The sequence below is a fragment of the Rhinolophus hipposideros genome (genome assembly GCF_964194185.1).
Source record: "Rhinolophus hipposideros genome assembly, chromosome: 5".
NCBI lineage: Eukaryota > Metazoa > Chordata > Mammalia > Chiroptera > Rhinolophidae > Rhinolophus > Rhinolophus hipposideros.
In genome coordinates, this window is record NC_138051.1 from 26,734,147 (window position 1) to 26,878,325 (window position 144,179).

General features: G+C 37.1%; 1 long non-coding RNA gene across 1 annotated transcript; it reads left to right on the forward strand.

Annotated features, from left to right (window-relative positions):
• Positions 1 to 4,330: 4,330 nt before the first annotated feature.
• On the forward strand, positions 4,331 to 118,161 carry LOC308497624. The gene is made up of 4 exons (XR_013993352.1): positions 4,331 to 4,553; positions 6,032 to 6,072; positions 112,883 to 113,077; positions 116,164 to 118,161. It is a non-coding gene; the product is annotated as an uncharacterized lncRNA (long non-coding RNA).
• Positions 118,162 to 144,179: the final 26,018 nt, after the last annotated feature.

The following is a 144,179-nucleotide window of genomic DNA, read 5'->3' on the forward strand; positions in this document are numbered from 1 at the left end:
CCCCTCCCCACGGGGTAGACATTTTTTCTCCCTGTTGCTTTTCCCAGACTCAACGAATTTTCACCTGGGCCCTATGGGTGAAAATGTTGACCTTCATTCCACAAATTAATGCTTTTGTTCATAGGGAAATTAAGGGGGAAAAAATGGTCTAGGTGGAGTCTTGTAGCCCCCCCCCCCGCCCCCCTGTGTAAACTGCTGCTCTCCCCAGGTCTTCACCACAACTAATGATTTCCTAGGTATTACTATTATTATTATAACTATTATTATTATTATTATTTTCTGTGAAAGCATGATAGGTTCTAGGAGAAAGAACATGTAAGAGAGTGATGAGGGAATCTCAATATCTGTCGCTCCCAGGTCTTCACATTCTCCTACCAGCCCACCTTTGCCCTTCACTAAATGATGATCAATTTTAACTAAACTCTTCTTATTGGTCTCAGTGGCATCTACTCCAGGTAAGTGAATATTCACATCCCATCACTCTCGAAGGTACATGTGTCTCCTTGGATTTGGGGCCAGCTGATTGCCCTGTGTCCCCTGGTCCCAATGGTTTTGAAAAAAGTCTTGAATTTGCAGTTTATCCAGATTTTTAATTATTTATTTATTAACATTTATTTATTTATTTATTTATTTATTTATTTATTTAAATTATGAGGGTGAGAGAGATGCTCTTTCCAGCTTTCTACATACTTCAGTAAAAACTAGAAGCCACTTCGTAAGGGTTTAAGGGGCAACATGGTTGAAAGCAGGGGCCATGGATCTATACAGCATTTTATTTAAGATTAAGAAATCCTTTTTTCCAAATCAGAGAATAGGGGAGAAGGTATATATACTGTGTGTATATATATATATATACATATATATATATATATACACACAGTATATATATACTGTGGAAAGATTTGTGAGTTACATAATAGTAGGCTTGCATAGGCTGTAGGCAAATGTGCATTGATTCTCTCCTAGTTTTGACTCCTATTCGCTTATTCTGAATCTTTCTGCAGTAGTCTGAAAACCCTACACCTGAATTTTAGCTGCACCACAAGCACTTCCCCAACTGGTGTCTTTCATGTCTGTGTGCATGGTGTACTATTTTCCTTTTGCTCCATAATGATTTCTTATTTCCATGCCATAGATTCATAGGTCAGTCCTGCCTCTCTCCATAATTGCACAGGCCTCCAGAAACCTAGATCAAGTTCAGAAGTGTGGTTTCTTGTAGTCTGGGAAAAGAGTTTGGATATCACAGCCTGCCCCATAATACACACTCTGTAAGAGAGCGGATGAATGAGTGAACAAAAGAACAAACTAACAAACTAGCTGGAGTCCTAGCCATAAAAGATTTTCAGAGAGAAGTAACTTCAACTCAGTTTTGAAAGATAGTTATATCTGAGATTGGTAGAGAGGTGAAGTAAATGCACTAAAAATGTATCTAAATTATCCCTGTTTGTCAACACTTGTTTTCTATTGGCCTTTCTAAAGTACAGCAGATGATGGTGATTATCGCACCCATGTCATACACTGCTAGCGGCAATATCACTGTCATTTTTCCTCATCTGATCTCTACCTTAATTCTCAAGATATTTTAGTATTGCCTGTGTTGGTTCTTCAATACTGCAACTTCCTCTGTGTTTCCACTTGGTAAAGTCACAATGCTCAGTTCTGATCCCACATCAGCAGCCCATCCACTCATGTATGCCTCAGACCTTTCATATTGTTTTCACCTGTTATGATTCATTCTATCACATGCATGGTACTTGCTCTTGAATGCTGTGGAAACTTTATTTTTTCCAACATTTCTCACTTCACCCAAACCAACTATTTCTTCCATGATTCTACTTTGGGGTGCTTCAATGCTGAGTAACTGGCACCATAGAATCATGAGCTCCTCAGTAAATGGGCTAAGGCAGGTTATCTCAGGAATACCCCATTCCTAAATCATTTCTGCCATCTTTTTTTGCATCAGCCCCCTGGCCAAGGAGGTGTAGCTAAGGAGCAAAGTGGTCGCAGCTCTGTTGACATAGTCCACCAAAGTAACAGCATATGTTTCTTAATCATCTACTTTACAGGAGACACTCTACCAATGAAGTCATCTTATTATAATTGGCTTTCTTGATGCCCCAGTATTTTTTTATTTATCTTTTATGTGTAGCAGTGGTTCCAATGTGGGAAATTAAACTGCATTGACCATAGATTCAAACATGTAACAGTGTATCCAGGGATTGAGGGCTGGGTCAGCCAAGAGTCTACATGTACAACCCGCTGAGGAGACTCCTAGGGGTAAAAAAATCAAAAGCGTCCACAGCACTCAGGCCCACTGGCTTATTCTGAGGCCAAAGCTCTGGAGGCGGAGGAGGGGTGATTCTAATCATAACACTACATCTGTCATTCAGATTATCTCCTCTCTTAGCCCCAGGGGCGCAAGCCTAAATCCAGGAGGGAGAGATCTACAATAAGAGAGCCAGTAAATGCTCTAAATCACGAGGACACTCCAGTCACGCACTGCTTAGTGATGTGGATATACTCTGAGGAATGCTCTGGGTGAGTCAGTGAGTGAGCAGTGAGTAAATGTGAAGGCCGAGGACGTTCTGCACACTGTAGACTTTCTAAACACTCTACACTTAGGCGTCCCTAAATGTGTAAAACAACACAAGATCAAATCAAGCACAAGAGAAAACGATGTAATCAAGAGACAGTAAACAAGAGATACGTAAGGCTGCTGCTGGGGTAACACAGCACACTGTGTTACAGGAAACAATTGTTTTTATAAGTAGAAAGAGTACACTCTAATATAACAATAAAAGCATACGAGGTAAATACATAAACCAGTAACATACTCGTTTGTTATCAAGTAGTATGTGCTGCACATAATGGCATGTGCTGTACTTTTAGTCAACTGGCAGCACAGGAGGTGTGCTTACACCAGCGTCACCACAAACACATGAGTGATGTGTTGTGTTGTGACATTACGATGGCTAAAATGTCACGAGGCAACAGGAAGTTTCCAGCTCCATTATAATCGTATGGGACCACCGTCATCTATGCATGTTGACTGAATCGGCATTATGTAGCACATGACTAACTGCGAAGTGGCAGCAGGTCTGCCAACACAGAAGCTTCATAGACAACTTAAGGCATCACCATTAAGGCCTGTGACTTCATTTTATACATACAAGTGTAAGCCCCCTGCAACACGAAGGAAAACTTCATAGAATTCTTTCACACTGTATATGTATATCAAATCACCACATTGTATGCTTTAAATATATTACAACTATATTTGTCAATTATTCCTCAATAAAGCTGGACGAAATTATATCTGATTTACATTTTCTGAAAAGCTTTCAAATATCTCTAGCAAGGCAAAAAGGTAGAATCTCCATGTTCAAATTTGTTGCAAATGTTTGCAAAGACATTCATTTTTAACTTAAAGGATATACTTTAAAAAACTGAATTTGTAGTTCATAGTAACAAGCAATAATGATGCTTTGCCCACCACTCTTTGTTTGGTTGTATTTTGTTTTGATTAATTATAGAAATGTAGGTCATTTGTTCTTTATTGATTACTCAAATGTATTTTTTTAATTTGCATTATCAAGTAAAATTTATGCACAGTGAAATGCACAGATCTTATGAATACTGATATATATGTACACATACACACACACACACACACACACACACACACACACACACACACACCTGTGTAATAACCTCAACCAAAATATAAAATATTTTCATCACCTATCTCAAAAATTTCACTTCTGTCCTTTTCCAGTCAATCTTATAAAGACAGAAGTGTTCTTATTTCTATCACCACAGGTTGATTTTAATGATCCTGAGTGCCATAAAAATAAAATCCTGTAGTGTTTACACTTTTATGTCTTCCTTCTTTTGCTCAATGTAATGTTTCAAGGGTTGTTTAATGTATCAATTAAATCACCCTTTTTAACATTTTTGAGTTTTCCATTGTAATAATTTACTGGAAGTTGTTTACCGGGTTCCTTAATGAAAAATGTAAAGAGTTGTTTCTAGTTACATGCTATTCTGAAAAAAGATGTTCTAAACAATTTGCACAAGTGTACCATGAACATGTTTCCATTTCTTTTAGATAAATACCCATAGTAGGCAGAATAATGGCTTTTCAAAGATATCCACATCTAATCCCCAGAACCAGTGAATAAGTTAGTTCCATGACAAAGGGCAATTCAAGTAGCAGCAGGAATTAATGTTGCTAAGAGTTGGTCTTAAAGTAGGGAGAATGTTCTGGATATCTAAAAGTGCCCAATGTAATCACATGTCCTTAAATGTGGAAGAGGGAGGCAGGAGAGTCAATGTCAGAGTGATGAAATGAGAGAAGGACTCGACTGGCCATTGCTGGCTTTGAAGATAGAACAGGGCTACAGGCCAAGAAACGTGGACGACCTCTAAAAGCTGGAAAAGGCAGAAGCAAAACGCTGAATTCTCTCCTCAAGCCTCCGGAAAAGAATGGTGCCCTGCCATCACCTTGATTTTAGCCCAGTGAGACCCATTTTGGATTTCTGAATTCCAGAAAGGTAGGATAATAACTTTGTTTTGATGTAAGCTACTAAGTTTGTGATAATGTAGAGCAACGGTATCTATATTGTTATTTATATGTGATACAACATCAATAAGTGGAAATGCTAAGTCATATGGTACATGGATAATTAACTTTATAAGGAGCTAGCAGATTTTTTTGAAGCACACCATTTTACATTCTCACCCATCAGCAATACATAAGAATTTAGTTGCTCCACAACCTTGCCAGTATTTAGCATTGTCCGTCTTTTTTATTTTGAACCACTTTGGGGGCAATAAAATATTATCACACTGTAGTTTTAACTTGTCTGATGATTAATGAATTGACCACATTTTCATGTATTTACTGTCCATTTGTGTATCTTCTGGGAAATATCTGCTCAAGATCTTTGCCTGTTTTTTAATTGTGTTGTTTCTCTTCTATTGTTTACTGGTAAGAATAAGAGTATTTAGTATATTCTGGATATATCTTTTGTCAAATATAAGTATTGTAAATACAATTCTCCCATTTGTGTCCTATCTTTCATTTTCTTTACAACATCTATTGTTGAGAAAACTTTTAAAAAAATTTAATTGAGACAAACTTATCTTTTTAGTTTAATATTTAGAGCTCTTTGTGTTCTGGCTAAAAAAATTTTGTCTAACCCCTCTTATCCTAGAAGTTCTACAGTTTCAGCTTTTATTTTTTTTTTTTTTATGTGATGTAAGGTGAGGATCAAGATTTATTGTTTTCCTTACTTTATTTAGTTTTTGCAACACTATTTGTTGAAAAGACTTTCTTTTCCCCCATAAGTTACATTGGCATCATTCTACCACATACATAGGTATTTATTTCTGCATGTCCTATTTGTTTCCATTGATCTATTTGTCTATTCTTATTCCAAGGCTACACAGTGTCTCAATTGTTGTCACTTAATAGTAATTCTTAAAATTAGTGTAATAACTCCAAAAATCTTCCCTTCGTTGAGGACTGCTTTATCCATTATAGATTTTTCACCTTGTATATGTTTTAGGATCAGACTGCCAATGACTGTGCTATGATTTTTTTTTAACAGCAATTGCCTTGAACCTATTGATTTGGAGAAAATGAGAATCTTAAAAATATTGAATTTGCAATTTATGAATATGATATTCCTCTCTTTTATTTAGGTTGTCTTTAAATTTTCTCTTAACAAAAGTTTGTCATTTTTAGCATGCAGGACTTAAATTCCTAATTATTTTGTTTTGTAGCGTTATTAAATAGTATGGCTTACTAATGTTTTTCAATTATTTGCTAAGATATTAAAATCAATTGATTTTTCCTATATTGACCTGGTATCTTAGGATCTTTCTCATTCATTACCCATAATATCTTTTTTAGGTTTCATTGAATTTTCTGTATACATAAACATGCAATCATGTCAACTATGGATAAAAACAATTTTTTTTTTCCTGTTCAATCTTTACACCATTTATTTCTTTTTCCTTGCTTTAGTGCACTGAGTAGGAGCTTCAGTACGATGTTGAACAGAAGTGGTAAGAGTTCGTACCATCACCTTGTTTTGATATTGGGGGGAAAAGTGTATATAACAATATTAACTGGAGGCTTTTTTACAGCTTTCATTTATAATTGAAATGTTATACTATGCTGTCTGAGAATTTGTCATAAATGAGTGCAAATGTCATTAAATGCTTTTTTTTTGCTTAAAATAAGATAATTATATGATTTTTATCTTTATTTGTTAATGTGACTTAAAATTCTTGTCACAAGTTTAAAATCCTGGGATAAACTGCATTTGAGTATTATGTTATTCTTTTAATATAACATTAGATTCCGTTTGACAATATTTGGTTAAGGATTTTTATAAGCATGTTCATAAGAAATATTGGTCTATAACTTTATTTGTACTTTAATGTCCTCATTTATGCTGTTTTATGGTTATGCTGGCCACATGAAAAGACATAGAAAATGTTACCATATTTTATATTTTTTCTAAAATAGTTTATATAACATTGATATTAATCATCATTAAATATCTGTGAAGTTATATACTAGTGAAGTTATTCACTAGTGAAGTTATCTGAATCTGATGTTTTCTTTGTAGGAAAGTATTTACTTAGGAATTAGATGTCTTTAATAAGCAGAGAACTGTTCAGATTTTATTTTTATTCTTACGTCAGTTTTAGAGAGTGTGTTTTTTCTAGGATTTTTATCCATTTCATCTAATTTGTCAGATTTATTGGTATAATGTTGTACGTAATATTTCTTTTTAACTGAGTATAATATGCTTACAATGTTGTTTCTAGACTTCTCCTATTTGGGATTTATTGAACTTCTTGGATCTACGTAGTATTGCTTTTTTACCAAATTTAGGGAAGTTTTAGTTTCTGTTTACTCAATATTTTTTCTGATTCTTTCTTTATATCTTTCCACCCCTCAACCCCAGCCCCATCCCCGTACTGTCTATTTTTTATGCTTGCTCAGTACTGCCTCACAGGTCATTGAGATTTCGTTGATATTTTAAATATTTTTCTCTCCCTTCTTTAATTTGGATAATGTTATTAACCTTTTTTTTTTCTTGCTGTTGTTTAAACCATCCAGAGTAATTTTTTTATTTATTTCAGAAATTTTATTTTTCAGTTCTATAATTTCAATTTGTTTCTTTTTATTGTGTCTATTTCTTTGCCGTAGTTTGTCCATTTTTTCCTTTAAATCCTTGAATAGATTTCTATAGCTGTTTTAAGATCTCTGCTAAACTTTATATGTGTTTTTTGTTTGTTTGTTTTTGGCATCTGTTTCCATTGGATATTTTTTCCGTGGTAATGGCCAACATTTTCCTGCTTCTCCTAATAACTTTTTATTGTATATGTTTCTTTGTAGAGAGTCTCATGTACGTTGTCCTCATTTTAGTCCTGTTAAGCTTTGTTTCATCAAACAATTAATTGGTATAGATTATCTTGATCCTTTTAGGCTGGGTTTTGTGCTTTGTAGGGTGGGTTGATTTCAGGGTTGGGTTTTTTTGTTGTTGTTGTTTGTCTGTTTTTAATTAGGACTAGGGTATTTTTTTTTCCTCTAAGACATGGGATATTAACTGGATGTCTAAATTGCTCTATGAGATCTCTCGCCTGAGCTGGCCCCGATTTTGACTTCTTTTAGCTGTGTGCAACCTCTAGCACTCAGGTACTGCTCTTAGGCTCCTAGGAGCCACTCTCTGTCGGCCTTGTGGACTCAGTGCCCTATGCATGAGCACCTTAGCCATCAGCCAAGGACACAAGGTGAACCCTCATGCAAACTTTTGGGGTGCCTTCCCTAGACAGCTACCTCATTTTCTGTACCCTACCACTCCAGGTCCAGCTGCCGCAGCAGCTTCAAATTCTAATCTGTACCTCCTCAGCTCAATAAGATTTCTGCTCTCTACTGGATCCATCTTCTTTCTACAGAGTTACGGATGTCTCCCAGGCAGAAACCTGGGGATAATAAGAAGCTTATCTCATGGTTTTTCCTTTTCTCAAGGATGATAGGACTGTTCTCTTTGTTTCCAATGTACCTGAAAGTCATTGTCTTATATATTTTGTCCAACTTTTGCAATTCTTTACATAGGAACCTAAATTCAAAATAAGTTACTTATAGTTACAGGAAGCCAAAATCCTCTAGCACATTTTTGAATATTATTATGTATAATCATTATGGAGCACAAATAAATAAGAAAACACGTTCTCAACCATCTGAAAGAGATAAGAAAGGTGTATATTTGACTAAAATATAACACACGTTGGCTCTTTTTGGTTCCTGGAATGCACCAAGGCCTTTCCCACCTCAGACTTTGCAAATACAATTCCCTCTGTCTTGAAAATTCTTCTGTCTATTCCTGGCCTGCATAAGTCTTATTCATCCATCAGTTCACAGGTAAGATGTTACTTCTTCAGAAAAGGCTTCTCTTACCTTCCTCTCCAAATTATTTTCGTTAACTTTATTTCTCATGGCACCCTGTAGTTTTCCAACATAACTCTTAGCAGAATTTCTCTTTATACATATCTGTAATGATTTAACTATAGACTTCATAAGTGCAAGATTAAGTACATTTTGTTTACTCCCATGTCGCTAGAACTATCACAATATTTAAACAGTAGCATAAAAACTAAATATTTCTTGAATAAATAGTGTCATAATCAGCATGGAAAATATTCATGTTTTTTCTATATGATACTTTGTACTGGGTTGATTAGAGAAGCTCTTAAGAGATGGAATTTTAAGGGACAAAGATGGGACAAGGGGCTTTCTAGGCAAGGAAATATCATGAGTTTAGAAAGTACAAGTTATATTTCAGGAGGCAGTGACTGAGCCTGTTTTGCAGGAGGATTCATTAGGAAAGCAAAAATAAATAAGGCTTAGAAGGCAAATTAAGTTTAGATTCCTCATCTTACCAGCCTAATAATAACAACCAATTTGTAAAACATAAGTCCCTAAATAATATTACAAATTAGTACATATAATTCTTTTAAAGGTGTAATTTATTTTTAAAAAGCTAGGTATCACATAAGAGTTTCCACCAATACCTTCATAAGAAGACACTGGCTGAAAAAAACTGATACCCAAGAATTTCAGTCCCTACTATTTGAAGTTCAACTTTGTTGAGAAGGATGCCCAAAAACATACTTTATCAACTTCCCTGTGTGACCTGTGTGAGGCACAATAAAGATAAACTTTTCTTCCGATGTGTCATAGCCAAATTTGTATTAAATAAATCATAACATTTGAAGCAACATGAAGATGGCATATTTATGAGTGTGGGCTAGAATACAGTTCTTGGAAATCCACTGTGGCTCATTTCTTATTCCTGTAAGAGAATGTTTAGAACCATAAGTGAATGCTTATGAGGGTTCCATGAAAATAGGGAGAAGTATAAGTCGGGTGGGTACTGGGAAAAGGCAGCTATGTGCCATACCCATCTGAGACTCTTGGTATGTGCACGCTCCAGTTATTTTCTCCATTTGCAGTTAAGCGCAGAAATATAAATGTGTAGTCTACCCACTGCCTCATGCTGTTAATTCTCAGAATAGTTGCAGTTGAGGCTTTCTCCGAGGCAGTCAAAGCCACCTCCAGGAACCAATTAGTTTCTTCCTATTGCCTTAGTCCTGCTAGTGAAACCCACTTAGTCACAAGGGATCATAATCAACTCCGTTAACAGCACCCTCCCCAGTCCACTTAACAGACTATATAAGATTTCCCTCAAGTCTGCTTTCTCAAAGTGGTGTCCTACCATTTGAAAAGCTGAGCGACATTATATTTGATTTATGCAGTCAGTGTGAGGAATTCTCCACATATGCCTAGCAGTAACTAACCACACTACAAGACGATTTCATCTCTTCTGACACCACTACAGTGTAGAAAGGAGGAGGTGTTCCCAATAATAAGCTCACTGACCTGGTGGCATTAGGTCAATTTGCTGCAAACTTATCCTTAACTTGAAAAGTTACCATCATCTCAGTTCTCAAAAGCTGAGCTGACTTAGAAAGATTGGCTCCTCTTTCCAAGCAGCTAAGTGCTATTGTCTTACCAAAAAGTCATTCCACTGGAAAGCTCCCCGTGTCCTCAACCCAGATCCAGTTTGCCTTCTTGCTACTAGCCTAGCATCATCACAACAAAGGGTGGTAGTGCATCACAGTTAAGAGTGTGGCCTCCCTGGGAACCCAACTCTGTGACTTTGAACCCCAGCTCTTCAAGTTATTAACATATGACTAGGCCAAGACTCTTTGTCTCAGTTGCTCGGTATTTAAAACAGAGATAATAATGGAATCTATATCACATGGTTGTTTTAGGATAAGATAAGGTAATTTTATTAAATTTATATGTGAAGCACTTAAAACAATGCCAGCAAATAGAGATTGATATTTATGTCAACTATTATCACAATTCTTATACATTTATTTTTACTTGGCTCATTCATTATACAAGGTCGCATAATTAAGTTTGTGAACTCATCCTAGAAAAAGTGCTGCATACCTCATTGCTGAATATCACTACGGTCACTTTCGAAGTACTCCCTTGGGAAGCTATGCAATGACACCAGTGCCTAGTCCACCCTTCAAAGCAATTTTGGAACTCTTTTTCTGGAATGGCCATCAGAGCTGTTGTCATATTACCCTTGATGTCCTGAGTGTCATCAAAATGTCTTCCTTTCAATATTTCCTTTAGTGTTGGGTAAAGAAAGAAGTCACTGGGGGCCAGATTAGGTGAATAGGGAGGGTGTTCCAATACAATTATTTGTTTACTGGCTAAAAACTCCCACACAGACAGTGTCATCTGAGCTGGTGTATTGTTGTGATGCAAGAGCCATGAATTGTTGACACAAAGTTCAGGTAGTCTAACTTTTCATGCAGCTTTTTCAGCACTTCCAAATAGTAAATGTGGTTAAACATTTGTCCAGTTGGTACAAATCCACAATGAATAATCTCTCTGATAGCAAGAAAGTTTAGCAACATTGTTGTAACAAGTTCGCGAACTTAATTGTCAGACCTCATACACTCAAAATATTTATTGAATGCCTGCTATGTGCCAAGCTTGCTACAGGATATAACAGTGAACAAAATCTCTATCTTTAAAGGGATTACATTCTAGTGAGAAAGAAAGAAAATAAGTAATACAAATAATAAGAAAATTACATAGTATCTTAGAAAGTGATTTTAAAATATAGAAAAAATAGAGCAGAGTAAGGAGAATTGGGAGTGTTCATAGAATGAATCATAATTGTAAATTAGTATGATGGTCATCGAAGGCATGACTGAGAAAATGATCTTTGAGCAAAACCTTGGAGCAGATACCTGGTGGAGATCATTCTTATCATTCTTATCACAAAGGTCCTGAGGCATGAGTGTATGTGGTCTGTGGAAGGGCAGACAAGCCAATGTGGCTGGAGTAGAGTGAGCAAGAGAATTTGGTGAGATGAGGGCCAGGGCCCTTTGGGCTATTGCAAAGACTGAAGCTTTTGTTCTCAGCAAAATGGGAACCACTGCAGGATTTTTAGCAGAAAGATAACATGGTCTGATTTGCATTCTGAAAACATCACTCTTGCTGCTCTGTTGAGAATGAACCTTGTGTGAAGATAGCAAGACTGAAAACAGCGAGATCTGTTAGGAAACTGTTGCCCAAGCCCACATGTGAGAGGAGAGTGGCTCAGACCAGGGTGGTAGCACGGGAGAGGTCAAGATGTAATCAGATTCTGGACACATCTTGAAAAAAGAGATAATGGATTTCCTGATGGGATGTTGGCAGGGGCAGCATAAATAGAGGATGGTAACTATCTTCTTCACCCACTAGAAAGTCATGTATTAGAACATGACTGTGGCTGTTGCTGCTTACTGTTCTATCTTTGACAAGCAGTAAAATACCTGACACATATTGTCATTATTGTTCGATAAAAAAAGGAAAACAATATTCTAAGACGTTGAAGTTTAAACTAGAATATCAATTTATTTTTAATCAGAAATCTCTTCTCTCTGTCTCTGTCTCATTCTTAACCAGAGAACTTCTATCTCAATACTTTAAAACCTAGAAAGCCTGTTAGTAATCAGTCGGTTGAATGGTAGAGATGAAATTGGAACATAGGGAGGTAGAGTATTTTAATAGATAAAAAGACAAGTAACTCACCCCGTACAGTACACCTCCCTGGCGGCCTGAGTCACTGATGTTGTTTCCTGTGTCTTGTTTTATACACACGGATACTTACAGCAGTTCACATTCTGCACGAACCAACCTGCTTTTGTATTTATTGCACATACTCGTACTCTTCAGATGTGCAATATTGTCAGCTTGGCTATCAGCAAGTTGAGCTCTTGAAGCCTCTCCATTTAAAATGGCCTTTGCATGTACCTAATGTCACTAATTTTATATTGGTTTGTATTAGTGAGTCATTGGAGAGGAGTAGGGATTTACATCTAAGAAGGGATATTTATTTGTTTAATTGTTTTGCCCCCTTTTAATCTTTGTACCCTGCAAATGTATCAGCAAGGTTCGGGAAAAAGTTCTTTCTGCCAGCTAGAAATGATCTGCTTTTCCCATACAATATACCTACTTAAAATCTATCATTTGAAAGTGCAAAATGTTGTCAGTTTTCAAATTTTATTGGTATGATGCCTGTTTGACAATAAGTAGAATATGTGCCTTTATGATTTTTTCCAACAATAGAACGGACTTTCCTTCCCTTAGTCACACTGAGATATGGTTCTCCTGGTGACTCCAGCACACAGTTGTGCAATTTGAAGCTTGGAATGGAAGAAGGGAACCCAGGTTTAACCAATAAATTTGGTCTCATTAGCTCAGTACTTCCTCACAGCTGATCAGAATATTTTTCAGTTAGCTAACACATGCCATGAATTTCACATATGCTAATATTTAATGAAAATCTTTATGTCTCATAGAATATTTTTTGAATGATTCATTATAAAAATAACTTTGAGGACGTCAAAATTCCAAACAAGTTGAAAGTGTTGCTTGTATGACTAAGCTGATCACAGATTGTCATTAAATTATTATCTAACTATGGTAACCGGTAAATAAGACCAATTTGAAACCTATGTGATTAATTTGAAACCAAATTGTAGCTATCTCACCTAGGGGAATCTGGCATCTTGTAAGTGATTAGTTCTTGGGAAAAATAAATATGTTTAATAAATTCACAAAACTGTTACAGCTCCCAAGAACACTGGGTAGCCTGTATCTGAAGTGACTTGCCTCCTACACACACACACACACACACACACACACACACACACACACATACACACACACAAGCAACCCTAGACTTTCACAGAGGGACATAAAATAGCTGTATGCAGAACTACCCAAAGCCTCTTCAAGAAAGAAGTGTCATCCATGAAATTATGACAACTAGAAGCAAAAACATCTATTAGGTAGAGTGTCATTTGGGGGGCTATGTATTTCCAACTTCTTAAATAACAAGAGAAAACGCAATGGCAAAACACAAAACTTACCATTGATGGGGTAAGAGGGATATTGTGCCACAATGAAGGAAATCCTTGATTAAAGACAGCATTGCCATGCATCGATAGCATCATCAGCTGTTAGGCTTCAGGATGTTTAATAAGGAATCAAAGACCAAAATGAGAATGATTTAGAATCTATTATTCAGGAGGCAAGAAATTGGAATGATAATCATATCAAATGAGCCAAAAATAAAGGATTAAGGAAAGGTATTTAGAAGTGAGTAAGAATAAAATATACAAATTTAAGCCGAAGCAAGCTAATATATCATTACAATGACTTGACATTTAAGGTAGGCACACAACAACTCCAAATCCAGCCCTATTAAAAAAAATCATACTTTGATTATTAGTAAAATCTACTAAAAACTTTTCCTGGTTGTATATGAGTACATTAGAAATGACTGATTAACTATTTTGAGATCTAAATTTAAGCAACTTTCCCATAAACAGTTACTTTGCCAAATAGCACAGTACAGACAGGTGAAAACATGATGACAGTTTTCTACTAAAAGTCGTAAGGGATGACACATACCAGATATGTACCAATCTGTCTATTTATCCACCTACCTAGTTATCTAGCCATTCAAATAACTTACATCTCTGTACAGTGATATATACCCACGCACCAAAAGAAATGCTCCCAAACTCTAAAAATCTCCTAACATTTTTAAGCATAGATGCATTTGCAGAAACCCTCTGTGGATCTGTGATGTGTGGGGCTTTTAATGCTTTGTTCCCATGCAGTACACAGGGAGTAAATCTAATATTTCCAGTATTGGACATTAATAATACCCCCCATTCTCGAAGGAGGACCCTCTCCTAATGGAAAGATTACTCTCCAAACCTCATCAGCAGTGCCAGCCTCAAGGTGACTCACTCTCCCACCTGAACCTGCAGCAATTTCTTCCTCCACTGCTCTTGCCAGACATTAGCTGTTGCCATCCTCCACAAAGGGACATTAATAGTCTTGAAGGCAATATGCTGTTTTTGTGCTTGCTTCCTTATCCCCTCCCTTGTTGCTCATTAACTTATATCTGCCCTCTAGGAATATAACTAATAATCATCTAAGGTGAGGGAGAAAGCTCTGGCAACTTCACAGATAAAGAATAGAGGGAAAAGATTTTTTTTAAGTAAATTATTTAAACCAAGATAAGTCATTATTCATGAACCCTAGATCCGCTACTTCAAATGTCCTTAGTGTTGGTGATTGTCCAAGTCATGTATTAATACATTTGAATTCATTCTGGATTCAAAGTGCAATTTACAAACACCACTTCCTAACCTCTTAAAATGTATATTCTATTGACTGAAAACACACACAAGGTTAGCAGAGATGACAAGACATTTTGAGATAACACAGAAACAGCTTGTCCTCTGGAGAGTTCAACACGATGCCCTATAGCGCTTAAAGGGGAGAAAACCTCTTTGCTTCCTGAAGGAGATACTGGCTAAATTCAAGCGTATAATAAATTCAGGCAAATAAATACTTGTCTGGAATTGGAGATACTAGTCTTCAAGAAAACTAGCTTAAGCGCCTTTCAGGGTTACTTAAGGAGTTAAGACCAAGTTCTCAGAATCACAAAACAGGGAAAACAGTCTGTTGGGAGGGCATATTGGGGTATACAAGCCAGAGGCATTCCTTTGCAGTAAATTTCCTATGCCTTGAGGCGATATGTATGGTTCATGCTTGCAAAACACTATGTAGGATTTTCACTTCCTCTGTCAACCAGTAAAGACTATTTGGGCAAGTTACATAGAAAACTACTTTTCTAATTCCTGCGTTAGATACTGGGGTCAGTGTTCCCTTTTGAAAAACCCTTCTTTGACCACCCCAGCCATGACACAATAGGTCACAATTTAAAGTCCTTTTTACACACTGAAAAGGAGATAACCTGAGATGCTCCAATGTGTATTGCCTGGGCTATAACAATGATGGTGATTCAGCTAAGGTTTGCAAAGGATATGGACCTTCTTGGAGGAAGACCTTTGAAGTACACTGCACAGGTCTCAGAAGCTCAGATCCTTTCCTTGCGCAAAGTGACTCTCGGGTACGTCAGAGCTGTGGTAAAGTTATGCTTTGGAAGGCAAGGAAAGTGCTTTCCCTCACGCTCCGGGTGGCACAAGGAGTATGATTTCTTGATGACTCTGACAGGTTTTTCAGAGTTTCTAAATAGCGAGTCCACAGCAATTCTATTTGAAATTTTCCTGTTGGGAAAAATTAATAATGCCACCCCGCCTGTTACACAGGCAAGTACACCTAGTTTCAGGTTTCCCCCCCATAGTCCCATTTCTCTAATAAGCACAGAATTTCTTTTAAACTCAACAAAAATTAGATGCAGACCCAAGTAATGATTGGGCAGGAGGGCTGATATTAATTTTCTGGTTAATTATATTGTAGAATATGCCTTTTATATAATTTATATAACGGAACCTTGCTCCTCAAAGTTTGGTCTTCAGATCAATATCAGTGGCATGATCTGGGCCCCGCCTCACACCTACGGAATCAGACCTGCATTTTAACAAGCCCTCCAGGCGATGTGTGTGCCAGGTGACTGCTGGAAGCATCGGTAGTTCTCCAGGTCAGCAAGGTTTGGAGAATCTGGGCAGGAGGTTGCCTTTCAAAACTAGAGCAAAAGGCTAGATCATAAAAGATTCAAACTACATTCAAAAAATTCAAAAAATTTAAAGTTTTTGTGGCGATGACATTGACAAGTAGTACATTGCCACCCAGAAATTATATTCCCAAGGATTTTTTTCTAAATTTCAGTTCTCTTCATCAGTGCTACTCTAGTACTGTCACTGAAAACATATACACATATACACATATACATATACACTTTCAAAATACTTTTAAACATTAAACTGCATGTCCCGTAGATAGTCTCCATGCCACTAAAAGTATTTCTCTTTTGAGTATATTCTAAGGGTAGTTTTTTCCTCAGTTTGAGAAATTTAAGAAAATCTAATATCATTTTTAGTCATTCTTTAACCTTAAAAACTACAGTATTGTCACCTAGAACTAAGCCGCCCACTGTGTGCTTTCTCCTTTAAGTCATGTGACTTATCTCTGCACTGTAGCAAATTCTTCCTACTTTAGGACAAGTCCACACGCACCTATACGGCTTAGTATCTTATAACAAACAGCACCTGGAAGACCTCTCTCTCTCTCTCTCTCTCTCTCTCTCTCTCTCTCTCTCTCTCTCTCTCTCTCTCTCTCTCTCTCTCTCCTTCCCTCCCTTCCTCATTCCCTCCCCTTACCCTCCCTAAATCAGAGGTTTAGTTTACATTGTCTTGGTCCTGAGATGTCTTTCACTCTCAGCTACTATTTGCCATTCTCTGGTTCCCTGTTTATCTCCACATCCCACACCTGCAAACAAACAAACAAACAAACAAACAAAAAACAGTTCTCCTCAAGCCTTGAGCCTAGCCCTGGCTCAGAAACCCATTCCCTTTGTTGGCTCCCACCTCAGATTCCTCATCTGCACAGTTTAGACCCTTATTCCAGCAGTTCTTCCTTATCCCTGTCCCTGTGTTCATGCCCCGAAGGCCTGGCCTAACATATTCAAGGGTTTAGAGCCTCTTAGACTGCCAGCTGTAGTAGATTCACGCACAACTAACTGCAGTTTGTCCTCAGTTCCCCACACCTCCCTCCTCAGCTTCCGGCAGCCCCCTTTGTCTGCAAACTACTGGTACTCTAGTAGACACCAGTCCAAACGAGTAGCTGGAACTGTCCTCAGTGCATTCTGATACATGGAGCCTTACAGTCACTGTTTCCAATTCTGCTTCTAAAAATCATGTCTAAGAGTAGGGGAGCTTGCCTCTTTCTTCCCTTTCAAATATGGATGTTCTAGGTTGCTAAGCTAATCAAGAGAAAAGCAGGAGATAGAAAGCATTTGGTATTCTGCCTTCAGAGTGTTATTCTAAGATCAATGGCTCTTTAATGCAGATCAACAAGATTTATCAAAAGCGAGGTTATAACCAAAACTTTTTTCCAAGAGGCACATGACAAAAATGTGTACTCATTTTGACCAAGGCTTATCTAAATAGCAGTTTTCATTTCCTCATTACCTTTCTAGGATAAAATTAGGTTGTGGGCTTGGCAGATGTTTGATTTCTTAGAACAAAGATCAGTGGGAAAATGTACGTGTCCATAATGAAGCTATTTCACAGTGGTTTCTTCTTATGGGAAATAGAATTTTCTCTTTTTGTTTGTTCACTGAGCTTCTCATGGAGAGGTAAATGACCTGATAAAGGGCTTTGACATTAGCAAAAAAAAAAAAAAAAGTTGGGATTATAGATTTCAGTGAGATGTGGGAACAAGAAGCTGACGGGAACTCTTTGCCACCATGATTAAGAATAAATGTCTTCCTATAATTAAAACATTGATATGACCACAAAGTTGGCAAATAAGGATTCTACTCCAGGTTAGGAACTGTCATGCAGGGGCTCCTGCTCACAGCGCCATTTGTCATGCAAGGAGTCCGGTGGGGTCTCTGCTCCTGCTCCCCACATAAGAACACAGGATGTGGTTAGGCCAAAAAGAAACACCCACGGAGCTATAGGTAGGGGAGTCATACCACTATACTCTCACTGGCAGCTGGGTTGGAGACACAGGAGGCAGGAGCCACACTAGCCACAACCACTTCTCTCTGCCAACCAACCTCACTTGCTAGCTGCAATCCACCGTGCTAACTGCAGTCCAAGCTTGCCAGCATATCACTATCTTCTTGCTAGCTCCCATTTTTCTGCTAGAGTATCCACAGCAGTTATACTAGTGGCCAATGGCTCACTGGTTACAGCTGACGGCCAACTAGTCACAGCTGATGGCCATCTGATCACAGTTGATGGCCATTTACTACCTGAGCCAGCACCTTTCCATGTGAGGCCGAGAGCTTGGAAACTGCACTCCTGGCTTTGTCCCCATACTCCACCACTACAGGGTCTCGCCTCACAATCTACGGACAAGTGTCTTCCTGCAAGGGGCCCTGTGAGAGGAGCCTGGAGGTGAATGCAATATCCTAGACACAGCCAGGCTCTCTGGGCATAGCCAGGGTTTCTCAGGGCACCACCAGTCCTTTCTGAGCTTCTTAGGGTACCACCAGTCTCCCCAGGCACAGCCAGAGCCTCTCAGGGCACTGCCACTCTCTCTAGGCACAGCCAGACTTCCTGGGCACAGCCAGGGTTTCTCACGTATTCTTAACGGCGGCTGGTCGAGACACAAAAGCAAATATCCACCAGTTCCAATACATGGTGGTATGTTCCCAAGCAAAGAGCCAAATGGTCCATCAAATCAGGGATGGAAGGCAATTCCCCGTAGTCCACAGTCATTTGCTAGGGCTGCGCACCGGCTTCACAACATGTGAACTCTCCACAGGGCGAGGGCTCCAAGTCCTCCCCATCCTGGGGGTGAGGGACCACCTTGACCTCACCTGCATCTCCCAGGGAGGAGTCAGCAAGCGTTTCCTCCTGGGATTACAAGTCCTGCATCCGGGCTGCCTCAGCAAGCACTTCCCAGCCCACAAGGCCACAATGATCTTTGCTTTCTCCGGCCTACGCTGGTCAGAGAACTGTCCATATCTTCCCACCCCTCCACAGGGGTCCAGCTCTCCAGCAGCTGCTCCTCCTGGTCTTCCTGAGGCTAAGTGTTCATTTCCACAAACTGCTCCACCACCCTTCGGAAAGCTTTGGCAGGCATTGTACCCTGCTCGCTGTGCCTTGTGTCATGCAATGTCTCTGCTGCTGCTCCCCGCACAAGAACGCAGGATGTGGCAAGGCCAAAAAGGAACACCCACAGAGCCACAGATAGGGGAGTCATAGCACTATATTCTCGCTGGCGGCTAAGTTGGAGACACAGGAAGCAGGAGCCATACGATCTGCAACCTGCCGTCCACTTCTCTGCAATCCTCAACCCGCCGTGCTAACTACAGTCTGCGCTTGCCAGAATATCACTATCTTCTTACTAGCTCCCATTTTTCTGCTAGCATAGCCACAGCAGTTATATTAGTGGTCAATGGCTCACTGGTTACAGCTGACGGCCAACTAGCCACAGCTGATGGCCAGCCAATCACAGTTGATGGCCATTTACTGCCTGAGCCAGCACCTTTCTATGTGAGGCCAAGAGCCTGGAAACTGCACTCCTGGCTCTGTCCCCACAGGGACCTAAGCAATACTAGTGACATAGGGGGACTAGTCTTCTAGGAAATATCTGGACTGTGGGTCTTCAACCAGAAGAAGTTGAGGATCACAAGCCAGCTAGGGGAGAAGTGACCAACAACATCCAGCTCTTCTAAACAATTTCCTTTGGTACAGTTCAGTTAGGTTGGTCTTTTAGACCACAGTCTTAGTGTCAGATAAGAAACTAACCTGCCACATTATATCTAGAAGAGGTCTTTCCAGGTCAAAGGGCATGTATATTGATACATATAGCCAAATTGCCCTTCAAAAATTTTATGCTAAATATGAGAATGTCTGCTCCCCCATAACCTAGTCAAAGACCTTGGAGATTAACCTTTAGGAGACACTCAGAAAGGCCAAGGACTAGTCAGAGAAATAGCATCAAAAAAGAGATGCCATATGGAATTGGTTTCAGTCTCACGAAGTTCCCTGCCCATACTAGAAAATCAAAAGAATAAATGCTATCTGGAGCCTAGCAAACTGATGCAAGTCTTGATTCCAAAGATTTTTTCCAAGCGTAGTTTTCTCTTTCCACGTGAGCCCTAGCTTTGGCATCTCTTGCCCCACCTAATCCAAAGAACATTCACCTTCTGTTCTTCTTAGTGGCAGACTCCCAGGTATGCTGTATCCAGGTTCAGAATCTAGCCCTCGTGGGAGACTTCAGATTAGAAGACAAATTGTGAGAACTGCTGTCTGACTCGGACTGTGCTTGTGAACATTCGGACCATCTATGCAGCAAACCTGAGGATGCTGGTTCTACACATCAACAAGGGCTGAGTGGCAGTGGGATGGATGTGTGTGTGTTCACGGGTGTTTCTAAGCTTACAGGTGGGAGGGGTGTCTGAGTCTTGTTAATTCTACCCTTAAACTAGGTCTTGTATCTGTCTTCTCCATTATCACAGCTTAAATCCAGATCCTCATCCATCAACTGGGGCCTGAAATGTTTCAACAGTGTCCTTAGAAGTTCATTTCCAATTCTATTCTACAATCTACCTTTCTGAGCTGATTATGTCCTACAGGGGATTAACAGTGTTCCACCTAACTGGCTCAAGTATAAACTATATTTCATTGTATTTTTATTCATTTGCAGTCTAGCTAGTTTAAAATAGAGGAAAACATTTTAATGACAAAACTCTGTACTCTTATTTTTTTCTAATGTAGTCAAATATAATGCCACAAAAGCTTACTGAATTACCATTCATATTCCTTTCTTCCCTGGAAGAAAGATTCAGACGCTATAAAGCAAGGCAATTACAGCTCTTGTAATTCACTATCGCTTTCTAATACATATACAACATTGGTAATACATAATTATTAACCTCATGTCACATTAAAACCAAGAAGAGCTGAAATGGCCCAGATGTGGAGGATAACCAGCTTCTATGTACTTTTTGTTAGTCTCTGATGCTCCTCTCCTGGTCCCTCTATGTCTACACGGAAGTTTTTCTTTATAATTTAAGTAAAAACTTTTGTGAATTAAGGGGCATAACTTCAAATGTTCTATATGAAGAGATGAGCAGTGTCAATAACTGATTCCTTCATACTCAAACTGATACCCCTCTGGGACAGAGAGGTGTTCTGGCATCTGAGATGTTCTGGGTTGAAATCCTTACGCAGGAGACTACTTGAGGTGATATTTAACCTCACCCCCGTCTCTTTTCTTTCCATTGATATCTCACCCACACGACTATTCCATTTTTCTCTATTCTTCATCTTAGCTCAGGTATCACCTTGCATATTCAATCCATTCTCCTTGCTTTTCATGGTTCCTCTGCTTTGTTTAATATATTGTACCCAAATCACAAAAATATGACTTGATACCAGTTTTCTTTCAAAAATACACACTTATTTAGGATATACTGGAGATGAAACAGGCCCTTATGTGTTTGCCTGGAAAATATTCCTGAGGGAAAACAAATTCAAAGATTCACTACCTAATTACAGATACAATGTTGCAATGCAAACCACATGTAAGTTCAAACATGCTAAGTGATTTCTTTCAGGCCCTATTGCTCCTGCAAAGAAAACACCTCTCTCGGCATACCCCTTCACCAATTAGGTACATGTTCAGAGTTATATTAACCCTAACACTTCGTTCAGGGAATATTGTTTCAAGAATTCTAATTGCATCCATAAATTCTTCATTTATTTAATAAGTGTGTAGCAAGCATCTGCCAATATGGCTGGCAGTAAAAAACAAATTAGCTCAGCCCTGTGTACGTTTTCAAATCATGGTCTCCCCACTCCCTATAAAAGAGGGCAACATAACAAAATATCTGGAGTGGACAATGACTGAATACATAATTTGGAGATTCCAGGCAATTCTGATACACTCATCCATGCCCATTTGAGAAGCCTTGTTGTATACCCTTTCTGTTGGAAATCTTATTCATTCACATGGCTTCAAATAACTTTTACATGCAAATAACTTTTAGGTAACATAGTTTTCTTCCCTGAACTCCAAAATCTTCTGCTTCTGGATTGCCTCCTTAAAGTCGTTCCTCACATACACATCTTCAAACCCAAGCTCAGGGTCAACTGCCCTACATATGGACTTTCCCTGGGGTTTGCTATTACATTAGTTATTGCTATGCACGTAGCCACTGATACTGGAAAGTTAAAGGCATTCGTGTCTCTTCCCTCTCCTGTATTTTAGAACTTAACATCGTATCTGTCTCAGAGCCTAGTTAATTCCTTACTCAGATTATCTCTAATCTGCCCCTTGTTCTCCACCTCCAGTATTACTCCCTACAGATGACACCTTTACCAACTGGTGTTTAAACATATTGCCAACTGTACTATTGCAATTCCGTCCCTGGTATACTTCTTCAGTTATCATTCTAAAACAGAAATCAGATAATTTCACACCCTTCCTTAAAAACGTTGAAAATATCTTCATCACCTACCATATTAATTTAACCTATACTGAGGGATATAATATTCTGCAAATTTTAACTTTAGGTATTTTGTAATCTTTCTCCCTTGAACCTGAAGCCCATAAAATTTCTTTAATTTTAAAAAACATTTCCCCTCCACTACCTCCGCATATTTCAAGTTGTTCCATTTAGGACAATTTGAACTTGAAATGCAGCTTAACTCTCTAACCTTAGATTCACAATGTATAAGTTGAGAATAGCAATAGCTACCTTGTAGATTTGTTGGAAGATTATTAAATGAGGTGTTTATAAAGCCTTGAATACATATCCTAGTACAAAATTAATGTTCAATAAGTGGTAGCTTTTTAATACTGTTTGTTTGTATCTGACAGTTTTAATTTAGCATTATATTGTGAATATTTCTCCATGCCATCAAATAACCTTTGAAAATATGATTATAAACTGCTGCATAGTAATAAATCACATGAATATACCTTAATTTATTTTACCCAGTGCCTATTGGTGGACATTTATATTGTTTTCAACTCTTTACTCTTATAAATAACACTGTAATAAGCATCATAACACATAAATCTTTGTGAATACCTCCAAATATTTCCCCAGGATAAATTACAAGAAGAAAACATTTTAAGGCTCTAGAAACATGTTGCCAAATTACTCTCCAGAAAGGTACCAAGTGATGTTCCCACTAACAGTGTATGAGAGTTCCTTTCCCCTGCATCCTTCCTAACACACATATTCTCTTTTTCTCCCCTTCCTCTCTTTATCGGTGCAATGGTAATCATGTTTTTGTTACACCTAACACTCCTCCATATTTAACCAATCAAGTTCTTTTAGTAACAGAGAGGACAGAAGCCCTTTTTCCTTGAAGAATCTTGGGAGGTTTTGTTGACCTCTCTTTGTCTCTTGGTCTCATGAGAGTAGACTCTGTATGTTTCAAGCATCATCCAAGGGGGGGTATTTTATCTTTATTTAACTATGTCTTAAATAAGTTAATAAATCACCCCCATGACCCTACCTATCTCCAATCACCACCAACAAAATATAGACGCCAAACTGCCCACATTGGAGCGCTTTATGATTCCCCGACATTCATCCCTCAACTCTGCCCTTAAAATATAAAAATCCACACCCTACGATAAATGGCAGGGTAATTATTAGGAGTAATAGAAGAGATGAGACTACTTAACCTCAAAATTTTCCAGCTCAATCAAGGCTGTCTGAATCACTGGTATAAATGGTCCTTATCCCATATCAAGAGATCAGTTAAACACCAGAAATTACATAAATCCTGCTTATCAATTGGCAAAAGAGGAGATAAAAGCAAAATTACTTTGTATACTGTTTGCTAGCTAAGGAAATGCAGGATGATATAAGGCTATATCGTTCAATAGGGTTATGTTTGTCTGATAGCTGTTGTCTTCCCCAAGGTCAAGCATATTGTCATTATTCAAAAAAAAAGTTAAATAAAAGGATGAAAGAAAAAAAAATAAGACATATTAACCAGATTTGACTCTCAACTACTTTTACTTAAGCAGGGAGTCTTAGAATAGCTCTCAAAATTCTGATTAAACTTCCTCTCAACAGGTTTAATTTGCATTTATTGAACGATAGTAGACAAACATAGTTCTTAATTTCACTATTAGCCATTTGTATTCTTTTGTGAAATATCATAACACGATATGCTATACTTTGAGCCAGCAAGTCTGTCTGTGGCAATTTAACCTAAGGAAATAAACATAGATTTTCAGAAATTGAAAAATGTATGTTAAAATATTTATTCCAGTATGTATTCAGAAAGAAAAAGGAAAAAGAAATGATCCATATATCCAAACATATAGAATTAATTAAATGCACTATGGCACATCTACAAATAAGGATACTATTCAGCCATTAAAACTAATGACATAAAAGAATATTTAAGCACATAGAAATGATTTATAATATGTAGTTAAGTGAAAATATTAGGTCACACAACTATGTATGGAATTATTTCTTAACTCCCTGTTCTCTGTTGAAACTATTCTCAATCTTTTCACCAAACCACATGAAGGTTACTAACGACCACTGTGTTAAAATCAAGTGCTCAGTTTTCAATCCTCTTCTTACTGACCTATCAGCATCATCTGACCATCTGATTATACCCTCTTCCTTGAAACAGTTTCAGCAGTTGGCTTCAGGGAAATCATGTACTCTTGGTTCTCTTTCTTCACTGGTCTCTTAGTTTTCTTGGTTGGTTTCACCCCATACCCAAATCTCAAATTATGAGTTCCAAGTCCTCAGTCTTGATTCTTCCTACTCTGTCTTTCCTCACCCCTAGATGATTCCATCCAGTCGTATAATATTAAATACCATCTACAGATCCTGATGTCTCCCAGATTCTACCATCAGCCTGGATTTCTGCTCTGAACTACAGACTCTGCAGTTCTGCAGTTGGCTGCCTATTTGACATTACCATTTGGATATTGAATAAGCACTTTTATTAAACACATAAAAAATGAACTCCTGATGTTTCACCCTCAAATCTATTGCTCCCACAATCTTTACCATGTCAAACAATGGCTACCCTATTTTTTAAGTAATAATAATGAAGTGAGGTGAGGTAGGGCCCTGGTAAATGGAGGAAGGGAGAGTTGAAAAGAGAAAAAATACTTAAAAATTCTGTTCTCTCAGTTTTTTTTTTCTAAATTTGTTTGAATACTAGACAGGTCTTCATAAGCTTTTTTAGGCCTCTGTTTCTACAACCTTAACAGTCAATATATCTCAACAAATGTGATTCCTGAATTGACATAAAAATGATCTAGGTGAGTTATGAAATCCCAGTTTCAAAATACTGTGCTTATTTATAGTATAACTTCTACCTAATGGTGAAATGTTAGAATTCCCTTTCACTTCAAGAACAAGATGAGGATTTCCATGATTGCCTCATCTACTCAACATACTAGAACTACTAGATGGCATCATAAGACAAGAAAAAGCACTAAAGGTGTAAGGATTAGAATGAAAGAAACAGAATGACTTTTCACAGATGTTTTCCCTGTATTCAAAACCAGGAATAGTATATGGACAAATTATTTGAATTAATAAGAGACACTGGCATATTTACGGAATGAAAGATCGATAAGTTAAGGAAAACAAAAAGTCAATTATGTTTCTATCCACTAGGATAAAGAGCTGGAAAATATAAAAATGTTTACATGGATAAGGAGAGTAAGTATACTAAAGATGTTAGTTCTTTCAAATTTCATATAGATGTTCAATGCAGTTGCAAATTTCATATAGATATTCAATGCAGTTGAATATAAAATATTCAACAAAAAAGTTTAAATTTATGTGAAAGAGGCCAAGAAAATTGATATTATTGAAGATGATAAATACAGTGGATTAATGACTTAATGTAAAAGGCAAAACTTTAAAAAATGTTTGAACAATATTCTCTTTACACTTTTGAGAAGGGATGGGTTTACTCAGTAAAAATGTAAATGAAAAGATCAATAAAATTAACTATGTAAAATTAAGAACTTCTGGTTCACAAAAGAGACATTAAAGAAAGTTTTAAATGTATAACCTAGGAAAAGTATTTATAACACAACCTCAAGAAAGTTCATGGCCAGAACATACCAAAAAACCTCCTAAAAATTAATAAGAAAATGAAAAAAAGAAGAAGAAAAACTAGTACCTCCCAAATGGGCAAAACACATTAAAAAGTTTTATACGGGAGCAAACAAGAAAGAAAAGATGCTCAAACTCATTAGCAATCACAGACCTGAAAACTGAAAAAATCACAATGGGATAACCTCTCACATACACTGAGATGACAAAACTTTGAAGAATGACATAGCTAAGAGTGGTGAGGATGAGAAGCAGCAATACAAACTCTTCAACACTGCTCTTGGGAGAGTTAATTGAGATAAAATTATGGAATTATTTAGTAGAGCTTAAAATACACATATCTTCTGACCCAGTATTACCAATCCTAGATAACATATCTTAGAGAAACCTTTGCACATTTGTACCAGGAGACATAAATAAGAATATTAATAGTGACTTGATTTTCAACAGCAACAAACTATAAACAATACTTGTGTCTATCAAGGGAGGATGAATGGATAATATTGAAGTAATCATATTATAAAACATTCTATGACAGTGAAAATAAATGAACGATAGCTCCATGCAACAATATGAATAAATCTCAGAAATAACATTGCATATATTCTCTGGTATATACTACATATTTCTTTTATATGATAACAGAACTTTTGGTCTCAAGTTTGTTATAACAAAACATGATAAACTTTGCTATAAATAGTTAGTCTGTTGCTACATATGTGTCCTACTGCCTTTATTCTCAGACAAGGGGAGGCTAGCATACATCTAGGGTGGCTCACTTACCTGTTGCCTCCTTCCAAATCCTTCGTCTTCTTCAAATGCTAAGTGAGACTGCGATATCAGGTACCTTCCAGTTACCCCTTCTCATACATCCTTCTATCTTCCCTCTGCTCCCTATTACAGGAGGGTGATCTACATGGGACACATGAATGTATTTCTATCCCCTTTGATTTCTGGCTGGCTCAGTGAACCAAAAGCCCAAAAAGGTGATTGGATGGAGAGAGGACAGTGAGATCAGAATATTCATCCCCTTCATTCCTTCTTACCAAAATTCTATCCAGCTGGTTCTGTGCCCCTGGATCAAATGCTTCTCTCAAGCCTGTCAACATTACATTGACAGACTTCTCCTTCCAGGTTCTGATTAGCTCCTCATCCTTTCAGACCTAGAGGGCCTAACAGTCAACCTCATATTAAACCCTGTACGACTGCACCAAATATGCAGTTCCATAAAACATATACATCTGTCAATAGTCCCTTCGGAAATAAACCGTCTTTGAAGTATTCTAATTTGAGTGGGCCATCTAATTCTTTTTGGGACCTTGCCTGATATAAATGGAGAGGAAGGGAAAGAAAATTAGGGGAGATGGCATATCAACGAGTTAAAAAAATAGTATGCAAAGAGAAAATCGTTTTTTCGTTTGTTTGTTTATAACCTGGCAACCATTTTAAACTGAAAAAAAAATGGGGGGGGCATGATAAGGATCTTAATTGAAAGATATTTAAGCTAATGAATGTGTTTCCTCATTCAACAAGGAAATGGCACGATGACCAAGTTAGAGGAAGATGGTTCTGGTAGTTTTATGTAGGATAAACTAGGGAGTGAGGTCCTGGAAATAAGAGGTCAATGAATTAGCAAGCCAGAGGGAACTCACTTGATAAAGTCAATCTTAGAGGGCATATTTGAGAGGACATCCAGATGTGATCCCTATACGTTCCTAACCCCACATCACAACATCCAGATCCTGATCCTGTCTGGCACGTCACATCTGTAAAGTGAATTCTCTCTGGATGGCAGTCAAAGGAATGACATGACATGAGAACCAAAACGGGAATTGAGTCAAAAAGCTCTTTTTTGCTGCCAATAATATTTGAATTGGTATTCTTATCAATGGTAATTGTTTTCTATCATCCTGTTCAAAGCCTTTAGCAGCATTTTATATTCCACTCTAGGTGTGTTTTGAGCCTTTATTGCACCAAAACAAATACTCATTAGTGTTTTGCTCTGCCTCCTTTTAAACCCAGTCTATTTATATTGTTACTTTCCCCCACAATGGACTCTGAAATGTCTCTGTTTAGCACCATCTGCAGATTTAATTAATGTGCTGTTTTGCTCATCTCCTAGATGATTAATAAAGATGTTGAATAAAACCAAGCTTAATACCCTAACATGAGGCACCCTGTAGCCGCCTCCCTCTAAATGAACTCAAAGAAGTTTGCTTTTGTATCTGTTCATGATCTTTTATGATATTCTCAGTTCATGTGAAGAGTGTCCTTCTGGAATCATACCTGGGTTTGCAAATCTGAATTGCAAGTCTCCCTCAGAAGAAATACATCCTCCACGGATGGCAGTGACTGCGCCATCACCGACATAATTCAATGTTGTGTGCAAGTCAGGTTGATGCAGATTTCTAAGTGATGTGACCTACCTTTTTCTAACACTACTGAGAATCTCAAAAAGTCCTCACAGTTACTATGTAATCTGGCCTTTTCAACAACCAGTGACTTAATCAAGCACATTCTATATTTCTCACGAGGAACCTGAGACTCGGAAATTAATTTACAGGAAGCTAATGACAGTTCCAGCTCCAGGATGCTGGAATTCATACTTGCTGATGCCTAATTTGGTGTTCTAACTAGTTGAAATATGCTGAGTTCAAATATTAGAGGTTTTGAGGAAGAACCCTTGTTACCATAGTTTCAACTCAGAGTTTGGGAGCGAAAGTTAAAATGATTTTATAAATTCCCAGCAACATGAATTTAAATTTTTCTCAACACTTTTGTTTGTGGTGGTTCTTACCGATGTTAATCCAGATATTAAAGGTAAATAAATGAGAAAATGAAAGATGGGTCTTGGAAATATCCTCTATATAGGCAGGACATACTCGTAGATGTGCTCAGAGATAAGTTCATATTATTGTTGGCTTAACAGCATGCACACAATAATTCAGAGTCAGTGAGGCTGTTATTAATACTGATTTATTACTTATGAGTGGGTTGTTCTAGCAGACTTCTTGCTTCATAGGAGATGTTTTACTACCCTCCCTTAGGCTAGGTCCTCTCCGTTCCACTAGCCAATGATTGAACCCTTGAATTCCTCCCAAGGCCACAGGGACCTCTGATCTCTATTAGCCAGCACTCAGTTTCCTCTACAGAGAGAAATGCCAGGAGCTGACAGTGTATTCTTCACTTGCTCTTGCCTCTGGGATGATTGGCAGTGGAGGGTTTCTCAGCCTAGCTGTGCTGCTGATGTCCAACTCACTGCAGGGTTCCTTTGTGCAAGTGGGCCATCAGGAGCTCCTGGGCATGTGCGTGTGAGGGACCTCTCCCTGCTCAGACCAAAAATAATGGTAAAGAGCTGGATGTAGAACGAGAACCATAACCAGCAAAGCTGAGTATTTCTTCATTATGTTTCCGTCTCTGGCTAATTCTTATGATACTATTAAAATCAGTTGTGTGACCCTTGGGCAAGTTACAGAGCTTCAGTTTTTCTCATTTATGGGGATAATAATGAAAGTAGAAACTTCAACTGCCATAAAATATGTAATGTACCATAAAGTGAAATGTATAAATGCTTATTTTTGCATCCTAGACCTCCTTTCCTCTGTCTCATAAACTATTGCAATTCTGTACTAAAACTTATTCACCAAATTGTTACGTATTGTGAAGGCACACACCTTCTTAAAAAAGAAATTACTGTAGCACAACAAGGAAACAATAGCTCTTTTAGGTGAAGTTTTCACATATATTTGAATAATAAGCAGAACGTAAAGCATGTTGTTTTTTTTTAGCTTTATGTTAATAAACTTTTAAATGAAAGTCATTATTAACTAAAGATAAAAATAGAGAGAAAATGCCTCAAACGAATTGTTCAAGGTACAAAGTAGGCTTTGGTGCATAAATCCTAACATTTTTTTCTCCCTCCATAGCCCAAATCCTGCTCAGAGGGTCTGAACAAGAGAACTGAATCAAATGACACTCAGACTTCAGCTTGATTGACGATAAAGCTTGATTGGAGAATGTGTCAGGGACTTAAGGCCAAAATGAGATTTTCTTCTCCTTCAAGGAGGCCAGGCCCACAGACTTAGTCAACCTTTCCTGGTTTTCTGGTTGTATTTATCACCTGGATACAGGTGAATCACTATACCTAAGGAGAAGTGATTTCCTCCATGGAGTAGAGTGAGTAAGAGTAGGTTGGGGAAAGGGAAGTCAGCAAAGGAGAGAGAAAGAAAGTGGTGGAAGTTTCTTCTGCCAGAACTTCCGAGAGCATCTGAATGTTGGTGGTCATTACTTTTTCATAGTAAGAGATATAAAGGTAGGTAAAAAATGGTGCTCCTTACATTAACACCTGCCACAGTTATAGATTTGATAAATTTCTTGAAAAAGTCAGTGTTGGAGCTGTTGTTGAACAAACTGAAGAACTTTCCCCGGTAAGAACATTAATAGAGAGCCCATTCTTTATTTAAAATTATTTTAGATATTCAGTCTCAGGAGTTAATGAGAAAAAGTGAATACTCATTTAGCAGCAACTTCATACCAGGCAATTTACATCAATGTTACCATATTCTCTTCCTATCCAAACCATAGATACTATTACAAATATTTTACTGATGAGGGAACTGACACTAAGGCAGTGACGAAGGTCTTATAGATGGAAAGATGTAGAAGCAGGATTGAGAAACAGCTCTGACTGATCTCAAAGCTGGCATAGCATGCTGCCTATGCCCAGTTGGTGAAAACAAAAACAGGGAAAAACAGACATATCTGCATGCTTAGAATGTATACTCAAAACTGTGGAACTGGGAACTAGACTCACAGAAAGAATCCCATTCGTTCTTCAGCAAATATTTCTCTGGTGCATCTGCCATTTAGTGGCATGTCTTCATGCTCACTTCAAATTGTTATTTTTTAAACCAGATTTCACCATCTGTGCCAGATATTATCTGATGATACGGAATGCCACCTACACCGTTCTACACTCTCCCATAAAGAAGCTAAAAATCCAGGAAATTATATCCCCAGACTCAGCACCAGCTAAGAACAGTTGTAGCAGTGAAGGCAGGGCATCTAGGGCTGCCTGTCAGAAATCACCCAGGCCACTGCTGTAGACAATCAAAATCATCTGCTTCCTCGGGGCTTCTGCCCTTGTGCGTATTCTGAAAGTCTACAAAGCCCTCTCTTCTCTTCATTCCTTTCAGCTCTTCTAATGCTTGTGTAAGCTTCTAATTCTCTATATTATATTTGTCCCTGCTTGAAATACCCAGGACGGCAGCTTAAAAAGAAAATTTGCCCTAGGAATTGGGAAATTGTAAGCCGTGGGACAATTCTGGCTCATGGACTGTTTTTGTAAGTGCAGATTTATTAGGACACAGCTACTCCCATTGATTTACATATTGTCTCTCCCTGTTGTTCCTCTACAAAGTCAGAAAGAGTGGAGTAGTTGCAACAAGAGACCAAAGGACCCGTACGATAAACAAAATAGTGGCCTCCAAATATGTCCCAGTCCTAATTCTAGACACCTGTGAATATGTCAATTTACATGGTAAAAGACATTTTGCAGATGTAATTAAATTAAGGGTTTGAGATAGGAGAATTACCATGGGTTATCTAGGTGGGCCCAATGTCAGAGTCAGGAAAGGAGAAAGATTCAGAGACACTATCCTGCTGGTTATGAAGATAGAGGAAGGGGCCACAATCCAAGGAATATAGGTCGTTTTGGAGCTGGAAAATGCAAGGAAACAAATTCTTCTTTAGAGCCTCCAGAGGGAGTGCAGTCCTACCAATATCTTGATTTTTGGATTTTAGACCTCCAGAACTATGAAATGATAAATCTGTGTTGTTTTAAGTTACTAAGTTTGTAGTAGTTTATTACAACAGCAAAAGGAAACTTAATGCAACTGTCAAGCATAAAATATATTCACATTCTGGCCCTTACAAAGTAAGTTTGCTGACTCCTACTATTCCAAACATACCTTTTAGGGATGTCCCTGGTTAATTATAGAATCATTTTCTCTGAGGCAAAGAACAAACATGGTTCTAATTGGCCAAAATTTGCCATGTCTTTAATGTAAAGACCTGAATATTGCCACTAGTAACAAGTACCTAAATCTCTGGGAACTTGTGAAAGCATTGTGAAAAAAGAGGTATCTAGTTATTTCTACTGAATGTTCAACATACGTACTCCTAATCCCTTTTACATCTGTGTAGTTACCACGTTTTCATCCTGGGCTTTCTCCACAACATTTTCCTTCTAATCTAATGAGTTCAGATCATCTTTCTTGCTCATGACTTTGGTCATGACCCTCGTACCATTTGCTCCCCTTTTCTCTTTGCATAAAATTCAGACACTTCATTGGCCACACCATAATACTTTAAACCAGGGTGTCCAAACTTTTTTCAATGGTTTTCACCAAGGGCCATATGTAGTAAAATACACAAACAGCCAGGCCACTCACTCGAGGTGAAGTACGTATTGCCTCACCTGGTTTATTTAAGTAAACTAAACATATTTTTGGAATTTGCTGCGGGCCAATTAACAATGGATTGCGGGCCAGAGTTGGCCGGTGGGCCGCAGTTCAGACACCCCTGCTTTAAACTCTATCCCTCTCCCTTGTTTCCTTCTGTACCTTTTGTTGTGCATCATGTTGTATCCTGTTAACTTTTCTACTCTCTCTTGCTCATTCTTCCAAATGCTTCACAACTTCCAGAAAGCCCATAGTCCACAATTTAGAATAGCATGTACTTGTCCCCTCTCTGACCGTTCCTTTTCTGCTAACATTCTCTATTGGCCATAGAAAAGGAAGTGCTTGGGTGACACATCTTGGAATTATACAGGACAGCTTGGCAGGTACCAAAATTTTTTTTACGCACAGATTGATTGTCTCAGACAATTCTAAAAACACTTCTGTCCCCAGTGATTTAATTTGTTTGATAGTAAATCCATTGTAATCTACTCAGATAACAACTTGCTATTTATATCAAACTAGTATCCAATTCTGAGATGTTAAATATAGGATTTTCCACATTTCCTGACACTCATTTCTAATAAACCATGGCACACGCAAGAATGAACATTTAACTTTATAGAGAATCAGCTGCAAGGCAAAAGGGTTTAAAGCACCAGGTCAGATAAAGCCACAAGAAAGGCCTCTATTTCTAAACCAAACAGAGCATTAAAAAAAAAAGAGAAAAAAAATTCAGAGCTATAACAAGTCCTTACAGATCATCCATTGCAATCCGTTTTATTTTAGAAGTGAGAGAACTGACACGATTTGAGAGCTCAGATGGCTCATTTAACGTAACACAGCTTGCAGGGGTAGAGTTAAGCTAGAACCCAGGGCTTTTAACTTCAGCCCACAAGTCAGCGCTCATCCTGCGGTACTCTCCCTGACGCGGTACCAGACAGTCCATTCTGGACACCAAGAGTCCCACCCATTTTCTCAAAACAGATGGATTACATTTGGAAACTCATAAGAACATGTTGTACTGTATTCATTACGTGGACATCCCCAAGTACTGATAAGCGCTTTTGTGTGTGAAAGGGTGTCTGTGGGAGGGAGTGCCAAAATGGTCTTTGCCCCTAACTTGAGAACTGGACTTTGGAATGTGCAGAGAAAAGGTGTCTTTCTTTTATAAAGAGGAAATTTATTCCAGCAAATTTTCAAAATCCAATATTATAGATGATTAGCCTAAGATGGGGATATTACAAAGAAGAATGAATTAGCCCAGCGTCTTGTTGTTGCTGCTTTTCAATTTACCCCAAGAGTCTTTGTAAAGAGACATGTTTCCTCCTGAACAAGTGTCAACAACAGGAATTAAGGGAAATTAGTGAAGCAAAAAGAAAACTGTATCGTAAACTACCATTCACATGTCTCCATATACTATTCCACTTACTATGGTCAACCACTGAATGTGAACACATACACATAACAACAAGAATAGAAATCACAGTGTTAGAATAATTTCACATCACAAAATGCCATCTGAGTCATTTTGTAACCTTACCAGTTACCTTTCCGTCTAGGAAATGTGGTTCATTAACTGTTATCAGTTATTAACTGAAAGATTAATCCCATTTAAGGAAAAGAAATGCTAGGTACAAAACAATGTGATAGAAGCCACACTTTATTAAAATGATAGAATGCAGTATTTTGTATTACATATTAACTCTCTAGTTATTATAGTGTCAACTTAATAAAATTGGTGTTGAGACCCTACTCAGTATCTTTAAATTCTAGGGTCTGATATTATATAAGTTGTTTAACTATTTGTTGAAAAATACTGAGTGAGGGTTTGTTACATGCCTATCAATGTGCCACGCATTAGATGTGGTCCCTGCACTCAGGAGATCCTGTAAATCCTCTTTCTGCAGATTAAAATCATGATCTTTTTAAGGCTGATTCCAGCGAGCAGAAGCCTCCACTGAAGGCATGATGGCAGGGAAGGGGTCTAGCCAAGAGGTACTGGAGTCGATCTGCTGCTTGTGTCGGTACACCGCACTTTACAGAACAGGTACATTCTATCCAAGTGAGCCAGTAGCTCTGCTCTCCACAAAGTAGATCTTATTATCATAATTCTACATTTCTCTATAAGTTAGAGCTTCTTTGCCTTCTTACCTTGTATACTTAGAAAGGGATCTCCTCATAAAAGAAAGAAAGAAAGAAAAGAAAGAAAGAGAGAGAGAGAGAGAGAGAGAGAGAGAGAGAGAGAGAGAGAGAGAAAGAAAGAATAGACTGAAATTTGGGTGCCAGATAGATTAATACGCATGCACTACACAGTACACAGTGTGGGTAGAAACATCACTGGCCAGGGAAAGGGAGACTTGGGGACTAGTCAAAGTGACCATCTAATTTACAGTCCATACCAGGACACCGCTGAGAGTAAAGGGGTTTCTATGACTAAATATTTGAGGACAATATGTGCTATGTAGGACTGTCCTTGGAAAACCTGGACACACATTCGTCTTAGTTCTACCCCCAGGTCTGCCATTTCTAAACTGTATTCACTGTTGAGTGGTCAGGTGAAGACACACAGCTTCTTAAAATGCTCTACTGGCTTCCGATTATACTTAGAATAAAATCTGAAGTCTTTGCTCAGGCCTGCATGCTCCTAGGGGATCAAACCCCGGCTAGTACTCTCCCTTCCACTCCCTGTCCTCCTTGGTGTCTTTAGCCTGCCGAGTATGTTCAGGCTCAGAGTGGCTGAACATTCCTCAGCCTTGAACACTCTTCTCAGAGGGCTGCATGGCTCCATCCTTCTCTTCAAATGGGACCTTGCAGATGCTCCTTCCCTGACAGCCTGTCTAAAATAGCAGCTCTTCTCACACAACTGTATTACTTCTGTTACCCTGTTTCATTTTTCTTCCTAACAATTTCACTGCTTGACTTAGGCTACATATCTGTTCGTTTCTTTGTTTATTGTTTGTCTCTACCCTAGAATGTTAAATATGTGAGGTCCAAGACTACTTCTTGTTTCCCATGATATCTCCAGGGCCTACAAGAGCATCTGGCATATTAGCAGCACTTGGTAAATATTTGTTAAATGTTGAATGGATGAAAGTATTCACAATGTTTCTGACCCTAATTCCTTATGTTATATCAAAAAGGAGTTCTAAATATATGTTATTTAATTTTCAGCCTGTGATTTTTTTACATTAAAATGTTGGCATTGAATTAGGCACCGTATTTACAGGACCCTTAAGAGTTTGTCTAGTATTACCTGCTTTCTGATTCTTTTCTCAGCTTTTTCATCTCCTTTCTCTGCACTCTCATAGCCTGACATGTACTTCAATCACACTCTTATCACACTGGCCATCACAAGTCAGAAAAAGGAGTATCAAGATCTGAGAGAACAAGATGTATGTTGGGAACTAAATGGGAAGTGTGATATGGACAGGATGGGGTAAACTGTAGGTGGAAATGCAGGCAGATGTCAAATTTTGGAGGCCAAGTTTTGTAAAACGAATTAAGCAATTTGTATTTTATCCGAAGGCAATGGATAGTCATTAAAGAATTTTAAACTGAAAAATGACATGGTCCAAGTTGAATTTGTGAACAATAAATCTGGCTGGCTTATAAAGGATAACGCATAGAGTAACAAGACTGGCTGTAGGGAGGTCCTCAAGCACTCATTGCAGTTGTTCCATCCAGAAATAATCAGGGACTGACTAAGGGTGACAGCTGTGGAGAAAAAGAACCCTGGATGGGTAAACCTCTCTGCAACTCTCAGATTTTTCATTTAATAATTTGATTGCCTCTCTAGGTTAGAATTCAGCTATATTTCTATAAAAGGGAACACAAAATACATTGCAGTTCTCTGTAGGTATACCATAACATAGCAACTGGTCGATTGAACAAATTAATCTAAATTCTTCCTTCCCTAATTGTCCCAAATTGCCTTTTTCTTTTTTTTTTTACATTACATTCTTAGTGAAAAATGCAGATATATTTAAGGTAGAAGATAAAACAATGTTATTATAGCCCAAGGTAATCAGCTGACCTGTAATGTTAGTAGTTTGTGAACATTCTGATGCCCAATAGGTCTCATGGACCTATTATGGGAATCCAAAGAATGCTGTTTAATAACCTCTGCTCCAAGACAAAAGAAAAATGCTTAGTTCCTAAGTAGGTGTGTTTAACTTTAAAAAAAAAAAAGTCATGATACGAATTATACAGGACATGTGCTTCAATTTTTATCTCAGCAGGACTGATACCCTGTGGTGCCCAGTTAATAGCCAGTGGGTCCCAGCTTGTTCCTGCTCTCTCTCTCTCTCTCTCTCTCTCTCTCTCTCTCTCTCTCTCTCCCTCTCTCTCTCTCTCTCTCTCTCTCTTTCCCTCTCTTTTTTACCCCCCCACACACACACTGTGTGTGTGTATATATTTACATGTATGTATGTGTATATATCCTATTTGGAGAGTGAGTGAATGTTATCTCTCCAGAACAGAAGGATGACACATGAAGTATGGAATGATTCAGGGAATGTGAGAGTTATTCTATTTCCTGAAAGCTCCTAGTATGTCTACCATTTTCAGAGTTTCTTTTCTTGTCAAGACAAAAATGGTAGCAGTTAAAATGCAAATGATTCTGGAGGGCTAATCCACTAGCACTTTGGCTCAAGTAGTTATTATATTAATTCTGTCATCTCTGGGTAGGAGGGTTTTAAGGATAAGTGATGTACAGTAGGTAATTAAAATAATATAATGATACATATTCATTAGAGAATACTTAGCAAACTCAGGTAAATAAATAGAAGAAAATTTAAATAATTCATAATCCCATCACCCAGATATAAACACTTAATATTTTGATGTACTCTATTTCTATTTTATATTTTATATGTGGTCTTTAAAGATTATTCTAAATGGCAGCAGAATATTCCTCTTTTTGGACATACCATAGGTAGGTAATAAATCCCCAAGTGTTAAAACTTTAAGTTGCTTTCAATTTTTAATTATCATAAATAATACAGCAATGATATTTCTGTAGTTAAATATAAATGTGGAATCACTGTATGAAAAAATTTATGCACTGCAAGATTTTTGATACATATTTCAGACTAGTATCTCCTTAGATCTCACCAGCAAGTGCCCATTTCATCAAATCTTTGTTATATTTGGGGATTTTTATTTTAAAAGAATGCTTGCCAAGGTAGTAGATGAAAATGGTGCTTTGTTTTTTTGTTTTGTTTTGTTTTTTAATTTAGTTTCTTTCGTGGCTTGTGAGTCTGAATATATTTATCATAACATGCTAAGATGGTGAAGTAGCAGAATAATTGCCTTCTTCCTTCAAGATAAAGCGGAGGAACACACCAAAAAATGTAACACAACTGCAAGGAACGCATGGGTTGAAGACAGGGATGTTTAGCGCTGGTGTTGAGGGATGCAGCTTTGACCTGAGACAAGGAGCAGCCAGGCAAAGATGAGGGGGTTAATAAGAAAAGAATAGTTGGAGTTCATCTCTTCCTTCTCCTTTATCCTTGCCTGAAGACGAAGAAGTGCTTGGTGACACACCTGTGTCTCCCTGTTAGAGAGATTGTGGATCCACACAATCTCTTAGACATTCTCATTGACCTGTAAATTAGTGAAACCACTCTGGAAAACAGAGTGATGTTACATGCCAAAGTTGCACATTCATACACCTTAGAACCTAGCAATTCACCTCCTAGGTGTACAGATAATGCCTTGTAGATGTACCACCAGAGACATGCGCAAGAATGTTCACAGCATCACTGTTTACAGGGGGAAGAACTTAGAAACAACACAAACGCATATCAGTAGAAGCCAAAAGAAAAAAATGCTGCAACAAAACATGGCATCTTTTCCATAAAGTTAAAAATAACTAAAATATTCTGTTTTTAGGAATACGTGTAAATGCCATGAAATAAAACATTATGTAAAAGGGAAAGTAGGAAAATGATAAAGACAAGATTCGGGATGGCAGTTCCTTCAGGTGGTGGTGGGGAAGCAGGGGGATAGGATCGGAGGGAACAATATGTACGTTATTGTCAGGACTTATTCTTCATTTTGTGTGCTGGGTTCATGAATGTTTTCACATTAACGAACATAACTATCTTATCTAAATAAGATAACATATCACATATGGGTCAATGATTAAGGTATGTCATAAACTTATGATTACTCCAATTCACACACCTGAAATCTGACAGGAAAAATATAAACTTTTTCACGATTTGAGTGCCAGAAAATGGTAAGGTAGCAAAAGGGCATGGAGAACTGATACGGCATCGAAAACAAACTTTTCACATGTCTGCCTAGTATTTACCCTACATAGAGCAGCCAGAATGTCGATGAGCATAGCGGGGCTGAGTGCTACTAACTGACTATCAGTGAGAGAAGGAGTAGCTAGGTCAGTCTCTCCTACCCTTACTCCTCATCTCAAGTAGTACATAAAGAAATATAGTATGTGAAACATTTGGGAAGACTGAATATCACAGAGACTTGAAAGGTGCTATAGATAATTATACACTCTTCCATTCACTAACATATCCAACAAATATATATTAAATGAGAGCTCTGTATCCAGATATAGTTGAGGCACTGGTGGTACAAAGATGGACGAGACAGCCCATGTTGTAGAGGGGCCTTATTATGCAAAGGAGACAAAATGGTGACCATCATGGTGGAACCGGAAACTCCTTTATTTTAACTGGGTTGAAGTATTTAAAATTGGAACTTTTCTAGAAAATTCAGATATACACATCATCAATGTAAGTTACACCAGAGGTAAACTATATTGGAACATAAAAGAAAGAGTGACTACTTAGGATAATCAGGGACTACTTCCTGGAAGAAGTGACATGTTTCTTTGGAATTCACATTTGGGATCATTGACTAAGATACATTCTAAAGAATAAATGAGGTTGGTCAACCAAATAAGAGAAGAAACAATATGTATAAAACCACGAAGGTGTGACAGCATGTGGTGTATCCTGGGAAATTTAATACTCTCTTTGGTAAAGACTAGGTTTCGTGGGGGGAAGTGAGCAGTGAAAGTTAAGTTAGTTATGTTGGCCCTTTGACAGTCTGGCATATCATCTTATTTCAAAATAGCTTTCCCATTTCATCAGTAATACGAAGATAGACAGTTTTATATATCACAGGCTTACTCTCAGCTTGGCCCCTGCTGCTAAAATATTATTTTTCCCCAATTAAAGTATCATTGATCATCCAAATGCCTTAGGAACTATAACGCTGTGGATGAAGTTTCTTCCTCTTTTTCATATCAACTTCCTAAGCTTTTCCATATTTTTAGAAATATATCTTACCTATTTGGTAAATGAAAATCATTTCTCATTATTGCTTTAAATTCAGCACTCAAGTTTAGTTTCATCCAGAGAAAGACTTGATGTAAAAACAACCTCTGATAGCCTCAAAACCAGCTCATATTTGAGAGCATACCTGGGTGTAATCAAGTGGCGACTTCTAACAAACCTATTCCCCTCACCTATGCAGGAACAAACCAGTGGCTACTGAAACATGCTGCACAGGTCACGGAGAGCTGTACATCATTCATTGCCATGCCCCTTGTGACTGGAGGCTGCTCATCCACTCCTAGAGCTGACCTGAACTTGCCTAGCAACAGGGTATAGTTGCTAATGGTAACCATTCCATGGGGAAATATTTGTGCTGGGTGTCTGGTGTCTTTGTCTTTGCAGAAACATAACAGTTTGATAGACTTTGTGAATGGCAATGTCCCAACCCATTCCATTCTTTTTCCTCCTGTGCATGTCCAAATATGGACATTTTCTCAATAGACGCCTGGTCTCCTTTTGAGAATTGGCTTTACCTTTGATTTGAATATCTACACTATTTTTTTTTTTCATTTCACCAAAAATAGATATAAGTCTGACCAAGTCTTACTGGGAGTGGATATAGATTCATCCTCTCCTACGTGGGTCCCACCTGTGACGTATGGCCAAAATAAGCTATGTGAAACCTGAACTCTAAACAATTTTAAAAAAAAATAACTAATTTAGAAAGCAGCAAAATGCATTCGAAAATGTGTTGTAGAGGTAGTTATCAATATGTTGAATTGAAGTTGAAGGATATTCAGTTTGAACCAATTTGCTGTGGAACAAGGTTTTTCAACCTCGGCACTTGGCATGTGGACTGGATAACCCTCCATTGTAGACGACCGTCTTGGGCCCTGGAGGATGGTTAGCAGTATCCCTGGTCTCTACCCCCTAGAAGCAAGTAGCAGCCCTCTGCCCACTGGTGATAATCAAAAAATGGCTTCACATATTCATACTCGTTGAAAACCACTCATTTAAAGTACTCAATTTAAGCTAAAGACAACATTTGAAAATGCAAGATCCTTAGCCAAAAAGCAAAGCAGACATCATTGATTAAAAGATGAATGAGAATCTTAAAAATTTTAAGTCTGAGAAAATGGCCACAAACATCAAGACTCAATTAAATCTTCGGTATTGCTTATAAAGTACTGAAAAATGGCCAATGTGTGGGAAGCTAGTGCTTAGAATCACATTGACAAGTTTTGGGTTTTTTTTAAATATATTTAGACCAATTTATGTTTTATTCGTTCATGTAGAATCAGTTTTCATCCTTTGATTAAGTCTTGTTTATAATTCCAGCTGTGATGAATTCTGATGATTCCTGTCACAGACTGGTCAGTAGTTTTCTGTATCCTGCTATAATTTAGGATTCTACCAAGAAGTTTTATATAACTAATCATATGGGGAAACTGTGATATCCTCAGAGACTAAAATTTAATGCTTCCTCAATTTCTTAGTATAGATATCCATATTATGGTTATACAGGAGAATGCCTTGAATTGTAGGAAACACACTAATGTATTAGTATGATGGGGTATCATGTGGGCAACGTACTCTCCAATTATTCAATAAAAAAATTCTTTATATAATAATTACAACTTCTCTGTAAGTTTGAGATTATTTCAAATATAAAAATTCTACTCTTTAAGTATGAAAAAAAAAAGGAGGAGGTACAATAATATAAATAGTGCAGGTGACTCCTTCGACTAAACAGACTTAGCCTTAACTGAGCACGAGCTGAAATACATGATTATTCTCTCGGTAGGTTTAAATTCCTACATGCCTCTTATAGTGTGAACATCTGGACACATTTACATTTCATTAGCAATTTCAGTATTTATCAAGGGTAACTTCATAATATTAGGTTGGTGCAAAAGTAATTGCAGGTTTTGCAATTATTTTTAAACTTTTAAACTGCAATTACTTTCACACCAACCTAATGCATGCAAGTTTTTCTTTATTGTTACTTTTAGAAGTTATCCCCATAAGGAGTTGCAACCATGTAAGAAAGAAAACCAAAACTGAAAGACATTAATGGAAGCTAAAGGAGGACAGAGTTTTGAGATGGATGAATGTGTATTAAATGCTAAAGGGTTAAAATGAAGACTGTGACCTATGTGGACCCAGCCTAATAGTAGGGCAGAGCTGGTCTGAGACCAGCTGGGTTGGTGACAGAATGAGCTGTTTAGGGGATGCCATCTGTCTAGGGAAGAGCCTTCCAGAGGCCTCAGTGTACATAGTCAGGTCTCCTTTTATTAGGGACTGCTGACCACCTCCGTGGATGATGACGAAGACGATGAGGGTACCAGCAGAGCCACCAACATAAGGTTAGGACATTTTACATTAGTCACTAAAAGGGTTAGGACAATTCCAGCGGAGCTGTTGCAGTGGGTTAGTTACAGAGGTAAGAATGTAGAGACCTTGCATGTAAACAATTCTTTCAAGACACCAGGTTGGGAGGGCGGGAAATGTGGTAAAACCTGTGGAAGGGCATAAGACGGACAGTAATTTTTTTTTTATTTTTATTTTTTTTAAATGAGAGAAGCTTAAATGCGGTGGGAAATAAATCCACAGAGAGTTAGTAGCTTTGGCCACAAGTAGTTTGGTAGAATAGCAAGAGGCAAAGGAATAGAGGTCTTGATGAGACTGCGGTCCACTCCCAGCATGAAGCAAGGAGTGAACAGGCTGAAAGAGACATGCACCCTTCTAGTTTTGAGAATCAGGCACTTATGGGTGAAGAAATGGCCCCATGGAATTCTATTTTAAGTCAAAAAAAAGAAGACATGGTGATATGGCCAAAGAAGTGAGCGACTGAAGTGGGGCATGGAACTGAAAGTATAAGGTGTGGAGTGGGTCACCTACAAAGCCATTGATTGTAACTCCTAGGTGTGACTTCTATGCCTGAAGTATGGTAAAGGAAAACTTGTGATCATAATTTAACTTTCCTGTGGGAATTCTATGTATAGAGTCTCTACCATATTCTGTTCCCTTTGTGCAAAGTGTTGGCTACCATTTTGTTTGTTTCAGATATAATACTCTGCTATGTCAATTTTTCATGCTCAGAGCAGGTCTCTAATTTGATGTAATAGACATTTATTAAGCTCGTTCAGCTTAATAAATTGCAGTTCGCACCATCACCACTAACATCTACAGACCAGCCTTGGGAAGTCACTTAGTTCTATAGGTTAACAGTTTGGGAAGCCATGTTTCAAGACATAATAGAATCTAGTTCCCACATTACTGGGATGTAGTAAATATTTATATTCAACCGTTCTTATTTTATATCTTACACTTTTGTTTCCTTACCAAAGTCCCTTTCAATTTTAGTGGGTGGAGCCTCAGTTGAGTGGCCTGCAAAGCTAAGGGCATAATTTTCCAAACTGGTGATCCTTCAGAGAGACTATTTTGAGGCAATTGCTTTTAAAATGGGATTTTTGTAATGCTGCTGACTCTAGTGTTTTAAAATCTGTACTTGTGCCCTTTGGCAAAGAGTATATGGGATGTCGTTTTATTGATCTAAATAATAAACACAAGGAGTCCTTTGGCTTTGCATTAAATAAATGTGCCATTTCTGCTTGAACACATACCTCAAATTCAAGTAAACAAATCAAACACTAAGGGAGATTCAACTAAATACAAATAACAGTAAAAATGTCCAAAGTGGCTAATGATGAGCAATGAACACACTGCCTTTGAGTCTTTACAAGACTATAAAACACCCACACTCTTATCATTAGACTCCATCCACACACTCCTCAGTGAAGTTGGGTGTTGTGCCATTATCTGGGGAAGTCAAATTTGGTCTTGCCTGGAATTAAATTTGTTCTTTGGGTCCTGACATTTATCAATACAGAATGTGTTCTCTAGAAAGCCGATGTCAGCACTTCATGACCCGGCAGCACTTTCCTATGAAGCACTTGTTCATTATGGCTGATGTACAAGGAATGATAATGGAGCTCATGAACACAGCATGGAGGTGACTGATGGAGGGAGGAAGCAGACTAGTCTGAAAAATCCAACGGCTCACGGAGAAGATAGAAATCAGTTACCACTACCTTCTGTAGGTGTGAACCAGTCACCTTCTCCCATTGGTTACTGTGTTGTCTTATTTAAGTTCCTGACCCACTGGGTAGAGAGTGCTGCTTCTTAATATTCCATTCAGAGTCTCCTCACAGTTGGCAGTGAATAAATATTAAAGAACAAACAACAGAACACTATATAGAGCCTCTACTTTCAAAAACTGAGGCAGAAATTGGCATGTTGAATCTCTATGCTAATGGCACTGGCTTTTGATGACTTTTCGCCCCTCCCAACTCTGTCTCTTGCTGGTGATAGATACATTGCACAGTCCACAAAGCAGCTGCTATTAGCTAACCATCCTGATCTTCTGCCACAGTGTCAGGAGGTACAGGGCTCTTGGAGATGAGAAATCCGACACATGCTGACACAAAGCCAACAACAAAGCCACTGCCCTCAAAAGAGAAGCTCTGATCCAGCCACCTGAGGTCAGTACATCATCACTTCTTGCACACGCATCACCCTCTTGAGCACAAAATTGTGCTGGAGGGTGTTGGAAAAAAAGATCATGGATATGTTTGCAGCCCTTTCTGGTCACTAACAATGACCAGCGAGTTAGCCAAAAGTTTGTCTACCAATCAGCATTTGCTTGAAATGGGTTTTTAATGCTTTTTTTCTTCTTTAAAGTAATCTTCATAAGATTTCTTCTTATTCCAAGTGCCACTTGGCAACTGAGAGCAATTTAGCTTTAAATTAAAACAGTTGCTGTCATTTAGAAATTAACTACAGGGCCAGTGGGCATTTTTTAATTGAAGATATTAACAGATTTTCTTTAACTAGATGTAAGAAAGGGAAATGCATATGTGGGAGGAAGGAAATGAAGGAGTCTGGGGAAGTAGAGGAAGATAGAAAAGAATGGGATATGAGTTGGGTTCAGGGAGAAGTATAAGAGGGCAGGATGAGGGAAAGAACACCAAGGCTTTTTTTTTTTTTTTTTTTTTTTTGGCTACTTCTTTGTCTATTTCACCAGCTGTGCTTAAATTGACTTGGTGTTTGGAAGAATATAATTCATCCCAGAAGGTTTTCCAAAGGGCAAAACAATACCTTTGTTTATGTTAAATGTGGTAGAGATAGATAAATGTTCTAATTTATATTTATAATTGACTCTTTACACTGGCAAATTTTAATTCCAGGAGCATGGGGTGACCATTTCAGCAGTGTGGGTACTCCAGCAGGCTTTGCCTTAATTCAGAGGAGGGGTCAGGAGGCGGGCCTGGCAGAGTCTCAGGAAGGGAGACTAGCACTGTAGAATAATAATAAAATCACTGAGTGTTTACTCCATGCTAATTCCTGTTCTATCTAAATGCTTTACCTGAAATGACTTTCTTAAATTCTCACAACAAATGAAAGAGAAGAGGGACTAATACTATTCCTATCTTACAGAGGAGGCAATTGAGACACAGAGATATTAAGTACCTTACCCAAGGTCACAGAATGGTACCAGAATTTTAACTCACATCATTTTGATCAGAAGCTGTGGTCTCAACTAAGCAATCAACATTAAAAAAAACAACAAAACAGCAAACAAACATTTTACATGCCTACATGTAATTCTATTAGTTATACCGATTCCAGCAACATAATAGAACTAGAACCTCACGTGGCTTTTCATTAACCTGCAAGATAAACTAATGTTTTACCAGGCACACCACACTCTGTTGAAGGTCTTTCAAGGTTTAGCCATACCCTCCACTATTAGCTTCATCTTCAGTCACTCTTCACAACTGAGCCTCCAACAAAACCATTTTATACTTTTTGCTGTTGCTATTTTCCCTTATGCCTCCTCATCTTCTGCAAATACCCGTTCCTTGCCTATAATTCCCACATCCATCACTTTCTCTCTTCCCTATTCATCTGATAGATCTGTCTTTCAAAAATTAGCTCAGACTTTGTCTCCTCTGAGAAGTCATCTCTGAATTCTCCAAGCAGGTTCAATAATTCCTTCCTCTGTAATCCCACAACACCTATATACTCATGCTTTGCAGCACTTACCACATTGCCTCATTACTCCATTCCATACTTTACTCTGTCATTTGAATATAAAAAGTCAAGACCAATACAATACCTTATCCATGCTTATATATCTGAGGTCTTTAAAAGCACTTGTAAGAGGTATTCAATAATTATTTGTGAAGGAATGTCAAATGAGCCTTATTCTCAGGCTCCTTTTCACCCATCAGATCTCAACCTGAATGTCAATTCCTCAGAGAGTATTTTTTCTGACCATTCCCTCCATTTACCCTCTGAAGTAAATTAAAGATTAAGTTAATTAAATTACTTATCCTTCCTCTCATTAAGAGGTTGGGCTAAGCCTTTCCGTTGAACTTGAGTAGATTTGGGGCTCCTTAGCCAATATTACAACATCAATGATGCTTTTCTAGTACCAGATTCAGACTATCGGAAACCGACAGCTACTCCTTCCTGTCTATTGGAACATGTTCACAGAGGTTCCAGCAGCCATGCTGTGAGGAAGCCAAGGCAGTACCATGAAAAGGCTCACGTGGAGACGAATAGCCAACAGCCAGTACCAACTTGGCAAGCCTTGTGGGTAGAGTGACCTCAGCTGACACCCTTTAGAGTAGGCATGAGCTGTCTCAGTTAAGCCCTGACCAAACTGCAATTAGTCAGCAAAATAAATAATTATTGTTTTAACCCACTAAGTGTGGATTGGCTTTTTTGCAGCAATGGAAAACTGGGACATCATCTAATGTATCATGGAAATATAACATGTGTTATTTTCCTTTATATAATATGTCTCAACCTGCGAGGGTCATATTTCTCATCTCTTTCCTTCCAGTCACCTCCCTGCATTAAATGTGAACTCCACGTCTGTTTATCCACTTCTACAAATGGTACGTGGTATAGAAGTAACACTTAGTAAATACTTATTGAATTACTAAGTTCTGCATAGAACGTATTAGTGAGTTGCCTCATAGATGAAACCAATAACCTTTGGATAATTCAATGAAGTAACCTGTATTACATGGAAAATTATGGTATATTTTCTGTCTAAGATAACTGTATTTCAGGTTTCATGTTATAGGCAATGATAGTTATGATACTAGATTTATTTTTATTTGGGGTAAAGTACATATTTTTTGTGCTACTAGATATTTCTTATCTTAAACCAGATCTGTTTTAGTAAAGAGAGGATGGGAGACCAGATCATGGCCATGTTTATAGGCAAAATAATTTACAAGAAAGCCTGAAGAGTTTAGATCTCATTTTTTCTTAGACAACCATTCTAGAGAATTAGTGTTAATATACAAGTTCTCTGAAATAGGATTCTGTTTAAAAATGAATGTCCTCAATAAGCTATGTTCTCTTAAAAATCCTGTCATGCTTTAATTTAGTTTTAAATAACTACACACAGTCCTGCAAAGTACAGATCATAAAACTTAAGAAAAACTCACTTTATAGAGGTCATTTAAATAAAAGAACAAAAAGCTGTAAAAGTTTTAATGGTATCTTTCCCAGGAACTGGGCACTTTCTTATAAAGAGGGGAATTTTGGTCTTAGTACACTCAATCTCAGCTCCATAACAAGTGGGGCACTTTAAGCCCATGCAGGAAATAAAGTATCAAATGATCAGCAAGAAGCTGAACTTTAAATTTACAAGTGCACTTTCAATTCCTATGGAAATTGCACATTTTTTTTTGGAAATGTGCTTAGATTGTCATTGTCTAGTCAAATACAGTGAAAATGCAAGCTGAAGGAGCATAATTAAGGTTAAAAAAAATACAAGGAGACTGGCTGTCTTTCATGAAGCCTAATCAGCACCTTGGAAGTATCTGCGGGCACAGAATGGTCAGACACATTCTCCTGAACCACTGGTCCTCAATTATCATCATCTATGGCTTGTTATGTAAGTATAGGCACTATTTCAGTATCTTTGCTTAGGTAATCTGGGTGCTTGTTTGAATAGAAATTTCCTTTGAGTAGGCTCCTTCAAATCCTATTTCCTCGTTCTATTTCTTTGATTTCATGCAGCTTGTCAAGTTATCAATAAAGTAGAAATACTTTCTTTTTTAGAGACAGAACTTTGAACAATATAGTCAGTGAATTCTAATGTTAGGTTTCAAGAGGAATTTTAAAGATACCAAATATGCTGTTCTATTTTCTCTGCATCCACAAAGATAGGAATAATAGAAATGCCCCGATAAAATAATTAGTTTTGCATAGCTAAGACTCCAAATGTCAAGCCTCTTCTACAGAACAACGTGAAATATAATTAAACGTGAATCCACAAGTATTTATTATTTATTGAACATGTACTAGGTTCAAGGCAATGTCACATGTTCTGTAAAGGACAAAGTGAAGTGAACCTACAGTCCTGATAGGCAAGTAGCTTTCGGTGTATGCTAATAGCCCACCACTTAAGAAAATAAACATCATATTATCAAAACGGATTCAAAGATTGCAAAAATGTGCCCAGAAATTGATGGGGGAGGTACACTTAGATCCTCAAATTCTATTTCCCTGTGGCCTTCTTATATTGGGATGAACAGAAGTGGTCTGGTAGCAATCCATTGAGAACTATCAAGTATAGACCCATGGAAATAAGCTCAAAGACTCAGAAATTAGTTAATTTTATCCCTAACATTTTGTTTTTTACTGGAATATTGCTAATGTCACGTAATAGCCAAGAATTTTAATATAATTTTAATAATGTAAAATGGTTACAAACTTCCAATATACTGTCTGCCTATGTTGTTGCTTAGAAGACATATGGCTGGCTCACTTATTTTTTTTTACTTTAAGCTATTTCATGAATTGAAGAGGCAGGACACATCCCAGAGGAGGAGGTAATATTCAAAAGAAGATATTTTGGATTTCAAAATTCATCTAGGCCATAAAAGAGGACTGGAGACATGCCTCAATCCTATCTTCCTACCCCTCCCCACTAGTTTTCTATTGCAGAAGTAAGTAACTGCCTATTTTATTTTATAAAAATGATTTGAAAGGTGTTTTTTTTTCTTTCTTATCTATCGAATCAAGTTCACAAAATTAAACTCCGTGAGATTGGTAGGTTTGCAGTCATTGTGCTCTTTCATCTCCTACTCCTAGAATATAAGTCTGATTATTTCACATACTCATTGACCGTAATATGTAAAATGTCCTGTGCACTTTTCACATTTGTTTCAAGGGCAAATTTCCTTACAGATATACCTCAGTAAAATCCTGTTTCAGGTTATCACATTCAAATCCAAACATGTAGTGTTATTGGCGCTGAATGTAAGATCGTAAGATGATAAAGAATCATTCAGAAAAAAAAAAAAAAAAAAAAAAAGAATCATTCAGGCAATGCTAGGAAGTTTGGATGTTTTGTTTAGGTAATGGGAACCCGCTGAAGAATTTTAAGCAGAGGAATGGTATGATAATATTTTTAGTTAAAAAGGTAACAAGAAGCAGTATGGAGAATGAATGGAGAGGAAACAAGATTGGAGAACAAGATATCCTTTGCAATAATCTCTAAGAAATGAAAGGAGTCTGCACTGAGGTGTAGAAATAGAAATGAGAAGAGAAATGGAGATGAGATAGGTGCAAGAGACATACAAAGTAGAATCCATGGGACTTGGTGAGTGACTAAGTAGGAGAGGAAAGAAGAGGGTGTAGTTAGAATTCTCGTGGCTTCTGGCTTTGAGAGATAGGTAAAGATTGATACCATCTAATAGAATAAAAGGGCAAAAATAAAGAGTAGCAGTTTGGAAGTGAGAACGATGAGTTGGAGAATGTTGGAGGCATCCTCCCAAAAACAGGCTTGAAATAGCTGTTTGAGATACCCAGGTCTGGCAATCAGGAGAAAAAGGTTGGATAGCTTTTTATATGCATTTAATTATACCCTATTTGTTCCAAACTGATGCAGGGAACTGTTAACTGGCGTATACAGAAGACTTGTAAATCATTGGTATATAGGTGGGTAGTTGACAAGAACGCTCTGGAGGGTAGGAGGTAGAATAAGAAAACTACAAAGTTGAGATTTAAATCATCATTTAAAGAAGGGGAGGTGGAATAGAAATCTGCCTATCTGGTGAAGGAACATGATGAGGGAACATGAAGGAAACAGAAGGACCAGGAAGGAAAGCTATTCTAGAAGCCAAACAAAGAAAATGTTTCAAGTATGACAACTGTCAATAATAGCAAATGTGACATGAAAGTGCACATGCACAATCACATTACTGTATATATGATAATGAACAAAATCATTTTCCATGAAGAGAGTACTCTCTTCACCCCACTTGGTATCTAATACCCCGTGCAGGACCACCCCCAAGCACTTTGCTTGGGCTCTGACATCCCTCACCATGCTGCCTTCCGATGATGACATCCTTCTCACCTGGATCAGATTTCAGTACTGTACTAGGATCTACCACAACTCCTCCCTGCCCCGAGCAAAGAGGCTCAATGTGTCTTGCCCTATTTAATGTGTTTAGGGATGAATTGTGCATGAAGGGAAGGGAAGAAAAAAGAAAGACCAAACTTTTATAATTTAAATGTGTCTATGATATGAATCTTCTGGCCTCAAGCTCCAGTATGTAACACCTGCTTCTTGTTTATAGGGAGCCCTGGGCCATTCCAGATGTGGCAAGTGTGACAAGCTATTTTGGCCACCCAAGAACTATAAAATGTTCATTAGATCTGTCAATAGGAGACTGTCACTGATCTTGGTTAGAACAATTGTATTCTTTCTTTGTCTGCATTTTATGTTTCCACTGTTGGCCTTTATTTCTTCTCCCTGATATATATTTTATGTATATCCTTCAAAAACTGTGTTCTCTAAATTGATAGCTGCAATTCCCCAATTATACTCTTCCATAATTCCTAGATCCGTATTTCTAAATATTGTGTAATCTCCATTAAATGCTTCATAGGTAATTAAACATGTCCAAAATGTAACTACTGTCTTCCCCCCAAGAAAACCACTAATCCTACTGTGTTTTCTTTTTCATGAATGGTATCTCTCTTCTACTGCTCATTCATCTTAAAAATCTAATGCCATTGTATAGTCTTTCCTTTCCCTGATTTCTCAAACCTAGTGTCTAAAACCTATTGTGTCTACTTCCTAAGTAAATCTCAAATACACCCCCTCTTTTTCATGTCCATTATTATTGCCTTACTTGGATGTTTTGGTTCACAGCTCAGATTCAAATTCAGGTTCAAGGGATTCATTCCCTCCATCTTCTAGGATGTTGCCTGATGATGGCTCACAGTTAAATCCTTTCCAACCAGGAATGTTCCTCAGTCAAAGAGAGCTGCCTTATTTAAGGTTATATTCCCTCCCCTGGAGCAATTCATATCTAATGACTAGTGGTTGGTGCAGAGGTACAAAGGCCTAGCCCTCTTTCCAGAAGCTGGGACAACTATGAACAGCCATCCAGTGCCCGAGTCCCCCCATGGGATGAGCACAGGACTAGTTACAATTCCATTGTAGTCCAAGTTCTCCCAATGATCATTTCTTTATTCCCTCACAAGTGTTGCTGACAAAAGCATTCCTGAATAAACTTCCATCTTGCAGTTACTGTGTGTAACTCTCCATCTTACTATTTGTTTGCTTAGAAATCTGACTGAAGACTGAAGACAGTTGATGCCATATTTAGGCCAATAACAGGAACCTTCTTATCTTAAAAGCCATCTTGTCTTGCTTTGTACCTTGTACCTGCAGGCTTGTGTTTGCCTTGGGCCTGGAGAAGCTGCCTAGAATGTAGAAACCATCTTGCCCTGTCTTGCTTTATACTTTGTTTGTCTCCAGGGGCTTGTGACCAGCAAGCCTGGGTGGGCCTGGGCAGTCCAGACAGAGGCCTCGGGGCCAGGGTGTGGAACTGGAGGGCTTGGTCATGCCCCGAAACCCCTTGTTGCTAGAGACAATGCAACGAAACCCCCTGAAGCATTGAAGGGGGAACAACCTCATTTATGCTCTCCTATAAAACTCCATACCCCTTTTTGCTCTGGGAGGTTATGGTCTTTTCTAGCCTGGCCTCCCGCAGCTCAAACACTCCAAATAAATTCTAATAGATCAATTTTGGTCTCCTGCGACTCATTCCTCCAGCCGTGCCTAACAGATGCCAAGAGTTGACCAAGGAAACAGAATTTTGAAACTGGAGTATCTACCAATCATGTGGTAAGTCTGGCAAAAATTCTTACCATTGATACTAGTCTGATCACATCTGATAGGTTATACTGATTCAATTGTTAAAACTTTCCCTGGTGGTAAATTCAAATTGTACAGTTGTGGAAAGGAACACACTAGAAAATTCAATGTCTCAAGCGTTTAAGAGATTGAAAGTAAATAATCATAATAAAGAATGAGATTGGGTGGCTGTTGCTGGTGCCATTTATTCACTGAAGAAAACAAAATCTTCGACTGATCAATCATTAATTTAAGACAAAGTGTTAAAATCAGAACATCTCCCTAGCAGCTGATAAGGGGAGTCTTATCTCTTGTAGCTTAAGGGCAGATAATCTTTGGATCAGCCTAGGATCAATTATAAAGATAATAATTCTTCAGAGAAAGTTGAATTACTAGCCAGGGCAAGTCTGCTATGCCAACATCAAGGCACTGGCTGGGAAGCAGGGGGCCCTGAGACTTGGGATAGTAATATGTAGTTAATACACTTAAATATCTTGAACCCCCAAATTCTCCTAACCCTCTGAGGTTGCAGAAGTGGCCCATTCCTCTCCCTTAGAGGCTAGCACTCTCCCTCTCTTCCTTGAAAATGATGCAGAGAGCTCTGTCTTTTAAGGAAAACATGCACACAGACCCCAACCCAGGATCTATCTCCATCTCGTCTCTTTGCCATCAAACCAATACCTAGTGTTAAGTCACAACATTACCTAACCAGGGAAGCACTGGGCTGGCTAAAGTAAGAAAGGGACTACATCTGAGACAGCTGCAGGACCTAAACAACATGTATCAACAGGAGCTAAGGAAGCATATAATGGGATTGTACCTGAGGCTGATAGATCAACTAGGGCAGAACATAAAGTTGGATAAGGGGGAGTTCATCAATAGTGAAGTGCTCTTCCATGATGTAGTATCTAATACCGCCATGCAAGAGGCACTGAACAGCCAAGTAGTCAGAAGAATGGCTTGACCAGTTGACGTCAGCCAGCCTCTGCCAGCAGTTACTCCAGTACTGACAAATTGGATGCATGAATGGAGATGCCATGAGCAAGACAGAACAGACTCCCACTCACCAAAGATGATTTAACTATTGCACTTGCCAAATGTTCAACCTGTCAACAACAGAATCTGTCTGTCACTGATCTTCCAGTATGGCACCATCCCTCAAGGAGGCCAAGCAGTGGCTTGTTAGGAAGTTGGTTATATTTACATCCGTTCTACTCTAGAAGAGGCAGTGGATACATTTTGAATGGAATTGACACATACTTCTGGGATGAGTTTGCCTTTCCTGCCCACAGGTCTTAGCTAACACACCACATCAGTAAAAAAAAAAAAAAAAAAAAAAAAAAAAAGTAAGTACAAACTGTTGTCCTCACAGAGATCGCATGACAGCAGGGTGGAAAGGAAAGGGTTAGTAATAAGCTGATCTGTCATCCATCCTTCCTATTCTGAGGATAACATTAGGTGGGAGAAAGTTAAGAAAAGTAGGAGATGGCAGAGGAGGGATCGGTGGAGGAGGGAGAAGAAAGACTTGCTGTGGTCAAGTATCTTTACAAATATGCTAATCACATTTCCTGGTGGTATTTACTAACGGCAAACCCTTATCTATGGTATGCTGTAAGCAGCATGGTACCTGACATGTCTAGGTTTGCTAATGGTAAGCCAGTCAGGAATTTATGGATTTATGAGGCATGTCCCTCTACAAAATATGGGGCCAGCTGTGTAACTACTGGAGCATAAAATGGAAAAGTATAATGAACAAAACAGTCCTTTTGTGTACATCAGAGGTCAGCAAACTATAGGCCATGGGCCAAATTCTGCCATGCCCATTCTCTTCCATATCATGTATGGCGTCTTTCACTCCGCTATTATAGAATAGAGTAGTGGCCATAGTGACCATGTAGCCTGCAAAACAAATTCTTATTCTCTGACCTTTTTACAAAAAAAAATTGATGGATCCCTGGTATAGATGATGACCCACAAGCATCACTCAGAAAATGCATATCTTAAAGCTGTGTCATGGCTCATCCTAATATAGCAAAGAGGGATAAAACCCAAAATGGTATCGCTCCTGTAAACGAAAGGAAGACAGTATTTCTGGATGGAGAGAGCTTTGTTCATTCAAGTTTCTTTTTATTAACAGAGCTACAAATCAACCCTTCTAGGATTTAATCCAGGTCAAAGTTCTCCTTAATTCCTCAATCAGAAAATAATGGGGATCTGACAAATCAGGAGACCTTCTGTCTTGCCTCTTTATTGTTTCCTGACTTAAGTGGACAAGTGGTGCTCGCCTTAATGAAGCGGAGTAATACTTCGCGGAGTAATATTAAAATATTGAACAATGTTGGGCATGCACTGCAGAGTCCCTCAAGGTCTCCTACACCTCCTTGGGTAATGATTCATTCTCTAATTTTCTTGGTAGTTAAGCTGGTCATTCATTAATGACGGTCTTCCAAACTCCTTTTAAAAGATACCTCAATGTTTAGAATAGGTCTTCATAAAGTTAAAGTTTGAAATATTCTAATTGAAAGAGAAGGTTAAGAAACCAATGTAATTTTACTAACAATCGTCACCCCAATAAACTTTAATTAAAAAAAAAATAATCTAAAAAAAATGAAGAGAAAGAAAGAAAGAAAAAAAGGGTTAACGGTCTAGAGCCCCATCCGCTCCTTTCCTGTGGCCCCTCCCACAGTGATCACAGAATTGAGTTTCTTGGAATCCCTAGAGCTCGGTGGATCAGACTGAAATATCACTGAAACAGATAATATTAAGGTATCTTTCAAGACTAATTTATTATGACTTTTAAGTCTCATATCTTGGGCTAAAGGGATTCTTTTACCTACTTTATCAATTCTCCTTGTTCTTTGATAGAAATCCGTATTACAGATTCAAGTGTGCCAAATGTTTCATTATTTTCAAAATGGGTGCCCTGGATTTCCACCATAGTTAACTCAGAAGGTACCTCTTTCCTCCACTTTTTCATCTTTGTCCATAGAGGAGGAAGCTTCTGCTAACATGTGCGGCCCTCACAGGCTCCATCCCATAGCGGGAGCGACCAGTCCTATTGGTCAGAGTTCAGGGTATTCTCTGAACTCTATTTCATCAGCATTCATGGTCTCCCATTTTAAAGGCCAATGGGACTTTGCCTGTTCTTTCACCTTCTGTGCCTACGTACATATAGCTACTTCCTGTCCTCCTGAGTTTGCATGCCCAGATAGTGCCCAGGGTTTGCCTTCTAGAAATCCGTGGCCCATATTATTGTATATTTCAATGTTAAATGGACACGTAGGTTCAAAATAATAAGAACAAGACCCCATAATAACCTTAGCACGAAGCTTCTCAGTCCAACAAAATTTAATAGAAGTATTGCATTTAGGGAGTTATTAGACATTTACCTGCATCTTAATAAAAAACACTGATATACTAAATGGTCACAACTCCAGAAGGGAGTAGAGATGAAAAGTACCCTCAAATCTTCCATCCTTACTAGCATTTATGAACTAAGTGACTTAAGGGAAGTAATGCCCCTAAGACCATTACGGTAGTAGGTATCCGCAGGTACTGAAATGGATTTAGTAGGCATGACTTGTGGTAGGTAGATATCAAGCCATCTATGGCTGGGTCTCTAGGTACTGAGCCACAATAGGGCTTAGCACAAAACAAAACAAAACAAAATAAAACAACAGTCATTTTAGGGATAGGAGACCAAGCTTATTTGCCAGAATCACAAGCAAAGATCAAGGCTTCTTGGGCAGTGATAAAAGATTTCTTTCCTGGGAACAGGAAATCAGAATCAAGATGAAGTTGCTCTTCTCTGGAATGCTCTGCAAACAGATGCTTTTCATAAAGAAGATACTTTTAATAAGACACAAGACCTAAAGCACGTTTCCCAACTCTGGGGCACATTAGAATCACATAGGGAGTTTTTAAAAATATATGTCTGATTCCTAAGTCCTACAACTCACTAATTAATAACAAAAGGGGTTCAAGCATTTGTAGTTTTAAAAGTGCCCCAGGTGACTCTAATGTACAGTCAGGTTTGGGAATCACTAGGCAGTGTAAATATTGCAGAAATATAGAAGGAAAGATTTTTGTTGCACTGAATGTTGTAAGGCAGAAATATAACAAGTTTTGCTATTTGTTTTTGTTCTCACTTGTTATATAGTTCAGCCAGGGCTGAGGGACCGCCAGGAGGAAAGGTCTTTGGTTGTACCAGGAAAACAGATAGAAAAAATGGGTTTTTGTGCTGACAGAGGGGTGACAGTTTAAATTTAAAAAGCTGAGGAAAAGCAAGGTTTTGGAAAGTCGGGCTCATAGGAAAGGTCTTATTTGATATTTGAAGAAATGGAAGTTGTTTTGAAGGTTAAAATAACACAGGAGAGACTAACCAAGAGTTTCGGTAACCTTCATATTTATTTAGATCACCCTTACGTCTAGCATTTACTGTAGGTGTGCTAATGAAATAAAGAATATTCTGAAACCTTCCTACTTCCTTTTTTTGTTCACTTCACATGGTTAACAGTACCACTAGGAAAACTCAATTTTTAAATTTCAGGTCCAGCCAAATCATTAAAATAGCTAGGGTGGCTTAGTGGCTTCATAAAAATTAAATCAGGCACACATTTCGAGTAAGCTCATTATGGAAATAAGAATCCACAGAGCCATTTTAAGGTTGATGCCTGATCCAAAATCTTGCTATTATCTTATATGTGTGTGTCTATATGTGCTGGAACGTCCACTATGTGATTATATAAAAATGCCTGATGGCAGCCCCTCTGCTTTTGCCAATGGATATTTTGATTTATACTGCTTCCAGCTTTATTCTACTTCCACTGATTAGTTTGCATTTACATTTTCATAGCATCCAGCTGCTCAGCATTCATGATTTACATTCATCCAATGTAATTAAAGTATTTGTTGTGGGTTTATAAGCTTTTTAATGGTCTATATTTCTGCATTTTGTGTGTCTCCTTTTCCAAATTTATTTTATTCATCAAGCTGTGTCCTAAAAAGCAGTAGAAACAATTACCTCTGAAGTATGTTAGTATACAGCATGAATAACGCTCATGCTGGATTTAACACTACCCTCACTCAAATTACCAATTCAGTGCTGAAAATAAATGTCTCTCTCTCCAGAAATTAGAATCTAATTATGTACAATAAACCATGTTAAATAATATCAAGGGTCTAGCCTAAACCAACAAAGACTCAAACATTCCCATAGAAAGCTGGAATGTTCCTTCTCATATTTGCTCTTCAGGGCCAAGGCTATTTGGAGAGGTCCTTCGCATTGTTTAGAGCCTGTCCAGGTTTGAACGCCAGGGAATTCAAGTGTACATTCAGGAAGAAGTAGCCTATTTCTCTTGCCTGCTACTCTGCACAATGAATTTGGTAAACACTTTTATTTCAGTCCCCTGTAATTAATAGGTAATTAGCTGTGGCTCTGGGAAGTCACAGCAAAGTGACAAACCATTTAGACTGTTACTACAAATGCAATAGCTCAATGCAGTCAATACTTTGCTATGATTTCAGAAGCTGAAATAATCTCTAGGATTTAAATTCCCATTGACCTCAAAATCAACCCTAACTAATAAGTCTCTTTTGTCATTAATGCCACCCCGCATTTGCTTTCATCTTTGGATATATGCCTATAAAACCCTAGAATCAGCCAACCTTGTCTTCTCTGCTTAATTCTTTTAGCCACCTCTCATCCTTTTTTCAGGCCTGTATAAATTTCACCAATTTACCATCTTATTAGATGCTAACATCTATTTCAAGTCACAGGTCAACGCTAACACTTTAAAGAAGCCCTGTCCAGTTATTACCAACAATTTACCCTCAACTTCTGAGTCATTACAGTTTAACACATTGAAAGAATAATTTTATCCCTGTGTCTGTTTCTCTTTTTAGTATTTGTCTGTGTGGTTTTGACCATCTCATCTCCCCTGTTTGGTTGAAGAAAGAGGATTAGAGATTACTCTTTTTTGAATTGGGGCTGAAAAAAACATCTTTGAATGATTGTCCAAAAAAAAAAAAAAAGTGGGTTTTGGTTGTGAGAAGAGGGAGGAGGGATTTGGTAATAACAAAATGGAACTTCATCCCAATTGATTTCTGTTTGAAAGAAATAGAAAATGTAAAAGGAGATAATTATAAATACCTTTGATATGCTAATTAGAATGTTAATATTCATTGTCCATAATCTTTGGCATACTGGCTTTTAATTAAAATAAATTAAAAATAGTTATAAAACATGCTCAGTGCTACATGTCAATGTAGACTTTTATTGAGTAGCCTACTGAGATTCTGATAATTACCTTTTAGATTTTATGACTATCCTATGATTTTAACTAAAATCCCACTGCTGGACATTTATTGAGACCAAAACAACTAAAAAGTTGCTCTCATCTTAAGAAATATGTACCAGAACCTTTTTTAAAAGTTTACTTTAAAATAATTCCAGACATATAGAAAAGTTGCAAGAAAAACAGTGTATTAGTTTCCTAGTGCTGTTGTAATAAATGATCACAAATCTAGTCTCACTAGGCTAAAATCAAGGTGTAGGCAGGGCTGTGATCCTTCTAGAGTCTCTAAAGGAAAGTCCAGTCCCTTGCCTTTTCCAGCTTCTAGAAGCCACCTGGATTAATTAGCTCATGGCTTCCACCTGCATCTTCAAAGCCAGCTGGGTAGCATCTTCAAATCTCTCTCTACCTCCAACCTTCTTGCCTCCCTCTTTGCACTTTTAAGGATTTCCGTGGTTATATTTAGCCTACCTGGATAATTCAGGATAATCTTCCCATCTCAAGACTCTTAACTTACTCACAAAGTCCCTTTTACTATGTTAGTCAACATATTTTCAGGTTAGGATTTCAGGTTATGGACATGTTGGGGGTAGGGAGCATATTTCTGTAACCACAAATAGCATAAAGAATTCTTGGATATTCTTGTATATTCTTCATCTATAGTCCCCAAATGTTAACATTTACCACATTTGCCCTATATGTTTCTTTTCTATCTCTCTTTCTATATATATTATTTCTTACTGATTTTTTTGAGAATATATTGCAGACATGATGTGCTTTTATCCCTAAATTCTCAGTATATATTTCCTAAACAGTAGCTCATTCTCTTATATAATAAACAGAAAATGTATCCAAATCAGAAAACTAAGACTGGTTAATTTAAATTTTTTTAAAACATTATTAGCTAATCTACAGATCTGTTTTAGATTTTGCCAGTTGTTATAATAATGTCCTTTATTGCAAAAGAAAATCCCAGATTATATGCTGCATTTGCTAACTATCATTCTCTTTAGGCTCTTATAATCTGAAACAGTTCCTTATTGTTTCTTTAATGACAAGGATAAATTTTAAGAGCACGTCAGTTATTTTGGGAAAAGTCCCTCAATTTGGATTTGTTTGATGATTTCTCATGATTAGATTCAGATTATGCATTTTTGACCTTAGAGGTGAAATTGTGTTATTTTGAGTGCATGATATCAGGAGATACCAGACACTTTTGCTGGATCTGAATTTCAGTCTCACTTTAATAATAGTATGGCCCAACATTTATTTAATTCTTACTCTATGTGTGGATCTGTGCTAAACACTCTACACATATTATCTAATTTAATTCATCATATTTGTTTTTACTACACCTGAACAAGAATTCAGACAATTGGTGTGATAAAGATTCAGAATTTGAGCCCCTCATCTTTTAAACCCCAAATGTCATGCTCTTTCCATTTTATTTATAATAAAGGGAGTTATTAAGTTTTCATATTTAAAATTTACCAAGACAGCCTAAATGCTCCCTTCCTTCAGCTTGACTAAACTTCACATACCGTGTTTCCCCGAAAATAAGACCTATCTGGACAATCAGCTCTAATGCGTCTTTTGGAGCAAAAATTAATATAAGACCTAGTACATTATTATATTATATTATATTATATTATATTATATTATATTATATTATACCAGGTATTATATTATATTATATTGACCCGGTCTTATATTAATTTTTGCTCCAAAGGACACATTAGAGCTGATTGTCCAGATAGGTCTTATTTTCTGGGAAATACAGTAGATTCTTCCTGACTATAGGCCCCTGACCTGCATTTTCTTAAGAGCATTTACTTTAGAAAGCTTGAAATTTTTTGTGAATTATTTTTCTGACCCTTTGAGATGTCCATCTTGTCCCAACCTCTTGCCAGGTTTATAATCCAGAAATGTCTTTCTCAAGGACCTGGGAGCCATCCCTTTGAAATGCAATCATCAAGCAAAACAGCTCCCCATCTCCCAGTCTCTGAGGGAGGGTAGGAGCTTACCTTCACTAAGTGCCAGTTAGTAAACATATTGACCAACCTCTCCACCAATGTCCTCCCATACTTTTCCACTAACAAACTCACCCTAGTACTTAAGAACTTTCAATTTTTGTTTCAGGGCAGTTGAGTTCAATCTTTCTCTCTTGTTGCAATAGTCTTGCATAAAGTCTTTTTGTCCAGTGCAATATTTATTTTACAAGTTTATATAAAAAATAATTTGAATTTATTAAAGTACCCCCCAACAATTATAAAGTAATTAAGCATGACAACTATAGCAGTTTTAGTTATTTTTAATGACTCCTGAATCACATACTATTTGAAAGCTCTCAGTTTGACATAGCCGTGGTCTTGTTTTAAACAGAAAATTATACCTTCCTGTTTTGTCATTGAAATGAAAATTATACCTTCCTGTTTTGTCACCTAAGATTGCCTGCTACCCATTTTCTAGGAATAGCTAGCTAGCTTTTCATGTGAGCTAATGGCAGATGCCAGGTTAGTAGCACGCAATATATTCTTGCTTAATACCTAAAACATTCCCCCTCTCTGCTTAAGAAATTGGGTTGCTGTCCTTTTCAAAGAAAGAAGTTCTATTAATGATCTCATCACCTAAAATGTATTTCTACTCCTGCCTTGGAATGTAAGAACTTTGGAGGTACATGTTAAAGTGTTTTGGCTCTCCCAAAACTTTAGAGCAGATGTTGTGATTTAGATTTCTGCGTCCTCACTTTTTGGGCTCTATGCGTGGGGTTAGAAAGAAGGAAAGGGTGTTCGTTGTGTGTGTGCGTGTGTAAAAGACAGTGATTTTGTTATCCCAGTAGGAAGTATCAGCTGAATATATTTATTACTAATCCTGAGATTCAAATTCAATAATTGCCTTCTCTTCTGTTTGATTTTTTTGTTTGTCTTCCATGTATCCAATTTCCACAGTTACTATTTTGTAAATGAAATAGCTTTTCTTATCATCCTGAGAACATTTATAATTTCTTTAAAGTTTTTTCTACTCCTTGCTTTGTCTCTATTTCATCCAACTTTCTTTATTATGGTTGTCTCATACATCATAGATGCATTTTCCAACTAGCTGGTGAAAACGGGATCCCCACTCATCTAAAAGAGAGGTACAAAAAGACTGTTTAGTAAGTGAAAATTGTTTAGGGTGTGGCCATAGAGCTTCCCATCAACTGAACTTGCCCATTTCATTGAAGGGCTTCTAAAGAGCATTATCTTCAATTTCATTTTATGAGTGCAGGACCCTACAACTTCCTGCCTGTGGGGATTGAGCATAGGGAGCTAGGAAGCTCAGGATTCAATATATAGCCTGATTTGATCCCTGTTTTCAGTTTTCATTTCACCCGCCCTACAGTATGTTTGATGCTGCTAAGTCCACAGCTTTTCTGGTTTCCATGTTTCCAGCATTCTCTGGCTCTGTCTTGCCTTTGAGTGTGTGTGTGTGTGTGTGTGTGTGTGTGTGTGTGTGTGTGTCCTGGGAGGTGGGTAAAAGGGGAAAGGTCTAGTTATATGTTATGCAAGAATTGGGGAGGAGAAAGAGGAGCCTCTAATGCTTTTTATACATACTTTTAGCTAGTTCTCTCTTACCTAGTATGTCAATTTTGGAATTTTCCTGGAGTTCTGCAGCATAAGCTAGCCCATTCTTGTTGTTTCCCACTTATACAGACACTTTGTCTCTTCTTCCATTCCTCTTTGTCCTTGTTGGTGGATAATAATTCTAGAAATACTTTACATTCATTTTAATGGATTTTGGGAGGGTGCAGAAAGAAATGCAATACGTTTAACCATGTTTAACTGTTGGTACTATTCATTTTTAAATTTAGATTTCTCTGCTTTAATGCCTATATCTTTATAGCATCTCTTTTCTAACTAGATTTAACCTCCTGATAATTAAGTTCACGAACTCATCCTAGAAAAAGTGCTACATACCTCTCAGCTGAATACCACTATGGTCACCTCCTGGAAAGCAGGTATACTGTCATAAGTTCTTTTGAATATGGTATGTATGAGGTCAGACAATTAAGTTCGCGAACTTGTTGGAATGATGTTGCTAACCTTTTTTTGATGTCAGAGGGATTACTAATTATGAATTTGTACCAACTGGACAAACAGTTAACCAAGTTTACTACTTGGAAGTGCTGAAAAGGCTGCATGAAAAAGTTAGACAAAACAACCTGAATTTTTCACCAACAATTCATGGCTCTTGCATCATGACAATGCACCAGCTCACAGGGCCCTGTCTGTGAGGGAGTTTTTAGCCAGTAAACAAATAACTGTATTGACACACCCTCCCTACTCACCTGATCTGGCCCCCAATGACTTCTTTCTTTACCAGAAGATAAAGGAAATATTGAAAAGAAGACATTCTAATGACATTCAGGACATCAAGGGTAATATGACAACGGCTCTGATGGCCATTCCAGAAAGAGTTCCAAAACTGCTTTGAAGGGTGGACTAGGTGCTGGCATCAGTGCATAACTTCCCAAGAGGAGTACTTTGAAGGTGACCATAGTGATATTCAGCTGAGAGGTATGTAGCACTTTTTCTAGGATGAGTTTGTGAACTTAATTATCAGAACCCATACGTATGTTATCTATGTATATGTATATGGTATTTGTTGAGAGTTTTGTAATTATACTATAGGCAAACATTCATAGAGCACATATATTCGCCAGGGACTGAGATAAGCACGTCACATGGATTAACTTATTTATGCATCATAACACTCCTGTGTCATAGACATTATTATTGTATCTGATATAGATTAGGTTAACATATATTAACCTAATATTAATATATATATATATAAAGGTTAAGTAAATTGCCCAAGATCACATCGCTATAAAACTGTAGAGCTGTGATTCAAATGCAGGCAGTTTAGCTCAAATCTGTGCCCTTCCCAGTATACCACATTGCCTCTCAGTTACGTTGCTTGCATGTATGTATGTATGCATGTATGTATGTATGTCTGTATCTGAACTTCCATTTATCTTATGTGTGCTATCTGCTACATACAGAGGAAGAGGGTGCCAAATATATATATATATATATATATATATATATACACACACACACACACATATATATGTATATGTATATATATATACATTTTAAGAAAGGAAAGAAACTATATTAAAATTATAATACTCAATATATGCTAACAAGAAAAAATGAATACAATTCATGTGCATACATTTTTTTGGTGCATATTTTTGAGGAGGAAAATTTTCCTTCTTCTCTTATAGGTTCTTTGGCTGGTTTAATAACAAAATTGACATAAAACAGATCAACAGGAGAAAAACAAATTTTTAATTTTGTACATACAAGAGCCCCATAAAAAAATCAGAGACTCAAGGTGAAGTCAGCAGTTGAGGCTAAGATGCCACCCTGAGCTAAGGAATGGGATAAGGGCTTGGGGCTTCCAAAGGGAGGAGGGTACTTCACAGGATAAGAAGAAGAACAGATGTTTGGTAATTGGATGTTTGTCCTGCCATACAGATAGGTCATTCAGATAAAAGTTATCTCTGGTAACAATCTCTTTTGGAGCCAGGCTCATCTCTCTAAATTATTTTAGGTAGTTAAGATAGAGGTAAAAATTTTTCTTGAGTGTGTTGGTCTTCAATTGCCTGCAGCTCAAAACAGTCCACATGCCAAAGAGGCATATTTTGAGGAGGCTCATCTGAACCAACTTCACTAATTTTTTTCCCCTTTTATTTGTATGGTTATTACAGTAACGAGGAATAGTGTTTGCGTTAGAACAGATGTTTATATCATTAGAGGACTAACGTCATTCATTGATTCCCACCCTAGCAGCATGTTTGTCCATAGAAAAATCTGAATGAACATGTATTATTTCACTTTATTCTGATACCCACACTCAGGTAATTTTATTGGTAATTTGGACTTTATAAAAGTTCTTCAATCTGCAAATATCCTTGCATCTAGAATTTAAGCTTTTTTTATTGGGGGTAGGAGAAATAGTTCTCATAGTACCATTATTTATGCAAGAGTTTTTTACTTTTAGATTGAAATGAAAAATCTATTATACAGCCCAATTGTTCTATTCCTGAAACCACTTTGCATTTAGATGTAGTCTATTTAGAGTGCACTGTACATGATTTAAGCCATTTAAGATTAGGTGGGCCCTGGACTGATCTGATAGAGAAAAAAAGACAAATAAAACCACCTTTTTAAACTAGAGACAGAATTAAACTTCAGGATATGTTATGCAAATAAAAATTGTGGCTTTCTTTCCACAAAAGATAGAACCCTAAGTACTTGGCTTAAAAAGGTGCTTATGTATGCACTCTCCCCTCTCCCCCAAACATACCACACACACACACACACACACACACACACACACACACACACACACACACACAGAGTCAGAGTCAAGACTATTTTTTCAGCTTATAGAATGATAACAATGGGGAATAAATTCTTTTTCATTATTGGGTCCTGTCATATGTTCCTGATGTACTTCTTCCTTCACCTTGCTAGGAAAAAGCCACTGTTTTAAATAAGAAAGCAGTGAGATTCTTATCTGTACATTGACAAAAGACTCAATTAGTATCAGATTTTTCAATGACTAATGATTTGTATTCACTTCAAAATAGCCTCAAGCCACAAACTTCCGTCACAAAGCATACCTGAGGACTTGAGGTAGGCAGGTCTTCTGGCATCATTACTGATCTTTCTATAATTCTAAATAGAAATTGTACTTTATATTCTATTCCAAATTCCTCTGCTCAAAAAACCCCAAAGTTTTCCTATAAATGATTTGGAACTATCTATGTACATTCTTATAAGAGAAGATTAGAAAAATTAGAACCAGTGACCTTCTGGGTAAAGTGTCCAAACAGATTTAGTTTACTTTTTATCTGGACTTTGATGATAATGTTTGTATATATGTGTTGGATGTGTGTTTTCCTTCACAGTCAGTTTGTTATAATTAGCTGATATAAAGTAAACATGTTTTTCAGTGTTCCAAGAAAACAAATAAAACAGGTTTTCCTTAAATTCAGTGATTTCCAATATTTTTCAGCAGTATTCAAAGTAAGTGGTCATAGACATATTTAAATTTAGCTTCTGTTTTATTGTCTTTCTTGCTGTCTCTCAGCTATGTATGAAACTGTTATCCCTTTCCTATTTTCTCAGTACATTGGTTTTATCTCCCCTATGTCCCTCTTGGTTTTTTTTTTATTCTGGTATATAATTAAATTTCATGAAATAAATATGGATTCATCCTACTGAATGTTAATATGTTGAACTCTGCTATTAGCTCTGGCCATTTGGGGAATGTTGTAAAAGTCTTTTGGAATTTTCCCAGAGCTAATAGGATTCTGAAAAGAAAAATCCATCAGTTTACTTCCCAACTTTGTTCATTGTTGGTTTCTTGATGGAAGAACGTGACCTTTTCTTGATGAACTGGCCATTGATCAGACTGAGTTGAGGGGCCTGACTGGAAACTCAGGGGCCACATGACAAGCAGATGTGAAGCAAGAAGCCAGTGTTTATTCTCAGAATCCACTGCACACTATTCTTATTCTATAAGGTTCAACTTCACTTTCTTATCCCCTCCTGCCATTTAGGAAGACGACTACCTAAACACGTGTGATATTTGGAGCATTAGAAGATACTGTACTTTTAACACAGAAATGTCATTTACATGATTTCCTTTCCTGCTTAGGAAGTTTTCTCTTCCCTCTCAGTGAAATTTGCATCTCAGTCTTTCTTTGTTGCAAGAGTCTCCAAAAACCCTTACATCACAGTATTTCTAAAAACATAAAAGTTATGATTTGACTTTCACATTGCCTGTTTATCCATTGGATTAGTGATTTTCATTAACCTCGGGAATTTAAGGAGGTAAAGCTCCAGACTAAGAGTAGATTTGTATCATGAAATCAAATTATCAGATGAAACCTTAATTAGGATTTGCACTGCTGATCAAAGGAACAGCCAAAGGATTATGTGGTAAAAAAGAAAACTCAGAATCCCCCACTGCCAATGGATGGATTTTTTTTTCCTGTGGTGCTTTTATGCATACTAAAGCAAGTGTTAGGATATATGGCCCACTGATAAACTAGAAATATTCATCTGTCATTTTTAAATGAGCCTACTAAATTCATTATTTGAGAATTAACCTAATGAGAAATATGAAAGTTATACAAATAAAATAAATCCTATAAGACCTGTAAACTTACTTAATTTTATTTGATAGCACCAATTCTTCCTTTATTTCAACCTATGACATCATTCAGTACAGAGAGGGCTTATAAAGGATAAGACAGCCAAGGGAAGGCAGTCCAAACAAGCTTGCAAAATTCAGCATGGACCAGGGCCCAAAGAAGGGGCAAGTCTCTGTGTTAGTTTTTTTCTGGGACTAAGCACAAAGGAACCAAAGTCTAAAGTTAGGACTGAGATATCAGCTTTTGTTCTGAAATCAGCTATGCCTGCCTGTGCAGCTTTGGCAGGCTACCGGGACTGAACATCTTCTAGTTACAGATTCGGTCTCTCTAAGGGCCGTAGCCAGTGAGAACCAGGTCTCTCATTAGACTCATTATCCTCCCACCAACAGTGAGTTTGAAATGATCCCCCTGGAACTCATTTCACTTATTCAACTAATATTGGTTGATCACCTTTATGCGCCATCTGTTTTGAGAGGTTCTGGAAAAACAACAGTGTAAATCCATTCCTTCTTTTAAGGAGTTTACAGTTCACTTAATGGACCAAAATGTAAACAATTGTAATAAAATATGGTAAGTGCTCTGTTGGAGGTAACTATGATAGAGGATGAAATCGGAATACAAAGGATACAGGAGCCAGTTTGGGGGCGAGGGGTCAAGAAAGACCTTCACTGGAGCATAGATGGTATGAATAAACTCTGTGGTGGGGGGTAAGCTGTGAGGTTAGAAAGGTTGGCAGAGGCCAAACCAGGAAGGTCCTTGTATTCCACACTAAAGAGGCTAGACTTCATCCTTAGAACAACAGAGAATAAATAAAAGGTTTTAAAACACAGGCACGATGACTAGATGTGCATCTTAGAAATAACTCTTAGTTCACTGTGGAGCATGGTGTGGAGATGAGCAAGGCTGAAGGCAATCATTTCGTCCAGAGGTATCAAAAGTCTGAGCTCTGAGGGCAGCAGAGGGGATGGGACAATTTCAGGAGATGTTAAAGAGGAGAATTATAAGATTCAGAGATTGATTGAATAAGGGCAAGGGAAAGTTAATGAGATGTAGAAGTAAAGGATAGCACTCAAGTTTCTTCTTTTTTTTTTTTTTAATTGGGGAAGGGGAACAGGACTTTATTGGGGAACAGTGTGTACTTCCAGGCCTTTTTCCCAAGTCAAGTTGTTGTCCTTTCAGTCTTAGTTGTGGAGGGCACAGCTCAGCTCCAGGTCCAGTTGCTGTTGTTAGTTGCAGGGGGTGCAGCCCACCATCCCTTGCAGGAGATGAGGACTTGAACCGGCAACCTTGTGGTTGAGAGCCCGCGCTCCAACCAACTGAGCCATCCTTGAGGCAGCTCAGCTCAAGGTGCCGTGTTCAATCTTAGTTGCAGGGGGCGGAGCCCACCATCCCTTGCAGGACTCAAGGAGTTGAACTGGCAACCTTGTGGGTGAGAGCCCACTGGCCCATGTGGGAATCCAACCGGCAGCCTTCAGAGTTAGGAGCATGGAGCTCCAACCGCCTGAGCCACCGGGCCGGCCCAACACTCAAGTTTTTTGACTGAGCAAATGGGTGAATGGTGCTACATTTTACTAAAATAGAGATTACATGAGAAGTAGGTTTTATGAAAGCAGTTTATGGTAAGTTCAACTTTGTATATATTTAGTGTGAGGAGCCTGCAGACATCCAAGTGGAGCTCTTCATCATCCAGTGGTTACAGGAATCTGGATCTCATGTTGGAACTGTAGACATTTGGGGGTTATCAGCAAAGAGATGGTGAGTCCAGTCATGAGGCTTGAGAATATAGATAGGAGGAAACTAAAAGGATATGCAGAGAAAGACGAGCCCTTCTCAAGAAAATGAGCTGCATCTTCCTCCACGCTCCTTCACTGTGTGCACTTGCTGTATGATTTCTCTCTTAGTTCCTGCTTCCCAGTCCAGTTCCCTGCTGAGATGAGAGCCCTGCTCAAATTTGTCTGGGTGATCACTTTACTGTCACCCAGAAAAATTTATAAGACTTTCTTAGCAAGCTTGTTTTTAGAGAAGATTAGACACTGTTCTTTACCACCAACCACTGACCAGAGTCCTCCTACAATCTAGTCATTTTATCCTGGGATGTAGCAACTTCCAAACTGTTTCCCAAATCTCCTAGTGTTTGGTTCCTTCCATGTACCAGATAAGACTCATTGGATGTGAATACCATTCCAGATTAAACGCAAGGCGCCCACATTTCCTTGGTCTACTGGAACCTCCTTTTTGTATTAAGCTTATTTTAATTGTGGAGTTAGACAAATTCAGTTTAAAATCTGACTTTACCCCTTACTAACTTTGTGACGTTTAACAAGTTGCATTTTCTGGACTTCATTTTCTCTATCTGTAAATGGGTTAATAATTCCTGCCTACGAGGGCTATTTTGAGGCCTGGATGAGAACACGCACATAAGTTCCTGGCACTTCTCTGTGAATTAATATGTTTTACTTCTTTCTATATGTTCCCCAGCATGATTGTAAGTAATGTGAAAGCAGTATGACATAGTGGAAATAACATCTGCATGTAGTAAATGCTTCAATGTATATTTTTAGAGTCCTAAAATGGGTTTCAAATTACTTTACTTCTGTGTAAGTGGTTTTATGTATGCCAGTTTTCTTTCTGAGCTTCAGTTTTCTCATTTGTAAAATGAGGATAATAATACCTGTTATTTACTTGACAGTTGTCATGAACCTCAAAGATTTTGCAGGTAACAGCACTTTGAAAATTAGAAAGTTCTTTTAAAATGTAAAATATTATCTTAAGCACTATGTTTTACTCATAGGAGATATTAACAGACTTTTCTTTTTGAGATATCTAATGTGGACACATTAGATATTTCAAACTTGTGACCAGAAAGTATTATTTTATTGCTATTTAATTATTGAATTGCCTACAAAATGTCTCGCTCAGAAAGACTCAGAAGATTAAATTGTTTTATTGTTATGGATCTTGATTAGTCTACAAACCTTTATTGAGCACTTACTCAGTGCAAGGTACTGTGTTTGATCCTAGGAACACAAGGAGGAAATCTAATCTCTGACTTGAAGAAGTTTGAATCCTAGAATGAAGATAGTCAAATAAAGAATTACTATACCAACTGATAAGGTTTGTAGATTTAGCAGATATGTACCCAGTCAAGGCTAAGGCGGTCAGGGAAATTGTCTTAGAAGAGGTGATGGCATGTTGGGTTTCAAAAGATGATTTGGAGAAGTTAGCCAGGTAACCATTTATAAGTGGAGCTTTTTGAGTATATTCCAGGCAGAAGGAGCAGCAACAACAAAGACAAGGCATTGACACATTTGAGAAATCAACAGGATTTTAATATAATTGGTTTGCATTTGTTTGTAGATGAATTATGGTGGGGGAGGGAAGCAAGAGTAGGTCCAGAGAGTGAAAAATAGGTAGGGAATAGCCATACATGGAAAACATGCCATTGAAATATGTTGAATACTGGGTTTCACATGATGAGGATAAAATTTACCTTGGATAGTCTTTGGAGTAGAACAACACTGGGGGCATGGAGAACAGTGGGGGTGGAGGGATTATCGAAATGATCCAGGTGAGAAATAATAAGGCCCTAAGCTAAAGTAATGACAATGGAAAAGGAGGGGATGTACAGAGTCAAGCTTTATTAGAGGGGAAGCCTTGATCACTGATTGGACATAGCAAGAGAGGGGGGAAGAAAAAAACTAAGATTATATTATTCTTATTTGTACAAGAGAAAGAGGGTATTAAACTATTCAAAAAGATAGAGGTTTCCGGGAAACAACAACAACAACAACAACAACAAAACAATACTACTGGCCAGGAGAAAAGATGAAGGGAAGAGAATGGAATATATTTAGTTTCACACCTCTGGAGTTGGTAGGTAGCAAACCCGGAGAACAATCTTTATCATGGGGCAAGTCCAAGGAGAGGAGGTTTACCTTTCCCTTAGATACACTATCATCCCTTCTCTCCCTCATCTCTCAACTCATGACCACCTCTTGATTATCAAGAGAAAATCTGAAATTCCTTTTAAATGTACTTGATAAAATTCCAGAAAATTGCCCTGACAGTATATTAACTCAAGTCAATTGTTTGGTATTTCAAATCCTGGTAAAGGGAGGAAATTCAAGACTCTTAAAACAAAATGCATGACAATTCTTAACCATAAAAGAATGTCTAAAGGGAAACTATTAATCCTCACCCTATTAGGATTAAGTTTCCCTCCTTCTTTTATAACCTTTCAGATGTTGGCCATGTTTTTTTCATGTTGTCGTTATTATTTTGGAAGTCTTAGCATAGCCTGCCAAGGCCCCTTAAAACTATCCTAATCTGAAATCCCTGAATTACCATCAGCAGCGGCCGCATTATCACTTACCAATCATTTCCTATGTGCCAGGTTTAGATGCTTTAAATGTATAAATTCATTTAATGATCACATTGCATGACAAATATTATTGGGACTATATTTTATAAATAAAGAAACCAAGGCATGAGAAAGTTAAATGACTTCCCCAATGTCATACAGAGAATAAGTGGAAGAGCCAGGTTTCAAATCCAGGCAGTCTGGGAGAGAAGGCATACATTTAACCCACTCTGAATGGTGTGAATTATAGGTGAAGGGACGTTGAGACATTGGGTAAAATGGCAATTCTGGGGCATGACTCTTGCCTGCTATAGGGTCAAAATCCAAGATTTACCATATATATATATATATATATATATGTAAAATATCATATGACATTCTGATATAAAATGTATAATCATATAATATCATATATGAGATATTCATTCAATAATATATTAATATTGCATATATTAAAAATATAAAGGCAAAATTCTCAGCCGGGAATTTAAAAAATAAAACCCCACATCCCACAGCTTGGGTTCCTAGCCGAGCTTGGCTTAGGACCTGAAGTGCCTATTTTTGAATGCCTACAAGTTAAGTGACTATGGACCAGTTCATTTCTGTGACATGATCCCTGTGAGATTCATTTACTGGGCTGTGAAGTACATATAACATGACTTTTCTTACAGGGCTAAGGTAAGGATTCAATGAGAGAATGTTCCCGAAACACTCAGCTCACTTTTCTATTGCCCTTACTGTGCCATCACTGTTCTCCACACTTTACCTATATGAACTCATTTAAACCTCCCAACAAGCTTAGGAGGTAGGCACTATTTTTATCATCATTCCCATTTTACAGGTGAGGAAACTGAGGGACACGGAGAGTAAATAACTTGTACAAAGTTATACATGTGGTAACTGGACAGCTTAGGCCGGTCTGGCTCTCAAGCCCCTGCTCTCATCCACCACCGGGCTATGCAGCCACTCTAAGCACATAACACAGAACATGGGTATATTAAGACTGTTATCTTCCCGCCTAAGTGCCTGTGGTGCTTTTTGTGTGCAAAGTGATTTCACTTCCCTTTTCTGATATGATACAAGTAGCCCCTGAAACTCAATAGATAACAAATTCATGAGAAAAAAACATCAGTGAAATGGAAGAATAAAGGATTTAAAAGGGAAGCTATGAAAGGAAGGCTCTCCCACCTCAACACTTGATTGGAAATCTCCCCTGTCCAAGAAAGTATACAGGTTGTCTTCATGATAGAGCTAAATGTGGTGACCCAATCTATTACTGATCTTAGGGCAGTTATTATTTCAAAGAGCAATTAACTTGAAATAAACATGTTAGCGTCTAGCTCGAGTAACAAAACGCTCGATAAGAAAAGAAATGTCAAACCTTGTTTTCTTTCAGTGTGGGGTTGAATAGTATATTGATGTCAACCATGTCTGACCACCACTTTCTGGCCATGTGATCTTGGCTACTCAGTCACTTGACCTCTCAGTTTATCCACTTCCCAGGACTGCTGTAAGGAGCGAGATAATGTTCTTAAATCCCTAAAACCAGAATTAGCACTCAGTAAATGGTGGCTATTGTCATTAGTATTTTAAAAAGCCACTAAACTTTCTTAGAAAAACCTGATCCCTAAGACTTCTTTTCCTGTCCATATTTATCATTGATCTTTCTATTTTAAAGCCAATGATCATATTCCATTTTGAAATCTAACAAATTCTAATCTCTCAGAATGTTCAAACAGTATTATCATTCACTACGAATTTGAACAGTCCTTCTTTATACTTTGCTGACATTTTGGTTTGAATTAATTTCATTACAGCTGCATAGCTTTCCTCTCTCAGCTGTTATCTACACAATTGAGAGTTATGGACCACACAGATCAGATCAATGAAAAGTTTGAATTGTGCTCGACTATCTTCCTTATACACCTTCCTTTATAATGCAGTAACTCCAAATGGGATTTGCAGTCTTTATTGCAGAACTGCCGGGTGACTCAGCCTATCCATGACCCCAGCCTCTCTTTAACTACTCAAATGGTTAAAAGGTGAACTTTCCTAGAATGTCTTTTGTCTCTAAAGAGAAGTTGTTTAAGGGCTTCCCTAAGTAAAATCCCACAGTGCATTATGTAGAATGTATTTCCGGAAAATAAAATGTTTAAATCCATGGACTGAAAATGATCTTCACATATAAAATGAAATCTGATCAGTTTACAGCCCGACATGAACAGAACTCTCAAATTAGGCACTTCCAAATTCAGCACAGCAAACACTGCCAGCTGCCAACGGAATTGGAGAAATCAAAGCCCCTCTAAATCTTCCTTCCATGACACATAAAAGATTCAGCAGAGTAGAGGTCAAAGAATATGAGGGGGAAAAGGTATAAAAGAGAAGAAAAATAGCTGATTTCTTTTTTTTCTCTCTTTTTTTTTTTTTTTAGTACGAAGCGATAGAACCTAATTATTCTTTTATGCAGAAAATCCCTTTGGCTGTACACATGAATAAGAGCACTCAAGGCAGCAACATTTTTCTTATAATTAGAAGAAATTATGATGTCTCTCTTGAAAGGCAGAATTTTCCTTATCATGAAAAACAGTGTTCTTTATCATCCTTACTTTTTATTAGAGCCTTCAAAATGAGGTTTTCTTGAGCCTCTTGAAATAAATCCATTCCACTTTGAACTGCCGGAACTAACTATTAAAATGTGGCCTGATTCATCCTGAGAAATGGCCACATGCCCACTTGCCTGGGATAATAATGACTGCTAGGTGAGTTATAAAGAACAATGAATTCCTTTATTCTACAACCTGTCCTCAGATGAAAAATATATTGATCACTCTTGTTAATAGTCTGGCATGTCTCATCTTTATAAGCATTTATTTATTTTTCAACAAGTATACATTAAGTGACATTATGAGCAAGGCATTGGGCAAGGGGCTGAATTTGCTGTGGCTGCTGTGAAAATTAAGCCAAACGAAACATTACACATAAAAGAAGATAATCATCAAAGAAATTAAGGGAATTTTTTTTTTCCAGATAGAGCATTTGGAAGCTAACAATGCTTTTTAATTTCATGTCAGCTTTTCACAGGGCATAGATTGCACAACTCTAAGTTGTTATTGGCAAATGATAAAAATATTGGCTCCGGGCATGCAGAATCCCAGTGCGGTAGCTGCTCTGCTCTCCTGTCCTTGCTAAGTTCTGAGGGAGGCGCTTCCTTCTAGGGCACATTTCACAGGAATCTAGAAGTTTACCTTTCTACTTGGGACTAGTTCACGCTCTCATGTACACACTTAATGTGTGCTGGTCTCTCCAGGGTCATTTTCTCTCTCATCCTCCTTTTATTGTTTCCCTTATTGTTTTTCTTTTACTGTTTTTTTTTTTTTTTTTTCACAATTCTTTCCCACTTCTGTTTCTCACAAGCCCGAAGCACCGTTAAAAGGTTTGGAAAGAAGAGGGGAATAAATTAAAAATATTTCCAACACATGTGCTTCTGTGATTTCCCATTAAAGATTGTTTATCCCCAGTATGTTAATGTTTACATTGAATTGAAAATGATCAGAGTTATCAGCCCGCCTCCTTCTGTTAGATAGCAAGTGCTTGGAGAGAAGAAGCTATATTTTATGTATCCATATAACTTTAACCATCTAATCACCATAGTGGGTGCTTGGAAATAATTTATAAATGCATAACTAATGTCTTCTTTGTCCCACCTTCCTTAGATCTATACATAGACTATATTCAATTTATTTAAACTCACATCTTTATGAACCTTAGCCGAGTACAAGACTCTGCCACATGCTCCAAGAAAAATAAAGATGAGGAAAACATTGTCTATCTTCAGAATGGTCTAAAGGGAAAATAAAATGAATGTGAACTAACTCTAATAAAGGCAAAAGTTTAGGTTTTAGGGATAGCTAAACACACCAAGTTGGAAATGTCCATCAATAGGCATAAAAATTATGAGAATTATATTATGAGAATTATGAGAATTATATTATGAGAATTATATTATTTTTCTGCATAATTATAGACAAATAGGTAAAAGACAACATTGACAGTCACCATAAAGAGAAAAAATTGCTGACCATGACTGCACCACAGGCACATGAGCTATAAATGTGTAATGAAAAGGTTTTAGAGCTCAAAGTGAGGGATGGAACACATGTGGCTGAGGGAACAGGAATGGCTTTCTTAGGGAGATATTGTTTTAAATGGGCCTGCAAGGATGGGTAGAATGTCATCAAGGAAATATAGGAGAATAATATCGCATGTGGAAAAAAAAGAAAAGCTACTACCACCAAAGTTTAGAGAGGAATATGGGGGAAGGGCTCAGTGCCTTGAATTGTTAGTTTGACCAGAAGGTTGGAGTGGAAGATTGGTAGGACTTTATCAAAGCTAGAGTCTCAGAGACTGAACCACCACCATTTCTCAGAAATGAATATCTCTGCCTAGATTTTGTATGGAAGCACCTGCATGACACTGATAGGAATGGTTAAAGACCCAGTTGGGTTTCCTTATAAGGAGTCAATCGTTTCATGTCTCTTGCATTCTTCATAAATGAAGAAATTTAAGTTACATACTAAGTGCTCACTAATTATTCATTGACAGATTACTGAACCTTAAAAAATACCCTGAACTTCAGCTACAAACTAAAAATAATAAGTACATAGCATTCTCTGATATTTACACATTAGCCCACAGAAACAGAACTTTTTAACTCCTAACAACCATCTCGGAAGCCTTATCAAAGTGTATGCAAATGGTTTTGGAAGAGTTTAATATTTTTTCCCAAAATTGTTCTTTGTGTAAAGATATCTAGAAAACTGATTTTACTGTGTAATTAAGAAAGCTGGACTACTTTAAGAATACATAGTATATTATCCCAGCTATTAATTAGCTATACTCTAGTATTTATTTATATATTTATTCAAGATGTGTATACTGATGGGCAAGTATGAGTCAGGCTCTAAACAAGGTTGAGGTGATTGTGAAAACAACTGAGGTAGGATTCTGGCTTATAAGGTTTCAGAATTTTGGATTCAACAAAGAAAAAGAACAGTAGAAAAGATTTTGCCACTAAAGAGACATCAATCCCTTCCCCAAATGCTGACTTGAATAACATTGGAAATAGGTAATTATTTATTTTTAATAATGGTAGAATCTGATAGATCAAATTTTCTTTTAGACAAATTATGTATTTTTCCATTTAGTTTTTTATTAAAACATTTATTGATTTTGTAATAAGAAAAAGAGTAATATTTTAAATTATAATGTAATCATTGGGCCTAATGATAAAAATAAACAATTTGGTTAAAATATCTAAAGAAATATATTTTAATAAAGCAATCAATGGAAATATGTGGAGAGACCAATGATTTTAAAACTCCTAGTTTCTTGTCTCCCAAAAATGTCATAATAGAACACAAGAGTATGATTGTTAAATCATAGGAATAAGTAAGAAAAAAGACTAATTTATATTATATTTATTTTACCTCAATTTGAAATCCAGCCTATAAATGATCTGGTAATTTACTTTCAAACCTAGGTCAGAGGATTTAAAGATCACTCTGATTGTCCATATCCTCATGACCGCCAAGAATGAAGATATCTTTAGAATCACTAAATGTTCATTTCATATATTCTCTTCCCACTTTTAATGGTTTGAGTTCTTCATATGGTCATACATATAAGCCACATACGAGCCTAATTTCTTTCAAACATTTTTCAAAATGTCTGTCATGTCCAATATGGAATGAATGGTATTTAATTACCCACAGGGTAAATTTTTTCCATCACAATTTCAGTGCAGATGAGAAAAATGAGAATGCCATTGTTTCTTGCTATCATTTCACATCCACAACTTAGAGAGTTCAACAAAGGGTCTATATAGTTCACCCTTTTGGGAAAATGGCTGGATCATAAGGAGTTAACATAGTTTAAGACTTGGAAGAGAAAAATGTTCTTAGTAAAGAGGGCTTACAGCAAAATAATGAGTGCCAAGGTTGAAGCTGCTCTTTCCTGCTTTAGTGCTAGAGCTGCATTATTCACAACTGCCAATCAGCTAATCTGAAAAGAATTTGTTCTTTACTGCATTTCTCCTTTGTTGCTCCCACACCACTGGTCTGGTGTACATTGCCTCCAGCTAGGAGGGTTTAGAAATAGCTCCTAAACAGACAACAAATGCTGGCTGTGAATGGAAGAGCAGTAGACACCATGGAGAGAAAGGGCTTTTACTCACTCTCATTTCCTTTCCACATTTAGCCTTTGCTACTGCAGTCCTGAAAAGCTCAGGCTACTGCAGAAGGAGAAATTGCCTGTCAACTTCTGAAAATTCTACACTGAGTTTCTACTAAAGATTCAGGGTGCAGAGCTGGTTGTGGCTTCCTGAGATATTGGTGGGAAAACAAACAAACAAATAAAAACAACTTTTTTAACTTTACAGGAAATAAATTTTAACAAATTCAATGGTCACTGCCTAACCCAAGTACCACTATGTGTGAAGGGAGGAAATTAAACATCACGATTTACAAACAAAGAGTCCCACAGATGAAGATGAGATCCATGTTCTGTCAATTACCCCTACATTGACATTCGCAGTGTCCTTACAAATGCTTTCCATGCTATTACAACAAATGTGTGTGTGTGTGCATGAGCAATATTAGTAGACACATAAATATAGATAACCGTATTTCTCCGAAAATAAGACATAGCCGGACAATCAGCTCTAACACCTCTTTTGGAGCAAAAATTAATATAAGACCAGGTATTATTATATTATATTATATTATATTATATTATATTATATTATATTATATTATGTTATATTATATTATATATTAAATTATATAAGACTGGGTCTTATACTAAAATAAGACTGGGTTTTATATCAATTTTTGCTCCAAAAGACGCAGTAGAGCTGATTGTCTGGCTAGGTCTTATTTTCGGGGAAACACGGTATATGTGTAAATAATTGGAGATGTATCTTTTAACTGAGCAAGGAGTAGTATCTTGGCAAATTTGATTAGTGCCCGAGGGTACTTTTTTTCCCCTCGGTATATTCATGAAGCATCAGTTAAGAATGTTGGAATTTATGTAGGTCTACTGGGGAGTAATTACCATTCAATGCATTAGCAGTGAAAAATCAGAGATTGTTGCCAGCTTTCCACACTTCCAAAGCAAAGCTAAATATTCTCCCAGGTTGAGTCAAGTGGCCTTTGTTAATTTCTTGCACTAATTCACCAAATAGCAATGAAGGAGTGACACTGGCTGCTGTTGCAGGTACTTCCATTTAGTAGAAAACAGGGCTGTGAGAGGCTCTTCATTCCAAACCAGAAATCACTGTGTGCTCCAGACCGGCAAACACCCAGGGGTAGTTTAACTGGCAGGCTCACAGGTAGGGACAGGAGGTGTGCGTTAGGCCTGATCTGCTTCACTTGTGCTGTTGTTGATTCGTGAGCTGAAGGGCGGAGATCCACTCAGATGATTGGCGCAAGCGGGGGCGGATGGTCAATATGGTTCACTCAGATGCATGTGCTATATTATACATACTTCTAATCCCACATCAGTCCAGTTAGACACTGGAGCTTTACCTCCAGTCCCAGCATCGCTGTCAGTCCTGGTGTCAAGCCCAGCACTCCATCCCTCAACGGAGCCCCCTAAACTGCCAACCCAGCTCCTCTTTTACTGCTTCCCTGGCACAGTCACCCAGGCCTTTCTCATCCGCTTACTTCAAAGCCACTGATCTGCTTCCTGCCACACGAATCCCAACCTCTCCATGTCATTTCAACCTCCTCAGGAGCAGTGGCAGCATAAGGCCACCAGGCAGTAAGTGGCATTGCAAACCACGGGTCATGATGCAAAGAGTCAGATACCGCTCAGCTTCAGGTCAACCAAGCCACAGAGTAACCCTGACAAATGGGGTGAGAGTCACCATAGGTGCAGCGTCCAGTTGTCCTAACAAGGAGCAGTAATTGAATCATTTAAGAGACCCAACGGCCCTAAAACAATGACATAAAGTTCTGTCATTTTATTGTTTGGTCAGAGACAGTTCATGTGTTAAGACACCAGTGACAATACAGGGAATACATCCTTTTATCCTCCTGAAGGAATATGCCTCACCCATGCTGATGTATACATATTGCCAATATAATGTGTCTTTGTTAGACATGAACTGCATCCACGTGACCCAAGTGCACATGCATATAGGTCTGTCTCTAAATACTAAACCCAGCGAGGTAGAGAGGGAGAAGAGAGGGGTAAGGGTGGGGGGAGACAGCTCGAAAGCACAAGTGTGTGCACTGTACTAAAAGGGGAAAAGAAATCCAGAGGACTCACTGCCGTGCAGTTTTACATACAGGCCCTGTAGGAGCAACTGGAATGTTATTAGACCATAAAAGCACATCAGGCTGATTTATGGTTTCTGATCAAGGTTTCTGTGAAAATTACTCTGCATCACCGGCTCAAGGTGACTGCTACCATTAATGTGTGGAAAATAAATGAGATGGGGAGGCTGATAGCGGGGGAAGGAAAGGAAGCGCTGAGGCAGTTTATACAGCACAGGTTCCCCATTTTGTTTTACAGTGCAGAGAAGCCTGTCATCAAAATGATTGCTGTGGGGCAGGAAAGGCAATTCTTGGTAATTAGATCTTATGGCATGTAGCTGGTGCTTTCTTATAGCGAATATACCAGGATAGCTGGATGAATGCCTGCTTTCCGCATACCATCCTCTTCTGTTTTCTGCTCATGTTCAGATCCTGTAGTTTGAATTTAGAAGAAAAAAACATAATACCGTTTTCCTGACTCTGTTTGTTTCTCATAGTTTTCATCTCCTCAAATAAATATCTTCCAAATTTGAAGCTTTCCAAGAGAATTGATGTCTAGAAATATTTTTCTGTTACCTGATTGCCACAAAAGATTTCCCCTGGCCTTTCCATTCCTGCCCTGTTTATAATTCATCACTGAAACATCTCGTAGATGGAATGCCCTGCTGCTGGCTACAATGTAAACACATACCATAGATCCCAAGATCTTCATATAAGATAGTTGCCGCAAAAGGTATAAAGCTGTTTAATTGAAAAATGCCCTTCTCCTCCTCCTTTTCCCTTTGCTCTTTTAGGCACTGTCAACTTTATTTAGAGCGTTTGCTTGTATTGGGTACCTCCATATTGACAGAGTTGGGAATTAGAATCTATTCCAGGATTTTGACTCTATACCCAGGTAGAGAACTCGCATTTGGGAATGCTTGACATGAAACTGAGTAGATTAAAAGATGTTCAAATCTTCCTACTGCAGCCCTTTCCCTAGCTCTTAAAACTTGCCCTCTGGCGCATCTGTGTAGCATTCCACATCTGGAACAAAGCTGGTGTCTGCTCTCACAGCTGGCTTCTGCTGTGGTGATAGCCATTAAGACACATGGCTTCAAGGAAACCCACAGGCCAGAGAACACTCAACCAATCTAGCCAAGAAAAGACGGAGTCCTATGTTCCCCTCACTGTATTTTAAAGTGAGTTTTTCATTTTAGTGACATCCCCCTCTCAATGCCCATCTTTATATTATGTCAAGGCTACACTGAGACTTTTATCCCTATACACACACACACACACACACACACACACACACATCCTGGAATAATAACTGGGCCAAACTTTCAACATTGGGACTTCTTACACAAGTTGTCAAGGATTCTGTTTCAAAAGCTCAAACATGGTCACCACCCTACCTCCAGAATACAGACCACAGAAAGGTTTAATTGAGGCAAGGGATTCTAATATCCATAGTTCATTTTAAATGCTTCAGAAAAAGCTTTCACTGCCGTGATGCCATTTGATCCTGACAAGAGTGAGAAGAGATCACTAAGATTGCTATTATGATTTCCATCTTACATGTGGAAATGCAGGCTCAGAGAAGCTAAGCGTTTTGCCTGAGTAGATTAATGGTGGAGCCAGCTCTCATTTTCTTTACCTTTACCTAGATAGGCTACTATAATTTAAAAAATAATAATAATAATTGTCCTGGGAGAAAACAGACTGCTGTTCTTATAGTGAGTCTGCGACGAACAAGAAGCACCCATCACACAAGGCAAGTCTCCTAAATTCTTTGGCTTCTTTGGTTTGCTCAAGTTTATGTGGACTAGCAATTTTTTTATAGTACTATTTTTTTTTTCTTTTTTCAAAATCTTCCTCATGAAACTCACTATTTAGGGATGAATAATGTTCAGTCACTATCAACATCTTAGAAACAAAGAAAAGGTCTCCCTTCCCAGTTAGTGCCTCTCTCACCTGCAACACATGTATACACACATGTATACATGTGCCCCCCCACCATAAACACACACCCAGACAGCATTCTGTTTGAAAGAGAACATTTTAGAACAAAAGAGAAGCCAGCAATTCTTAGGAGTATATGGGTAAGCTGACATGCCTGTTCCATTTTAAGATTAAAATTTAGCTCTGAAAATAATTGTTAAATTCCATACAGAGGAGAGGGCACATCTAGAGGTTCCAGAGGGATGTGAGCCAAAGCAGAGTGTCATCTGAGATGTTGCCAGATTACTATTGCCTGATGGTGATGGCACAAGCTGAGTAGATCTAATATATCTCCCCTCATATGGGGTCATCCCCCCATTATGCAGCTTCATTTACTTTGGCAGAAGCTACATTTTATCACAAAAGATTCTATAATTTGCAAGTTTCTTTAGCTTCTAAAGGATTATTTAGTTGATCTTCAGGAAGGTCCATTGATAAACTCAAAGATAATGGCAGGGTATTTGGAATTCAGCCACCTATGAGGATATGGGGATGTTACGGGGGCAGGGTATTTGGAACTCAGCCACCTATAAGGATATGGGGATGTTACGGGGGGAAAAGATAATTTTTGGCTTTAAAAAAGGAATGTTTGTCTTGAGAGATAGAGTTGATTGATCATGAATCTTGCACACTCCAAAAAAATATATATTTGAGAAATCTGTCTCATTCATGACCTCAATATAGTTTACTGAATTTCTATGGCCTGTTTCAGCTATAAAATTTGACCAGTGTTTCAGTAACTGTACTAGGTTTAGTGGAGACTTTTGAGTTCCAGACATGGTAAAATCCTTTTCTTAAGTCTATCTTCCCCGATAAAGCCTCAACATGTCCAACTCCCTGTTTTCCTCCCTGCCTCCTAAAAGATTAAATATTTAAGAACCAAAAGAAAGCCAGAAACGTTACTGAGAAAAATGACTGTAACTTTCAGTTGCACAGAAAATATTTGGGAAAGCCTCAGGGTGCGACCACACTGAGTAACAGTCAAAACAGAGTGGAGGGAAAAAACATAGAGCCCAGTGACCGGCTGCTCTGAAGTCAGCCAGTTACCCTCAGGATTGCTCTGGGTGGATTAGAATCAATTGCTTTTGCTAATAATTATAAACGCTGCATGTCTGACTTCCCTCAGAAGGTACTAAAACCTACTGCCTGGCTGAGAGAACCACGCAAGTGTCCTGGTGACACATATGTATGTGTGTTTTAGAGAAACTAGTGAGTTGGGGGCGGGGCAAAAGATGGGGACCACCTTTCTTTCCACCAAAACTTCAGTTATCTACTTTCCTTTGCCCCCAGACTAGAAGCAGAGTAGCTAAACTGCTTAAATCAGTATTTTTCATAATGCACAGAGCAGAAATTATCTCCCACAACAGAAATCTTGCCTTTTCTTTCAGATAACTGGCTAGAAATAAAATGCTACACTTTTTGTCCTATAAGGAAACACATTGTGGGTGTGTTTAAATTTAGGGCAGTGGATGGAAACAATTTGCCTCTCAGCCCTTAAAGTCCAAATCCCCAGGCCCATATATTTCCTCAGAGAATCAGTGCTTGCACAATGACTTTGTTTTGGCAATTTTGCTGTAAAAATACCCAGCAATTTTTTTAAGTACTATAATTTTGAAAATTTCCATTTATTCCTGAAGATATCATCTAGTGGCCAATCAGACAAAAGAAGTAAGAAGAATGACAAAAACCTTTAAATAAGCAGATCAGAATCTTTCCGAACTGTACATGAGAAACATGGAAGATTTCATTTCCCTTGTGTTTCTTACTCAGTTTAGCGAATCTTTACAGAAAACTTTTCTAGCTTTGTAGCTCTTGTGTGCGTCTCAAAACGCACTCTTTTCCACAGAATATGAAGACAACTGTCTGCTATTAAGCATTTTTTAGGATAACTTATTGTGACAGCTTATAAATTGTCAAGGTTATTTTGATATAAAAATTAAACTTTACTTTTCTTCCTTTGTTTCAGAAGTTTAACTTTAAAATTAAGTGGATACTTGCCTTCAAGGAGAAGGAAATTTATTTTTCTGCTGATTAACTTTGGTTATAAAGATTCAACAAGATCTGTTGCAAAAGAACCTGAGGAATGATGATGTATTATGGAAGAGGCAAAAGAGAAAGGACCTGTGTACTTACTAAATATACTGGACAAAAACAGAGAGGAAAGGAGCTTCCCTGTCAACCTAGAAAGAGATTCCGCCTGGTTCAGGAAAGGACAAGAAAGCCAGTGAGTTGTGGTATATATAGGAAAATAGGCAACCTTGGTTGATGTCTGCTTCATCAGTATGACCTGTAGGGAGCACTGCATCTTCCTGAAAGACAATGCTTGAACACCCAGAAGTTGTCTGGGAGCCAGATCAACCCAGCAGATCACCCAACTAACTATCACAAGGAACAGGTGTCAAGCTGGTGTCCTTTCTATTATTTCTGGAGAGGATTTCCCTTTACTTCTAAACAACTTGCCCAGAGGTGGCCCAGCTGGAGTGATGCTTGGCCACTCCATGAACACACTGGGTCTCCACTAGACTTATCCTGTGAGAACTCTCACCATTCTCTACACATGCTACCAACCACCTACGGGCTCAAAGCAAGAAGCCTGGAGTCATGACATATAGGAAGATAGCAATACATGGAACCAGGTAGAAACCCACTCAAGCTAAGGCAGTGCTTTCTTCTCTCTAGGAAGATACATTTTAGAATTCACAAGAAGTCCATCCTATTTGTCAAGGTAGAAGAACTGGTTGGGTTTGGAGAACCAAGAACGTTTATTTACCTAGAGAGTCTGCTGTGCATATCTTCATTGGAAGCCCACCATCATATCAGGTTAAACTGTATACAATTTCAAATGTTCAATCACTTTGGCCTATGGAAATGATCATAGCATATTTGGGGACTTGGGAAGCCAGCCAATGATGGCTACAGAATTTTTATATAAGAAGGACTTGATATTCTGGTGGAGGAGGAAGGAGACATATAAGGAACTTACAATAAAACTGCATTTCTTAGCAAATACACTGATTTTACTTAGATTAAATATTTATTTGGAATGCTCCCTTCTCCTTGTTCTCCCCTAGTCATTCTAGCTTATTCTATCACATACATGACTGAAAGCTATGTGTAGTTTTTACTTTTTTTTTTTTAATTTTGCCTTCAGATACTTTTCCTTTCTGTATGCCTCTGTTTCTATCACAATGACTTTAACTATCACACCAAGATCTGAGATTCCCAAATCAACATAATTGTCACCTATCTTCCTCAAACACATTCCTTCAGGCTTTAAATATGTATATATATAATTAAGCTCAACATGTCCCATTCTAAACTCTCTAGTTTCTCACTTTATTTGAGCAGAGTAGTTCAATCCAGCCTCATTACATGGTTCTCAAACTATTTTTGTGTGTGTGTGTGTGTGTGAGCTAGATATCCTGATTGAGTAGAGTTGTGTTCTGATTGCTCACATCACTCCTTTCCTAGTCACCCAAATGTGGAACTTCAGGTCACTTGTGATTTCTCCCCCACCATGCCCTGCACCTTGTTACCAAGTCCTGAACGACTCTTCTTCCACAAATCTCTCTCTTTTTACATTAATTTAGCACTAGTAAGGGCTTTCTATGTGCCACTCTCATTCCTAGCTGTTCTTTCCATTCTTTCCTTCCCCTGGATGCTGCCAGAATTGAGGGTCTTATTGCCTTTTACTTAGATTTCTGTATTGCCTTCCAAATTGTATATCTTTAAAGCAAACCATCTCCTACCCTGCTGCCAAAGTAATATTTTTTATCATTTTTACACTTTATGAATCTGACCCAAACATGAATGATTGTTTAACAAATAAAATGGAGACAAAGAGGAAGAACAATGGGAACTGGTATGAGTCTGATCACCAAAAGCAAGACTGAATACCCCAGTTATTGAGAAAATCCCAATGTCCAGTGTGCCCAGGGCATGGCGGGTTCAGTCAGGTTCCCAAACTGATGCATTAGAAGTAAAAATGGGAATAATCGGGTAACTCCAGGGTTCATAAAGGGTGGCCAATGCTAATATCTCCACTGGATTCAGGGGTAGAGACGCTGAGTCTTTTGAAATATTCCCTGCTTTTTATTTAGTCTTGTATGAGAACTTGGGCAGGGTTGTGTTTTGAGGGAAGAATTTAAATAGGTCCAGTTTTGTAGAACAAGGAAAATAATGAGAGGCTGACGATCCCATTATTTCTCTGCTCAAAAATACTCACTGGCTCTTTATTGCCTTTAATTGTCAATGAAACCCTCACCATGTCCCCCAACCTACCTTGCTAGCCTTACCTTAATCATTCTTTATATATACCTAGTAATCCATGCAACCTTCAAAATGCTTATACTTTTCATGCCTTCATGGTTCTCTCTGTCTAAAATGCTCTTATTTCCTCATCTGTGCTATTCAAAATGCTATCTACCACTCAAGTGCTGGTTCAGATCCCACCTCCTCCCAAAAGTATTACTCAATCAGATAGATAGATTGAATCAATTCCTCCTTGGGCCTTTGCACTTCTCACATTGCATGCCTTGTTGAAACCAAATGCTAAGTGTCTAAAAGTGTGCACATAGTATACAGAAAACGTACATTGATTTATTTTTGAACTCAACATTATACTATGGACATTTTGCTCTCATCTAGCTCCTTCTATAAAACTATAAGCTTTTTATTTCTTTTTTCTCAGAGGCCATATATTAACTGATTAATCCTTTATGGTACCTATCATATTGACTTTTACAATACAGGCCTCAATCAAGATTTATCTAATTTATTAAATTATCAAATTATATGTTAAATTGTGTAGCTCAAGTATCGAACTTTCCCTAGACAGTGAATATAGATATATTGAAATTAATGTTCACATTCAAATATCAAAGCTCCCAGCTCCCACCTATTGAAGGAGGTGGGGGTCTTTTACAGAGTTGTCTTATACCAATATCTCCGAGAATCTCCAACAGTACTGACATATGTCTATGAATCTGTCCTGATGGTCACTGAATGCAATTGCTTTCCATTAAGGAAGCCCAGGCACCACTGCCCTTCTAGGGAGCCATTCAAGGCTGCATTTCTACTCTTCATTTTATTGCTTCCACTGCCATAATGGGGAGATCAGAAATCCTTCTCATTGCTTTTGGAAGTGAGAAAAAGAAATCTTTTCTGCATTATGCTTAACTGATGTGAATGGAGGTGAGGGTGGGAGTGAACCCTTTATTTGGGCCACAGAACTGCAAAGCTTTATAGCAGCTATCAATAACTTTCGTTCACTGTTGCAGCTAGTAAAACCTACTATGGTGCAGCCCAGACTTGGTTAGTCCCCCAGATATGCCACCCATATCTAGCTCTCTGTTCTTGCTGCTGCTTTTAGGTGCCTGATTACCTTAAACCTTAGCACCACTGCTGCTGTCACCACTGCTGCCTCCAGCACTGTCCCTACCACTACCATCACAATAGTGCCTAGAGCTGGTAAGCCCATGACACCACCAACACTACTACCACCTTTGCTGTGAAACTTACAGTCATTGGGTCCATTTGATATGAAAAAGTGCTACTTAATTAAGCTGCCTTATTGTACTACTGTAATGTAGCTCTCTATCATTGACCTGGGCAAAGATGATATGGGGAGAAATCTTATGATTTTTTGCTTTTATATTCCCTTAGAATGTATTCTCAGCAAAGTTATTTAAGATCAATTTTGTTCTTTCACTTTGTACATGCATAAAGCTACATTCTCCCAGATATTCCCCCCATCCCTGCTTCCCACTCCTTATCCCATATGAGATGTGACTGAGTTGGGATGAGTTCTGGTATCAGTCACCTGGATATACTACAATCAATACTCCTTATCTCCCTTAGGCCTACTTTGTCAGGCTCACTTTTTCAGTCTTAGTCTTTTATCATGGAGTATCTCTCAGGGGTCCTATTTCTTTACAAAAAGGCCTCCATTAGAGTTACAGCAGTCCATTTAATATGTGAGTGTACCCTTGAACTTCATTGATTGTCAGGTCCAAGTCTTGTATTTTATCCCATGAGGTCTTCTATCCCAATATAAATTAGTGAATGCAAGTGATATGTAGTAGAATAAGAGGCCTTTGAGTCCTTTATCCTAACCATCTGGGACCTCTGTAATCACTATATATCAGAAACTATTTTAAAAGTCTTCTAAATTCCCTGGAGAAGGCCAAGAAATTTTAAAATTTAACTATTATCATGCTTGGCTGTTCAGCAGTTTTTGTATATACATGTGTATGAGTTTTGTGTATGTACATGTGTATGAGTTAACTACCTGAAGCTAGAGAAGGAACTACCCAAAAGTATTAGAGGGAACAGTGTAGGATACTCAGAAAAGACTTATAATAGTGCCTGTTCATACCAGCCAGACTGGAAACTCTCATTATTCAAAAGCCAATAATGTAAAACCCACAATGACTGCCTTCCTATAAAAAGATATGAGACATGCAAAGAAACAGGAAAATACAACCCATAATAAAGGAAATTCTCAATTAAAAACAGGCACAAAACTGGTACATATGTTAGAATTAGCAGAGGACATTAAAATGGTTATTATAATTGCATTTCATATGTTCAAAAAGTTAAGTAGACATATGAAAGCTATAAAAAAAGATTCAAACAAAATCTTTGTAGTTAAAACTATAATATCTGAGGGGAAAATTACACTGGATGAGATTAATGTAAGATTGGACATTGTAGAAGAAAAGACTGAAAGATTGATGACCTTGAACAAATAGCAACAGAACTTATTCAAAATAAAACACAGATAAAAGAAGTTTAAGTGTACAATAAGCTGTGGGAGAACTTCAAGTGATCTAATATGTGGATGGTTAAAATTCACAAAAGGGAGAGAGAAAAAAACTACATATTGGAAGAAATAATGGCTGATTTTCTTTTTCCAAATTTGAGGGAAATTATAAACCCATAGATCCAAGAAGCTCAATCACCCTCAAGTACAAGAAATATGAAGAAAACTACACCAAGAAATATCATAATCAAATTGCTCTAGACGTGTACTTAACAGAAAACCTTAGCAATTTCAGTGGGCAGAGGCGATGCGGAGAGGGAAATGATATATTACATACAGAGAAACATAGATATGAATAAAATAAGATTTCTTGTTGAAAATGATATTAGTAAAAACAAAGTGGAGCAACATCTTCATAGTACTAAAATTTAAAAAGAAATAACAATAACTGCCAACTAAGAATCCTATACCCAGCAAAGATTATTTCAAACTGTAAGTAAAATAAAGAGTTTTTCAGCAATACAAAAGCTGAAAGAATTTATCACTGCAGACTTTTACTATAGGAAATCGTAAAGAAAGTCTTCATGCAGAAATAAAATAATACCAGATAGAAATATGGACCTACACATAGTAATAAAGTGACTGGAAATGGTAGTACAGAGAAAAATATATGAGATCTACTTCTAACTATTTAAATATATTTAAAAGATAATTGAATAATTATACAAAAATATTGATAATGTGTGGTATGTATAACATGTATAAAAGTAAAATGGATGTAGCATGGATGTGTGAAGAGGAGAAATGGAAATGTGCTATTCTAAGGATCTTATACTAATGGAAGGTTGCATAACATCACTTGACGGAAAGCAGTAATAAGTTAAAGATGTATACTATAAATCCTAAAAAAAAAAATATCACTAGAATAACAAAGCAAAAAGTACTGTTATAGCTAATAACCCAAAAAAGAAAATAAGATAGAATTTTAAAATACTTGTTTATTTTAAAAGAAGAAAAGAATTAAGAAAAAAACTGATAAAATAAATAGAAAACACAAAACAAAATGTAGATTTAAACCTAGCCGTGTCCATCTATCCAGAGAAATCCAAAACTCCAATTCAAAAATCTGTATGCACTCCTATGTTTATTGCAGCACTTTACACAATAGCCAAAATATGGAAACAACCGAAATGCCCATTGGTAGATGACTGGATTAAGAAGCTGTGGTACATTTATACAATGGAGTATTACGCAGCCATAAAGAAGAAAGAAATCTTATCATTTGCAGCAACATGGATGGATCTAGAGAACATTATGTTAAGTGAAATAAGTCAGAAAGAGAAAGACAAGTACCATATGATCTCACTTATATATGGAATCTAAAGAAAAGACTATGTGAATGAACTAATCAGAAACAGTTTTGGGGACACAAAGAAAAAACCGAGAGTTGTTAGATGGGTGTGGGGGGGGAGGTTGGGGATAAGGGGAAAGGTGAAGGGATTTGGAAGGAGCTGGTAACCACAAGCTGGCCTCAGGGTTTTTTTTGAAAATTAATTTGGGGAAGGTATTCAATAATGTTGTAAAGATTTTGTTGGGTATCCGATGGACATGCGTCCTATTTGGGAGACCACCTCAGGGATACTGTGGACACCTGATCATGGCATTGTACACCAGAAGCTAAACATTAATGAATGCCAACTATAATTTTATATATATAATGTGATGGTTCAGTGTGAGGTCGGAGGGATAGTGGATGGGGGGAGGGGGGTTCACAGTGTGAGGGATATAAATGATGAACGTCTAAGTATTACCTTGTCTTGTACACCTGAAACTAATAAATAAAAATTAAAAAAAAAAAATGGGCAGAGAAAAAAAAAAAAAAAAAAAAACCTAGCCGTGTCAGCAATCATGTTAAATATAAATAGTCTAACCACCCCAATTAAAAGACAGAGATTATCAGGTTTGATTTTTTTTTTGAAAGACCCAATTTTATCCTATCATAAAATACTGTATGTAAAATATAAAGAGACAAATATGACTTAAGAAAATAAAGGAATATAAAATGACATGGCATAAAAACAGCATAAAAAGTTGCGAGTGGCTATACTAATAATAGACTAATTAAAATTCAAAACAAGGACCATTATAAAAGATAAAGAAATACATATTTTAATGATGGAAGTGTTGCTTCATCACACATAACAATACTAAATGTGTACATAACTAATAACAGAGCTGAAAAGACAAGCAAACATTTATATTTATATATAAAGAGATTTAAATAATTTACTCACATGATTGTGAGGGCCGGCGAGTCTGACACTTGTAGGGCAGGTCAACAGGCTGGAAACTTGGGTAAAAGTTGATGTTGCAGTCTTGACTACCATGGTTCACATGGGAATTTTTCAGGTTGATAGAATATTTTATATTGAGATTAGAATGAGATTCCATGGGTAAAAATATTCATTCAAGAGCACCAAACTCTTCATTTAAAGAGTACATTTTATCATACGTAAATTGAACTGTAATAAAATTAAAGTCCATTTAAAGAAATATATACTCATTGTAACAAATTAAATAGCAATGTATAAAAAAAAAATTAATAATCCACTGCACCCACAATCCACTTCCCTCAAGTAAGCAGTGGTTAAAAGACTCATCTCTATTGAATTTCTTGATACTAATCTTTTCTTATTGTTTACCAGCCTTCCCCATGTTCTTCACTGGCAATTCTGATTCTGCTAGACCCTAAATAGCAGTGCTTTTCAGAATTCTGTACTAAATTATTTTCTTTTATTTCTCTATATATCCTCCTTACTTGATATTACACTTATCCATTACCTCTAAAAAGATTTCCAAATCGAATATCATTGACACAGTCTCTTCCTAAATGCTAAAGAGCATCTCTTCCTAAATGTCCCCCAGGAATCTCAGTGAATGTGTTATCATTCCCTAAATTTGCTGGTTGCCTGCGTTCACTTCCTTGTCGAAGGACACTATCCTTAACTTAACTTCTTTGCCAGAAATGGGGAAGTCCATTTAGAATATGATGGACAAAGAGCAATAAATGTCCGTATTCACAGCAAACCCTGCCTTCACTACATGTTTTACAGCCTCCTTCTGGTAAATGTTTCTTTGACTTGAGAGAAAATGATCTAGTTAATTTCAGCTGCAGCAACCTGGTATATCACCCACACAGGCTACGGAGAAGAGGGTTATAAAGAAAATCATCATGCCCTTGAATGATCACTGTGGATTTCCATTAGCTGACAATCCAACAGTTCCCTCCAGCCCCATCATTTCTTACGAAGCTATTAAAATAGTTTCTTAACTGGCTTCCTGGTTCCAGTTTACAAATACTTGATTCACACACCATTCCTACATTGCTACTAAGTACACTTTCGAGAAGGAAAAAAAAAAGTACCGATGATTTGGAATTGTGTGTGAGGCCCCTGCTTTCTGATAGATACAGGACCTCTGATACATGCTCATGTCATATGCCTTTGTCCTACATTATACTCCAAACTTGATATGCTGGTTTGCTGTCCACCTTTTGTTTCATTCACTTCTTCAGTCTACGTCACCCCATTCCTACTTAACGAGAGAAATGCCCCATCGTTTTTCAAATCTTAGACAAAGCATCATCTCTTCAATGAAAATTTTATGACATCTTTCCCCACTCCAAACGTAGTATAACTCATTGTATGCCCTCTGTATCCTAACCACTGTTGCTTTATAACACCTATAACATGTTTTCACTTTATTTGAATAAATATGTTATGCTTTGACAACTCTTACACTTAAGACCCAGCATAGGATATCTCAATCTTGACATTACTGACATTTTTTGATCAGATAATTCTTTGTTGGGGGATGCTCTCCTGGGCACCGCCAGATGGTTAATAGCATCCCTGGCCTCTGCTACTCAGTACTCCCCCCACCTAAGTCATGACCATCAAAAACGCTTCCAGATATTGCCAAGGTCTTCCTGGAGAAAAATCACCCTGGTTGAGAATTACTGGCCCAACAGATTTCGGGCCAAATAAAAGCATGTGGAATAAGAAAAATATGTACTGCTTTTTAGTGGTGACAAGCAACAGCAGGAAAAAGTAGAACTTAATATACCCCATACTTAGCTTTGAGAAGAGAGGCATGCTGTGGGTAGGGAGTGGGCCAAAGTAGAGGCTGCAATGTTGGAGCCTGTAGGAAAAAAAAAAAAAAAGGACTCCATGTGGAATCAAAGCAGGACCAAAACATGAATGTGTCCTCTCGTCTGTTCTCTCTACAAGAGAAGTCCAAGCTAATAAGTAGTAGAACCAAATTTTGAACTGGTCCTTATCCTTAATCAACACGAGGTCTCTGGATTCCCTCACATAAAAATGATTAGAGCCGGCCAACCTGAAGGCATAAGCAAAATGGGGCAAGAATATGCTCCAATATTCTCACTTAAAATGCTAATAAATTTTACTAGTTCACAGAAGTGAACAATGGCTAGGTATTTCCCCAAAATTGATTACAGCCCTCCTGGAAACCTGAGAAAGAATGATGAACACTCCACTTCAGTGGGATCAAAATGAGGTGCAAAGTCCTCCCCTCCCCAATCTGGATTTAGTCACCAAGATTTGGAAAACACAGTCAGAAAGGACCATAGACGGATTCAGATTTAAATAAGCAGGGTTTTCAGGACAGGTCAAATATATTTTTGCACTGGAAAAAAGAACATGTGAGAGTCATCATAGAAATGCAGAAATCATAAATAGCAAACCTAATGCCAACACAGCAGCAGTACAAGAGATCAGCAGCAGAGGCATGACTGAATGTTAAAAATAAAATAGGTCTGAACAGACATACTGAATTTTTTGTTTGGTTTTTTTAAAGCCAGTGTAACAAATGATGGTAATAGTAACTTTGACAGGCTGCTAAAAAGCAGGGTATCTCAAAAAATGATTCTTTCTTCCTAGCAAAAATAATATTAAAATGAAACGGGGATATTTATTTCTCCTTTTAACACAGCAGGGATCACTTACAGCAAATAAGCCTAACAATGATCCAATGGAGAAGCACTATGGCTGTTAAAGACTGACCAGTGTCATCATCCACACAATGCATTGCCTAACAAGCCTGCAACCTCTGCCTTCCTACCTTCCAAGTGCCATTTCTTGTTCTCCTTAAATCTTAAACGAGGTTATTAAAGTTATTAAAGGAAGTTCCTCAACTGTTGTCTCTCTCACCTCACCCTATGCTAACCGCCAATGCCAGAAAGAAAGTAGACCCAAAATTCAGCATAAAGATTAGGCTACTGATGTGGAAGGACTTACCAATTCGGCAATGATTTTTATTCAGCACCTCCACTGTGTCAAGAATTTGTATCAGGTTCTGTGAAAGTAAAAAAAAAAAGAGAGGTGAATAAACATTTTTTTTTTCTTGAGCTTGAGAATTGTTCAAAAGAACAACACGCCCATGAAGTAACTGTATGTTTACAAAGCAGGCTGCTTAGATCAGAGAGCAGAGGCAAAGGAAATCTGGGGATCTTCAAGGAGCCTCAATCAATGAAGACTTTCGGGAAGAATATTTAATTGTTAAAGGGTGCATGACAGACACTTAAAAGCAGAACAGACCCTTATCAACCTGAGAGAAAATTAGATTTAATAGTACTTGAAATCAAAGGGGTGAATTAAAGGGCATTAATATGGCTGCACTTGCAGCCTTGAGGAAGTGGTTCCATCTCTCTGAGCCTCATTTTTCTCACTTATAAATCGTTGCAGAACTAATTCTTTCTTCGTAGGTTGGCTGTGAAGTTTAAGTGAGGTAAAATACATTGTATGTGCATAAGCAAAATAGCTGTTATTACTATTATTGCAATGACTTCCAGAACCATGAACTTATAATTATTGGGCAGAAGAAAAATGCATCAAATTGAACAAAGGCAATTGTCTCTTGATACTGAAATGAGAGGTGAACTGGTTTCTTTCTTTCTACTTTTCTGCATTTTCTACATTTTCTATAATGAGCATATATTATTTTATAATCAGTAAAACATCAGCACTTAAAACAGATTTTAAATTTAAATGTATTGAATGAGTTATTTAGCAGGATAATAAATGTTAATCCAACTCACATAGTCAAGTGGCTTTCGAATGTACAAATCCTTGATTATACTGAATACTTAAATTATGCCAAACATTACATACACAAATGGTAAAACATGCTCCAGGTCCACTGGGAGATTGGTCTTGTGAATAAATGTGTCCTTTCCTCTATCTCTCTACAAAAACAATCCAAATAAGTTGCTGCTAGGTACATAGACCTGTGTGAAAAGGGAACCAAAGTCCAACTGTTAAAGGTTCAAGACTGGGAATTAGATGATGGGAGCTCAAACCTTGGTTAATATTTAGCAAATATTAATTGTGCTGGACATTTTCTAGGCATAAGGAAAACAGTGGGAAACAAACAAGTGTATAGCCTTAGAGATGTTTTGGTTTTAATTTTTCTGTCCCCATTTTTTTACCCTTCCAATGAGAAGGAGTAAATGAGATAACACCAAGTGTCCAGTATAAAGCAAGCACCCTTCTGTACTGAATCTTTCTCATCAGAATTCAAGCATACTAGTAAATCTCTCATTTTCAAAATAATAATAATAAAATGTCTTTGATCCCACATCCACCTCTAGTTACCAACTCATTTTTTTCCTACAGTTGCTCCTACCGGCCACTCTGCTGGTAAGAGTTGTCCATAGGCACTGTCTCCAATTCCTCCCTTCCCGTTCTCTCTTGAACTCACTCTTAACAAACATTGGCCCAGAAACTGCTTGTGTCAAGCTAATGTGCCTTTGTGCAAATTAGAAAATGGTGTCCCTCTGGGTGGATGAATTACAAATCTCTGTGCCTTCCATATGGACACAGCAGAATACAGGGAGTAAGTACTTCACTACTACTAACCCACTCACATGGGCACCTTTGTACAAAGAATAACCAGCATGGCCACAGTGGTCCTGCTTCTTATGACCACTGCTGGCTTCCAGGTGGTTAAAGCTACTGATCAATTCTCAGTCCTTATTCTCCCTACAATATCAGCAACATATGCCACAGTTGATTACTCCCTCCTCTTTGAAGAACCTTCTTTACAACACATTCCCATTTTCATTCTTTTTCTCCTTGCTGGCTCCTCTATTTTTACATTAGATCTCCTAAATTATTCATCTTAGAACTGGAAGTTTGTTACCTTTGACCAACATCTCCCCATTTTCCCTAACCCCCAGCCCCTGGGAGTAACATACTGCATGGTCTCACTTATACGTGGAATCTAAAAAAAAAAAAAAAAAAAGTCAAACTTACAGAAACAGAGAGTAGAAAAGTGGTTGCCACGGGCTGGAGGTCGTGGGAAATAGAGTTTGCTAAAAGGGTACAAGCCTTCTTATATAAGATGAGTAACCTCTGAGGATCTAATGTACGAGTAAAACGCGGTAACTATACTTGATAATGCTGTATTGTATAACTGAATGTTTTTAACAACAAAAAAAGTGTTTGTCTCTGTCTGACTTATTTCACTTAGCGTAATGCTTTCAAGGTCCATCTATATTGTTGTAAATGGTAAGATTTTTTTGTTTAATGGCTGAATAGCCTACTGTTGTGTGGTGTGTGTGTATGTGTGTATGTGTGTGTATACCACTTTTTTTTATCCACTTATCTATGGACACTTGTTTCTTAGCTATTGTGTCACATATTGTGAATAATGCTCAAATACCCCTGGAAATGCAAATATCTCTTCAAGATACTGACTTCATTTCCTCTGAATATATATCTACAAGGGGAATTGCTGGATCATATGTGTCGCGAGGGGCGGCCTGCGGGGTCTCAGCTCCTGCTCCGCACATAAGAAAGCAGGATGTGGTTAGGCCAAAAAGGAACACCCAGGGAGCCGTAAGTAGGGGAGTCATATTACTATATTCTCGCTGGCGGCATCCACCTCTCTGCAATCTGCTCTTGTTAGCTCAGCCACCATCTTCTTGCTAGCCCCCATTTTCTGCTAGCCTAGCCACAGCAGTTATATTAGTGGCCAATGGCTCCCTGGTTACAGCTGATGGCCATCCAATCACAGTTGATGGCCATTTACTACCTGAGCCAGCACTTTTCCATGTGAGGCCGAGAGACTGGAAACTCCACTCCTGGCTCTGTCCCCACAATATGGAAGTTTGATTTTTAATTTTTTGAGGAACATCCATGCTGTTTTCAGTAGTAGCTGTACCAGTTCATATTCCTACCAACAGTGTACAAGGGTTCCCTTTTCTCTACATCCTCATACATATTTCTTATTTACTTTTTATAATTGCCATTCTGACAGGTGTGAGATGATACCACATTGTGGTTTTGATTTGCATTTCCTGATGATAGGTGAGGTTGAGCATCTTTTCATGTACCTGGTGGCCATTTGTGTTGTCTTTTGAAAAACGTCTATTCAGGTTCTCTGTCCATTTTTAATCAAATTTTCCTGTTGTTTTTGAGTGGTGTGAATTCTTTATGTATTTTGGAAATCAACTCTTATCAGACATATGATTTTTAAATATTTTCTCTCATTCTGTAAGTGCCTTTTCATTTTGTTGATTCTTTTGCTGTACAGAACTTTTTAGTTTGATGTAGTCTCACCTCTTTAATTTTGCTGTTGTTGCTTGTGCTTTGGTGTCATATCAAAACAAATATTGCTGAGACCAATGCAAAGGAGGTTGTTCAGAAATATGTTATTTAATTTCCACATATTTCTCAATTTTCCAGTTTTCTTCCTATTACTGATTGCTAGTTTCATATATCATTGCTGTCAGAAAAGATAATTGGCATGATTTTAATCTTCTTAATTTTGCTATGACTTGTTTTGTGACCTATCACATGATCTATTTTGGACAAATGTTCCATGCGTGGTTAAGGATATGTACTCTACTGCTATTGGATGGAATGTTCTGTATATTTCTGCTAGGTCCATTTGGACTAAAGTGTATGTATTTCAAGTCCAATGTTTTCTAATTGATTTTATGTCTGGATGATCTATCCATTGTTGAATGTGAGATATTAAAGTCCCCTACTATTATTGTATTGCCATCTATTTTTCCTTTCAGAGCTATTAGCATTTGCTTTATATATTTAGTTGCTTCAATGTTGGGTGTATGTAATCTTATGATTGCTATATCGTCTTAATAAATTAACCCCTTTATCATTATATAATAACCTTCTTTGGGTCTTGTTACAGTTTTTGACTTAAGGTCTATTGTCGGTCATAAGTATATCCACCCTGTACTCTTTTGGTTTGCATTTGCATGAAATATCTTTTTCCATCTTTTTACTTTGAGCCTATGTGTGTCCTTGAAGCTGAACTGAGTGTCTTGTAAGCAGTGTATAATTAGCTCTTGTTTTTTGTTTATTCAGCCACTCTATGCCTTTTGATTGGAGAATTTAATCTATTTACATTTAAAATATTATTGATAGGTAAGGACTTACTAATGCTGTCTTATTAATTGTTCTCCCTCGGTTCTTTCTTCCTCTCTTGCTGTCTACCTTTGTGAATTGATTTTATGCATGCTTTGATTTTCTTCTCTTTATCTTTTGTGTATCTAACGCAGGATTTTGCTTTGTGGTTACAATGAGGTTTATATAAAATATCTTATAAATCTAATAGTCTATTTCACACTGATTACAATTAACTTCAATTTCATATAAAAAGTCTACTCTTTCACTAACCCCATTTTATTGTTTGATGTCACAATTTACTATTTTATATAGTATAGAAATTATTAACAAATTGTTATAAAGCATTAGCAAATTACTGCAGTTATAGTTATTTTTAACACTTTTGTCCTTTAACTTTTATACTAAAGTGGTTAATATACCACCATATTACACTATTAGAATATTCTGAATTTGACTATATATTTATTTTACCAGTGTGTTGTATATTTTCATATGATTTCATGTTTTACTAATTATCATCCATTCATTTCAGCTTGAAGAACTCCTTTCAGCATTTCTTATAAGGTGCCCTCCCATGAATTCCAACTCCTGTATCCAACGGCTTCCCAGCCATTTCCACTTGGATGTCTAATGAGCATGTCAACATTAACAAGCCCAAGACTGTGTTTCCAACTCTCTCCCATCATCTTCTCATCATTCTAATTATTCAGACCAAAAACCTTGGATTGCAGAATTCCTTCTCTCATATCCCACATCCATCTATAAGTATATTCGTCAGCACAACCTCCACATATTGAAGGAATCCAACAATTTCTTCCACTACTTATTACTTGGTCTATACCACCGCCATCATCCATCTGTTATTTCAATTGCTTCCTAACTGTTGAATTTGCTTCTGTTCTGGTCCCTTTTCAATCTATTTCCCACATAAATCACAGTGATCTTGTTAGTATTAAATAGATTATGTCACATCTCTGTTTAAAACCTTCCAATGGGTTTCTATCTAACCCAGAGAAAAAGCCAGTAATTGTAATATCACATCAGCCTCCCCATAGCTGCTGGCTGCATTGCCTCTCTGACGTTCTTTTCAATACCCCCTGTCCCTCAACACACACTGTCCATTCCTCTCCTGCCATATTTACTGATTTATTGTTCCTTGAGCACACCAAGAACACACATACCTACCTCAGAGATTCGGTACTTGCTGTTCTTGTCTCCTCAAATGTATTTTTCCTCTGCTCCTCATTTACTCCCTACTTTCTTCAGATGTCAACTTCTTAGTGACGCCTCCATGACTACCATATTTAAACTGCAACACTCCATTTTCCCTCCCACTTATTACCTAATAATATAAAATATATTTTACTTACATTTTGTTTATTTTTTGTCTCCTCCCAAAATAATATAAGGCCCACAAGGGTAGAAATCTTTCTTTGTATTACTATTTTATCCCTAGAACCTAATCCAGAGCATGAAAATTAGCATGTGCCCAATAAATATTTGTTGAATAAATATATTCAGATGTATGTATATATTAAATAATTGAAAGAATATACAGTAATTATAAATAGTGGCACAGTCTTTTACTTGATTATTTCCAAATGGCAGCACCACAGAAGGTTCAGAAAGAGGAGAAAGTGAATCCACTGATTCTGAAAATGACTCACCAAATGCCTGCAATGATAAGTAAAGGCTGTAGCAATTCCTATTTGTGAAATTTACCAAATTCATATTTCTTTTATTCTCAAAGAAACAAACTCAAGTGATTGTAAACAGAGTCCTAAAGAGATGAATGCAATTACACAGGTCAGAGAGATTTAATGAGATTAAGTTGCAATTGTACAGTAATGAAATATGCACATGTAGACATGTTGAGGTTCATTGTTGTCGCCAGCATGCTGTTTTCCTCTCCTTTCTTCTCAGATCCTTGCAGCTATATATGGTCATCTGATCAGTTCTGGCCAATGAAATGTGAACAACATATCCACTTGCCCTTACCTGCACTTAGCAGTTTTCTTCGTATTTATCTTGTCTGGTGTTCTGTTCACTGTGAATATTGAATCTGTGAGATGTCTTTTATCTATTTTTTTTAAAATTCTTAGCCATTATCTTTTTAAATATTATTTCTGTCCCATTCTCTCTCTCATCTATTCCTGATGCTCTAGTTATACTCATAGTAAACTATTTGTATTCATTATGTCCTTTATGCTTTATTTGTTATTGTTCTTTTTAGTTGTTTTCCCTCTATGTTTCCATTTGAGTATTTTATTCACCTGCCATTGAGTTCCATAATCATGTACTTTGCCTTATTCATGCTGATGGTATAATTCATTTAAAATCTTAAATATTTTAGTTCCAGAATATTTATTCTTTTTATAGGTTACAATTATTCAATAAAATCCTCTATCTTTTTATCCTATTTGTCAAACTTTTCTATTTCTTTAACCTATTTATAGTAGTTATTTCACAGTCCTTCTCTGTCAATTTAGTATCTGAATATATGTGTGTGTGTGCTTCTATTGATGATTTTTTTCCTTAATTATTGGACACATTTTCTTGCCTCTTCACAAGTCTTTTACATTTTTATTGTGTATTATATATCATATGTAAAATAAAGAGTCTAAAATTGATCTAAGTTTCTCCAGGAAACAGTTTACCCTTTCCTGTGTGGAGCAGATGAGTTGAGATGCTGATCCCAACAGTCCAATCAGGAATTACACTTAGTTTTAGCTTTAATTAGAATTATTCCACCTCTAGTTTCAAGGGTCTCAGGGGGGAGATTTGTCATCTCCCCCCTGAGACCCTTGAAACTAGAGGTGGAATAATGTTGCAGGCCCCTCCCTCTAGTGGGACTCTTCCTTCAAAGCACCATGAGACTGTCGGGATTTCTCTCTCTCTCTCTCTCTCTCTCTCTCTCTCTCTCTCTCTCTCTCTCTCTCTCTCTCTCTCTCTCTCTCTCTTTAGTACAGCCCCCAGAGGTCCCCATACTATTCTATCACTCAAATATCCTGTTGAGAAAACATGCCAGGAATTTGGGATCCCTCTAGATTATAATCTTTCACATTTGCTCATGTAGCCATCAAAAATTCTGTCGGTTTCTCTCCCTTGGTTGACGCCTTCTCCTTATGGCAAGCATATCTTCAGCCCATTTCCAGGTATGACAAATTCCCCATGGAAGAAAATATCATGTGAACAAAATTCAAGAAGGAAAACTTCTCCAGCTCTAGAATTTTAGTTCACTGTTTTTTCTCTTCTAAAGCTCTCCTATGTTTGTGAAAATATAAATTTTCTGAACACTCTGGTTTTTCTTTTCTTAGTTATTTTAATAGGAATTATAGCTTGCAATGACTTGTTACTGTCATAGTTACCAGTGGAAGTCAAATTCTGTATTTAGGATTTTAATCAGATAAACCTGAATGTAGGACTTTATATTTATCACTATTAAGATTTAAGTCCACTGATCAGACTTCGAAATATTATGTTATTCAAAACATTAGAAATTATTGCCAATTCTATCTCATCTAATACTTTCATTAGCATATATCATCTATATCTTTAATCAATTAATTAACTTAGTAAAACTAAGTTACTCTGACTACAGATCAGATTAACTACAAATCTTTCTAGAGAAATATTAGAAAACTTTGCATGAATTGAATAACTCCATCAATTAATACTCCTTAAGCAAATATTCAACTAGATGTTAGATCATTTTTCATTAATGCTCCTGGCATTTCTTCACCTATAAAAAAGATTGTCAATGGAAGTTAAAAGAGGAAACACAGTCTAGAGTAAGCATAGCAGGCTTGCTAAAACACCGAAAGCAGCAACAGTTAGTTGTTTTGAATTGATTATAAGTTAAAATTATAACTCTAAATAGTTGTAATGGCAGCTTAGAAGTGATTATTCAAAATATTTAAAATCATTGCAAGCTGAATATATAAAGCATCCATCTTAAATTTGAAAGCATACGTCACTGAAGGAAATACAGGTTTCAGATCTGAGACATAACAAATTCTAATAAATCAGCACATAAAAGGAAGAAGCTCTGGAAGTGGTATTCATGAGAAAATGGTAAGTAGTTTTCGTCTCTACAGACATAATTCCTTTAGCTCTGTTAAGTTATACATCAATTTTTAAATTTTTGATTTAGTTTTATTTCAAACTAAATACCTTTTTACTATGCTTGTAACCCTACAGAAGCAGGGTTTTCAACACTGATTATATGTTAGGATCACCCAGCTGTTTTTGTTTTAACGTCCACGTGGGGCCTAAGCATTAGTATATTTTAAAGTACTAATATCAGAATGCATGCAACATAATTTTTTTAAAGGAGCCCAGCCAATGTCATTTTTCAGACTATTTTTTAGAACAGCTTTAAGTTTGCAATAAAATGGAGAGAAAAGTACAGAGATTTCCCAGATATCTACAGCCCCCACATATACATAGCCTTCCCCATTATCAAGATTACTCTCCAGAATGGCACATTTTAAAAATCAAGAATGAACCTACATTAATATATTACCATCACCCAAACTCCATAGTTTACCTTAGAGTTCACTCCTAGTATTATACATTCTATGGGTTGGGACAAATGTATAACAACATGTATCCATCATTACAATATCAGACAGAGCATTTTGACTGCCCTAAAAAATCCTCTGTGCTTTGTCTATTTATCTCTCCTCCATCCCACCCCGAGAGACCACTGATCCTTTGGTCTCCATAGTTTTGCTTTTTCCAGAATGTCACGTAGTTTATATTATATAGTATGTGGCTTTCTCAGATTGGTTTCATTCACTTAGTAAAATTCGCTTAAGTTTCCCTCACATCTTTTTGTGGCTTGATAGTGCTTTTTCAGTGCTAAATAATATTCCATAATATGATTGTACCACGGTTTACCCATTCACCTACTGAAAAACATCGTGTTTCCTTCCAAGTTTTGGCAATTATTAATAAAATGGCTAGAAATATCTGTGTGCAGGTTTCTGTGTGGACAGTTTTCAACTCCTTTGAGATAATACCCAGGAGAATGATTTCTGGATCATATGGTAATGGTATGTTTAGTTTTATAAGAAATTGCCAAGCTGTCTTCCAAAGTAGCTGTGCCACTTTACATTCCTACCAGCCATGGTTGAGAGTTCCTGTTGCTCCATATCCTTGTCAGCATTTGGTGTTGTCAGTTTCTGGATTTTGGCCATTCTAATAAGTGTATAGTGGTATCTCATTGTTTTAATTTGCATTTCCTTAATGGTATATGACAGGGAGCATTTTCTCATATGCTTATTTTACATCTTCAAATCTCTTTGGTGAGGTATTTTCTAAGGTCTTCAGCCTAGTTTTTAATTGGATTGTTTGTTTTCTTGTTTAAGTTTTATGAGTTTGTATATTTTTGATAGCAGTCCTTTCTCAGATGTGTTTTTTGCAAATATTTTCTTCCAATCTGTGGCTTGTCTTCTAATTGTCTTGCTGTTGTCTTTTGTAAAGAAGTTTTTAATTTTAATGAAGTTTAGCTTATCAATTATTTCTTTCATGGATCATATCTATATCACTGTTTTTTAGATTACAGATTGTTTCCTATTAGTAGACAGTGAAATCATTTATTACATCACAATCAGAATTTCCAAAACGAAAAAAATTATAAATATATCAAATAATTTCTTGCAGAAATGGTATGGTTTGGGGGAAACTTGTTTTTATTATATTGAGATATAGATATAGACACATACACACAGAGATGTGATAGTTGGTAGAAAATATATTGCTTACTATGAGTTGTGGTCAAAATATTTATAAGTGTATGTCAGCATTCATAGGCAAAGCATAGCAATTTACTATCAGTAAGGCAGAATATGGTGCCTGGCATGGATCCACCTACCAAGGTGGTAGGCAGGTGTTGGTAGGCAGACCCAACATATAGCATCTAGTTGGATAAGCTAGTACACATTTTGACAACTACACATACACATCCATCCATGATCACTGGAACTGCTATATTATGTAAGCTCTAAAAGATTCCATATCACCTCATTTAGTTATTATCCCCATTAGTATATTATCTTGGCTTCCTTCTAGACTCTAAATTTATATCTCAATTTCATTCATTTTATCTGACCCCCTTGGATCCGACAGCCTAGATTTTTATTGCTTGTTCACAGTTGGCTTTCTTTCCTTTTTGGCCTACTTTAAATGTATTGATTATGTGTTAGTCAGTTTTCCAGTTTTTACCCAAGTCTCTTAAGAATTCAGTATTGGTCAACCTCCTCCCATTGACCCATATAGACTATGGGTAGGAAAATTCTACCCTCACCCACTATTGACAGTTGCTGCTTTACAGAATTGCCTGCTCATATTGAGATACTAGGTATGGTTTTCCAAGGTTATGGCCAAATTCATTCACAGTTTAGGCAAATAGAATGGAGGTATAAGAAGAAACAGCATAACTTTCCTGACAAGTGTAGATATTTTAGTAACCTATAATCCAGCAGCTGGAGGAAACTAGCAAAGACAAAGCAATGCTGGTAAAGTGTGTGTATCAGGTAGTGAGAGAAGAGGTGCAATAGGCTGGCTTCTGGAACCTAATCAGAATGAGACCAGAGCAGAATGCTAGTATTGTGAGTTGGATCACACAGCCTTGTGATGGTATAGGTGGTGATGGTGGTGGTACCTGGGTTCAGGAGTTCTAACATGGAGTCTTCTTATATGAATGGGTCCCTAAGGGAATGTACTGTGACCCATAGAAAGTATCAAAAATTATAGAAGGTCAATGGAACAAGAGCCTAGAAGTTATCACTTGAGTTAGAATTACAAATCAGACAAATAAAAAGCATGGTTCCATATCAAGGCTTAACAAACACTGGATCAGAATTCTTCACTACTTCCTGCCTCTGCCTAAAACCCAGATTATGCGAAGAATGAACAGTGATGTAAATGATAGATTATAAAATCAAAAGACCCAATTATATTAGAATTAAGCTGAGCAGGGTGGTGATGGTAAGTAGATAGATAGCATGGAACAGGTAAATAAGGCAGGGAATGGTGACACAGAGAGATGATGCTTTTCTGAAATGAATTGTCAAGAGGTTAGGTAGGTGGGAAAAAAGTTTGAGAGTTGCCTCAAAGCTGGGAGGCGGAGGACAAAGGAAGGTCGGTGATCAATGGTTGTTCTATGACCAAGAAGTGTTTATAAGAAGATGCTGAGTCCAATCTCCTTGTTTTATCATCTTGAGCAGACCACTTACCATCTTATTAGGCCATTGATCATGCAATGAATGTAAAAGGAAGTTGGGAACGGAATAAGTTAAAAATCAGAACAGATAAGAGCCAGCCTGTGCAAACTGGAGGCTGATAACTTAAGAGAGCAGACAGAACAGATGCTGAAATCTTACAGAGCAATGCCACCCAGTCTTAGAACTGAGGATCCCCAGGGAGTCCCTGAACTATCCTTAAGAATGTTTAGATCCACATGCATTCCAGGCATTTTCAAATGATAAGATAATGTGCTTACATATAGTCTTTTCAAATGCCTGTAGGTACTATAAGATTAATCAAATATGAATTAATTCAAAATGTATTGTTTCATTGAATTCTTAGAAGTTTATTTTTATTATGTACGTTCTCAATAATTGCAAATACTAAAATATGATTATCAGATATTGGTCTGAGAAAAATGTTTGATGTTAGAAGATAATCCTCACAGTCACGTAGACTGAGAACTACTGCTTTAGAAGACAAGACAGAGGCAATATCACCCCAAAGAGGAAACAAATAGAATTGGTGGGGGTAAAGTAAATGCAATGCAGCAAAATAGAGAGCACTCAGGCTCTGTCATTAGTTCAGATCCCCTTTGCACCATTTCCTAGCTGTGGGATCTTGGGCAAATTATTTATCTTTCTATGGCTGTTTCATCAATGTTAAAATGGTTATAGTAATATCCAAATATAGAGTGTTGTTGCAAGGATTAATGACAATGTGTGCAAAGAATCTGGCACATAATAGCTACTCAATAAAGTATAACCATTATAGCTCAATAAAGTATAACCATTATAGCTATTTTAAAAGAAAAAAAGTAATTAATACTGAAAAACAAATGAGGTTCAAAATAAGGAAAAGTGAAAAATGCTGAAAAACTGGTCCAAGAAATGTAAACACAGAGTCAAGGTATAGAGAGGTAAGAACTTTACTCCTAAATCTGCCTCTAGGGAGGTGAATATAAATAAATGACTTAAGCTGTGGACTCCAGTTGCTTCCTCAGTAAAATGAAATAGTTGAACTTGGCTTTAAAAATCCTATGATTTTCTTACGGTTACTTTTAGGGAGAATAAGAATGTGAATTCCAGATACAGGAGTTGGTTGAACTGTTGAGTAATTACTGTACATTCTCTCCAGCTTCCTGTTCTCTGAGCCAGCACATCCCGCCTCCTCAAACACACTCTCCACCAAGGTCTCAAAGAACCTAGAAATAGGGACTAAGCCGGTAGCCAGCCAAGTTACAATCAAGAGTTCTCTTCAAGTCAGGTGTGAGGATTTAGAATGAGTGTCCCACTCACTATTGGTGATTATTTCCCCCATGTTACAGTAAACACCCAACCAAGACCTGTTGCATCTCTTAAATACTACAAACTCGTTGTCTCCCAATCACAAACCCCATTCATTCCCAGTGTTTGCTTGCTTACTTTTCCCCTCCATGTCCTCTCTTCTTCCACACCCACTTCTCGTTAGTTTACAATATATATAACTCTTCCTTACCAATTGCTGTATAAAATAATGTTGTACAATTGTACCATGAAAATAACATCATAAAAATATTCCATGATTTGTTCAAGCTCCTACTTACTTATGTACGTTTATCTGATTCCCAAGTTTTATTTCTATGAATAATCCCTCCCCCTACGCGCAAAAAAAAAAAAAAAAAAATTCAACTTACACAGTCTTTATACATGAATGCTTTTATTTCTATAGGATAGAGTACCACTGTATAGTATTTCTGGTTGAAAAATGTGTTCTGAATTTTAATTACTACTCAATTGATTTCCACAAGAGCCTGCAACAATGCATATTTCCACCATTCATATCTGAAAATGTTTTTCTATGATCCTCACCTGTAATAGGTGTTATTCTTTTTGTAATTTTTGCCAATATGATATGAGTGTAAAATAAATTCTCAATATTACTTTACTTGGATTTCCCTGAAAATTGGGGATAGAGAGGGGCTCAACTTATTTTCATATATGTATTTGTGATTTGCATTTGCTCTTCTCTGAAACACCTGTTTATAACTTTTGCTTGTTTTTCTACTGTTTTATTTCTTTGTTATCAATTTTAAGAACTTTTTCTATGTTATAGATGGTCATCATAAACTATGTATACTGGCCATATACTTTAAAAATATTTCCCCCAAATGTTTATTTACTGGATTTGCTTTTGCTACACACGAAACTATTTCAATTTTGCATAGTTAAATATTGTGATATTTTATTTTCAAGTTTCATTATTGCCTTTTTATTTAAAAAGTTCTATTTCAAATCCTCTAAATTTCTTGAAATAGTATAACCTTTATTTTTTAACGTTTAAATTATAATGTTGCTAAAATTTCTTTGAATATAGTGTGAAATAGGGATTCAAATAAGTTTCCTTTCAGATGGTCAGCCATTTGGTTCAGTACCATTTATAAACTGAACCATTTTCTTCCCATCAAATTGATTGTCCAGTTTTTTAATATATTAAATTTGCATTATTACTAGAAGGCTAAGCTAATACCATACTGTTTTGGTTTTAGAGTGACTGGAGGCAGTTAGGCTACTATAGTCAGTTCTTCACTCTCTCTTACCATGTGACCCAGTGAACTGAATATATTTCCCACATCCCACTGATGTTAGGCCTGGCCATGTGGCTTGCTTTGGCCAGCAGAAAGTGGGCAGAAGTGACAATGTACTAGTTTCAAGCCAAGGCCTTTGTCTTCCTGTGAATCACAATGATAAGAACATGCCCACATCCCACATGATCCAAGAAGAATGTGAAAACAGACCTGAAACAACCTGAAACCTGGATTCAAGCCCAGTCATCACAAAGCCAGAGGAAAAGCCATCGCAGCCAACCTGCAGATACAGTGAGAAGAAGAAATGCTTATTGCTATAAACCACTGAGTTTTATGCTGTTTGTTATACATGATTATGGCAGTAAAATATGATTACTATAGTATGATCTAATATGTAGTAAGGGAACCCATACCTATTTGTTTTCATGTACTTTTAGCTATATATGTATAAATATCCTTGCATAGGAAGTTTAATATCATATATAATCCAAAGGTTAAAGAAAAACAGAATTAAGTTGCTATTATAATTACATCATGTCTTCCCACTTTATTCAGAACTTTTTTATATCTGTAATGTAATTTTACAGAATTTTTTACAGAATTTTTCTTGAAGTGAATTCTTTATCACATAGTTTGTCTTTATTAGAAATGGATTATTTCCCCAATTCTATTTCTACCTTGTTATTGCCAGTAAGGATAAAGTTAATAATTTCTGCATATTAACCTTATTTCTAGCTACATTATCAAATTCCTGTATTAAACCTTTAAAAGTTTAAAAGTTTTCTTTATTAGAGTATTGAATTTTTAAGGTACCCAATCATATCAGTAGACTAAAAGATGATTATATCTCTTTTTCATAGTAGTTATTGGAATTTAATTGTACTGTTTTATTGTGGTCAATGTAATGCAAAGTCTTGGTAGACAGCATTATGGAAAGCAGCATAATTGCAGCTTGGATGAGGAGCTAAATATACAAATGGAAATGTTATGGAAAATAAATATATGTTATATTAGAATTGAGTGTAAAAGGATTTAGCAGCACTGCAATGCTGGCGTTAAACTGTAGGTACCATTACAGACTAAAAAGAAAACAAAACACAAATTTTTAAAAAAATAAAGCGATTTCATTGTCTATCACTAAGTAATCTATGAGGGGAGTCATGGTACCAAGCAAAATATCCACGTAGAGCAAGCTGCTTTGCTCCTCTAGCACTTAGATTTTGATCTTTGATCTTTTCATTATAAGTAACCTGTTCTTTGGGGCAGAAGAAATATCAAGATGGGCCTGGATAACGTTGTTGCTAGAAAACAAAGATGCTTTTTTAGAATGAATTTTTTTTTTTAATTTTTATTCAATTTATTTAAACTGAAAAGAAAAAAAAAATTCACCCATTTCTCCCATTCCCCACTTCTTGTCTCTTTCAACAACCAATCTGTTCTCTGTATCTGTGAACTTGGGCTTTTTGTGTTTGGATTTTGTTTGTTTTGTTTTGTTTTTCAGAATTCACACATAAGAGAGATCATACTATATTTGTTTTTCGCCATCTGATGCTTTTTAAATGCCTGGGATAGTGCTGAAAAACACAGAGGAATATCTAAAGGGGTTTGCACTAACCAACTATAACAACATGAGAATCAAAAGGAAAAAAATTATGGTTGACTGAATCAGGTTGTGTTTGGAAAAGGCATTCATCTATAATGATACTCAAAAAATAAAAATAGAAAAATGTAAAAAAAACTGACAAATTTATATAATTTTAATGAGAGAAAAATAATGATCTATACAGGTCTTCTATTTATGCTATTAAGTATGCATATTTATTTGTAGAGAATACATACGCAGTTTCTTTATTCATTCTATGTACACTGAATAGAGAAAACTGGAAATAGATTGAATAATATCAGAGAAATTGCCCCCGCCAGAAAAATAGGCATGATCTATATGAAGAAAATTTTACATCGCTTTTGAGGTATAATATATAAAAATAAACAACTGAAAAAGCATGCCATATTTTTTTCTGGAAGACTCAACATAAAAATAATTATACACCTGAAACCTATGTAACTTTACTAACAATTGTCACCCCAATGAACTTTAATTTAAAAAAATGTATCAATTTTCTCTAATTAGGTCTATAAATTTATTGTGACCTGAATAACAATTAAGGTTGCTTTGTTTGGTTGAAGAAAATTTCTTTAAAAAAATAAAAAAGAATTTTGAAAGTATATTTCCTAACACATATTAAAACAAACTTAAAAAAAAGTAAGTTCAAAAGTTTAGAAAGTGCTAGAAAAATATGCAAATCATAAAAATACTTCATAAATGATAAGAAGGAACTTCAAATTAGTGGGAAAAATTATTCATTGAACAGTATTGGAAATGGGGTAATAATTTGAAATTTTATAAAGTCTGATCCTAAATGTACTTATTATATTTAAATAAATGTAATAAAATTTTAAAAAATTGAAACTTAAATTATAAAATTATTTAAGAACCTTATAAAGGCTTAAAGGCTGTTTTAAGTCAAAGAAATCCTTTCTCTGCCTGATTTTCTGTGTTTTTCTATTTTGTTTTTTTTTTGGTGGATGCTAAATAATTTTCAGAGTTTTTGTTTTTATTTTGCTTGAGGTCAAAGTCTATTTTTCCACTTTAATATAAATGTGGTGAATGATATTTATAGTTTTTCTTTTCTAAACCATCCTTCATTTCTGTGATAAATAAAACTTGATCATGGCTCACTAATATTTTAATATACTTTGTTAGTTGTGTCAGAGAAGAAGAAATTTTCCTTTACCCTTTTAGTTTCTTCTGGTCTAAGAATTAAATTGACACGTCACAGATAAACAAGAGAAAATCAAATATAATTTCATACAGATGAGGATTCTGCAAGAATGTGGGGGGCACAAGGACAAATCAGGCAGTTGAGGCTTATATGCTATCTGGAGAAAGGGAAAGAGGGTAGTGTTTGGAACTCACAGGGGAGGAAGGCAGTTCACATGGAGATGGAGAAGCACATGTTTGGTAAACAAATGTTTGCTGTCCATGCAGAGACAATGTGACCCAGAGTGGACTCTGATCTCCAGGTCCTGCCAGTCTCCCCCATCACAAGCCCATATTCTTTGTAGATATCTTTGGTGATAGTTCTGTTCTGGAACAGGCCCTTTCTCTACACTCAGTTGGGCAATTAAGGGAGAGAGAACAAGAAAAACTTTCTGAGTCTTCTGTTTCTTGAAAATAAGCCTAAATTAATCCTCATGCCAAAGAGACACATTTTGGGGTGGCAAATTTTGTTCCCTTACAATTGGTTTGCAAATATTTTCCTTGGAACTATTCTATCTATGGTCACAAGTGACATTAGTCTATGACTTTTGTTTTTTCGTACTATGTTTGGTTTAGTATCAAAGTTATATTGGTCTAATAAAATAAGTAGCAAAATATCTCTTCTTTTTCTATTCTCCATGAGAGTTTGTATAAAATTGGAATAATTTGTCTACTATTTGGTATAGGGCATCTATATAACTATCTGGATTTCATTTGCTTTGTATGGAAAATTTTAACTTCTGATTAGGTTTATTTAATAGCATTAGGACTATTCTGGATTACCACTTTACCTTGAGTAAATTTCAGAAAATTGTATTTTTCTATGGGATTGTTAATTTCATCAAATTCTGTTCTCTTCCATAACTTCTGTATAACAAACCATCCCAAAACCTAGTGAATTAAAATAACACAATAATTTATTGTGCTCACTAATCTGCAGTTTGAATAGGGTTTAGTTGGATGGCTTGTTCCTGCTTCTCAGGCATTGGCTGAAGGGCCTAACTGAAGCTGAATGATCCACTTCCAAGATGGCTTACTCACATGGCTGGTAAGCTGTCTGCTTGGGACCTGAGCCAGGGTTGCTGGACTCCATGTGGGTATCTCCACAGAATTGCTTGGATTCAATAAAGCAAGATGGATTGGCTCCAGGCAAGAGTGTTCTAAAAGACAGGAAATGGAAGCTGCCAGTCTTCTAAAGTCCGAGTCCAGTAAAGGAGTACACTATCATTCTCCACATTCTATTAGTCAAATTATCATAGAGCCCTTTCAGAATTGAGGACAACAGACATAGATTTCTTGATAGGAATGTCAAGGAATCTTTATTTCATCACAACAATTTACTCATATAAAATTTTTCATATAGTTTTATTACTGTTTAAATATCCTGTCTGTAGTAACATTTCAATTTTTCATTTCTATGTTTCTCCCTTCCACTGCTTGTTTTCAGTCTTTCCAGTTAATTTTTGTCTCTTTTCATGGAATCAAATTTTAGCTTAGTTGATTCTATTATAGTTTTGCTGTCGATTTTATTAATCGTTTTCTTCATTTTTTCATTTCATGTTATTTTTATAAGGTTAATTCTGCCATTGTTGTAATTTTTTTTTGATGACCTTTCTTTTGATACAAGCAATTAAGGTAATGTATTTTTTCCTTTAAGTAACTACAGACAAGAGCTATCACAGCAGGCCTGACTTCTTTCCTTCAAAAGGCCTTCTTACAGGCTTGGGTCTTGCTAGCATCTAGCAACCTGGATTTGAGAGGGCTCCTGCCATTGATTGATAAAAGTGACTCACTGTACATGGTTTATTCTGAACATCAGTTTCCATTATGGGAGTCTGGATTTTGCGTACTTATCCAGCAAGGGGTACCTATGTGACGAGTCCCCTGTAAAAACTCTGGTCATTGGGTCACTGAGATTCCCTGATTGGCAATATTTCAGATGTGCTGTCAAAACATCTTTGCAGGGTGAATTAAGCACATCCTGGTGTGATACCACTGAGAAGAGACTCTTGGAAACTTGTTCTTGTTTTCTGCCAAACCCTGCCACCCCCATGCTTTTTCCCATGGCTGGTTGTGTTTGGTATCCTTTTGCTGTAATAAGTAATAGCCGTGAATACAACTATATGCTGAGTCCTGTCTTCCTAGGAAATTATTAAGCCAGAGGATTGTGTTGACGACCTCTACCACAGTAACATTTTAACTTCATCCTAAATATTTTAATATACAGTTTATTCATAATCACTCATTACTTTCTAATTTCCATTATGCTTTTTTTTATTGGACCCATTATTTATTTGGAAAAAGATTTTAAATAGTTATAATCTTTTTCAAATATTTTTATTATCAATTTCTAAACTAGCTGCATTGTGGTCAGAGAGCTCATATATGATATTAACTCTGATTTTTTTTGAGACTTGCTTCCAGACCCTAGTACATGTTCAGTTTACATAAATGATGCAGGTGTGCTTGAAAAAGTGTATGTGGTCAAATCATTATTTGCAGTTATACGTATATATGGGTAAATTATAAAACCTGGATTTCAGGGAAGACAAATTACTTAAAGTCTTTCTTGCTGGATCAATTAGAAAAAAATTGATATTTGCTACTCTTGTTTTTTTTCTAGGAATTCCACGCAGCAAGAATTCTGATACTGGGAAATGGGTACCTCCAAAACAATTAGAGGACCTGACAGATCAAAGGTCAAAGAAACTCATTGAAACTCATTGCAAGGAAATCGAGGCATTGTAGGGATGACAAAAGTGTCCAGATGGTTTTAGCTTCCTGCAGCCCTGAGATGGGTGATTCACAGAAGACCCAGGTGCCTCTTGTGATATTATAACTTATGAGAGATACATATTTGGTCTTCACCCCACTTCCTAATACAGTGTTCCCAAAACATCTGGAATTTCCTACATGAGTGATAAAGGTGTCTTTTGTTAATCACAACAAGCCCCTTTCAACCATACCTGAATGTATGTTAATGAGGTGACCTCATTATAAATTATAGCTCTAGGGATCATAAAATCTTGTCTTTATCATGTTTAGTCTTTTTATGCATAGATTTGACCCTGTTTAATATTCATCCTGAACCCCTGTTCCTATGAGCTCCCTATGAGTTCTATCTTCTAATAGTTGGCATCAAGTCCCTCACATTTAGTATATTCACTGATAGACTTTATTTCAATATTCTATCTTATTTTAGTTTAGTTTTCTTTCTTTTCTTTCTGTTTTTGACAGGTTTGTGTTTTTTTTTCAAATTATGATTCCTCTTTCCCCTTTATAATTTGTGAGCTCTGTATTTTTTCTTTTGACTTGTGTTTATCTTATTTCCAAATTCTCATATTCAAACACATATTTTCTATTTTTAATAATATACCAGCTATTCAACTATTTCTTCTCAACAAGATGTTCTATTTCCCCCCAGTTTCCCAAACTCATGCAAACAGAACACTTTTATTTTGCTACCCACATCCTCCCATGTCCTACGTTACGCTAAGATAGTTTCATATTTTTAGTTTAAGTCTTCCCCCCTTGTAGTATCTGTGACTTAAATATATCCTATCAGTTATTATTCACTTGGAGAGAGGGAGGGAGGAAAGGAAGGTGGAAAGGATAGAGGGAGGGAGGCTGGGAGGGAGGGAGGGAGGGAGGGAGGGAGGGAGGGAGAGAGAGAGAGAAAGAGAAATACCCCATGTGTCTTTTTTCATCTTTTCCTGTTCTTCATAACTTCTATACTTCATCTTTTCCAATCTTGAGGACTCTGATTTATGTGTTATTTAGTTAGAATATTTTCTTGAGTATTTTTTATCAGACTGTTTTTGTACATAGGTGACATATTCTCCATTCACAAACACTTTCACCCTTGCAGTTGAGAATTATCTTGGTTGGGTATAGAATTCTCAAGGTTTATATTCATTGATCTAATGTGTTAGTATAATTTCACCTTTTGCTGACTCCCACTGATGAGGATGAAAAAGTCCAAACCAGTTGAATACTATTTTTGCCCTTTTTAACTCACACCTTCCATCATTAAGCTTGTGCCTTTCTCTTTGTTCTTAGAGTTAGGGATTTTACCAAGGTATATCTATGTGTATCTATATTCTTAATCATCTTGCCTGGAACTTGGTGAGCTATTTCAATCTACATATTCAATTACTTTTTTATCTCAGGGAAAATTTCTTCTAATAATTATGTAATTATCAACTTTCTTCCATCTGTTCCCCATTTTTTTTTCCTTCTGGTACCCCTACCATTGGTATATTAATTATCTCTTTTCTAAATATCTTATTTTCTCTTGCCAGATTTATATTTCTTTGGTCTTGTCTTCTGTTTTAAGCTATTACTTGATTTTTCAGACCACTAATTCAAGTTTAAACAATGACTTCCTTCAACTAAATTCTCTAATAATACTTTTTATTATTATTATTATTATTATTATTATTATTATTATTTTAATTTCCAGAGGGTTGGTACAAGAGCACATAACACTGTGGGATTTAAAATACATGGCAAACAGTTAGCACTGGAAAGTGTTTTCAGCTAATTGTAAGGTTTCATATCAAAGTTCTATTTCTTGAAAAACTGGAATACTAAGCAAATTAGTAAGAAATGAGCTTGTGCAAGGGGTGGGTGTATGATAAGAAACCAATAATCAAAGTTGGAGTAAAAGTAAGGAAAACATATTGAAAATTTGGCAGCAATTCTGTCATTAACATAGAGGTCGAAATTCAAAATCAGATAATAAGGAAGCTCAACTTGTTGTTCTATCTAAAGGATGGACTAGTACTCCATAATGACCCTCTATTTGCAGAATGAGCATTCGAAGATCCAGGTATGGCTGGAGTCTGAGAATTAAACTGGCCCTGTCTGCTTCTGGAATAAAATTTCTCTCTCAGTCCCACAAACTAATAGATTTAGCGTTTGCAGGGCAGTTGAGCAAGGATGGCTCCCTGTTTATATGGGTCAGACACACTGGTTGTTTGCAAGTGAGAGGATAGATATGATCCATATTAATAGTGAAGATTACCCTTGCCCAACAATTCCAGAGTCTTTCCTGCACATTGTATGTACAGGAAGTACAGAAGCTGAAGTAGTAAGAGTGTACTATTTCCATGGATGTCTGGAATAAAATGATGGGTCTAGACTGGAAAGAGAACGTAAAATGATCGTGAGGAAAGTATAGTTCACAGAACTTTTAATGCTGCAGCTGCTATTTAGTGTGATGGAAAGAAATAAGCCACCTCAAGGTAGGAACAGAGCATGAACCTATCCAGAGCAAAAGAGAAATGGCTTGTGTGGGGAAAAAGTTGGTTGGAAAAGCATTTGAAAGGTATCATCAGTATTAGCAGAATGGTCGAGAATGGGTGTAGTGAGAAAACCTGAGAAACAATTTGGAAAATAATCAATATCCTAGATATTTAAAGGAATTCTGAAGCTATGAATACCAAGCTAGCAAACATGTTTTTGCTGAGAGAAAACAGGTCAATGTACTCATGGAGTAAAGATGGATGTTTTTCACCCATCTGACAAGTATACATTTCATGTTTTGTGACCTGTGGCTGCCTCTGGAGCTTTGATCAGTTATGAATGTTATTCCTTCATATGCAAGACCTGTGAGGGGGAAAATCCTATATAAATCATTGGGATTACTGCAACGTGCACCTCACAGCTGCATCCAGTTTGTAAATAATTGAAGAAAATTGACTTGACACGGCCTACTTCCCAAGTGAATTCAATATAGGACACATTAAAATAAAATAAAAAGTTAGATCAATGTAGTTCCATCTGGGCTTGTTATCACGTGAAGGCCATCTTATAATGAAGAATACTCAAGAATGACATATGAAACAATTGTTCCTCAGGTTGATGAGCTCAGTAATGAATTGCTCTGTTATTTCCTTCCAGGACTGATTAAAATAGCACTTGAGTTCCTGAAAATATTGAAGTGCTTATAAATGAAGCAAGCAGATATCTGGTGAAAAACAAAACCAAGCATGTTCCTACTGCGGTCAGTGTCTTCATGGTAAAACCAAACTTCCTCAGCAAGCTCATGAAAATATTTCTTTTATATTGAAGAATTCTGATTTTATGAGGGAGCCTCCTCTCCAAGTGGGTTGATTTAAGTTCTGTCTAATGTAACTGGATCAATCTTAAGAATCTGTTTCTTTATTATTTATATTATTTGCATTCTCAGGAATAGAGCCTGTCTGGGTATATGTCTTACCTAATCACTGATTCACTCAAGAATTACTTAATAAGAACTTACTTTGTGGAAGATTCAGTCTCAGTGAGTAAAATAAAGTTGAATCAGATCTAGATTGAGAAGGAAGAGCACACAGACATTCAGGAAAGTAGTTAATAGACGTTACTTACCAAGAACATGGTATATGATGATGCAGTTCATAAGAAAAGTATAAAGTATTGTAGAAGTTCATTTTTGTTTTCTTTGTTGTTAACCTGGAGAGAGATTAGAATAAGCCACTTTGAGGACGGATAGTAGAACCAGACTTTAAAAAAATAAAAAATAAAAAGTTAAGATCTACTTATATAAGAACAGGTAATACAGGGAGAAAACCCAAAGATCAAAGGAATGGAGAAATTAATAATAGTAAAATTACAAAATTTGAAGATACCACAAAGGAACATTTGATTCCATGATGTGTAAAATATCTTGAACCAAAATAATCTCCCATCTCTGAACTTTTGTAATATTTGATTAATACTTATGATATATTGCCATATATTTAAATACTTGTATGTCTTTGTGGACCCTTGAGAATAGGAATCATGTACATCTTTGTATTCCCACAGAAAGTGTTTAGTATGTGATTGGACAGCAAAAACGTTTGTCAGATCAGAATAAATATATGGAAGAGAATGGTCTTAAAAAATAGTGTTTGTGAAACACCTCCTCTCATTACTTTTTGTTCTTTTTTTCACATCATATTAATAAGATTTGATTTTTGCATCTCTTCATTCTCCTTAGTTTCTTTTATTCATTTTATTACAGTCCTTTAAAATGCACATCTCATTACTTTCTTCAATTTTCATGTGACATGACATCATTTCCTTCATGCCCCTCATTAGATTATTTAACGTGCTCATCTCATTACACCTTTCCCATCTTGCATCTCATTATACCCCTTAAACATGCACATCTCATTACACAGTCCTTACATATCTCATTACACGATTCCATTTCTGTATCTCATTGTCATTTCATTTCTGCATCTTATTACATTAAAACATAGTTCCCATTATCTTACATATTTTGAAAATTTATATACTCTCCCTTCCTTCTTTTATGCATCTAATTATACTGCCTCTCTTTTATGTGACCAGCTCATTACACTCTTCCTTTCACCCATCTCATTTCAGCCCTGAAGGATGCCCATCTTACAGGACACTTCCTGAGACAGCTCATTAAACCATCTCACGTATTCACTTCATTACAACATTTTAACATATATGTCTTATTACACAGAACTCTTCATGAATCTCATTAAAATCTTGGAAAGTACATATCCCACTGCCCTCTTCTATCTTATGCATCTTGTCACTACACCACAAATACACATCTCATTAAAATATTTCTTTTTACTATTTTTAATACGTCCCTTTATTATAAACTTCCTACCTGCTAATATTTCAATACTTCACTACATGTTTGGTTTTGTATGTACAAGAATGACCACATATCTTGCAAAAAAGGGATTTTCTTAAATAGTGTTTCATATGTCTTTAAATCATTGTATTACTATATTGATGCTTCTCAAACTTGGTACCCTAGGGATGTTAATAGATAGGCAGTAATAATATGTTAAACTAACTTTGGGTTAAGAAGTTTCTAAGTGTACAAAGGTTAATCAAAATTAATGAATTAAATTAAAAATTTGCATTCTTATTTCATGACTACTTGGAGATTTTTCCATGGTATTGAGAACTATACATATTCATAAAGGAGGTCTGGTCTGGCCTACACCATTTCTCAGATGAATCAGCCACATGTCCTAGCCTCAGACGATATATTAACTGCTTCCAGAATTTGTGTTCCATAGAGCACAATTTAAGGAAGGCTGCAATGTAATATTTTATATACACACATACCTATATTCACATCAATATACAGTTCTACATTTACCACTCATTTTACTTGCAGCGCTGCACTGCTTCCCAGAACTAATGACACCTGCACAAGTGGTTCATTGATTAATATACCTCATGACAGTGGTTCCTAAACTTTGGTGGGTAGCGGAGTCACCCAAGGAACTTGGTAAAACTTCAAAGACCATGCACCCATCCTATTTCAGCAAGCCTGGGCATTTGTGTTCCTTATTAGCTATGCAGATGCTTCTGATTCACATCAAAGGTTAGGAACCAATGTCTTACTGAGTGTTTACTATATCATGTTATGCAAGAATACATAAAGATGATCGCACCAGATCATGAAACTGTAACCATTCAATGAAAATGGCTGCTTTCTTTCTCCTTAGTCTCTGAAACAAAGACATGAAGGTATAATACTTTCTTTCTCCCAGTGAGTGTACCTGCTTATCTAACTGCTAGCAGTATATTGCTTAGTGGTTGGAATACAAGCTATGGCCTCAGACAGGCTAGGATGAGAATCTCCTTTCCACCAATATCTGATGAACTTGGGGAAGGACATACTACTTCTCTGAGCATCAATTTCCTCAACTGTAAAATGGGGTAATAATACTTTCTCATCATTATTGTTAGACATAAACGAGCTTAGTACATAGAGAATTCTTATCACAATTACTTGCACAGAGTGCCTCCTCAAAAAATAAGAACTATTATTGATAAGTTTATTTTGACCTTCTTTAGTTACATTAAGTTTCCTGCCTTTTGAAACTACTATTGTGTATCAACTGATCTTCAGTTAACAAAAGTAAAGCATTAAATGAAAACACATCATTTCCCTACATATCATCAAAGGAGATTGTTTGCCTGTGTATTAGGAACGTTGACAGGCCTATAGTAGGTCGATCACTGACCTACTATATGATAAATATCCTTAAGTTTCATCCTCATACATGCATAAACAATGGTGTGTCAGTGATCTAGAGGATACAAAACCTTAGTGCCTGTCTCCAAAGCTGAGTGAATTTTAGACAGTTGTTTCACTTCTGACAGTCTTGATTTTGTATCACCTGTGCAAATGACACTAATAATCCTGTGACTACCTCAGAAAACAACGGTAGTCATCACATAAGATCATCCATTTGTTTAGTAAATATACAAAATATTTAATACAACCCTAAAAAGGGAATTTGTCATTATTTCCCAGCATTTATATGAAAAGTTAGCTCCCATATGAACCATGGTTAATTATAAGTATATTTACAGTGCAGTCTCTAGATCAGGGGTGTCCAAACTGCAGCCCGCGGGCCAACCGCGGCCTGCAATCCATTGTTAATTGGCCCACAGCAAATTCCAAAAATATATTTAGTTTACTTAAATAAACCAGGTGAGGCAATACATACTTCACCTCGAGTGAGTGGCCCGGCTGTTTGTGTCTTTTACCACATATGGCCCTTGGTAAAAAAAACGTTGAAAAAAGTTTGAACACCCCTGCTCTAGATAGTAAATCTGGTCTTTTAACTGTTCATACAAATTTTTTGAGAAGCTCAGACACATACCTAGAGATTTTGATTCATGAGATCTTAGATGAGGACAAGACAAGGAAAATTCGTAAAAGCAACCTCTCTCCACCCCCAAGATTGATTCAACTCTGGTGGAGTGGTTCTCAAACTTCCCTGCAGATTGGAATAAACTGAGGAGCTTTAAAAACAACTGATGACTGGGTCCCACAAAAAGAGTCTAAATTAATTGATTTGTGATGAAGTCTGGGCAACAGGAGCTTTATAAGCCCCTCAGCTCATTCTAATGTGCAATAAAGCTGAAGAAGCACTGCCCTTTAAATTCAGGGGACCCAATGGCTCTACTATCTGTTCTTCACTTGAAACAGGGAGTCAGCTTAAAATCTCTTTCTATATGATCAGTCTTTCTAAGAATTCCCAGCATGATGGTCTCCTTTGGAAACAGTCTTTCTTCTTAATTACCTAGAGCTCTTTTAAAAACACTCACACCAGACACTGTTTTTTCTCAGCAGTATCTGCCCCGACAATTAGGTAACTTTCAGATTTGGAGTGAGGAACAACTTTCTTTCACTGGCCTCTCAGTTCCTACCCAACATAGAACATCCTGCTGGCACACAGACCTCACTGAATACTTGGTGACTGACTGACTAAACCAGGCCATGAATATCACCAAGGTTCGATTTTTAATTAGGTATACTAATCAGAATTAGTACACTAATTCTACAAGAATCAGAAGCAAAGTAAAACTCTGGTTTACTTTCTTTACAAACATATTCCAAACTTAAACTGAGAAAACTTTTTACTGGGAGATGTACTCACTTTTGGAAGGCATCTCCATACTCAGTTCCAGGTATCACTCTAAATTGATTCTAAAGGTGAAGATGTGTTTTCTTTAATGTTGTGATTATATTACTCCAATTAGGAAAAACGTTGGCAGGAAAAACATTACCTGGTTGTAGAGAAATACTTCCAAGATTGTTTGTTTTATTTTCTATTTCTCTATATGATAGAAACTGCATTAATACACTGGCCTAACATAATATATTGTTTCTCACAAATTATCAAGGATGGTTCCCCAATGCTACAATCTTACCGGAATAAGACAAAAGTAGCACAATAGTAAATATCCTAAATAAAATACGAGTAAATGCAATCCTGATGTAAAATATTCAATAGTCTAATCCTAAATGAAAGTAGAAACAAAAGTAAAATAATATTTTATAAGGAATAAAAGTAAAAACAAGATTTAATAAAAAAATTAATAGTGTACATCAAATCTATGGTCAAAATAAAGCAAATCAAATGCATTATAAAAACACTTGTTAGAAAGTAGTACACAGCACTGATATTTTAATGAATTCAAAAATTAAGAAAAATAGAAAAAAAATTTACAACACTCATTTTGGGGAAATGCTAGTGGCATTTCCATTAAAATCAAGAACAAAGTAAATATGTTTTGTAGTTAATCCTCATTGAACAGAGTTTTGGAAATTCTGGCTAATGCAATGAAACAAAACTAGTAAGTATACATATCAGAAAATAGGTTTTAAAAATTATTATTTGCGAATGATATGTTTTTCCATATTGAAATAAAACTAAGAGATAAAACTTTATATCTCATGATTGGATATAAATATACAAAATGAATATACAAAAATAAATATGCTCACCAACTATCAAAACTATCCAACCAAATAAATAATAAAAAAGAAATCCATTTTCTATGAAAGTTTAAAATATAAAGAATTGGAAGTAATTTTGAAAGGAAACACGATCACCTTTACATCTGCTGCTTATAAAGCTGCTAAGACATTGGGTTTCTACCTTATCTGTTTACTACTCTCAGATCACATGAGTTTGTTCTTCTCATGGGATTGCCAAAAACAAAAGAAATAACCCAAGGACCTAGAACTTAAACAAGAGTAATTACAATAATTTGATCCAAAATGTAAAGATTACAGCATAAAGCACGTATTATTTATGTAAACAAAGATGGATCCCAGCTTGTGGTGACTTCACAGGCTACCAGTGTCTCACTCTGAACCATCCCTCAGTGTTCGCTTCCAGCCACTGTTACATAATGGTATATGAGCCAGCATCCATAACCCAAAGTGCAGGCAAGGAAAAGAACTGGTCTTTTGCTTGTGTGGTGACTTTGAACCCATGAGCCCCAATTCTAGTGACTCCATGAGTTTATTAGAGGCTTGTGTAGTGAATTGGTGCCTGCATAAATGTTTCTGTTCTCAGTTCTTTGAGGCTAAAGGTAGGACTCTATTTCCCAACACATTTTAAATTAGGTGACTCTCTTTGGCCAATAAAATATAAAAGAAGTAATCATGTGTCACCCCTGGATGAAAACTACAAGAGCCAGTGCACTCACACAGAAAAATGGAAGCTTGTATTGAGGAAGGAGCTTCCATTAGCTTGAGTCCCTGAGTAACATAATGTCTAAAGCCCCCAGCTAAGCCACAGTGAGAAAGAAAGCAGTATGTATTGTGTTAATAATAAAAAAAAAGATTTTAATTGTATTGTCATTGAGATTTTGAAATATTTTTGTTACCAGAGTATGACCAGAGAAAAAGTCCATTTTAGGGTTTTTACAGAACTAGAAGGAGCCGTTGGCTATTGATTCATTAGTCAATCCAAACACGTGATAAGTCTGCTCCCCAATTGCTATCAAACAAGAAAAAGTTGGTAAAGTCAGCTATTAGTTTAATTTTAAATAGCATGGGGAAAATCTAACTCTGACCATTGTGTTGCCACATGTCATCAAAATCAAATGGGAAGTGAAATATTAAGATTAAAGTATTAATCAGTGATCTGAGACTTGTTGAATAATAATTGAATTTTATTCTTTTGCTGAGCTATTGCCTCTATATTTCTTTGGACTGAAAGCCAGCCAACTATTTGAAAAGGTGTAGACTCTGACCTCCCTGGAACAACTGGGTAATGCTTGTCTGACATAGATAGGCAATGGGAAGGAGACACTGGAGGGAGAAGGAAAAATGGGAATAGCAGAGACAGACGTATAAGGGAAACGTGTGCATACTATAACCTCCTGAATTTCTCCTACAAGAAAAAAGAATGATTTAAATTTAATGAAGAAAGAGAAGATAGAGAAGTTGGGAGAAACCACAAGGCAAAAGACTGAAAAACAAGGCCAAGGAAAAAGACACAGGCATAAAGAGAGCATTAAGAAGAAAAAAGCTAAATAAAAGAGAAAATTAAAGAAATTGTTGAATGCCTACATGATTTCCTAAGTACCTCAAAGACTTTTTTCTACTTAGATGAACACAACTAGTATAATGCTATTCATAAATAACCACATTACCTTCTGTAGCACAAATTGCATTTTAAGATGACTAATTTATAATAAAGTGCATGCTTTTTGAGACTGGGTCATTTAGAAACTTCCATTCCATTAAAAGTAAGTTTTGTTTCCTTGACAAAAGCCACTAGCTAAAACGTCAATTGCCTGTCCTAATGGATGACACCTAAAAGTAAAATAAACATATTTTTAATGGAATAGATGGTTAAAGTGACCTTATCTCAAGATAGCATGCACTTTGGTGAATATTTATTGCTGAATTAAAGAGATCCTAATATGAAAGGACAGTAGTTCCTCCTCATTGTCTTTCCTTGCTATATAAAGGCAGAAAATTTTTAAATGCTCAAATTACCTTCAGAATTTACCAATCATTGAGTAAAACATAATATACATAATAAACACTATGAATAACTTGAAATAAATCTGCCATATCAAATTATAAATATTAATATGCTGCTAGTGAAATTAATCATACATTCTTCCAATCAAAAGTTCTTATTCTAGTTATCACTGATATCTTTGTTACTTTACAACATTTATTTGGTTTGCAATATATTTTCAAACAATAACAACCAAAATCCAAGGCTATTGCTGATGTGAAACTTAAAGATCAACCTACAGATTTTTAAATTAAAATAAATTTGGTAATATGCTATATTTTTAATTCTTAACTAAGGGAAAAAAATAAAGACCTACACTTACATTAGATCTGGGTGGAAGGTTTCAACTGATGACAGAGAAACAAATGACATAAGGTAGCACATTCAAATTAGTCAAATTATACCAAATTCCCCTAGTAAAAAAATGCCAGAAATGTTCTAAGATTTTTTTTGATGTGTGAAAGTAGATTTACAAAAACTAGTGTTTTCAAATTGTGAGGGATCCTTTGAAATCATGTAACCAATGTCTTTTATTTTCAATAAATTAAATCCCAGAACGTTCAAAAGGCTTTGTAAAATTCATACCCCTGGATATTTGTGGAACTAGAACCATGTCTTGATTGCTTGGGGAAAAAAAAAACAAGGTACTCTCTTCAAAGTTCCATGCTACTCTGCCTGAATCTCAACCACTGTCAGTATTCCTGATTCATGTTCCAGGTTACACAAAAAGACTGCCTGTCTGACCTATATATAAATTACCTATTGCTACATTTTAAAATCACACTGAAACTTACTGTTTTAAAATAACAATAATTATTTAATATCTTTCAGAAATTTGGGAGAAGCTCAACTGAGAGGTTCTGGCTCATGGTATCTTGTGAGGTTCAGTCAGATGTTGGCTTGAGCTGCAGTCAACCGAAGGCTTATTCTGGATGGTCTACTTCCCAGAAGTATTTTGTCCTCAGACTGGCAGGTCGCTGCTGGCTATTACCCAGAACCTCAGTTCTTCTCTACATAGGCCTGTCCCCAGGGTGGCCCGCTTCACCCAGAGTGAGAAACCCAGAAGACCAAAGCTGAAGCTTTCATTTCTTTTAGAGCCCAGTCTCAGAAGAAATATTGTCTCTTCCATCATATTCTATTGGTCACACAGCCTAACTGCATGTGAGGGGAGACTACACAAGGGCAGGAAGATCAACAGGCAAGGATTGCTGCAAGCAAATTTGGGGGCTGACTACCACAGTCTGCCCATGACCTCAAAAGATTCATGTCACTCCAACATGCAAAATATACTCAGCCAATCCAAAGACCTACAAAAGTCTTATTCCATTATACCAAAACTATCTAGGTTCTTATTATATAAATAAGGTTCAAGTATAAATGACGATCCTTGGCTATGTGTTGTCTACTCCTGAGTAGAGTCCTTTCCAATCTCATGACCTATAAACTAAAGAGACAAGATATCTGTACAAATAAACACACGCGCGCGCACACACGTACAATAAAAGGAGAATACAGGAGGTACATACTGCGTTTCCCCAAAAATAAGACCTAGCTGGACAATCAGCTTTAATGCGTCTTTTGAAGCAAAAATTAATATCAGACCCAGTATTATATTATATTATATTATATTATATTATATTATATTATATTATACCAGTTCTGACATTAATTTTTGCTCCAAAAGATATATTAGAGCTGATTGTCCGGCTAGGTCTTATTTTTGGGAAAACGTGGTAGGAATCTCTGGTTAAAAATTCTGAAATGCAGCCAGGCATGTCATGGCAGTTTCTTGATTACAGTTGGGCCCTATCCTCTGGGAATGATCTTGATAGCTCTTGGCCCTGCCCTCTGGGCCCCTTATTCCACTCTCTGAGTCACTCTTCTATTTCCAAGATTAATGACCCGTGTTTGCAAATGAATAGCTTTCTCAGTCTGCATCCTGCCTATACCAGTTCAGAGATCCAAAGGCCTCTTTTCATTTTGTATTCTCTGTCCCTTTTAATTCAAAGTGACAGTGTTTACCACAATATAATGCTCTTAAAAACCTATGGACTTCCTATGAAGCTATTGGTTTCATTCTACCAGACAAAATCCACACCCACAAATAAATCTTGCACCACCTTGTGATTCTTAGAATGCTCCCATAGGCCAATATGCTTAATATTTATAGCAGCGCTGTTGTTTAATGAGAGGATGTGTAAGGTACACCCTTGAGGTTCTTAAAGAAACTTTTTTTCTGTTTAAGTTACCACCTTCAATCTTCCTGAGGTTTTAATAGAGTTTTTCAGTCATATTTTGTTTCATCATCAGACCAGGAGTTCTCAAAGTGTGGTCTGAAAACTTGCGGGAAGGGGGAAGGGTGTCCTCAAGACACTTTTAGAGAGTCCACAAGGTCAAAACTCTTTTCACAATAATACTAAGATATGACTTATCTTTTTCAGTCATCCCATGTAGTAGAATTTTACAGAAGCTGCATGACCTATGATATCTTATAACTTTTTTCTATCAAGTTAAGCATTAAAGAAATTTGCAAACATGCAAAACAACGATACTATTCTCACTCACTTTTTATTGAAAAATGTGTCTTTTTAACAAAAATATATCATTTTGTTAACATGCGATATGTGCTATTGTTTTAAATTCTTAAATTTTAATTTCTAAAATAAACAGATATAAAACACATACAAAAGTACGTTAGGGTCCTCAGTCATGGTGAAGAACCCTAAGATCAAAAAGTTAGAGAAATACAACTTTAGATTGTATTTTGTTCACAAAAGAGCGTGTTTGTTCAACATATTGATTACGTTAACTATTATTATAGACTCTCTGAAAACAGTACAAACAACAAAAATAAGAAATAATCTAAAACAAAATAAACAAAACAAAACCTATACTGCAAAGAATCACAGGACAGACTACCTGAATTACAGATGAGAGGTATTGTCAAAGGTTTTTTAGTAAGATAATTGTCTAACATTTAAAACCATATTTTTTCTATAGCAACAACATGTGGACCCAAAGACTCAGTGATGAATCTTTCTCACTGGACCCAACCCATGATAGTCTTTATCTATCAGATTTTCTCTTATTTGACTGAGAAAGTTACGTAGGTAGAGGCAAATATCATTCGGTTACAACAAATATGGATAAATCCACATGCACAAGTCTAAGCCCAACTAACAATCAGATTAAAAGGAAAGGGCAGGTATAATACAGACATATGCATCATGTCTATACTGTAGGAAACGTTTTCCTAAGATAGTTGGAGTCATCTTAATATCTGAATCCCATCAATTCATTGTTTAGTCATCGCCAATCTAGCCAAAAGCCAACAAAAAAATTAAACAAACTGCTGTTATTAATATGGTAGCATATGTTATTTTAGAGTGATTTCCAAAGAAAGACCTTTTTTTTGAGTTTGAAGTTTAAAATCAGATATTAAATGAAGTTGATTCTTAAATAAGATTTCAATACTGTTAGGCGAAACATTGAGTATCTTAGCTTTCAGATCATTTTGTGCATTCAAGAAATGTCTGTCACTTCACTTTAGTTTCATGCTCAATCATTTAGAACAAAACACAACACAACAAAAATCTCAATCCATTCTGCAAGCTCAACAAAAGGTTTTGTGTGGGTGTGTGTTAGAAAGTAATTATGAGGTTTTTATTTCACTAATTATTCTTCAGCCTTTGAAATGTCAGTGTAGGTCAAAGTAGCAGCCAATGTTTTGAACAAGATCTGAATTCAAATAAGGAGGACACTGCAGGAATAACAAGAAAAAGAACGGTAAAGTAATTTGACGTTAGGAGTGATGGAAAATGAGACTCAAGGTCACAGAGATTTAAAGTTTCCATTCAGAGGACCTCAAAAACCCCAAAGTGTCATGAAAAATTTATTCTTAGCTATGACGTGACTGACGATGCCTCTCTAGCCACACTGCAAAGAAGTACAAATTGAGACTTAAGTAATGAGATTATTTTTTAATATTTTTTAAATTGCCAAAAAAGTAAAGATTTTCTTCCAAGTAGCAATTTGGAAGAATATATACTAATACCAAATACTGTATAACTACTCCAAACATTTTCCTTAATTCTCCTTTAGAAATTATTTTTGAGCTGACTTCATGAATTAATTTGAGGATTGATTGCATTATCTTATAACACATAATTTTCATTGTAATAAATATTAAATTGTGACACTTTCTAACTTCAACAGAAAGTAAGCACATCCTCTGAGAAGAGAACATGAGTAAGGCAGGCAGATTGATTGTTCTTTATAATAACTAATATGCATGAATATGCTAATTTCTTTGCTAATAAATTATCTCAGGAAGGTTAGTAGACTTAGGTGTAGCACTGATTTTCCTGACCCCAAGCCCTCAGGATCAGCTAAGTTTACACAATGAAAGCAAACCAGATTGGAATAAAGTGATTCCATTCATTTCAGTCACGCTCATGACTGATACCCAGTGTCATGACCAAATTGATCACACAATGGTCTCCATCAATCTTTGCAACAGTAGAATTGAGCAGATTAGTTGTGCTGCGGCCTGTTCATTTCACCTTCTTATAGATACAGCTCAATCTGAGAGCAGAAAGAGAGTAAGTTGAGGACAGAGGGTTCACTCTGACAGTTTATGACAATCACCTCACGTCTCCTTTTCGTTCCCAAATTTTGATATCTAGTGGACCTAATGTGTTCTACGTAGTCTCTTGCTTCTTCATGCATGGTCCCTGGACTGCGGCCTTGGCATCACTTCAGGCCCTTTCCCAGACATTAAAAACTCAGACTTGTCTACATTTAACAAGACCTCTTCTCACCGTAATGATTTCCAGGTACATTAAATTTAAGAAGCACCGGACTGGCCATAGTTACTTTGGGGGTTGATAGAGTTCTCAATACTAAGCAAGTGCATTATTTATAAGGAGATATAAGACAGTCTCTATGGCTGGAGGCCAGGAGAGGTAATCTAGAAGGACGGACCAAGAGACCAAATGAGGGTTTCAGAAAAATCTCTCCAAAACTGACTCAAAGCATCATCGTCACTAAAATCTGAACTGTTTCTGGAACAGAAACTTTCTATAGGTTACCTTGGCTTGCTCAGTTCCTGACACTCAAGCTCAGCACTATACAACAGAAATATAATGTAAGCCACAGACATAATGTTAAATTTTCTACTAGCCACATTAAAGGGGTAAAAATAAACAGATAAAATTAATAATACATTTTGTTTAACCCAATATACCAAAATACCATTCAACATTTAATATAAAAATAGTATGTTTTGCACTAAGTCTTCAAAATCTGGTATGTATTTTACCCTTATAGAACATCTCATTTAGAACTAGACACATTTCAAGTGCTCAGCAGACACATGTAGTGGTTACTATATTGGACAGTATAGTTCTAGCCCAATGACCAGAATTGTAGCTAAGGCCATCTTCCCTAAATCCTATGTGTTCTATTTTGGATCCCAGACTTTTTTTAATTACTTGTGTTCTGGTATATAATGTAGAGATTTCTGTTATGTCTTAGTATGTTGCTCGTGTATGTGTGTATGTGTGTATATGTTTTTCATTTTTCTCCAATTTGAAACATGCCCAAGTAATGTATCTATGGCTTTCCTAAGATGTTAACTATTCCCAGTGAGTTCTGCTCTTTTCCAATTTACCTGTAATCTATGTTAGTAAATTAGGATATTAAGTACTTTCCCTTAGGATATTCTCCTCACTTACCTCCAGACAATTTAGAATAAGATAAACTCAACTTTCCAGGTACCCCATTGTGGACTTGATAACACGGAACCTGGTTTTCTCTATTTCTCAATTTCTTTATCTGTTAAAAGGGAAAATAAGTGTCTCTATTGCAAAGTTGTGAGGATCCGTCAAGGCAATCCAATGCCGCACAAAGTAAAGGCTCAATAAATGCTATTACAATGATGATTTTTAGTTTCTCTGTAACCTCAATAGCCAAGGGACTAACAATTATAACGTGACCCAAGATTGGGGCTGAGGCATGGAATAGATTATAAGAATGATAAACTATCATGTCAAGGCCACCTACCTTCCAACACCTCATGCTTCAGGTGTTTGTTTTAGCCACCACTCTGTTTGGTACTAATTTAGGCTGTGACTAAAAAATAAATGAACAAATAAAACTGAAATATCGGGGGTATAATACAACAAAGGTTTATTTTTAGTTCAAGTCAGTCTGATATGTGTCAGCGACTCTGGGGTGATCACCTTCCAAATGGTGACTCAGGGATCTAGTCTATTTCTATATTGTTTGACTGACATGTTACATACCTGGCCTCTGAGATTTCTGAAAAAGAGAGAGATAAAGCACAGATAGCTGAGCAATGTTTATGAACAGGCCCAGAAACAGCATGCATTATTTCCGTTCATAGTCCATTGACCAAAACATAATCAAACAGCTACGAACTACTGCAAGTCTTCCTCTATGCCCAAAAAGGGCATATGAAACAGAATGCTCTATGAAACAGAATTCGGATAACACATAACACTGTTTTGGCACAAGTTGATATTTCGTGCATTTGGAAGACAGATTACAATATTTCTTAAGAAGCATTCCTCCCCGATGCCATGATGAGTATGATCGGTTAGCGAGTATTTAGAAGGGGCTGAAGGAAAGACATATGGAAAGAGAAAATGACAGTCTTGGCTTGTATGTTATGTGTATGATAGTCAAATTCTGATACCAAGAAAAAATTACAGATTTATCTGCATGTAATAATGTCTGATATTTATTTAGCCCAGTACAGTTTGAAAAGTCATAATGTGCTTTCAAATTTCTCTAAATTGTCATATTGCATCCACAGAGCTTTGTGACATAGGTGGTAGCATTTCCATTTTACAAGTGTGAGCTGTGTACGGCAGGTTCGCTGACTATCACCCAAGGTGTCTACTGCCAAGGGCAGGATTCGGCTAGATGCCACAGGGTCCTAGAACCGGTTTCCCATCTAGGCCAGTGCTACTCCCAATGCAGTGGCAGATGTTCCCCCAGACTCTGGGTAAACACCAGCAGAACAGGTTCACTGTGTTATAAGGCTTCTCTTCCACCCTCAGTCAATGCCACCTACTCAGTTTAACTGACATGGATTGTTCCTTATTCTGCTTTGGGGGCCACAGAAAAGGATAGTCCTTCTTTTATATTATCACTCTTTTAATAGTTGGAGATAATTATACCTGTTCCCCAGCCTGAATTATTTTAAAACATATTTTTTTCCAAAAATTCCTCCATGGTATTCCCAGATTTTATTATCCCCATATCATTCTCCAGTTTGTCAACATCACTTTTAAAGTTAAATGCCCACAGTTAAACGCAGCATTTCATATGTGATCTGAGATGCCACCTCTCTTGAGCAAGAATGAGTCACTGCATGTCACACCCCATCCTTTACCCGCTCACTCCCAGTGACTCTCCCTTAACTGCTGCACCCTGTTCCCCGGAATGGCCCACCTCCCTAAGGGCTCCATATATTTTTGTGAACTGCCTGAAAATTTGAAATAGAAATCTGTAAATCTGTTTCTCTGTGGCAACCTCTGTGGAAAATATGCAAGGGACACAATAGCCATATATGTTTGTTTGAAAACATTTTACCAAATAGTCTATACTTTTATACTGCTCTATAAGTTATAGGAAATGTAATGTAAACCTTTATAGATTTTGGTAATATAATGGTAATATAAATGAATGGTAATATAAACCTTTATAGATTTTATTTTTCTTTTGTAAATTAAATTTTATTTTATTTTATACTTACTATGCACCAGAGTCTGTCATGTAGAATGGATTAAAATGACAAACAAAACAATCACGGTCTTTGCTTTCATGGTGCTGAGAGTCTAGTAGGAAAGATAGACATTGTTCCAATAATCATGCAAGTGGATGTTAAGGCACAGCACTGGTAAGTGCTTTGAGGTAAAGCACCGAATACTTTGAGAGAGCAGAAAAGAGACCCGTTATAGGCCGGGAAGTAATCTCTGAGGAGGCAGACATTTGCGATCTGAGTGATGACTGAGAAGTTGAACCACGATGGTTGGAACCCAGATCTCACACTCTCTGTTACACATTCCACCTTGCTAAGGGAAAGTGAAAATATCTGTCTTGGGAAAGTTTTCCACATAATGAAATTTCCAGCACAAACATAATGATAGACATGTCAAATAAGGGGCAAAATAATCCACGTATACCCTTTAAAGACAAAAACAATCAGAGATTATTGTTAAAAGAAACCCTCATGCTGGGAAATCAGGGAAGTGGAAAGGAGAAATAACATATCTTGAAACATAATTTGGAAAGGCTTCCAATAACCTGAGTAATTATTAGGATACTGAAGAAAACAAATGTAGGGTTTGAGAAAGCGAAAAATAGATGACGGTCCAAATGGAATGGCAGCATGCACAATGCCTCAGAGGATGAAGAGAGAAAGGATATGCCCTGACCCTCAGTTATGGGAAGGAATTACACACCCTAAGACAGGCTCTATATGCTTGTCAGAAACTGATTCACCTGCATTCTAAGAAACCAGCTGTACTGGACTTGGGAGTACCAACTGCAGTGTGGACGCCACCTCACATACATGAATTCTTCTGTGTTCCACAAATCAGACAGTTATGTCACATTAGCTTTATCTGAGCAAAGCAAGATCCTGAAATGTGGCTTTAAAGGAAATGGTTTTTCAATGTACTATATATAATGTATGCAAGAGAAACTGGATTCATGCATTGCAAAAAAATACATTGGTTTGCTACTTCTGAAAGGTCTTCCCTTGATTTAACTTATGGCTTGGAGCATGTTAACATTCTAAAGACTTGAGAATGATAAACATAAACTGCTCTAATAAAAGTTTATACCCAATCTTTTTCTCAGCTGGCAACACTTTTTTTTTTTTTTTTTTTTTTTTACAAAGTGAAATAATAAATTTCAAATCTGCTATTGCTTAACCATTCTGGATTTTCTAAGCGCAGTGTTAATAGGTAAGTGCCTTAAATGAAACTGACAACATCAGGTAAGTCTCTTAAAGAATGGGAGAAACCTCAGAAAGCTGTCCAATAGAGTTCGACTATGAAATCAGGTTGCTATTTCCCCAACTTGAAATTCCAGCCATCCTCCATATTATTTTTCAAAGTCTGAGGGCAATCAACTTTACATGGTATTTTCAATGGGATTTAAAATGTGTTTCTTAAGTAAAAATATTTTTGTATTATAAAATCATTATTTAGCTTTTCCATTTCTGTCCTTCGCTATGTGGATTTGTCTCTCTCTCAATTCCATGATTAGGCAGAATTTCTATGTTTTCTACCAAGGACATTTAAACGGGATGTAGATTTCAGATTCATTTTGTCTATGGTTCTAAAAATGCAAAGAGTTATGTTTTAATGTATTTGATTTTCTTTAGAGTCAACATTCCTTCTTGCATGTAAATGTGATGATGTAAATCAGAATTGACATTATGATCGCTGTCTGCAGCTTTTGCTTGGTCCTGGTATTTAGGCACCTCCTCCACAGATTCCAGCACATTCTACATTGTTTAGCCAAATTACTATTCCACCAAGTGAATAAACATTGTTCCACTTTACATGTAAAGCAGTTTCTGCATAAAACAGATTCATAATGGTTCATGATCACAGAACAAAACACACAACTCCAGACGTTCAGACACATCATATAATGGAGTTGTATGGCATGTTAAGTTTGATGCAGAAAATGAACACCCCTTAAATTGCACATAAAATACAGTTCACACATCATTTTAGGGGCCGGCAGTGTCTTTCGAGGTCCAACACAGTTCATCCTCCAGCTCTGGAACAGAACTACCATTTCTGTGATTAAACACTAAATGAAGTTATTGGCTTGAAGTTTGAGTCTGTGTTGCATGAAAAATATTTATCTTTAAATATTAGACTTACACTCAGCACTATGAGAGGCTACCACTCTGCAAGGAAGGCTTCCAGGAACAGCAGGTTTGCGTTTCCTGCTTATCTGCACTCTGAAGGGCACACTCTCTCCAGGGCATATGCTCACGGAGTGAAAGAGCAATGGGATTCTTTACCTATAGTTAATTTACTTTTTCATCCTTTTGCCATTCCTTCCACTGATCTCCTAACTCCCCTGTTCCTCCTCTTTGCTTCCCTCTCCACCTTGCTACCCCTACCTTTTCCCTCTCTCCTTTTTGTAGAAAGCATCAAATTGAATGTGCGTACAAATACTATGTAATGCATTTCCATTGTGTTTCTAGGTGATACGCTTTGTCAGGCCAGTATTACTATGCAGCTCACAGAACCACAGACATTTTCTCAGCTAGAAGAGAATTAGAGATAACCCTGTGAAGTGGTTTCCAAATTATATTTTAGCAGTGGAATCTTTGGTTTAAAGAAAATTCTACATGGGATCACAATATATAAAACTGATGAAAGTGGAGCTTCTCTCTGAAACAAAGAAATAAGGAGGGCCCAGAGTCCCTCATCCTCATCATCCTTCTTGCCTTCAAGAAACCCTGGTCTCCTCAGGAAACATATTAAAAATCTTGATCTCATGCTCTCCCCCCCATATGAGGACCAGAAAGATCAAATATTGTATCCCAGGTAACATACCTTTTAAGATACAAGGATAGAAGTGCAACCCAGCTTTCTGTATCAGGGAATTGTAGGTGATTTTCTCTTATCTTAATAAAATGTAAATTAGTGCTGAGGAAAACACAGAATGACCTTGAGTGAGGGATAGAATAGTTACGTACGTTCATAAACATTTATTTAGCATTTACATTGTGCTAGTCGGTAAACACGTATAACAAATATAAAAGGAAAGATCCATTCCTTCAAGACGTTTTGAGTCCAGTAGGTGGAAAGATGCATAAAACAAAACAAAACAATAAAAATACCCCAGAATTTGAGGAGCACAGAATACAGAGAAAACCTTCAATCTTCCCTATGGCGTCATGGAAATCTTGATAGACAAGGTAGATTTTGAACCAGGACACGGAAGAACAGGAGCTGGCCAGGAAGAGGCCACTCAGAAAAAGGATCCAACACATGCAAAGACATGGAGAAGTGAAAGGGAAGGGTGTCATCCAGAAACTGCAAGTATTGGTGGAACATACAATGTGGGAAGAGGAATGGGGGCCAATGAGGTCAGAGAGGTAGAAAGGACCAAATAGCTATTTCTCTTGTGAGAAACTGGGGAGAATTCAAGAATTCTGAGCGAGAAAATGACATGCAAGTATAAAAAATTATTTTACAATTAGGAGGATACAAATTAGGGCTGTGACAATGAAATAACAAAACACAGAGCACTTGGTTATACACTGGATATGATGAATGAGGGTAAGAGATAAGATAGGGCCAGGTTTCTAGCTTGAGCAATTGGGTAGATGGTTGTCAGTCCCTGTACAGGGAATATAGAAGGGAGATCAGATTTTAAGCGCATAGAAAAGAATGATTGTTTTGCTTTTGAATATAATGAGTTGGAGGGGAAGAGTTGGGGTTTTGATGAAAAAGTCTCATGCTTTTAGTTAAAATGTTAAGAACAGAGTCAAAGATTTTTTAAAAGGGGGCATAGGAGGTCAGAGGACAATGCCGCCTTGTATGCAGTAACCAAAGCCTTGAATAAGATTTCTCTAAAAGACCAAAAGTGTGAAAAAGAAGAGAGCAGAGGAGAGAGCCCTCAGGACTCTAACACCTAAATGACAGAGAATGAGCTGAGCTGAGCTGAGCTGAGCTGCGCCCTCCACAACTAAGATTGAAAGAATAAACAACTTGACTTGGAAAAGTCCCGGAAGTACACACTGTTCCCCAATAAAGTCCTGTTGCCCTTCCCCAATAAAACAAATACATACATACATACATACATACATACATACATACATACATACATACATAAATAAATGACAGAGAATGAACATGCCACAAACAAGGCGGAGGAGGGACCACCAGACGTAAGAAAGTGCTCCTAGAGAGACAAGTGTCATGAAAACCAATCCAAACAGGAAAAGAACCTCACAGCACAGGGAGTGGCTACCTGGTCCAATTCTACAGAGTAGCCAGGTCAGATGTCAAGTGAGCATTGCCGATTACATGTGGCTACCAGAAGGTTGTCTGTTGTCTTTGTTGGGCAGTTTAGGGGAGTGGCAGACAGGGGCTGAAGCCTAGCTCTAATTGATTGAGGAATGAACATAAAGTGAGAAGTAGAAATCACTGTAGATTCTTATTTCAAGAAACTTTCCTATGAAGGAAAGAGGAAATATAGGTTTTTAGCACAAAGACAATGAGGGATAAAAATTAAGATGTTTCTTTTATTGATAGTTATAAATACATTTGATAATAAGTGACATAAAATTCTGTTATCATGACTTAAACAAAGTTTTATTTGTTGCATGAAGCAGGAAGTTAAAAGTGGAAAATTCAGGACCGCCAGGATGGTTCAAGGAAGCCATGAGGGACATAAAGCTACTTCCAGCCTCAGCTTTTCCATTCTTGTTATGCATTTATTAACCTTTATATTTCCTGCCTTAGGGTCGAAGAGCAAAATTTTCACCTTATGTTGGCATTCCTGGGCAGCACTAGGTTTTGCCTTTTTATTTAAGGATGATATCTCATTGGTCATAACTGTCAGAATTCTACCCCTGGCAGCAAGATAGAGTGGGAAATTGAGTATTTCTAACTGTCTAGCCTTTATAGTAAAATAAAGCAAGGGTGAAAAGAATCACAAATGAGTTCTGGAGACTCAATATAGAGTGTGATTATACGGAAAATAGTTTAATTATAGGGAAAATAATATAATGAAAAAACCTTGAGAGATACCAATGGAGCTGGGAAGGCTGAAGATCCATGAGAGAGAGAAATGGGAACACAACTTAAACGAGCTGAGAGTATTCCCAGTCCCTGGAGGCAGTAGTAGTCTTGAACAGGTGAAACTGAGATGTTTCCAAATAGTGGAGTGACTCTGAGAGAGTTCTTCCCATACAGCTAAATGCTGAAAGTGAGAGAGGTAACAGGACCAAGTGTGAGGACAGAAAGAAGTTCAGAAGAGTCCTTGAATGCAATGGCTGGGGACAGGAAATGTACTGATAAGGACACATACATAAATTCCCCATGAATGGTGAAGTATAACTGAGCTTAGAGACATGAGTTTCTGGTTCCAATCTAGTTCTAGGCGGATGTCCATTATTAATCCATTAATCCTAGCCCTAGGCATTGGGAAACGTGACCAGGGTATTATGAGATACAGCAACATTATATCCAAGTGTCAAAGGGACATTGGAGGTGACAAGAAAGAAAGTGTGAGTTCTGAAAATTTTCAGTTATTAAGAGGCTCCACTTTCTTCACGAAGATTTAATCATCTTCTCTAAATTCCATTCTGCCTCCCTGTGCCCTCTGGGCAGAAATAAACCAAACTTCTCCTCTTCCTACCAATAGCATATTCCTCCTCCTACTTTTTGTTTACTTTCAACTCCACTTTCCACTTTATAGTGTTACCAGGACAAGCAACAGCAATGGGTAACGCTTCCGTCTGCAGGATGATCCTGTCATTTGGCAGTCCATCAGAGGGCAGGTATGTTATCTCCATTCAGGGAAGATTATACTACATGCATAATCGCCAGCACTTCCTATCTTGATATGGTCAGTTAATAGCAATCTGTCTTTCCAAAGACCGCAAGGAATTCAGGAGCTGTTTCCTCACAGAGTGTTTTCACCACTAAAATTACTCTTAGAGGCAGTGGTGAGAAAATCAAATGAAGTCATTTTCCTCTTACCCTTTTGCTATCTACTTGGAAATCATTAGTACAAATGATAGTTAGCCTAGCAATAGCGATGCCATCAAAACAACCACATCCGTCTCAGGGAACCACGTCACTGGCTTGAGTATTCCCCTGGCTGCTAATTAACAGTGACATACATTAAAAGCCCAAGAAACAGGGTCAATACAGCATTAGTAGCACCATACAGCAGGCAGAAATGATATTAAAGTCTTCTTCAGCCCCAAGGAAGGAGAGAAATGAAAGTCACTTGACAGCAGATAACCCATGGAAACAGGTCTCTAACACAGCGGGCTTCCCAAATCTTAGAGAAGGGGAACGTGCTGTAGGAAAATGAGTTCTTGCTTCTGGGTCTGTGAGTAATTTTATGTTTAATTTCATAGAATGTAAATTTAGTCTTGAACAAAGTGAAGGAGTTCATCACCATGTGGAGTTTGGAGGAGGAAGGCCGGGTCAGGATGGGGTCAAGCCTTTATTCTAAAACCTTTCCTCCAGTCCCTAGGTTGGTTTTCCCTGAAAGACAAAAATGATATTTAACTTTTAAAACTCACTCATGGCTTTGTACCACATCACAACTGTGGCCTGAGCTATGTGATAGAATCATCAGCTGTCCAGAAAGGGGCTTAAAGATCTTCCTTAAAAAAAATCCCCCTAAACCTTCCAGAGAGTCCCAGATGGATTCATCAGGAGTCCCTGGGAAGAAGCAATTGTGTTACTCAGACAAGACTACCCAATAGCCAATCCGTCTAGTGCCCTCGGGCTTTGTATTGTTCCAGGCAGGCAGCCGGTGCTCATTACCTATTTGTCCACAACATGAATAAGCCCACCCCAATTGTTATCTACTTAGCCCTGATTAGGGTATCAGAGTAAAGTTTATGCCTATCCTTGAACAATGCCCAGGGAGGGGAAAAGACAAGTTAGTGATGGGGCTGAGGGTGAGAGGACACGGAGTGCAGGGAACAGCTGGAGAGGAGGGGGAGGAGAAGAGGGTCGGGGAGATGAAGGGAAGCTTGAGGGTCTCCGGCATCTGTTAGCAGAAAAGATGAAATGATAAAGGGGTGATGGAAAAGACAAAGGTGTCTGCCTGGGAACCTCAGTAGGCAACCTGGGTGTGTGTGTGGGGGGGGGGGGGGTTCTCTTTTCTTGGGAGGAATGAGAATCCCAGCCCTATACTTTCTCTTTTCTGTTGTCTCTCCCCCTGTCTCCAAGGGAAGCAGACTGTGTTTGTTTGTTATGCACAGCACTGCAATACACAAACAGATTGACATAAATGTATGCCAGCCTTTCTTGTTTAAAAACATGAATTATTCAAGAAATATTACAATATTAATTAGAAATCATTAAAATACGAGTGTTGGGGGAGGGAGGAATGAGATGGTGCATTAGCAAAATCGCATTTAGCCCAAACAGAAAGTGTGCCAAAGCTGCTTAATCATTGTTTTGATAGTCAAAATACCATAACACCAGTTTCGCAGAACAGGAGAGAGGAAGGCTCTTGGAAGCCTCTGCTTCCCATCATTATTGGTGAGATTAATTATTTATGGAGCTCCAGCAGTGTACTGGGTGCTCCAGAAGACACAAATAAGACGAGGTTTCTGTCCGAAGGGCATAGGCGCAAAATCAGAGCAGCACTGAGTTCTGACACACACACCCAGCCAGTGATTAATGATCACGAGTGTGAGGGGCTTTTGCTTTGACTTTTCAGTTTGCTCAATGTTTTCCATTTTCAGCCTTCAGAGGAATCACAAAGTGAATGTTGTTACTAAAGAATGCCATGAAGAAGTAAGTGATCAGGAGCCCTATAAATGAGACAAATATATAAATTGTGAATGTCAATGTCACATTTACAAACTGTGGAGGGCAGCAAGAACCAGGATACTGGAAGGTGTTCACTGTACTGGGTGATTTGGGTCTGGAGGATTCAGTAGTGGTGGCGATTATGTCCTATTTTCTTTGGGCCCACAAGCTATAATTATTACACAAATGCACACGTAGCATAACTTTCATAAATTTTAAAGGTTACAACACTTGGTAAATGTGTATATCATATATACAAATATAACACTGGCACTGACGTATGTTGATTATTTTAAAAAGGACCTCGGGGTGATTGATAACACAGTACCTATGAAAGAAAAGACCAGGAAAGGCAGTGATCAGTTTATCTCAGTATGAAGAGGGGCCGTTTCCACAGCTGCATTAACTATTTCATGGTGGGAGGGTGTCATTCTGAGGCTGCTGCAATGGAACACAAATACAATCTCCGTGCCCTTAATTAATTACACTAGCTACCACTGGGTACCAGAAGAAGATGTCGAATCGATGAGCGGGTGATTATCACACACTGCAGGATAAGGACAGGAAAGAGTGAAAACAGGGTTACAGAGAGCCAATATCGGAAATGAGTTCATCTTCTTGCTCCTTTTAGCTTAGTTCATGCCAAGCAATGAACCATGGTCACATCCAAGGACTATCAGCACTGACTTTATAATAGAATATGATACCCCCGTTTATAATAGAATATGAGCCTATTCTGCTGCATGATAAAAAGCACTGAATCTACCTGTACTTTACAGCGGGAACTTTATCTTACTCCCCCCTAATCCCAGGTCAAGTTCCACATATTAAGATGAAGATGGTAGGGTATGAACTTAGTATGGCTGGAGCATAGACTCAGGAAATCAAATGGGCCTAAGTAGAAACCTGCAGCAGCTGAAGAAGGAGGAGTGAATCCAAAAAAGAGGTGGACAAGCAAGGAAAGACTGACCCATAAAAGCCAGTCTCAAATACAAGTTAAGAATTCAGACTACAGCAGATCAAAAGTCGTGGGAACAGTAACAGTCACAAAGGAAAAGATGAGTGAATTCTCCAGGGTCTGCTCCAACTGGCTTTTTATTCTTTTTCACAATCCTCATGGGTCTTTCCTCTCAGAGTGCCTTTAGTTGCTGAGGGAGCCGTCTGACAGCCTGCATAGGCCCCAGGAAGCTCAATAAATATTTGTGGGGTGAATGACTCAATGATTTTAATTCCGGTTCAAGTCCATCTAGAGACCAGCAGATGTTCAGAGAATCTAAATTAATGTACTTCCCACTCGACTTATATAAATTGACCAATATTACTAACAGGAGTAGAGACAGGGGTTGGAACAAATGTGACTATTTATAAAAATCAAATTTAAGTGAGGCAGTTATAGAACCTTAGAAGTTGGGTAGTTTTCCAGACTCATTAGGCAGCCACCAAATAATTGGCTTGTAGTATTTGTATTGGTTCTTTGCATATAGCCTAGTATTGCCATATATTCCTTCTAGAACTGACACTTTTCTTTTTTTCTTGTCCATCTGAAACCTCTTTCTCTTCCTGCTGCTAAGACAAGAGAATCTGTCTTCAATCACTCTGAGCTCAGGTACAAATATGTATTAGCTAACACTCAAAGCATGCGTGCGTGCACACACACACACACACATATCACATTCACACAAATGAGGAAAGTAGCATATTAACTTTTTCATTAGGTCCACTTATTGTTTTAGGAACGTTGCTTTAACTTTTGGGAGTGAGAACAGGAGTTATGTTTAAGGCTGTAATATTGGCTATAATAGTAGTCAGAAAACAACCATCAGAATAAAATAAAGGCACAAATCCATTAGGAAGAAAACACAAGTGGAATGAAATACTTGACCCCACAAATATGACCTCAATAGCTTATCAAAAGCATTGTACTTTCCAAATAATCAGGATGCAATTGAATATAGTAGTAACTGCCCAGGTTATAAGATCAACTGTCACAGTCTGAATTTCCTTGAGTTCATGTTTACAAGCTCTGAATATATATCTGCAGAATAAAAAGTTCAAAAAGGCACATCTCCGCTTGAAGAGAAGAATTTGCCAAATGCTTCTGGATTGATTTACTAACCAATCAGACATCCAGGTTGAGTTCAAGTTCATTCTTCCAAGGCTCTGTTTCTGCTACCAAAGCAAAGTACAGGACAGAGGTGGTAAAAATGAAGACAAAACTTGACTCCAATGGGCACTCCTTAGTTAACATCATGGACTAAAACTCCTATCCCATACCTTTATCCTCTGGGGGGTAATGTAGGGCAAAAAGAAGTGTGGCACCTCTCAAGTTCAAAATTTTAAGATGAGTAGAAATATGCATTCATGCAGCACATGTGCGCACACAAACACACACGCACTCACGCACATACACATTCAGTGCTATGTTCTTCATGAATATAAAATATTCTAAAACATTAGGTATTACTTAAAACTGTCTAGGTTTGCTCCAGACTGATTCATTAGAAACTTCTGGGATCCAGTGGGAACTCCTGGGAAGAGGAATCAGACCCCAAAGTACCACAACTATCAGTTGAACCAGTGATCAGCAGCCTACCTGGATTTGGGAGGCCTCAAAACCTCCATTTGTGGTATGTCTCTAAAAATACAGACCCCTGCAGATCCCAGAGCAAAAACAAGATGGAGGGCTGCTGTGTACTGACCAGAAGGCCGATCCTGGGCTGCATACCTCTTACTATTTTTATTAAAAAGAAAATAAAACTTGGGCAATCTGCATCTTGCCTATTGCAAAGGTTCTCACACGTAACACTCAGTTCAGACAATTTTGGCCTCAGTGAAAACTCACAGTGTCTTGTGTGTATCTGGAGAACAACACCTTACTCTCCTACAACATTCTCAACAGGTGATTTCTAAATGTTAAGAGTCCAGCTGATGTTAATTAGAATTAGTGCACACTACAACATAAACCGACACAGTCAAAGGTGGACGATATCTGTACCCAAGTGCTTCAAAATTGCAATAAGAGGTAGCGCTTTGCACTCCATCATCATATAAAAATATGCACCATAGTGAGTCACCCACAGACATATCCAGATGTCTTGTTATCATAAATTCTTCCCTTTGGAAGCCTGGCATGATGGCAACTTCTCCAACCTTCTGAATAGAGATTGGGGTACTCTGTATGCTGCACTGGTACTAAAACATAAGGTAGAATTTACTATAGCAGCAAGAATATAATGAGGGGTCTCAAAATAAAACCCTCTTTCTAGTACTCTTACTACTTATTATTAAAAGAAAAGAAAAAAAAAAAAAAAGCCTCCAGGAATCTGCATCTTGCCCATTGCAAAGGCTCATGTAGTATATGACAGCACTAATAATATCGGTACTGGGTTTGGGTGTCACCTGTAGGCAAAGGTACGAAGGCCACACAGACTCCTAACCCCTCCATATGGGAAAGCTACACCTCCCTAAAATTAAAGCCAAGAAACCAGAGCAGAGGAGACAAGTAAATATCCCCTTTCCCCGTGGTACCTCCCGCCTAATGGGAATCGTAGTTAATGATCTGAATCGAAAGCGAAGCCTTGTTTTATGGAATGCTCACTCTTTGTTAAGCAAAGCTGTTTGGGCGAAGGACCATTCTATTGATTTAAAAATTGATTTCTTTTTTTCTCCCTTCATATAACTAAAACATGGCTCACAAATCACAGCTCTTTTATTCTTTTGGCTGCAACCTGGGCTGAATCTCTCCCAACCCACTCACCGAGGGATATCGGATGGAGGAAGTGGGAACATTTGGACAGAGATTGTTCAAGATTCTATTAAAGGTTTCAAGTGGCTTCCTTTGAACATTTGGTAATTTATATTTCGAGTCCCTTGGTGTAATTATTGTAATTATCATTAATCATCAACTTCCAGACCCAATCGAAATACAGAACATTGGAAAGGTCAAAGCAGTGGAGAATTCTACTATCCTTCACAGAAGATATGAGGCATTAACATTCTGATGCTCCACTTGTGTGACAAAGATTGTAATGAAAACAGAAAATTGCACAAGATTAATGTGTTCTCATGATAAGAATCATCAGAAGGAAAAGAGAAAGTAGAGCAAACTTAACCCACTCCTGTCACAGAGGCATGGTGATGAGATGGATGGAGGCAAGGGAACAGGCTGTGGCAGCTTGGCCTGACCCTGCTGAAGATGATTGTGCCTTCCTTCTTTTGTGGTGGAACAAAAGATAAGAAACTAACTCAGGAGCCTGGCAAGTACCATTTTGGATAATTCAGTGGATTCCTAGTTGTCTGTCTGGCTCCCTCCCTAGACACCCGTCTCCAGACCAGATCACTCCCTTGATGTTGAAACGCATATTACAACTGCCTGCTAGAAATCCACCTGCATGTCCAAAACTGGATTCATCAACTCTTCCCCGAACTGAATCCATCTCTTATAGGTAAAACAGGATAATGCTTAAACAACAAATTCTGGAACCTGCATTCAAATCCCAGTTTGGCCGTTTACTGTGTGAGCCTGGGAAAGATGTTTGTATTTTCCATGCTTCCATTTTATTTTATTTTTTATGTAAAATGTGCTTAATAGTATCTATTCCAAAGTGTTATTTTTAAGATAAGTAAGGCAATATATTTAAACTACTTAGCACATGGACAATGTTCGATATATGTCAGCTATTTTTTTACAACAGAATTCCTTTATTTTTTATGAAGTCTATCCAGTTAGTTAAGCAGGAAAAGTTCTGGGAATTATTTTATATTTCTCCGTCTCTGTCACCTTCCCACAAGTAAAGTGGGACCAAGTGCTGTCAGTTATACCCCCTTAACCTCCTTCCCATCTTTTCTTTATATTTTCATTACTTCTGCCTTAGTTCAGACTCTTCCCCATATGAATTTAATAGTCATCTTCCTGCCTCTAGATTTTGTCCCCTTCTAAACCGTCAGCCATACTGGAGCAAAAATTCCCTTCAAAGGCATAAATATCATAAGGCCCTTCTGCTAAATTCCATCAGTA